The sequence below is a fragment of the Syngnathus leptorhynchus genome, chromosome 6 (genome assembly GCF_054491065.1).
Source record: "Syngnathus leptorhynchus isolate UIUO chromosome 6, UIUO_Slep, whole genome shotgun sequence".
NCBI lineage: Eukaryota > Metazoa > Chordata > Actinopteri > Syngnathiformes > Syngnathidae > Syngnathus > Syngnathus leptorhynchus.
Genome location: NC_141200.1, coordinates 13,230,147 through 13,374,325, shown reverse-complemented (window position 1 = coordinate 13,374,325; position 144,179 = coordinate 13,230,147). Strand labels below are relative to the sequence as shown.

Sequence of the window (144,179 nt, the reverse complement as noted above, 5' to 3'; positions counted from 1 at the left end):
TCAAATTAAATATGTGACATATAGTTGACTTACCAGAAAGGAGTCAACCTGAAGTTTAGGAATTTTCATTGGCGTCATGCTCTCACAATAAATCTATCTCATAGTTCGGTAATCAACCTAAAATGTGAATCTGGAGCTTGAATAGTGTACATAGAGAGAGCATTACTTTGACTACACAGGCAGCACGCAGACAGAGCTGAGGGATTAGAAAAGCAAAGGATAGATATCGCCTCTCTCTATCTGTCTGTCGGTCTCACTCTCTCTCTTGTTGCAGCAGCAGTCTCTGCTGCGTCCTTCCTAGGAGGCACAATGGTACAGTCTGCCTCTGCCCTGTATCATGAGCAAGAGCATTCCATTTGTCTTGCTGCAGGGGGAGTCCACAAGTGATGTGAGGAAAGGAGGGCGTGTAAGGGGGAGGTGGTGGTTTGAGAGGAGCAGATGGGTGGCTTGTGGGAGGGGGATGGATGGAAGCAGGGAGGGATGAATAGATGACGAGGTGGAGTAAGCGAGTGGGGCTGCCCAGTGACAGATGTGTTGACTTAGTGTGATGCTTTCTGTACATTGATGGGAAAGTCCTGCAGATTTGCACAGATATAAGACTCTAACTCCTCTGTGTTTTTTGTTTAACAATGTTCGACTATGACACACAGTGAGCAGAGGCCTCGAAATAAAGGCCGACATAACTGATTTGGAAGAATCATGACCATCTCACAAATTTAGTGTGCCTCAATGTTGTCATAAAATAAAATTCATGTATCAATAATATATTTCACACAAATCTGTTCCGAGACAAAAGGAGGAATTTTCCTTGTCCCATGCTGCTCCGCTGATTCATTCATTCATTTACTTATTTCTTCATTCATTCATTCATTCATTCATTCATTTGTTCATTCATTTATTCTTTATCCATCCATCCATCCATAATGTCATTCATTTGGTGTCTTTCCTCTGTTGTTATTTAGAAATATTGTCATTCTTGTGAAATATTTCTATTCTGCTTGGACTTGATCTCGTATCTTGTTTAATTCATCTGTACAGCATTGTCTGAAATAACTATAAATACATTTATTTTTATTCTTATGACTAAATTCAAACATGTGTAATAAAGTAATTAAGTAGTAATTTTTGAAAATTAATACATTTTAATCTTGTGCAACCAGAAATCAAATGCTTTCTTTCCAGTGAAATATTTTGTCAATGAATTGATTGTTAGTATTTCATTCTATCATGCGGACTGGTACATTGAGGAAAATTGAAGTGAGCTTTTCGATGCAATCAGCAGAAACACTGCTTGTGGTCTGAAAAAGCGCAACATGCGATGCCAGATTGGAAGTAGATTCTGATCAACATGATTATGGCAACACAGGAGGAAGAAAATTCAGTAAGAGCTTTGAAAACAAATAATAAATAACATTGATAAAAAATAATGGCTCTATTAAGTCTTCATCGTTCTCACTGTGGTGAAATAAATTTCAGTGAAATGTCCCTTCATGATAATAACAGCCACGGCTGGTATGGCATTTGGGAATTGATCGGCCTCATTCACCACAAAGGGGGTAATTTACGACGATGTCATTCTGGCCTTTGGAGAAGGTTTTGAAACCTATGAAATGTGTCACTTTTGGAAGCAACACAGAATTCACACATTTCTAAAGCCTGAGATGATTTTCTGGAAAAACAGACAGAATGCACTTTCGGGAAACTATGTGGGCATATTTGGGTAGAGTATGTCACAACTGAAACAATAAGGTCACAGGGCTGTTGTTGCATCTGCGCTTCTAAAGCGTCTCTATCAAAAAGTAAATGTATGTGAAAAGATGAGGGTATGAACAATAACAACTATTGTGTGCGAATTAGAACGAAAGTATACCATCAATATACCCCACCCATAGAGGACTCCTCACACCCCAAATATCCATCCATCCATCCATCCATCCATCCATCCATCCATCCAGCCATCCATCTTCTTCCGCTTATCCGGGGTCGGGTCTTTAGGGGGACTCCCAGACTTCCCTCTCCCCAGCCACTTCATCCATCTCATCCCGGGAGATCCCAAGACATTCCCAGGCCAGCTGAGAGACATAGTCTCTCCAGCACGTCCTGGGTCGTCCATGGGGTCTCCTGCCAGTAGGACATGCCCGAAACACCTCCCCAGGGAGGCGTCCAGGAGGCATCCTGATAAGATGCCCGAGCTACCTCATATGGCTCCACTCAACTTGGAGGAGCAGTGGCTCTACTCCAAGTCTCTCCTGGATGACCGAGCTTCTCACCCCAAATATTACGCCATAATAATGGCCTACTGTTCATCAGAAGATAAGCACGTGTCCAGTGTTGACTTAAATAAAACTGACAGAAAACAAATATTGCAGAAATGCATCTGTCTGATGGAAGGAGCTGAAAGGATTATGGAGGGGACATGATGAGAGAAAAGTCGAGGACCAGGATTATTATTGATTAAAATTAAGTCAGATAATATTTAGTTTCTGCATCTCTGAAGGGCTAAACAGACCAACATGAACTCTGCTATGCTTCCAACCCTGGTTGTTAATTCAATGGTCTTAAAATGGAGACTTGTTAGAGCTATTTAAAAATGCTGCAATCATTGATTCTACATTGGAAAATATAGGGCACGTTACATCTGCTTTGAATGTGTTAAATTCTTCACTTAACTTCCAGTGTATATTCACTTTTTTCTTTTGTAAAAACCCCTTATTGAGATTGGTGAAAATTTTTTTTTTTCATAACCAAGCATTGCTTAAGGCCACAAACCTAAAGAAAAATTAAGTGTGCTATGTATGATCATTTGGCAGATTGAATTTTGAATAATTTCTCTAGTCCAACAATGCATCTATCCAAACTATTCTTGTATCATTTTGGTTCTGGGTTTAACGACATAAAGACGACAATGCATCGCTTGATTTCCCATGAAACATAAGGAATTTGTGACATTATACTAAGATCACTCACTTCCCACTCTGTCTCAGTGACACCATTTCTTTGACATAATTTGGAGTCAGTCGATCATTCGAAGCAGGAAGCTGTGGATGTAGTCAAGAACACACATGCAGAGGATAGGAGGAATCCTTAATCCCAGAGGTACTCTTTGGCAGAACAGCTCAAAGCTGGCGGTAGAGGATTAAATCAGTATCATCAGTCTGCCAGGCAACCGAACAGTCTATGCCAAGATGAAATCGAATGAAAATCAAAATCCCAATTTCATTTCCTGTGCATCTCTCAAAAGCCACGAGAGGTAGCATTCAGTCTCTATTTGCTAAGGCCACATAACAAAGATACTACAAGGATTCATGTCAATACATTTTTTACATCATTGTGCTAAAAATCCTTAAAAAGCACATTTACACATTCAGATACATACAGTAGCATGACAAATGAAAACACACAATAATCTGATCATTTGACAATTCTTGCCCAAGAAGTAGCAAGCTCTCTACTCACCCAACCTGGCTCCGTTTTTTTTCTCCCTCTTTCCGAAGCTCATGAGGTTTGTTACCATAATCCTTCTATGGTTTATGAAGCCTTGGCCGACTAGGTCTGGGAAAGTGTGGTAGACACCAGGGGAACTACTATCTTAGTTTGGAACAACCTTTTCTCATGTGTCACAATACACAAACACAGGTTGGTGGAAAAAAAAAAAGACACATTCACGGTTTTGTTAGATACACCATTTACAGTGTGAGTGACAAAGGTATGCGAACATGAATGTGGTCAGATTGAAAGTGTTTGTTGAAGCGGCCATGCCTTAAATCCGCTCACCAGTTTGGAGGTTTCCATTTTCAACAAGTAATGCCCAATATGAACCAAAGAGCTCTTAGAATACCTCAAATTAGAACTTGCATGAAACTGGAAATAGTCACAAATATAATATCTCTAAAAGCCTTGATATTCATCAAGAAAAAAAGTTAACCACTGATTTTACTTGTCATATGAGTTGCTGTCTTGTGAAGTTGACTCATTGAGGTAAAAAAAAAAAAAAAAGCAGTGTCTAGAGACTTGCAGAAATCTTTGGCACGGGCAAAAAAAAAAAACCTTTAATGGCCCCAAAAGTTAGAGCCATTACATCCCCACACAATCAAGCTTTCCCTAAACACTAATAGCCTGTTTTGCAAAGATCATAAAAATCGATTAAGATTGGCGCACAACTGGCAACATGTATAAAAGTGGCGAAGGCTGCCCTATATTTGCACTTTGCACACTGATGGCTTTCACCATGGAAGATTTGGGAGAGCACCAGTACTGCAAATCAAAGTCTGAAGTGAAATTACAAATGCGGTATATCAATTTCATGAGATCAACGAATAACATACGAGAGCATTAACTGCCATGAAATACCTGATCATGACTCAAAGTCTTCCATGGATAATCCAATCAATCACTTTTTAATACCTAGTTGATTATAGAAATGTATTACTTGGTGTTGATAATGAAAAGTGGCATCATGAAGACCTGCACAGTCATTGTTGTCTCTAAGATAAATCTGCCAAGAAACTCACAAGTGGCAAATAAGCCAAGTGATTTACAACCAAAGCTTAAAAGTCAATGCTAATCAGCTAATGTAGGAGCGAAAAGCTTGCTTTGAGTGAATTTACCGACATCTTGTTCACTGCACTGTTAAGTTTTTGGTTCACCACCAGAATTGTGGTTCACAGAGTACATTGATTTAAATCATACAATGTTCAGACATCATTGAGGGAAAAACTTGTCACCCACAAATGATGATTTGACAAGCTTTGCTTTTTTGAGATTGATGTCTGGTCTGTCTCAGTGATGCTTTTATGGAATGAATAGGGGTAGTGTGCCAAATGGCAACTTTTCCCTTTCAATACTGAGGTTGATTAAAGTAAATGCTTAAAAACACACTTTTATTAACTCAATGACTATATTGTTCATAGGCCATTTTTTCCTTTTTAATATCATTTGGATTAATTAGAAAAGTATAATAAATTCTTCATAAAGACAGCATAGATTTTTCAATTCGTGAAGGAGTGACCTTCCTTCTCTCTCAATGGTTGAACTGTGGAGTAAAGTCGTCAATCGCGACTCACAATCTCAGTTATAAGTGCATACTTTGATTTGAAGCATATCCAAACTGACTTTGGGTGAGCCAGCCAATCACAGGGCACATAAAGCCATTTGCCCCTATTCACAACTACAGACAATAAGCAGTCTTCAATTAACCAACCATGCCTGTTTTTGGATTATAGGAGTAAACCAGCATCTCGGGAAAAAAAAACCTACGGCAGCACATGCAAACTACACACGGGAAGCCCAAAGCCCGTATTTAAATCCATGACGAAAGGGCCTTGACGCGGATGTGGAGCTGCTTACATTTGATTATTTTTATCTGCAGTTCAATTAACACACTTTAACCAATGTGTAAAATATGAGTGAATCAAATACTTGCTCTCAGTAAAATACTGCAAAAAGTCAAGATTTGTTTAAAGTCCTAGCTCAATGCATCGGGAACCATACCATGTACCAGCTGGAGATCACCTATCAGGTTAAAAAGAAACAAACATGCTTTTTGCTGTCCCAGTCACAGTATAAAGAGAGATAGAATTTATTAGATATATAGATACAATTTATTATACAGTCATATATTCAACATGCACATCTTTAAGCAGCTCATAACTTAAAATGTAAACAATGGCAATTTTCTAGGAAATGTAGATATTGACGTACGCCCAGCCCGCATGGGCTTATAAGACACCAAACAATCAGGATCATCGGCACCAGGATGTCTGTCATGTCTTATTTTCTAGGGTTTAGATATAAAATTTGCCATCACAAACATCAATTCAATCTTTTCTTCATCTCACCAATAGACTATATCAGGGTTGTGTCATTAGTTACACATTCACTCTTAGATCATCATGAAGTGTACCATATGACTTTCCATTGTTATCTTAAGCAAGACTTAAGTCCAGCGAGAAAACCTAACCCCAACCAGGCAACCAAAGATCTTTAAGATCTGGATAACCAAGATTAACCTATCGTTGAGTGGTAAACCCAGCCTTGATCTGCATAAAACGTCTTAAAACAAGGGTACTTCAAACTGAAAACATTTTTCATTCTAACAGAATTAATATTAGAACAGGTTATTCATATATTTCATGTCAACCTCTTTTGACAAAAGCTTTTAGATCAAGGTTTGCTGTTTATCTTTTTCATCAGCGATGTTTAGTTTCCTGAAAACACTTTTCATAATGGGATACTCCGGACTTTAAACCGATGATGATGATGATGATGATGATACTGTCTGGCAATCATGTTTAAATGTTAACTCATGAAAATGATGGAAGAAAACGATAAATTAAGTTTACTTGCCTTATCCTTTACAATGTAGGTAGGTGATTGGGGTTTATTCTTGCGGTCCTAAAGGATGGCAGAGATCCCAAAAAGATGATGCAGGGAAAAATGAGATGGTACAGAGGGAGAGAGTGAGAGAGGTTTCTTGATGCAGTCTCAACAAGGTCTGAATACATATTAGCTGTGTAGGTTTTGGTACCGTCATTACGAGGAGAGCAAGGTCATTCCTGATTTCACGAGATGACCACATCCACGTGTACAAACACAATTCATCTTCACATTTACAAGGCACACTGACTTTTCTCAGTGTCAGAAGCCACTTCATTTATTACATATCTTGTTCAGCCGCTGTCTTCAATCATTTTCTTTGTGGGCCGGTTTCAGGAATGTTTTATGCTATCAGATAAAATGACAAGGTCTGTAATCAGCAAGTTCTGGAGAAGCTGGATAACGATCGTGACCATTGTTGCGTCAGGGAGACTGTAATGTATGCTTTTTTAAACATTTTAATCAAATTGGCTTTCTCACCTCTTGGACTATGGCTTTATTATAAAATTATTATTATTATTATATAATTTTTATTACAAAATCAGTCACCCAATATTTTCCTCTCTGCCTGTCCCTGTCACGAGACCTCTTCCTAATGTTATATTGCCTTGAGCTCTACTGTGAATTGGGGCTCGCTAGTACCCGACAGACCTTTGAAAACTGTAAATTGGCATTAGATAAAAATATTTACTCTTTCATATTTTAACATGTCTTTATCTTCTCGTGGAAGGTAGCAACTAGAAGAATGTGCATGTGGGGAAGAGACATTGGAATAATGACAGATGTGAAAAAATAACCAACATTTTATTTGTCTATTTGCTTTCTAAATTTACATTAAACTTGACAAAAACGTTAGGGCCCTGTCCTTCTTAGGAAACCTCATTGTTTCTACAAAAAAACAACACACCAAAAAGTAAAACATTCATAATAGAGATGACCAATCAATCACCTTCAAAGAAAATTCCAACAGGAACACTCGCAATGCAGTTAAAACTGTAGATGTGCCCCAATTATTCATGGCTGCTCCTCATTTTGTCTGGTGTCGAGACACTCTCAATTCTTCCTGATGCTTAACTGTTGGGGAAAACCTTTAGTGGAGCGACATCCCTGATACCAGCAGCTTACATTAATTCCAGTGACAATACCATTGAGTGTTAGCACATTCATGTCAAGGCTTAACTTGTTCTTGTCACTGGCTTTTCACTCCTTGCCCAAGCGACACATTACTACATCTGCGTCCAGGGGACTTCAGGGTGCCATGGCTTGGGACCAGTCTCATTTCTTAAAATATTCTTGAGCAAGTTAACCCAAATTACTCTAGATGTCAGTACACACCATCATTTGGTGAATACTTAGGAGGTAGAAAGGCATGGTACAATACTGCAAAATTAAGTGTGCACTCAGTACGTGCTCCACTTGAAAGTGAAAGGTGCAATGGCTGGCTTCCTGTTGTTGAATTGTTGATGAAGATTAGCTGCCTGTGTGCCTGCATGATGCCATGCTCTCTAGTATCCATTTTTCGGGCACTGAGTTGTAGGCATTCTCTTCCTCAGTTCAAGGAAACCTTATGCAGGTCTGTAGAGCCTTAGGAGTTTTGAGTCATGCCTTTGCACACTAGTTATGGATGCTTAGGCCTCTTGTTGTCTCTTCCTCTCTAAACTCTATTTTATATATGCATGTATTTTCATATATACATGCACCCCAGTGTCCAAGGGTTCAGGAGTCAATGTTTATGTGGTACCAATGGCTGCAACAATGGTGGTGCAATTTTGTCTCTCTTTAGCAAGCTGGTTTTGGCTGCTTTGACACCTGTGTAGAGGTGGACAAAAAAGAGAAATATTAGTCTTTTCAAATGTTATACAGTAGCTTGTTTCCGTATACCTATTCAGTACATATCGTGCCATTATGAAAGGGATGGTGTTAACTCAGGGTGGTTTCAGCCATAGGGTAATATTCCTGTATTCATGTTTTTTTTCAGATACTCCAGTTTCTTCCCACATTCCACAAATATGCACGGTAGGCCGATTGATCACACCAAATTGTCTGCAGGAGTGAATGCGAATGGTTATTTGTCTATGTGTGCCCTGCGATAGGCTGGTGACCAGTTCAGGATGTAGCCTGCCGACTGCCCAAAGACTGCTGGGGTAGGCTCCCAGCACGCCTGTGACCCTTGTGAGGAAAAGTGCTTCGGATGATGAATGAATGCTCTTCTCCATGCTGAGTGTTTCGCGAACCGAGGGTGTTTTTTTGTTACACAGCCCTTGCACACCTGACAATTTGGTGGCTAAAAGTAGACTAATATTTAGACCAGCTAGAAGCTAGTCTAAGTCATGGCGCTGGTGGTGCCAATGAGATTTGATGAATTTGATAGAGGTGCATTGAGCTTTGTAGTATGTGGTGAATCGTATTTCATCTTCTGACACATTCTGACAAGTGAGTATCAAAGAAAGGGGGGCATTCTATCCAAACCCTCCGCCCATCCTGGATGGACACCCATATTGTGGATGGACGAGGGATGAGATAGTAAAAGAAATGACAAACGGTGGACAAACGGGAGTGGTGTTTGGTTTGGTCATGTAATCGTTCCCATCCTGTTGAGTACCAACTAGACTTTCAGTCTGTCCAATGGATCGCTACGGCACACCGACACATAAGACTGCCAAAGATAGGGCTTTCTTTTTGATCTGAAACAAACACTCCTTTGTCTCGTGTAATCAGCAAAAAGACTACGTTCAGACTGATCGTGAATATAAATCCAAAAGTGGGTGCTCGTAAAGTGGATGAGAATAAGAAATTTGCCAGCTAATGGTCTTTATGTTCATTATTATGAATTATGGATCCTCTACTGTTAGCCTCTTACACTCCATGACGCATAGCAAAGAAATTATTGCTGTTTGCCCTAGCATGCAAGAAGAAGCAATCTTGAGGAACCCTCGTCAAGTATGTGCAGAAAAGAGTGCCAAATAAGATAGGACTGCAGTGGGACCACCATCTCCCTGTGTGGTATGTGCTATGTGTGTTGGGTCGCTAGGCTTCCCCTGTTGACGACGTTGGAAACGAAGGCCTTGGAGAACCATCTCCCCAGTAGCTAACTGTGGTTAGGCAGAAAACAGGAACAGATAATCTAAGTGAATGTGTGGCTTTGTAAAGCTTTGAATCACGTGACAAACATCTCATCATGTTCAGTCAACCCAATGTGAAATTACTGTGATGAGATCGGAGCTGTCGGATAAAGCTGCTCTGCCCAAATGAAAACATCAGCTTTAGGTTTTCGGTCTCTGTACTTCAGGATGTGTGGTGCATTATAGCGGATGTTCGGTCCAAAAGAACAAATGTTAGAGTTTGTTTTGGATTGCCAGCTGTAAGTCGTTTCCTGAACCAAAAGATGAAGCCCTCAATGCAACAGTCGATCTATGTTCCTGCCCTCACCTATGGTCACGAAATATGCGGCGTAACCAATAGCGAGACGATACAAGCATCTGAAAGCGGTTTTCTCTGCAGGGTATCCGATCTCTCCCTTATAGAAAGAGAAGCACCTAGTCTGGGTTCGGGCATCATGTTAGGATGCCACGTGTATGCCTGCCATGCTGAGGTGTTGAGGGTACATGTCACTGAGGACATCAATGGGGAAGACCGGAGACACACTGGAGAGACTAGAGACCATTTCTATTGGCTTTTCTGGGAACACATCAGGATCCCCCTGGAAGAGCAGGATAAAGTGGCTGGAGAGAGTGAAGCCTGGATTTAATGGCTGAGATGCTGCTCTGGCAACACAAGGTCAGATAAGTGGAGGATGGATGGATGGATGGATGGATGGATGGATGGATTGGATGGATGGATGGATGGATTGGATGGATGATGGATGGATGGATGGATGATGGATGGATGGATGGATGGATGGATGGATGGATGGATGGATGGATGGATTGGATGGATTGGATGGGATGGATGGATGGATTGGATGGGATGGATGGGATGATGGGGTGGATGGATGGATGGATGGATGGATGGATGGGATGGATGGATGGATGGATGATAAAGGAGACATCGTGGTGTAGGACAGCTTCCCTGCCTTGGGGGCTGAAACCATTATATATGAAACATTCCTAGGTTCATGAAGACATTTTGATGGAGAACTCATCAAGAACTCAAGAACTCATAAGTTGAATAAAAGATGGGCAATGCAACAGGACAGACCAAAAGGATAGAAGTAAATCAAGAGAGTGATTCAAACCAGAACTCTCAGGAATATTGCCTCACTGAAACGGTTTGTGAGGAATAATCCCCAAATCACTGACGATTGAGCAGTCTGATCTTAAACTTCAAGGTTATTGCTGAAAAAGGAGGCTCAAGCATTAACCCAATGGTTTGCTATCTTTTCCAACCTGCACTATGACAATGTACAAACACTAAAACCTGAATATATATAATTATATGTCTGTGTTTGTGGCATGGATGATGATCAGATCATATCTTGTAACCAAATCATGGAATTTATGAAATCTAGATAATTCCAAAGACTTCAATTACTTTTTCTTGCAACTCAAAATAACACCAAACAATACAATGCCATGGAACCCCTATAGTCAATGCGATATTTCAGTCTGTACTAAAGTGTTCTGAAACTGTAATTAATATGAATACGTTAATGTTTTCATATAGAATTGAAGCATACAGTATTAGCGTTGACTCACTCATTTTAATGGCCGTCTTCATTGGTTTGGACACATCTGCGTTTAGGATCCATGGATGACGCAAAGCTTGTTCTGGAGTTAGACGCTTCTTTGTATCATATCTAACAAACAATATACATGCACTCAATGTACATTCATATATTGTTTGATGATACTACCAGTACCGACGGTCATTGTATGTTCTCTTACTCCAAGCAGGTTGAAATGAAATCCAGAAACTTTGGATTGCTTGACCTTATCCTCATGGTCAGTGATTTTTTTTGCTGTTTGGTGGATTCAATGTCCGGACTACCTGTGTTAAAAAAATAAATAAAGTAATGGTAATGTTGGGGCTAATTTGGCACTAAATGTTGTGAACAAATGCGCTACTAAGTAATAAAAAAAAGACCCTTCAAGAAGAATGAAGAACCTTTAAGTCACAGTTAATATTTTTTTTTATTTTTGGTCAGTCAAGACACGTATGTAGGTGTTATTTTCACAAATTATTGACCAAGCTAAAGTGTAGAAAATGGCTTGCTGATCTCATTCATTTTTCAAAAATATCTACTTTTGGTCAGTCTCGACATACAGGAGTAAAAAATGGCTTACAGATATAGATTTTTTTTAACCGCTTATCCTCACGAAGGTCACAGGTGTGCTGGAACCCATCCCAGCGTGCACTGCTTGGTGATATTTACAAACCTGGCATTTTTGAGCTTTCTTAAAAGTGATGATTTTGGGGGTATGAGGATTCCACTCGATACATATATTCCGATACTACTACTACGAGTATTTGCACAAGACTTTGAAGGCACTTTATCTACACTATCTGTAGAAATGTTTTAAAAAACGACATTCAGTCATTTGAAAATGTATTCATATATTGCAAAGTATAAATATAATCAGCAAATTGCTACCGTTATGTTCTATTTATGAGTTGTCTTAGACCATTGCTGAGATAGTCATATGACCAGTAGAGGGCATGGCTTCACCATCGCATCTTTACCACATCCCAATGGTACTGCGTAACACAATGCGTCAGTCACATGATCCAATTCAGCCGTCGTCTGTGCATATGCGTGAGTATAAAGAGGCCTTTAGATGGTTCTTTGCCCCGGTGGGGACAATTACACGGACAGAAAAAGAAACATTTGCTTCGGTCTTCAGGACGTCTTGTTTTTTTAACTTCTATATGCCCATTACCTCATTTACTGTAAATATGTGCAAAAAAAACAATCTAATTGGGAGCGCAGTTAGTGAAGCATTTCACCATGCATATTCTTTGGGAATTGGATGCCATTTGCTCCATTTAACAAAGAAATCCTTTTGTGAATTTGGCCCAAAGTGTCCTATTTGAAGAATGCATGATTGAGAACAAGAATGAAAAGCCCAGAAGGAAAATTTAGAGACCTTTCAAGTATTCAAAAATGTTTTTACTTTTCACGGTATTTTAATTAAATTATTTTAATTAAATATAAAACTTTAAATACTTTTTCTCAATACGATCCTCCATTATTTTCACATAAAAAGCTCCCACCCTTTGGAAAAAAGAAAACAAAATGGCAAAGAAACTTGAGGGAGACAATTGCCATTATCATGAAGAAAAGTTTTTTTTACTTACCAATGCGGAATTTTTTTTCATTTGCTTCTATCTGCATTTCCATTGGTGGGAGGCCAAGCACCTGAAATTATATTCAATACCTTGCTTAGTTATTAACAACTAGTGAGGCGTGCAATGGTCAGTCTTACTCTTGTGATAGAGTAGAACATATCTGCTTTGGTATGGCCACCGAAGAGAGCGTAGCCTCTGTCGAGTTCAGCCAACATACAGCCTAGGCTCCACATGTCAGTCGCTGGGGTAGAAATTTTGCCGAGAAGCAGCTCTGGAGACATGTACGGCAGAGTATAAATCGTCGGTCTGTCTGTGGTAGATCATATAGAAAAGATACATAAGCTTCTGCATTGTTTGTGGTGTTTAATTTAATTTACTTGTCAAGTATAATGGGATTTTCTGTCCTGGTAGTGTTATTTTTCCCGTGTGCACTATTGTGTTAATAACACACACACCTACACGTACACACACACACACACACACACACACACACACACACACACACACACACACGCACACAGTCGCATAGACAGAACATGAGCCAAAAGTCCAGAATTAGCCTGCAGCTTTTATGGCATTTATACCTAGATGTGTTAAACTCAGGACAGCGTACATTTGTTTTGACATAACCCACTTTATTAGTGAGCAAAAATATTGGAAGGCTCATTATTAAAGTGTACCTCGGGAGCTACCACATTGAGGTCTCGATGTATTATGTAGTATAACAATACTGTAACGTTTGGTAAATATCTGGTGTTTCCATTTTTGTGTATAATCCTGTATTTGGCAAAATAATCCTCCTTGTTTATTCAGCGCCATGTTGGGAATGGATATGACGTCAAGTCGTTGACTGCGCAGTCAGTCCCCTTGCACCCACCACTTGCTATTGAATATGCCAGACTGGGCCGTTGACTGGGCCGTCCGTCCCTTGCACCCACCACTTGCTATTGAATGATATGCCAGATCGTTTGCCTATGGCTGTAAATCTGTCTTATTTTGTTTCTAATGATACGGTGACACTCCTAAATTACTGTAGATGAGAAAAAAAGGCAAGTTGAGCGTGAGCGCGTCAGGCCTGCCTGCTTCCCCACATCAGATATATTTATTTTACACCGTATTGACGCTGTAAAATTGTGAGAATGCCCAAGAGAATGCAACACTGTGCTCGGATTTGTCAGAATCAGAACACGAAAAGGTGCGATGTATTGAAGAGGTAGCCAAGCCAAGACGGCTGTCATCACTCCTGCATCCCAGCCCTCCTCCGGCTCGGCTTTGGGCAATATGGCTGCACTCAGGGCATCTTGATAAATAGGTTCAACGAGCTATTTTATGGTCATTTTAATACAGCCACCGGAGTGCCCGGAGAAAACCCACGCAGGCCCGGGTAGAACATGCAAACTCCACACAGGGAGGGCCGGAGGTGGAATCGAACCCGCACCCTCCTAACTGTGAGGCGGACGTGCTACCCAGTGCACCACCGAGCCGCCCACATACAACATATTATTCTAAAAAATATTTGGGATTGACTTCCTCTTTAAAACTCAATTGTTACTTGCTGTCAGCTGAAAATTACATCACATGTACTGAGGTCTCAGATAACTAATTACGACATAGCTTGCAAATGTCATAGGAGCCGTGATTGGTTGATTTGACGTCTTGATCATTTTGTAACTCTCACAATTTTCAACTCTACCTCCACTGTTTCCTACTGTGTGCTTTACTTTTCAGGGACTCTAAATGTTCACCTGTGACATTTAGTTGAAAAAGATGCACTTGCCATTGTCTTTCAAAAAAATGCAGCCACCAAAATCGCTCACTGCAGCATTGTTTTCCTTGTCTAATAGAATGTTTTCCTGCAAAGAGAAAAGAGTATAGAGGTTTACCAATATCCTTCATAGCCACTATAATAAAGAGTGAATTACAACTGACTTTTTTAATTAACAAATTAACTACCACCTAAAATGTAGAATCACTCACTGTTATTCTGGCTTTGATGTATTTGCACTTAACGTGTGTATTTTTCTAAAATGACATTTTTTACAATTCACGAAAATATATTACCATCTTTCGAGACTTTTACATATGGTTGTCTTACAAATTTAAAGGGTACCTTACCGGTTTTAGATCACCATGAACAATCTTCATGCCTTTGAGTACTTGAAGACACTTAAGCACATCGATGGCATATTTTCTTATGTCCCCATCATGGAGTCGTCGCATCTTGCTCTGCATTAAGGCTTTAAAGAGGTCCTTTCTGAAAATAAATATAATTGAATACTTACTCTTACTGCATGAATCAGAAGTTCTAGTCCTACTACAGAAAGAAACAAAAAGTGTTGTCAACTTACTCAAATAGGTCAAATGTGATGCACAGATGGCTGCGGAAGTAAAAGTACTCCTTCATGTGAACTATATTGGCTTTGTTGCTCTTGTCTAACTTTTGCAGGGTCTTCAAAACTTTGAGTTCCGCCTCTGCAAACCCATGACCCCTACAAGCAAAAGCATGTCCAGAATTATTACTTTTTTTTTTTTTAACTACCAGGGTTCTTAAACTTTGACGTATTATTTTTAACAAGGTTTCTGGCCTTTTGACATTTCCTGTCTGAATATGTATCATACAGAGGCTGTAATTTCATTGTATTAAAAAATGTAGAAATATATTTTTGAGATTTAAGGCTGTTGTTTCTACCTTTGTACTCAAAGCTAGGAGTTTCCGTTTCTGCTTTATCTTGCATGTGTAATCCGTACGTTGAGAGCGAATGTGAATGTTGAAAACAAAAAAAGAAGTTTCTCTCTTCATGCAGGTGGAAAAAGGAGACTCAAGTGATTTTTCTATCATGCTGTTTATGAGATAACATTTCCAGAAACACAATTGACTTTTCAGTTACACTGTCAACCAAGTCTTGTAATATATTACCATCTGGTGATCTTTTTGTGTCTCAGCAGTGTCTTACTTTGTCAACAACAAATTAAATTTTCACGACACAAAAAATAACAAATAATGAATGTTAACCCGGCAGTGAGTTCTCGTAAATTAAGTGAATGTAAATAGCAACCTTGCCAGCTAATGAGGTTTAAATGTTTATTATTATGTGCTACGAAACTTTGGATTTGGTTCTACGCATGGCTACAATGGGATCTTAATTAAAGTGAGCTATTTTGAACTTAAAAAGTCTTTCCGTTTCATAGTTTGCCAAAATAAATAAGTGAATGTGAAGCTTTGTAAAGGTCTCTGTCAGCCATATATATAATCAAATTGGCTTTCTCACCTCTTGTACTATGGCTTTATTTTTGGACTGACGATGGACAGAACCCTTTTCCATGACAAAGACAGAGGGACAATCATCTTATATATAAGGACGGATGTTATCTGTAATGTGTCTGCATACCCCTCAGAAAGTAGGTATAGTTTCATCCTTGGTGAGTACTGTAGTAGGTTTGGTTGGCTTCCATGTCTGTTTTAAGCTAAATAAAGACTCTGTCCAAACTCTTGACAAAACACAACCAACTTCATTAGTGAGCTTTTCAGACTGCCTCACGTCTGAAGCAAAAGAGTTTGTTATGAGTTCCGTACCTTGTCGCTGACCTTTTTTTTTTTCCTCATCCTTCTACTCCGTTACATTAGCAGAAAGCGGGTTTGAAACGTTTTTTTTCTTATAAAATGCAACAACCAGCATTCGCACATTAAGTCTGTAGCTGTCAGAGAAGATCAACTCGCAAAGTTTCGATGCGCACCGAATTCACGTAAAGGCTCATGGGGCGTTAAGAGGTGGATTAAAAAGTATAAAAAAATATTTACGTCATTGTTCCTTCAACCGCCAGTCAATCCACTCTATTCATTTCAATGTATATCTTTTGCATCGCTCGGACATCGCCCACCAGATTTCCACAGCAACCAGCCGTGAGTGGTGGTATGGATTGAGAAAAGGGTCATTGTGGTCTATAAAAATAAACGACATACAAATAAAGTAGAGGCATTACATTTGCTTCAAAATATTGACGAGGCTATGTCTGAGGATGAGTGGTCACAGGATGATTTGGCTGACAGCGAGTCTGAGCGAGCAGTCACCCCCTTGGCCAAAAGGAGCTGTGTCGACTTTAACTGTTTATTTCACTGTAATACAGTATTGGGAGTTTAGAGGGAGAATTGACTGATCGGACATCACGCAGAGATTGTTGGGGTTGAAATTTGTGAACTGGGAAACTTGGCATGATTTCTGTTACACACATTGATTAGGTGACATCTTACTCGGTTGTGTTTCGAAAGACCTTGACTGCCACCAGCATTGTTGTCTTGTGGTCCTTACACTTGAGGACCTTTCCAGCAAATCCTGATCCTATCACCCTCAATATTTCAAAGCGGTAAGCCAGGTGGTCGCCAATCCTCTGTTGATGGAAAAAAAATTATTGATCAATGAATGTGAATATTTTAGTAATATGTCATGCAGAGTTTCACAATACACAGTAGAAATATGCAGAAAACGCATTCATTAAGAGTACTTGTGCTTAGAGGATGAGGAGGGGTGTCACTCAAATGTAGACGTTTTGGCAATGCAAAAGAAAAAATACAGTATGTAGCGGTAGAATTTCATTCTATTTATTTACATAGCGCCAAATCATAACAGAAGTTGTCTTAAGGCACTGTTCACATGGAACAAGTCAAAGACTACACGCCTGTCTTATTAAAAGTTCAACTGAACCCTACATGAGCCAGCACTATGCGACAGAAGCAAGGAAAAATTTGTTGTGAAGCAAGATCGACAAGACCCACGATTCGATGTGAGGTGGCCTTCAACTTTGGACGGTTGGGTTAGACCACAGGTGTCAAACTCAAGGCCGGGGGCCAGATATGGCCCGCCACATCATTTTATGTGGCCCGCGAAAACAAGTTCTTTATCAAATTCGGGTGTCATTACTAGAATTGCAAATTGGCTTCACTCTTAGTATCTTTTTTTAAAATATTTGACCAGTTTTTATTCGTCTGATTTGAAAACGAGTTATTTGTCAGTTTGTTTTGTACCTTCTACTGTATATGAGGTGCTCATACATTTGTTTGGATTGACAGTCATAATGGCCCTCCGAAAGAAGCTATGACTACAATCCGGCCCGCGAAAAAAATTAGTTTGACATCCCTGGGTTAGACGGTAGAAATGGAGAAAGACAGACATGCGAGATTAAGAAAGCGAGCTTTAGCTGCCCATCACTTCATCCAGTTTATTGTCCAACACTCAGATGGATGTAATTCATTCAATGAATATATTTACACAAATTCAGAGAGAATGTCACATTGTCACTCGCGAACAAAAACTAGTGATGTCCATCACACATGCGCAAATCTTTCTGCCAAAATCGCGATGGACCACTTGCGCTACAAAATAAACCTCCTATCCCCTGAGTATATTTTTTTCTGACCAAATTTGCAGATGCATTGAAGGTTGAGGCAGAAACGTCCTGTCAGAGGTAGCACATTTCACCTAACTCACAAACACCGTTGAATAAATCCATTGCTCTGGAATAAAATTGCCCGTTTTAGCAGTGAGCACAAATAATCGGACGACCTGCAGGCGAGGCTAGTTCGTGCGCCGAAACGCCCAAATGGGCATAGAGCCGTAAAGATGCAAGACTAGACTTTTGCTGGCAATACGATTAGGTTAAACAGGTGCAAATCCACTAAAATAGGGCTGTTTTAGTTTTTTTTCATCTGCAGGCTACTCAACTGTATTTTCTTTTATCTTTTAAGTACTAATTGCATTTGTGATTTTTTTTGCACATCACATTACAAATTTGAAGTTTATCATGTTACAAAACTGTCACGTACCAACCTTATAATAAAACGATCAAATTCCAACGAGAAATTTACGCTTCTTTAAAAATGTACTTTTTGTGAAAAAAAATAAAACCATTAGTAGTTCTGCACTTACTGATTTGTAAAATCCCTGTTCATCATCATATGACTTGACTTCCTCAGATGTGGTTTGTGTCCGAATTTTACTATCCTTTTTTCCTACGTACCAGACTTTTCTGTATTCTTTAATTTCAATCTGCTCGTACGGTGTCAAGAATCGTCTGTTATCTCTAAGAATACCTGTGCACATATTAAGAGATTATGTTTCACGTATTTGTCATCAAAATATAAACAATGCAGGAAGCAATAAAAAGGCCGATTCCCTGAAGCCCTTACTTTCGTATGTCATACTCGGCAAATTGAAAGTGAAGATTTTGTTCTTGATGGTTGTTCTGTATGCCTGAATAGAAAGAGAAACTGAAAACAAATTTACGAACAGAGATACATTTGTAAGACGCCATTAAAACTTACGTGAACAGGTTTGGGGTGTCCTTGTTGATGCATATGTTTTTGTGGGTAGCTAATCTTTTGACATATTAATCCAATTTCAGTAATTTGAGGAGGAGGATTTGATGGTGGTGACATCTTCTTTCCAGCACATTTGTTTGACTTTTGGTGGACCTTGCTTATTGATGTTGGACGGATCTAGATGTTTATCAGAAAAGGTTCATATTTAGGATGCTGTAAACAAATTAATCTGGATTCATATTGACAACCCAGATTATATTATCATGCATGGAAGCACTGCTGTAACATTTGGCTCTTTTAAGGGCTCCATTTATGAAAATGTACAGTGCAGTCTGTAGTTCATTTTTGTAAAATTATTTTCTCCTTGTTGAAAAGGCTTGACATCTGACAAGTTGACCAGTTTGATTGTAATTTGGCGCAACAAATGAGCAATGAGTGCGTGACGTAGACACTGGCAGGGTGGAGAATCCGGAAGAGAACACAATTAAAGTGTCAGTGAGAATGAGTGTTTGGTGCCGACATGGAATGGAATGAATCCATAGTTGAATAAGCAAGCTATTCAACATCCCGTTCCTTTGTCTGTGGTTGAAGTCACTGGACCAAGATGTGCTTTACATTTTACAAGTTGAACAAGCCAAATACAATAGCAGGCCCCTGTGTACGGTTCGGAGGTGAGACAGTGACAACATGGAAAAAAAAGTTAACTGTGCAAAGTTCACACGAACATTTTTCAATGTTAAATAAGAAAAATGCCGGTCGAAGATCCCAAAGCTCATGTGGACCCAGTAAAACACCAAAAAGCTGTATGAGAAGAGAGTTCATCTTCAAAGTTGACTGGGTTTCTTAATTGTTAGTCACCGGGTTAATTTAATTTAATATCCTGGTGAGACGTGTGTTTTATTATCTACATTGTTAAATTGAAAAGAAATATAGTGAGAAATATTTTTTCAAAGATGGATTCTCTACAAGGGTTAATATTTATCTATTTAAGACTTCAAAAGAGAGCTATTAGGTTTTGTTGTTGTTTTATAACTACATGTACTGAGGAAGCATACTTTAAATTATGGCTGCATAATATATAGAAAAAATATTGTCATGGTGAAAATGACACATGCAATGTAAATCGCAAAACATGTACAATAATCTTATATGGAATTGTATACTTATTGTATACAAACATTGACTTGTCATAATTATACAACCTTAAATCTCTATCCAGTAGGTGAAAGTATCCAGGGTCATTACTAACACTAAACTTATTAATCAGATAATACATGGACTCTTCTATTTTTTTTTCCGCACGAAAAACTGTTTTTCCTCACTAGACAATAAAATGTCATTTCTTTAGGTACGTTAAATATCGCTGTATATCGACACCCATGTCGTTTTTTGCATGCTTTTCCCAATATACTACCCTACTTTAAATGTATTAGATTTATAATAAGTGGTATCTGAGTATCATTTCGTATCTCGTATCCAAATATGGTCACCCTGGGAAAATATGACAAAATCCCTTCTGACAGTGTCACGTAAATTGTGATACTTTAATACTTCATGTAAAAGTTAACATTTTAGTTTTAGCCCTTGTATGGAGATAGTGTTCAAATCTATTTTCCATTGCTGCATAAAAACAGAAGTTTGCAGGCTTTATTTTTCTCCGACAGCTAAACTGTTACATGTAGATGAAGATAGGGCAATAAACCCCCATGGCCAATATATGCATGTATGAAAATAATAATCATATATAATCCACATTAACATAAAACATCTTAAAATATATCATACCTTGTTGGGTTGTAACATTGCTCTGTAAATACATTGTTGTTTTTGGAACCTCCTCGCTTGTAGTGCCTTTTCAAGTCCCAAGCACCTCTGCTTGAAGACTTGAGCAATGTCAAGATGGTTGAAAGTAAACATTTTACGCCGTAGCTGAACATACGTTGGTGGTGTGACACGATTTCTTCAGAAGACCTCGTATTGGCATAGGGTCATTCTTTGACTTAAAGCCTCGTTGATGTCGTCATAGTTTATCGAACAACTCCTGCGCGTGTCACTAGACAATCGGCGTCACAATCTGAGTTACAGGGGGGAAAAAATCGTGCTGCTGAATTCTAGAAAATAGATCTATGTCTACTTTGATACAATTAACATTAATATACAATTTCCTGTATTGTATGGTGTCAGTGCTTTGTGTTATTTATTCTACATTCCCATATATAAATGTAAACGGGGAAATATTGCGAAGCTGTCACTACCACCTGAGGGCAGAAGAGGACCATACATGTTAGGCATAGGCGTTGGTATAAATCGTACGCTGTAATGGACGTTCCATGGATGAAATTTTATTTTTCTTTAACTGCACTTTATACTGTATTACTGAGCACTCCATTACCCCCAATGCACTGAAGTATCCATCCATCCATCCATCCATCCATCCATCCATCCATCCATCCATCCATCCATCCATCCATCCATCCATCCATCGTGGTACACCCTTAAAAGGTACAAGGATAAAAATTGGACCAACGTAGAAAGTTGGGTCAATTGTACCCATTTTTTTTTCTGGGGGATAATAAATAAATAAATAAATAAATAAATAAATAAATAAATAAATAAATAAATAAGCTTGGTGGAGAACTGGTTAGCACGTCCGCCTCACAGTTTGAAGGGTGCCGGTTCGATTCCACCTCCGACCCTCCCTGTGTGGAGTTTGCATGTTCTCCCCAAGCCCGCGTGGGTTTTCTCCGGGCACTCCGGTTTCCTCCCATATCCCAAAAACATGCTTGGTAGGCCGATTGAGCACTCCAAATTGCCCCTAGGTGTGAGTGCGAGTGCAGATGGTTGTTCGTTTCTGTGTGCCCTGCGATTGGCTGGCAACCGGTTCAGGGTGTCCCCCGCCTACTGCCCGATGACCGCTGGGATAGGCTCCAGCACGCTCGCGACCCCCGTGGGGACAAAGCGGTCCAGAAAATGGATGGATGGATAAAAACATCTATTTTTCAGTTAAGCAAGGAATAATGGATGGGGGTTTTATTACTTTATTAATTGGTTTGAACAAAAATAATTAATATAATTAATAATTAATAAAAAATTATAAATGCCGATAAAGCAGTATGTTGTTAGGGTGTCTACCTCTTATGTTGAAAGGCAAGACGGAAGCGTGTGATTTACTAGGGAACAAAATAACTTTATGAAGTAGTTGTCACACTCGGGCGGTCGTCATGTGAACAGTGATCAGGTTCAACGACGGTAGTAGTCGCGTGTCGGCATTCAAGCCAACTTGTGCCAATACTTGGAGGAAACTATTTGGGAAACAACGTTGGATAAAGACAGAAGCCTGCGACAGGTCGCCGATTTACTGAAATGAGCTCCCCGGTAAGTAGCTGTCAGAAAGCCCCTCTGCAAGTGTGAGCACTACTTAATGCCCATCACGAATGTTACTTTGAATTTCGCACCTGATTGCAATTCCCCTAGTCAATTTCACTTTTTCTAACCAACCTGTTTAACATGATTATTATTATTATTATTATTTAACCCGCTGCAGCTTTATTTAGGCTATTTCTTGCTTGAAGAGGTACAGCAGGTGAATTAAAGCAGGCCACAAGCTAAGGTGTAATGTTCATGGACTTGATTCAGGAAAGCCGTAATGTCATAAATTTCTGAAAATGACGTTGCAATGACTATTATAGTTCTACTTCTACTTTTTATTAGCTTCGATTTAAAACAGATAAGAAATGGAAATAAAAAAAACGTCAAGAAAATATGAGATGAAATTCCTTTTGGCCCCAAGTATCCCATTACATATCTGCCAAATCAAATTATTTTCACAAGTACTGCAGCCATTTGAGATGTTCAATCCCTTCAGGCTTGTTGCTGCTCATATTTCCCCATGTCAAAAGTTAACTTGTTATAAATCCTTGTCTCATACAAGTGAGATAGTCATTCACTGCACTTAAAATCTCTTTTTATGTTGAAACGCCACCATTAGTGACATGATTTTTTTTTTTTTGCTGTCAAATGGCAGAATTCATATGCACCATATCAGTGTAAAAAAAACACTGAGGGATTTGGTATATTCAGATTGGAATCATAGGCCTATTTCAAAGGTAGATAAAATAAAATTTATTAAATTTAATCGGCCGTTTGTCCATCCATCCATCATCTATTCTATTCTGTTCAGTGTAGTGGGGAACCGGCGCCTATCTAAGATGACTTTGGGCAAAAGGTGAACTGCTACCCCAAACTGGTTACCATTCTATCACAAGGCATATAGCGAATCATCAGACTCACATTCACACTAACACTGACTGGAAACCAAATGTAAAGTGCTTTGTTACAGCTGCAGCTGTTGTAAAATGCACTATATAAAAAAAAAAGTAGAATTGTATAAAGCCACACTGCCTGCGTCAAAGTCAGGCAAGTATAGCACTATACCATCAGTGACTCTGCCCAAACATAAAAAACATAAAATGGAAAAGGACACAAGCTTTAAGTCTAAAACAATAAAATTACAAGTAAAATAGCTTTAATGCTTTTGTTTGCTTTTCTCTTCAGACTTTCTTTTGCCAAACCTAACCCCCCTAACTCTACACTGATTGTCAGCATTAGAAGTGATCTCCCCTCAAAAAACAGGAATGTTCATGACATTTTAAAACACATTTTTGTATATTAATATTAATCAGAATGCTGTTTTAATAATGCTGTAATATGAATCAGAATGCTGGTTTTCAACAAGTTGGGCTACATAGAACGTATTACTGAAAATCATTTTTTGACTTCTCCATTAAGGCAGCAAAAAAAAACTCAAATGTGTGCCACAGTTGGAACGTATTAAAGTCTATCAATCATCTATCCAATTACAGAAAACATTTGTGTGGAAAAAACTAGGCCGTTAATATCAAACAATTGGATGAAAAACAGAGTACGGCTGTAACTGAGTTTGTGTCCCTTGTGCTATCAGGTGATGTACAGTTTCCTGATTTTACTGCGCTAGTTCATTGTTCACAGTCTCTAAGATTGATACGTGTCATGTCAGCACTGTTGTAAAATGGCATTCCACTGTAATTAATGATTCTGTATGAACTATGAATGTCATGCATGTAAATTGTACTTTTCCAAATATCCTATTGGTTAAGCTGTAATAAGAAAATGGTTTCTACTTTTCAAAAGTTGTGTGCATGTGTACGTGTATAGTATTGGGGAGGTGTTTATGCACATATTCTGTCCACAGTATCAGTTGGTGTTCCATACCTTTTTGTACTGTATATGGTTTTCTCTGCCTGTGTTGTATTACAAAGCAATGACAACATCCGGATAATATGAGAGTAGTGTTAGGAATTAAAAATTATGTTTTTATTATCGCGCTGTTGCAGTTGACACCAAAGATGTTCATCTCACATTTCCTCTGAGTCTTTTCTCATTTATCTTTCTGTCATTCAATGTGTGGGGCCACAAAAACAAGCCACTATGGCTCACGCTGTTAGTTCCTGGAATGAGTGATTGACTTATATGGGGGCGACGGTGCACATATCAGTTTTGGGGGAGAGACATCAGGCGACAAAAATACACCAGGGAGCTAAGTGTTGCTGGCTGACAACATGAGCTGCTGTCAGATGAGAAAGGCCAAGTTGAGCTCCAGTGTGTCAGATAATCTTTTCATGAGAACCGGACGCTGAGAAAATAAATCCTTAAATTTCAACGATACTTTTTAAAATGCCTCTGTTGGGCATAGTAAATAAATCAAAACAGGATAGATCATGAAAGAATAAAAACTTCCTCATATCTTGTTTAAGAAATTGTTTTAGATTTTTTTTTGGTTGGGACTACATCATAGGTGTCAAACACAAGGCCTAGGGGCCAGATACGACCTGCCACGTAATTATGTGGCCCACGATGACAAATTGTGCATCGGCTTCATGTGTCAAAATTAAAATTACAAATTGTCTTCACTTTTACAAAATACAGATACTGTGAGTAATATTTATTACCATTCATCATTTTAAAATACTTGAGCAGTTTTACTAGTCTCAGAATTCAAAACTAGTTATTCATCGGTTTGTTGTGTAGCCGTTGACATTCATAATGACCGTCGGAAGGGAACTACGACTATGATGTGGCCCGTGACAAAAATGAGTTTAACATCCCTGGACTACATAAATAGTAGCGTCTCAGAGTTAGGCTACCTCTTCAATGTCAAAAGTCCTGTGTTTTTAATTTGATTAATCTATTATTTTTGTAGTGGTCAGGCAGCCCTTAAAGTGAGTAGGTCAGGCTTACATGTTGACATTAACGAGAAGAGCTGTTGACTTATTTAATAGATAACCACGAATTTATTAAAACTTGTTTTATTTAAAGTTTTTTTTATTTCACATTTTGAAAACTATAATTGCTTCCCTTTAAGATAAAATTGAAATACATTTAGGTGATTATTGAATAAGGACAATAAACACGCTAAAAGTATTTTTTATTTAAAACATAAATTATATAAATAAATACAACTTTTTTTTTCTTCGAACACAACTCAAAACACAGATGCGCACACGCACACGCGCACACACACACACACACACACACACACACACACACACACACACACACACACACACACACACACACACACACACACACACACACACACACACAAAATCTATAATTTACTAAAGTAAATAAAGTAAGGAGTGCATCCTAATTCATTCGGAATGTAACAATAGCCAAACGAGGTTGGATATATATATATATATATATATATATATATATATATATATATATATATATATATATATATATAGCTAAAGATTTTTCCACTTACTCGACTGAAAATGACATCACATGTGCTCAGGGCTCATGTAACGACCAATTACGTCTCAGCTTGCAAATGTCACATGAACCGTGATTGGTTATTACTTGAGACAGCGGGTTGCAAAATGCATTTTTAGAAATATTAATTGTACATGGAACATGGTGTAATTATAAAATTCAAAACATTGATGTGTTTATTTAAAGCCATCGAAAATAAAAAGCATGCCCGCGACCCCCGTTAGGACAAGCGGTAGAGAAAATGGATGGATGAATTACCGCTTTATTTATCGGAGTCTGAGAACAAGCTTTTATTTTGAAAAATGGACTGGATTGAACAAAATAGGATAATAGGACGCGGCTTGGTTCATCATTATTATTTGACCGTTGCTTACAACTAACATTCTTACTCCTGGGTTGGTTCTTGCAATTTATAATGCACTATGGAAGCGCAGGCTATTGTATCACAACAACTACTGACACGTTTATGGGCTTAATCCTGCATTGGTCATCTACAGTGTGTGGTGTTAATGCTATGAGGATTAGGAGTGTGATTTAAGGACTTGCATGCAACAGTCAAAGCTGGTCTCAGTACAGTCCTTGTACACATAGCATTCAGAACACCATGTGCTCAATGAGGCTGAGGTACTGTATATCATAACACAATCTTGACTTTAAAGTTAAATTTGATTTCTCAAACACGCATGTAAAAAGTTAAATAAATAAACAAGCTCAATAGTTTTAGGACTTTCACGTAGCAACTCACTTAGCCAGTTAATATAAACATTTCACCAATTGATCAGAATTTGGACAAAACACATTATTGTATAGTCTGTTATTTTGCATTTGATTCTCGTGTTTTAATTTAAAATCCATAAAAACACACCACCCAGAAGAAGATGTTTGCAATTGCAAATGCATTTTAAATACGCAATGGCGATCATGAATTGTATTGCATGCCTATCCAGTTTATTCTCAGTTGTGTTGCAGACGAGGTGAAGCCCACCCAGTACTAGTGACCGGTTTACACACCTGACTGGTCAAGAGTCAATCGCAAGGCACATAGAAACGAATAACCATTCACGCTGAGATTCACAGCAATGGTCGATTTAGATTATCCACTCACTGTAAAGTAACAGAAATTTGGATTCGAAATTAGGTCATTCATCCAAAAGTTGTCTAATGAGTTAAACAAGGAAAAAAAAAAAAAAAGCAGTTCATGCCCATCCGTCTAGTTTTGATTCTTCCTTCTAGTTTTAATAGATTTATATCAGCGGCAACAAGTAAGGGCAGCCGCAAAAAGTGAAACGTCGTGGGTTGGTACAGTCATAGCGGGTAATGCACTACGACTGCTACTTATAAATGCATATATGCACACCACAAAGTATAGTGCGCTAATGAGTAATTGGGTCCTGCAATAACGTTCTTGATAAAAGTATGAAAATTCAGACGAACAAAATGTTCTGGAAGTGAATTTCAATATGGTGGCAGCTCTGCTTTCTAGAGCTACTGCCCGTCTAAAATGACTAATCAGGGGAAACATTTGGGAAGTGATGAAAAACTTGTTCACTCAGTTCTCCAATGATCCTCTGTCAAAAGCCGAGAACCTCCTGGAAGGACCTCTGCTGCAATTCACCAATTCCACTTTATGATAGAGTAGCCAGACCGAAGCCAGTTTTTATTAAAAGAACATTAGGAGGAAACCAGGCACTCCTCATCACCTGCCCAAAATCATTCATACACTCAAGCATAGTGGTGGCAGCATCATGATGTGTGGGGTGTTTTTGAGCATCAGGAACTGAAAGACAAGCCAGGAAAGATAAATGCACCAATGTACATAGACATCCTTGATGAAATCTGCTCCAGAGCACTCCAGTTCATCTTTCGGCAGGACTGCGGCCTACAGCATTCAGCCAAGATATCAAAGCACCGTGTGAATGTCCTTGAGTGGCCCAGATAGTGTGGGCGCTATCCAATTTTTAACATCTTTGGAGTGATCTAAAAATGCCTGTCCTGTTCAGTGATTGCCCTCATTCTGTTAGATTGTTATTTTATGTTTCAGTTTCTGTAAAGTTCTTTGTCATGGCGACATCTGTTGTGAAAGAGCTATGTATATAAATAAAGATGTATTCAGCGTTGTACTTGAATGCATTCAATGAACACAAGTTCATGGACTCATTAATATTTTAGATGAACTGAACGTAGCTTTTGAGGACGTAAGGTTTTCTCTTCTTAGACCTCAAAATGAAAGCCCACACACTGTAAACAAGGCCTGATTAGGCAGGGGAAAACGATTAGGGCAATCCTGGCCACAAACAGTCGCACGGCGCGTACATCATCAAAGTGCGACGTGTGTTTGAATCAATGAATAAAGCACGATGGCGCTCCAGTCGACGTAAACTCGGTCGCGCGACGAGCAGCCCCTCGAAACCTTTCCTGTCCAATGAGAAGATCTCATCCTATGAGAGCATTCAAGACGTTATAGTGCTCTCAATGGCGTTGAACCATAAATTACTCTTAATTTAATTTTTTTTTTTTGTTGTTGTTGGGAATTTATTTGGCTTTTGCACATTTACCTTTCCACTTTTATGTCCCAAATTCTAAAACTTTTTTGGTTCTTTGGGCAAGCAAAGTTAAGAAATATCACATTCTCTAAAGTTGAAAAGTTAAAGCAAATCTAATGTTACTTTAAATGTTTTACACTTCATTTGTACATCCTTTGTTTCCTATCATAGTCTGGCACCTACAGCAGATTGTGTTTGCATATTCTGGACCACAGTTATGTTTTTGTTGCAATGAATTAAAGATAGACAATTGAAGCAATTTTCTCTTGTATTTGAGATTGTAGGGTGATAGCAGCACCCGGATACTAGCGTGAATGGTATAGATGAAAACAATGAGAAAATGCTAATATGCCATATGGTGACAGCTCACAGCAACTTTGTTTTTGATTAAGGTGAGGAAAAGAACTATGAACATTTTCATTTTTGAAATGATGAACTTAGTTCATAAAATTTCGATTATGAACTGAAGAAGTTCATTTTAAAATTTGTGAACTGAACTTTGAACTACCTAATGTTGAAAATAAACTTTCCCAACACAGATTATATTCCATTGTATTGTATGCCTAGTTTTTTCTCTTATTCAAGATTGTAGTTATCAATAAATACTAGCTGTTCTAAAGAATACATTGATAATATGATGATTAATAAAAAAAAAAAAAAAATTGAATATCCCCACTTTTTGCAAACCGGTGAAAATGCAGATGCCGAACCGCGCCCACTGTAACTTGCTGACATATTGATCTTCAACAATTGATCTGAGAGGTTATGGCTTCCCTTTTGCCTCAGCTTTGACAAATTAACCCTGAATCTGGTGTGTCATCATGAATTATCAGTTGATGATTGATATCAGTCAGGGCTTACTTCATTTGAAGACTTTTGAATGTGCTGCAAAGTACAATTGTAATTTGATTGAAAGAGTATCCGCTGATTTCACTGTAATGTCAATCAAATATGGTAATTGGTTATTTTTAGTCTTTGATCTGTCACAATTTTTAGATGGTTATCTGAGCGATTATTTGTCTCCAACATAAGACTAGAGAGCAGTTTAAGGTTGCAAAACCTCTGCCAAATATTCCGTTTTTAAAATGCCTGATGCGCTGACTGTGTGTAAAGTTATACTGGAGTATGTTTCATCAAACAAACACAAGATGGTGTTGAATCTGTTGATATTTAGCTCGGGATACTGAGGATGTTCGACACCACAGAATACCTTTCCAAACCGATCCAGATTTAAATTTCAGCTGTTATTGGCGAAACTGTTCCCTTACCAATACAAGCCTCTAATAATTATAGGAAATGGAAAGGGTACAACACACGTTAACTGTATTTCAGCATGAATTACCCACTCCAGTGTGCAAACGTTACAAAACTGTTGCTGATGAAGGGTGTGCATTTTGTTACAGCCTTTTATCTAGATGTTAGGCATGGGTGTGTCATCCTCCACTGTGGTAGCCCTTTCGGATGTGGCTTAATAGATAGTCGCTCTGTTTCGCCAGATACCCCTGAGCGCTTGGGCCATAAGTCGTTTATCTTTAGATTCAGTAACCAGGAAGCACGTAATTACCTAAAATTAGCTTTGCTTTCTCCCAATATAGTGATGTCCTTAACAATTTCCTAATATGAAGTATATTGTTTGATAATCTGCAGAATGTGCAAGATGTACAAGGTAGTAAATATAGCCATTTACAATAAAAATTGTAACGTTTTAAACTTTTATGTTTACACTACATATACTGAGGGCAGGAGAGGTCCAAAGAGAGATCAAATTAACCACTTCCTGTTCCACAACACAATGTTCTTTCCCTTGTTTTTTTTTTTTTGCAATACAGCTTTCAAGTCACTGTCATTCCCATGACCGGCCTATGTGTGTCACTGTTTAGATTACAGAAATAAGACTTGAGTTCATAAATCAATGGGAACTTCAGTATGTATGTCTTTAGATTAAACATGAGAATTAGACAAACAGTGCAATGTGGGACTTAATGATATGAACAGATTGTCTGGATTTAAGGAACTCAAAAAACATTCTAATTTTCAATTTTATATCAACACTGAACAGGTGTTGAAACGTCGGTTATTTTGTGAATGTGAATCATGCACTCCTACAAGAGAGGATGTTATTGTGTCATGGCTAGCCACTAAAAACCACTGCAAGAGCTCTTATAGGTGCAGAATAGGTTCTCAAAACCAGGTTCATGTGTGGTCCTATATGGCTACGTATCCGATTTTTTTTTTGCAAATCAATCGCAGTCTGAACGCCCCGGCCGGATATATTCGACCTCAACATCATCTTGCGCTCCACCCAGGTGGGTAGAGACTGCTTTGGAGAGAGAGTGACTGTTTTAATCGTCTGTGAATATGCTGTTTTGAGGAACAGTATTGACTTTTTTTTTTTTTTATCTAACTTTAATTTAAGAATGAACATAAAGTGGACATTTGTACTGATAGTAGTAATCCAAGGACATAGGTGGTTCATTTATTACGTGTGGCACTAGCGTGATGTCGTCTTTAGTGATTCTCCATGAAATGTGATTGAAAAGTCTCGCCTCATCCCCCCCCAAATACAATATTTCCACCTCTTTCCCAAACGCTCGGTGGATTTGAGACAAAACAATAAGCCCGTGGCACCTGCTTGCTGAACCACATTTACTTCCACCTGTTGTCGCTTTCTTCTGCGGATGTGGGGTACATTGGGGATGCATATGTTCACACACCAGACTAACTGGGATCACACTTAATATGGAATGTGAATGTTTATACAAAGAAAAATCGGATTTCACCCAAAAATCCAAATTGAGAATAAAGACCTGCGGCGTGACCGCATCTTTAGAGTGCTCTGCGTGACTTTTTTTTATCAGGATGCCTACGCTGTTTTTGCACTTAAAAAAAATAATACAGTAGGTCATTGTAGTTATTTAGATAAATGTAAGTTTATTTTGATTCAATATTTCTTAAAAAGATCGGTTATGTGTAATTGACTTTGAAATTAAAATTAAATACCAGAGAAAGAATGAGGTTCGTTCCAAAGCTAAGCTCACTTGTGTGAATTATTATTTTTTTGAGCTTGTTGAGCCAAACCTATCCAGTCACATGCACACATTCGTAATCCTATCAGGCAATCAGTGGAGCAGCGGAAGAAGGTAAATATATTTTGTAGGAAATAAAATGAATTAATAATTATGTTTGAACAGTCTTGGCTTGTTTTTGGCTATAAGTATACTGCACATGCATGCAGGGATGTATGTTCAAAGCAAACATGGCATGTTAAGCAAGGCAGCACACTGACGTGTGAAGGCTATTTTCAGTGCCCGCTACAAGCAGTTATTGCCTTTGGAATGTAACCTTTCCTTTACCCAAGTTTACAGCTTTCCATTTCAGTTTGATATCCCAAATGATGCATTCAAGTCTATAGTTTGACAATTGTTGCCATTGCACAAGCCTCCAAATTGACAGTTTTATGCAAATGTTTTTTAGTTTGTATTTATCGCTTAAAATCTCCATCCTGTTTTACAGTTATGTATGTAGTATACAGTATTGTTCAATAAATCATGTTTGCAATTTATTAACATTAAAATAGCTTTATTTAATTTTTAATTCATCAACACTCAAGTTCAACAACATTTATAGTTAGGGTGTGACAGATTAATTGTTCTGCGGTTTAAATCAGTATTGTAAAATAGTCAAATGTTATGTCTTTAATATCATGTAATAGTTGCAAATGACAATTTTTTTTTAATTTATTCAATAGGGCTGCTCGATTAGGGATGAAATCATAATCAGATTATATTACTCATTATTGGAATCACAATTATTTACAAGATTATGTTTTTGAAATTGGAACAGGATTGATTGAATAGTATTTATTGATCATATTTTAATAAAACACTCCTGGTAAATATATAAATATATCTTATAATGTAGTACTAAAAAATAAACTGTTGTACTGGACTCAAGCTTTTGAAAATAATAAATAAATAAAATACATTAAAAGATGAATTCTTTAGTGCAAAATGAATACTTCGACAAACAAGTCTAAAATAAATACTTCAATAAATTGTTTCAAAATAAAATTTCTAATAATTGAATGCACTGCCACAACTTTCAACAAAGGGAAAAACAATGTTGAATCTGCAAAGCCTGGCCAAACGTCCATCTTTAACACACACAAAAAAAAAAAAAAACAATGCTAAACAAAAATTCTGTTAGGGCCACTTGTATGATCTTAGTTATTTTTGCCGAAACACCAGCCTGTTAACCTAACCTAACCATAACCTTAACCCACACCAATGAAGTGGTTCTGCCTTTTTTTATCAACCAAGTGACGATGCTCTGCCATCTTCACACGTGCTAAAATCACCACTGGATCTTCACTCTCCACATGCGCGGGGGCGTAGCGGTTGAGTCGTGCATGCATCTCAGAAAGAAAACACCAAATGTAATTTTTCCTTGATTATAGGAATTTTGAGATCATCTGGAGCCAAAATCGTAATCATGGTTAAATTCAATTAATTGAGCGGCCCGAATATTTAGTATGTATTTTCTCTGTAATATTTTCTTTCAAATATTGGCATTGGCCTAAAAAGAAATTCCTAACAGTCTACTTTAAATACAATCCACAACCATTGTTGTCCTTCTGCATCCAAAAAAGCTGTCCAACTATTTTCTATCCCACTATTTTAAAATCAGATGTCCCATACATTGCGATCACCCCAAATATGTAAGCCATTAAGTGTGGTTTGGTATGCATTCTTTTTTTTGTCCAAGTTTTTGCTTTCCTCATCTTGTCAACAGCGTCACTATTCTGTTTATTTGTTTAACTCCGCAACATCCTGGCTTCAGTCCCTAAATTTAGTGTGGGTAGAAAGGTCATATAAATCCCTGAACTATTTTTTATGACTACTTAGCTGAATAAGATTGGGCCAACCAAGCTGTGTCAAGATGGGGTTGGGATGGGTAGCCGAAGAAAAGTTTGATCAGAGACTTCCTCTTCTTCATTGGCTTGCATAACTCCAGTTGTAATCTGACTCTTTTGGGATTAGTTTAATAACCCCACTGGCATGTTGCTGGCATAAATTCTGCTCCCCCTGCAGAACGCGACACAGTAAATTACACCAGCAGCCAGAGAGCGGCCGTGCTTAAGTTGGCTGCACGGACAATGTACAATTTTTTTGTACACCATTGCAATTAATATCCGCACTGTATATAATTTGGCAGTGCTTCAATGATTTTGATTATTTTTCATACAGATATGTTCTGTCTATCAGTGAATAATCTTTTATTCTTTATTTCTTTATTTTCCTCTTCCAGATATGCATGGCAACATTCTCGGACAGAGTTCTCTAAGTGTGCAAGGAGTCAAAAGGGGAAGGGGAGACATTGGTAACAATCAGACAGGATGGGCGAGACGGAGGATGAGCGAACCGCTAAGGCTAGTCAACTCTTTGAGAACTTTGTCCAGATGTCCACGTGTAAAGGAACTCTGCAGGCCTTCAGTATACTCTGCAGGCAGCTGGAACTGTATCCGCTGGATTATAGCAACTTCTACAGCTCACTGAAAGCAGCAGTCAACTCCTGGAAGGTCAAACCTCTGTGGACCAAATTGGACAAGAGGGCACAGCAAAAGGTGTACAGCCAGAATAAAGCCTGTCAAGGAACAAGGGTAAGACACAGAATTGCTCACAAAACTATAATTCTCAGTATATGCAACATTAGGTATACATGCACAGTGTGATACTTTTAAAGTATGTTTTGACAATTTGTGTATTTCTGTTGAAAGTACATTATGACCAAATGACAAGAATAAATCTTCGATTCTTGACAAATTGCAGTCAGCACAATTACAAATTGGAATTAAATCGAGGTCTGTGTACGAGTTCAGCCAAAACTGGACTCATCAGAAATTTGCATATTTATGCAACCTTTGCTAGTCACAGAATGTCATTCAGTTAAACCCCAAAAAGTTGCCTCGTTCAGTTGTCTTGATTCGACATACAAGTTTTCTGCCTCTTAGAAGGAATTAATCATAGGTGTCTTTGTTTTGAAAAATAGTCGCTAGAAAGGTGCTAGAAATGACTTTTAATAAGTAGTTGTTGTTGATAGTGGAAGCAGTGCACATCAACTGGGGTGCAATTTGAACTACAGTATGAGCTAAATAGAAAAATAATTACAGTGTAACCTCTACTTAGGAACGCCGATACTTACAAACTTTTCGAAATACAAACTGCAGCCTCACAATTTCTTTGCATCCTTGCCTCCTTTGCTCTGGCATTACACTTTCGTCTTGTAAAAAAACAAGTAGTATCGTCGAGTATGCCTCCTAAGACAATCAATATGAAACTCAAAATAAAATATGTCTCTAAGGCAATCGATATGAAACTCAAAATCAAAAATTGCATCGCCAATTTGATTGGTGATTCTTGACAATCATTGCAAAATTGTTACAAAACAGCTTCAGTCGGTCAAGGCAAAGCAAACATTGTTTGTTTTAGTTTTTTTACCAATACTATACTCGATACAACCTCTAATGATTTGACACAAAGCAATCTTTCTTTTAAGGCTGGGCAACACTTTTTTTTTTTATCTCAATTAGTTGACTGAGGTCTTTGCGATTAATCACATTATACACTAAATCCACCAAAATTCAAAAGTAGTGTATTTTAACGTATAGCCATATAAATGAAAGTGCCAAAACATATTGAAAATGTTCCCACCAAGTCTGAAGCTCAAAATGGTCCAAAAGACATCAATTGAGAGATTAATATTCTGGAGGAGACTAAGGGCCACCATTAAATGGTTTGCCTCAACAAAGTACTTGTCGTGTATGTTGAGATAAATCCAGGGCACACTCCGCCCCTATGTTAGCAAAGCTATACCCTTTTAACATGCTGTTTCAATGACTTCATACATAACTGAAGATAAGATGTCTGGAGAGGAAAGAGGGGAGATAGCAGAGTTGGCTGGCCAAAAACAACAGCTGAATTATTACCCCAGGCTTTTTTTTTTTTTGTGAAGACAAAGTTTTTGAAACAAAACACTTTGCTCGTAGCTGGTTGGCCAAGCTGGTTCTGAATTTAGATTGTGGAATTTAAAGTGTTTTTACACTCAAATGACAAAAAAAAAAACCCTCAACAAACCAAATATTCTTACAATGCATGGGGTCGTCCTATATGTGTACGTTATAAGGACGTTTCTGACAATGTACTATATAAATCTAAACAAAAACAACAAAGTTGCACGAGACAAAATACAATGTAGCGTTATAGGATCCACCTTCAGTGGCGTTGTTTTGTCATATAGATGTGCAAAATATAAATATATTTTATTGTTTTGTCACATCTTTACAATTGCAAATACTTTTATTACAGATAAAAGTTTCAGAAAGTCAGTTGTTACTGTGATTATTATTAGTAATATTAGTATTATTATTGTGAACTTGTTTTAGTCTTCATTGCTAACCACAGCAAATGTGTTGTGTGGTTATTCTGTTTTGGTTGTGCTGCAATTAAAGGACTTTGACAGAGTCGGCAAACGAACATTTTTTCTTACTTTTAGTTTAAACCGTTTGTCTTTGCGAACCTAAGTACTTCCACTCTACAAGTATACATATTCATATTATCATTAGCCCAAATTGTCTTCCCCTCTAGTAGTTCTTGATCACTTCTCTAACCCTATTTAGTGTCTGATCATTGGTGGTGGACCTTGTGGTCTGCGGACAGCCATCGAGCTGTCTTTGCTGGGTTGTAATGTGGTGGTGATTGAGAAGAGGGACACGTTCTCCAGGAACAATGTGCTTCATCTGTGGCCATTCACCATTGAAGACCTCAGAGGCCTTGGTGCTAAGAAGTTCTATGGCAAGTTCTGTGCTGGGTCCATCGATCATATCAGTGAGTACATTTGGCTGGCATTTTTTTAATAGTTCCCTTGAAATATCATTATTTCCAGTATTGAGGAAGCAGTGAATAAAAGCAATACTTTCATTTCACAAATACTGTGAAATTATTTCTTGATTTGGAATAATATTATTGTGATGTGTGATTTTTACAACCATGTTACAAGAATGTAGAATGTACTGATATACTGTACTGATTAAAAAAGAAACAAATGACAAAAAAGAGTGCGAGTCGAGAAGAAAATTTGCAGCACTATAGTAACATCCATTCATCGTCATTTCATGAATGGATGATTTGTGTATGTACGCTAATCTGTCCTTAGTTTTACAATTTTTTTATTTTTTTTATTTTTATATATATATATATATATATATATATATATATATATATATATATATTTTTTTTTTTACATGCATACTCTATACAAGTGCTAATATCTCTTCCAGGTATACGTCAGCTCCAGTTGATGCTGCTTAAAATTTGTCTCATTCTGGGCATTGAAGTTCATGTCAATGTGGAATTCATTAAACTTGTTGAGCCACCAGAAGAACAGACTGACAACAGTAAGTTTCTCTTCATTCACATTCGTAATGCATGTATATTAAAATTGAGTAATCCGAACACAGTCACTAATGTCAGCATTCACGCTTTCCCATTGTTCCTCGTGCAAATCAGAACTTTGTCACTAAATAAACAGCAGCACATGAAAGATACTGTTTTCAACTGAACACCATTCCTGTTGAACACTTCACATCCAACTGCCTGTCATCTTTGTTAATCAGACTGGTTTGCTTTTGCTAGGCCCGAGTTGGAGAGCAGATATCCAGCCTTCAAATCATCCCGTCTCAGACATGGACTTTGATGTGGTGATTGGAGCTGATGGACGCAAAAACACATTAGATGGTAAAGTTAAAGAAAATATCAGCAGGAATCGGATTTTGGACTTTGTGATTGTGCTTTTTAGTCCGTCTTTAAATGTTGTCCTATTGTTCACATTGTTAGCCCAAATAAGCCTAAGGAATGTTTTTCCCCCAAAACTAGTATGCTGAGTGCAAATGTATTTGCTAATTCCTCTGTAGTCAAAGCATTGTTTATTTTCTGTGGAAATGAGGTGAATAGTTCCAAAGCTACCCTCTATCACTGACTAAAGCATTTCCTGTTTACATGCTTTTAAGTGGAAGGCAAGTATTGTATAATGTCCATCTGAGTTTGTGGTCAAGGTCATAAATTTTTTTTAAACTTGCGCTCTTTGTTCAAGTTACTGCCATTTAAAATACCGGACCATTCAAAAAAAAAAAGAAAACATTTCACTATTTTTCTTGATAGTTTACCCATTTTGTTTAATGCATAGACTCAAATAAAGGTAACCCAAGTAAACATGAAATGCAGTTCAGAATCATTTGCATGCAAGTACATTAATATTGTACTTTATATTCTCATATTTCTGCACTAGGATCTGCTATCGAGAAGTCCATAATATAATTGCCTATAATAATGGTTTTATTTTTGGCATTCCATAGAATTTCCTGAAAATACAATTACAAACCCAATTAAAGTACGGACGTTTAGTTAAATATAAATAAAAACTGAATACAGGGATTTGTGGGTGGCCTGGCTCAATGATAGTCTTTGTACAGCCATTTACCATTTGCAAATCATGTTTAACTTAGTATATTTATTTCACAGGCAAAGATGGGGCCTCTTTGTGAACGAGTGCATCTGAAAATAATCAAACAGTTTAAGGACAATGGGCCTCAAATACTAATATAATGTTTGGTATACTGCACACAAATTAAGCATGTGAGCAAAATCACTGTTGGATTCAGAACACGCGTATACCAGCCCATTTTGTTTGCACAACTGTGGATATGTCGATGAAAGTGAATTCATTCTAAATGATGCGGCACGCAATTTGCATAGCCATCAACCTCAGAAAAAAAGGGCATCCGTTTGACAGTTCTCAGCCAATGCACAAATGTTAAAGGGGAAAAAAGCTGCTGCAGGAAACCTACCTTTCTCAGTCTTTATCCTATTTTTAAAAGGTTCTTGTCAAAAGATTTATATCATCAGAAAGCTTGCTGAAATGAATCGAAAACCTAGACTAATGATGTCAATCATTTAAAAACTAATCCTTCACTTAAGTTGGAGAATGAAAGCACAGAAAAACTAATTGGAGCAAACATTACTAAGGATGGGACGAGATCTTGTAATACAAGGCTTCACGACAAAAAGACTTGTCCGCTTTATGAGACCCACACTGGGTTGAAAATACGATGTCCTAAAGGGAGTTGTCACTGATATGGAACTTTCTAGGCCAAAACATGGAGTCGTCATTGTGGTTGACAACAGTCTCAACATGGATATGGCGGGGTATTTTTCACCAAAGCTCAAAATTGACAGCACGTTTGACATCTAAACTGCACAAATCCGCACATACTAATTGACAAGACTGTGGCCCGCTATCTTGAGCAGCTATTTCTGCAGCCCGGAGCTATCACAAAAACTTGACACCTTGGATTGCAGTGGCATTGCTGTTGTTGAAGATTTAATGAGAATTAGAAGGAAGAGCTCAGCTGCACACTGTTATTGAAGCAGCAATTGAAAAATAAGCATGTAACAAAAGTGACTCTCTTGTTTTGCACTTAATAGCTGGATCATCAATAATGTCTGCTCAATAATAAGAAAACATTTTGAAAATTGGTAAATGTATTCATTCATCATCCGAACCACATCCTCATGGTTTAATGTAGTCCTTGCCTTTGACTCTTGTTTTGAGCTTCTCGTATCTTTAGCGGTCTGCTTCAAGAATTGTCATGTCTTATTTGACAAATCTTGGTAGAGTTTATGTGATGGGGCAACCTCAAGTTGGTGTTCCGCAAAAACAAGTTGTGGCATTATTTGGAGTGAGACCTTGTGCCATCTCCAAACTTGAGGTTCAATTCCGTATAACAGGGGATGGCTGAGACAAAAGTAATAGATGGCCAAACAGAACACCCAAAGATGTTCTTCACCAATCCAGTCATCACCAAACAAGAGTAGTAACTACCGACAGCAAAATAAGCGGTTTGCCATTGGCAAAAATGTGGCAACTTTTCAGGAGTGCAAAACAAATACTCAACTCAACTGCTATTCCACAATTTTACGTTCCATTTAATGGGGCAATTAACCAACCGTTCCATAATTACTATTGAGGATCGAATAGTTAATTGATTTTTACGAGTTCGTTTTTACTGTGAGGTTTTATTGTGCTTGGTCACTGATCCTCAGTCACTGTCAAACATTGCATTCATTTATGGCATTTATGGCTAAACTTTGAATTTCATGACTTGCATGTTTCCTGCTATACAGTCTGTTAAATAGATCCGCTATATTTGCGTAAAGATTTTACAACCAAATGTCCCACAGCTGCACAACCCATTAGTCACAGATTTTGAATACCAAGCTTACTTTAATGTCCTCTCTTACCAGAAGCATACCGTTTCAGCTCATGACAAGCACATTGTTATTATCAGGCAGGTTTGTTGCCCAGCTATGTTCTACTTTGTAAAACTTTGATTCCACTCAACTGGTAAAGAAGAATCAATGGCATTTAAAGTTGAATTGTTTTTGGCTGTTGTTGTTCACAAACATTTTTTTTCTTTGCTTTTGGTAGGTTTCAGGCGCAAGGAGTTTCGAGGAAAGCTTGCCATTGCAATTACGGCAAACTTTGTCAACAGAAACACCACAGCAGAGGCCAGAGTGGAGGAGATTAGTGGAGTTGCCTTTATCTTCAACCAGAAGTTCTTCCTTGAACTCAAGGAAGAAACAGGTCAATCACCAAAATATTGCCCCTGTATACACCCTTAAACTTCACAAGACAATGATCCGAAACATAAAGCAGAATCTGCACCAAAATGCTTCCTAACTTCACAAATCCAGCCTTTCAAATGACCAAGTCCAGACATGGATCTAGTGAAAATCTGGAGATCTGAAAACTGCTGTTAACAAACACTCTTCATCTAATCTACCTGCACTGGTGCTGTTTTAAAAGAAAGAAAGAAAGTGGCTGGCTGGCTGGCTGGCTGGCTGTCTGTCTGTCTGTCTGTCTGTCTGTCTGTCTGTCTGTCTGTCTGTCTGTCTATCTCAGTGTTTGTCAACCACTGTGCCGCGGCACACTAGTGTGCCGTGAGTGATCGTCAGGTGTGCCGTGGAAAATCCTCCAATTTCACCTAATTGGTCTAAAAATATTTTTTAAAAACGAATGAATTATTATCTGCAGATAATATGCCATTGTCGAGTGTCTGCGCTGTAGTAGTGACTGGCAGCGTAATCGTGTAATGATTCCTTATCACTAGATGGCAGCAGGGAGCAAATTGCATTGTACGTTAAGTCTTAACATTGTTCATATAGGTGGCTACGTCTTAACCGATTTTTGTTGGTGTGCCTCGAGATTTTTTCCAATGAAAAAGTGTGCCGTGAATGAAAAAAAGGTTGACAAACTGATCTATCTTATCCCCTGATCTTAACCCCCAGGGCCCGGTTGTTCTAAACTCTGTTATTTTTTAATCACCGGTTCAATATGTTTAATCGACCGTTGAGTTTAACGGCCATTCATCTTATTCAAAATTCTGTTGAATTTCACCGGCTGGTAATTTGACGTTAAAGTTAACATAACTAAGGAGCGACCTTTTTAATCGTGTAGTTAGAAGTGCTGCGCTTAAACAGCGTAATGAAACTGCAACAAATATACCGACAGTCATTAGCACAGTCAGTGTTGTTATATTTTGTATTAAATACAGAATGCAAATAGACGTGCTCCTTCAATGAGCCATCGCACATGACGAGGGACAATCATTATATTGCTCCCAGATCTATACAGAAGTCTCTTTCAAATTTGAAGTGTGAAATATATCCCAAACAGATCGGTCACACCTCTTCCGTGGCTGCGTAAGTTTTCACCGGTTACGCAAGTAGGTCTGTCTGAAGCCTGGACAGGAGAATCGTTGAGAATCGCCTTGAGAGTGCGTAAGAAAAGCTGATAAAGAATTGACTTAAGTGTGATTGCCCCTTAATGAATAAAATCTATGATATTAGACTAGACTAGTTTAAAAATGCCATAGGCCTCTGTGCTCTAAGAAAAAAAAAAAAAAGACCAATCAAATTGAAGGATTTGAAGAATTGTGACACCCTGTACATATATAGTATTATATTATACTATAGTATTATACATAATTTAAGTGAAATGTCAGTTCTAAATCTCAAGTCTGTCTTTGTCTTCATATTTTCAGGAATTGACTTGGAGAACATTGTTTACTACAGAGACAACACTCATTACTTTGTCATGACTGCAAAGAAGCAGAGTTTGCTGGACAAAGGAGTCATTGTGGATGTAAGTTCACATGTTCATAGAGCGACGTGACTCAGTGGTCGAGTGGTCGTCTCGCAACTCAGATGTTGGAGTTCAGTCTCCAGCCGTTGTGATCATGTTGAAGTGTCCTTCAGGAAGACACTGAACCCCCAGTTGCTCCTTGTGGAATGTAATCAGTAGGTGAATAAGTAAGCAGTGTGAAAGGTTTTGAGTATCAAAGGAAGAAAACGCTACACAAATGACAGCTCATTTACCATACACATCAACAAAAACACAGCCCCCTCAATTTGAGCACCTTGTATTTTTTAAAAATATTTACATTTATACTTTTGGATGAATCTTGTTTCTCAGGTAATATCTTTAAACAACACAAACTTATTTCATGAGTGATTGCTTCTTTTAGGTGAGATGATGTGTTAAAACTAGAAACAATGATGGTTGACTGTTGGTCTGGTCTGCATTGGCTATATTGATGAAGTCAATGTTAAACCTCTTCTTGCTAGTAAATCATCGTAAACTCTCCAATTTAAATTCATTATCACTACAAAAATGTTGGCTTATTGCATGTGTTCTTGCCAACATTTGTCAACTTGATTATAAGCCCTTGTACATATTTGTAGTTAATATAGTTTACATTGGCGGCACAGTGGTTCCCATGTCTGCCTCACAGTTCAGAGATTGTGGGTTTATTTCTCGCTCCAGCCCTCCCTGTATGGAGTTTGCATGTTCTCTCCGTGCTTGCGTGGGTTTTCTCGGAGTACTCTGGTTTCCTCACACCTCCCAAAAACATGCATGGTAGGCTGATTGAACACTCCAAATTTCCCATGAGTGCAAATGGTTGTTTGTCTCTGTGTACCCTGCGATTGGCTGGCAACCGGTTCAGGGTGTCCCTCGCCTACTGCCCATTGACTACTGGGGATAGGATCCGTGGGGACAAGCGGTATATAAATTGAAGGATAGATGGCTAACATTGGTTGTGCTTCAATCAGCAAGAGGAATTGCAATGTACAATTGGCTACAAGTTGTTGGTCTAGTTTCATTTCTGACCAGTCCATATGACAGTAGATGCAGGTAAATATGTTACTTTATAAGTTTTGTGTCAGAGTAAATATTAAATTAGGAATGCAACCCCCCATTTCCCTAAATAATTACTATACAAGTTGATGTTCTATAGTGTTGATTTCATCTTTTTTTTTTTTTTTTTTCTCTAGGATTATGTAGAAACGGATCGTTTACTAAGCACTGACAATGTAAACCAGGAAGCATTGCTCTCATATGCCCGAGAGGCAGCTGATTTTGGCACAAATTATCAGCTACCATCACTGGACTACGCTATCAACCACTACGGGCAGCCAGATGTGGCAATGTTTGACTTCACCAGCATGTATGCCTCAGAGAATGCTGCTCTGATCAGGGAGAAACATGGACACCAGCTACTGGTTGCACTAGTGGGAGATAGTCTGCTTGAGGTATGTATTGTCAAGTGGAAATAAGCACTAACTCGATCTTTCGAAAAAATATTCTCCTTGACCAAGATGGTGATGATGATTCTCTCCACAGCCTTTCTGGCCGATGGGTACAGGTTGCGCGCGAGGTTTTTTGGCAGCTTTTGACACAGCTTGGATGGTGAAGGCCTTTGCACAGGGCAAGAGCCCTCTGGAAATTCTGGCAGAGAGGTTATGTGACATTGCTTTTCTTTTTCGGACAAGAAATACGTTGTCTTTCTGCCATTATCCTTGATTGTTTTTATCTGGAGGAAAATGGTGATACACGTGTTTCACTAAGTCTTAGGTTCGAATGTCCTTTATTATACTCGGTCTACACCGTAGGTGTCAAACTTGAGGCACGGGACCAGATACGGCCCGCTACATCATTTAATGTGGCCCGCGAAGACAAATTGTGCATCGACTACAAATTATCTTCACTTCAAAAAATAGATCTATTCCTAGCAATCTTTTTAAGATATTTGAACAATTTTACTAGTCTCTGATTTCAAAACTACTTACTCATCAATTTGTTGTGTAGATAAGTCGTTTACTGTCATATTGGCCCTCCGAAGGAAATTACGACTCTTAATGCGGCCCGCGACAAAAAATGAGTTCGACACTCCTGGTCTACACCATCAAAACAACGAATGCAAAATAGAACATTCCAGAAGGATTGTTAGCATTTAGCAAACAAAATACAGCCTCCCTTTTTGAATGTTATGCAAGGATAAATAATGATAATGCAGTGTGATAAATACAAATTGTTCCTCAGTTGTTTGTTGTATCATTCTTTAGGGAGAGCATCTACCGGCTACTTCCCCAGACCACACCAGAGAACATCAGTAAAAACTTTGATCAATATACCATTGATCCTGTAACCCGCTATCCCAACCTTAACTCCAGTAATGTTCGCCCCCACCAGGTAAGTCTAACACTTATTCAAAATGAATCCATAACCATTATTACATAAAGGAGCGCAGTTGCAATTTTGAATGGAGATACTCAGTGTTACTGCTTGCTCATGGATAAAAATGCATTGTGTTATGTGTCATTGCTTTACAAAAAAAGCATCACTTCATTTTCTACCTCTAAGGTGCGGCACCTGTTTAATGATGGCAAACGTGACTCTTCTCACTTTGAAGGTCCCATAGGTAGACCTGTCTACCTTTCCAGAGGTGAGGCTCATAACTATACTCGTGAATGTATTGCTGCTTTTGATCAACATAGATTTTTACATAAGAAAATTTACTATGATAATTGGATCACCAGCGTTCATGATTAGTACATTGGAAGAGCGAGCACGTAGAGTCCTCTACCTCGTTGTGTTAATATGATCTTTTCTCACTAGTCCAAGGCACAAGACCCATCATGTAAGTTTGTTGCGAAACCTTTAGTACTGAAAAGCTCTGAACTTTGACATTACTTTACAATCAGTTCCATGTTATGCATGTAGCGTCTAATTAAGGTAAACGTTTGAGTTTTAAGTTTGAGTCTGAGGAGGTTTTTGAGATCTAAGATTTCAGACAAGTTTGGTTATTATTCTTTTAGCTGAGCCCAATTAAGATTTTATGACAATAAGCGGGTAAACATCTTAGGGATGATGAAAACTCAGCATAGTCCGAAGGCTTCTGAAATTAACGGAAGCATTACGTATATTCTGTAAAAAGTATTGTTCAGTTCAATTATTTGTTTGCCATTCGGGAAGCAAATTGGTTCATTTGTGTAAAGCCATATGAAGGATGGTTTTAGTGGTGAAACTGCTTTGTACTCAAGCAACCAGAAATTTGAAACTACAGGTGTCTCAGAACTCCCAAGAACCTCCAAACCGCAACCCCCCCAAACCAACTAAAATAACATTTGCTCACAATTTGTTTAAAACAGATTTAGTCTTTTTGAAGATGATGCATGAATATTTCATACTTAGCTTTAGCTTATCATAAAGCTGCCTCTCTAGCCACATCTCTGCCCCCCCCCCCCCTCTATTTGAAGATGATACACAAATAGGGTGTTTTAGCAATAATGAATAATGTGCTAAAGCAGGTTGTGGGAGGCTAACGAATTTGCAGAAGGATACGCCGAGTTACGAATAGCAGAGCTCCATCGTTAGAAGGAACACAGTAGCCCCGAACCTTTCACTGTATGTGACAAACACTTACAGAAACTACAGCATTTTTAATTCACATTTCATTGTGGAGGTTTTGACACTGTCTGAAATGTAAGCCTTTTTGGGTAGTGTCCCTGTCAGATGTGATTCTGGCCCCATGTATTCATCGGAGCATACAAGTACGTATATCATATACGTTTAAAGCCCAATAAACACAACGCTCCATTGCTGCTCGTTGCTGTCGCCATTGGTGCTTGTTGCCGTTGTCATTGGCGCCAGACCCATCAGTGCTCCTAAAATGCCTCCGCATACAAGGGGTGGGTGGCGACAAGGACCGATGACGAAAACTGGCAAACGGTGTGCGTCAAAACCATTTTATTTCAAGCCTCGATGTTCTAAGTTCAGTAACGTGAATAATGTTTTTTCATTTACAGAATCTGAGGTGTGCCCCAACAGGCTGCTGACATGGTGTCAGAGACAGACTAATGGCTATAGAGGGGTCGACATCACCAACCTGACATCCTCCTGGAGGAGTGGCCTTGCTCTTTGTGCACTCATTCATAGGCAGAGGCCTGAGCTCATGTGAGAATGCACTCTCTGTATTCCTCCCAAACTAATGCAACTACAATTCCTCTCTTTTTGCCTCAAACTTAACATTTGGTTTTAGTGGGGGCGCTCAATGGGTTTGTATTTCTTTTTACAGTTTAATTATAAAATAATAATTTGGCTTAGTTTGCCTTTGTGAGATACTGAGATTAGCCTGATGATTAGAAACATTGAATTTTGATAAATACAGAAAATTATTTAAATAAAGGTGGGCAAAATACCTGTTCATGAAACTGAATGCACTTTGCCATTGGATTGCAAACAGTCCACGATGTATTGAAAATTAATATTTATAATTGACTTCCCATCTTTGCTCAGTTTCACAATTGCTTGTTTTTCACCCATGGACAGCCAGCCGTGTGACTGTCATGATAGTTACACTGCTAACTTGTGATCTTCAAAGGCAGAACTCGCTAGCATATGAATTTGAGCATTGATAATGAACATGTCTTTCCGTTTCAGCGACTATGACTCCCTTCATGAGGATGATGTGGCCGCAAACAATCAATTGGCCTTTGATTTGGCTGAGCACCACCTCGGGATTCAGCCAATGACGACGGGAAAGGAGATGGTTGCGGGGGCTGAACCAGACAAGCTGCTAATGGTTTTATACTTGTCCAAGTTTTATGAAGCCTTCAGGAACTTGCCTGGAAACAAAAAAGGTCAAGGTTAAAAAACATTTTGTTTGTTTTTTGTTTCTTAACTTTATCACAGTTAATACCCAATTATTTATTTAGGTTTCTATTGCGAAAGTATTTTTTAGAGGTGGTGATACTTAGCATTAGATAAATTGTGTTTTTAATGTTATTTTCGGTCCTAATGTCATTTGTTGTTAGTGGTGGTCTCGCTAATATAAAAGTTTGCTTTGTTAAATTTGAGACAGTTGAAGTAAACAAAATGAGTGAGGCAGTTGCCAAAAATAACATTTTTGGTTTTAGCCAATTTCATAATAAGCGGAGAGCATAAGAGACAATTGATTTACAGTAGTGCTCACAATAATAGTGCTGTGTGACTAAAAATATTATTGCAGGTTCTGAGTATATCTTTTATGATTAAATGAGAAACAAGGTATCAAAACAATTGTGGGACTGATCTCTATTTTGTCAATAGCTGTTCCCTTAATTCTCTATTCATAACATTCCCCTGCAGAACTTGAATGTCACTCATAGTTTTGGTATCACGTCTCTCTGGGAATTGTCACTTTTCAATTATCAAACACGTTCATGTGTGTCTGCTGTGAATCTGTGTGCAACCGTGCGTGCGTGCGTGCGTGCGTGCGTGCGTGCGTGCGTGCGTGCGTGCGTGTGTGTGTGTGTGTGTGTGACTTTTGAGAATGTTTTGTTTTATCCCATACCTTTATGGCTCAAGTATTACCTACTTTTTTTTTTTAACCTAATGTGCTTCTACTTTCCAGGAGCAAAAGAAAGGAATGAAAATATTGAAAGACAAACAGGACAAAGCCAACCCAGGAAGAGGATACCAAAGGTTGTATAACACTCTTTCGAATGAACCAACTTGTTGAATTAACCAATGGAAAGTCTTTATATCACTTGCCACCTCGTCAGAAAACCATCATTGCTCTTTTGACACACACAAAAATATTCTCTCAAGCCAACACAGTGGTAAAGAATGGGCATGCAACTAGTTGGATGGATTATTGGATGTCTGCAGGGTGTATATTGCAAGGAAAATTATCATGTTTAGGTTTTTTTTGTTTTTTTTAATTATAAAGGAATCTTGTGCTTGCTCTCGCAGGATGACAAAAAAATGGACGACGATTCAATTAATAAAAGGCGACGTAAGGGTAACGGCTACCTCACAAAGGTAGGCAGATTATATCATCATATTTAAAAAAAGTGAAATATAGTTACTCTTACATTTTGATCATTTGATGAAGTTTATGACTATTCTTCACATGATCTTGCTTCATATTCCTTGGGTCCATTGGATCAGTTATCCTGTCACAGTGCGCCCTCAGCAGGTGAGGATGGGAATCTGCGGGAGAACAAGGTCCGATCCATGGCAACCCAACTGCTGGCCAAATTTGAGGAGAACGCGGCAGAAAAATTGCATGGCAAGGTCGGATATCAATAAGTAGTCCATGCATCAACATTTGAGCCATTTTTTAACCCTTGGGTGAATGGGCTTGTCTTCTTTCTGCGTCCATTGCTGCAAAATAAGTGGAAATAGAGAATTAAAATTAAAGCACCCTACAAAGTGAAATTCTACCTAAAAACAAGATACATTTGAATTGGTTGGGGGTATGGTGTAATACCTTTACTTATAAGTAGACTTTTTAAAATTTTCAGGAAATGAGTGAGCCAATCACCGGGCCAATTTTTTTTCCTTTCATTTGCGAGCAAAATTATAGGTTTGAGTGTTAAATGGCAGCAGCAAACTTAACTCACTTCACAGCAAGGTGCAGATTTAGAGATTGTGAACAACCAGACACCACTTTGATTTCTCTTTTATTTAATATTTGCTTTTCCCATTCCTTCTATAATCAGACCGAGGATGACCTACCTAGCCTGCCCTTTTCTTCATCTCTGTCACCTTCCTCCACCCCACTTCCTCTCTCAAATGAGGAAGAGGAGGAGGAGGGTGAAAATCCCCGCTTTGCGAAGCCTAAGGATACTCCCCCCCCTCCTCCTCCTCCTCCTCTTTCTCTGCGCCGCAAATGGCAGGTATGCTCCACCCATTGTATCTTGTGTCATTTATGGCTCAGTAGTTTGCAACTTGCTACTCTTACCACAGATGTAGTTTGTAATCACTCGCTACCTATTTCCTGTGGTTCCATGTATCTTTGTCTCCATCTCCTCAGCCTTCCATCTACCTCCGCTTACTGGAGAATCCTGATCCTTACTCAAAACGCGGCAGTCGCTCTCCTTCACCCTCACACGCCAGTAGCCAATTGCACTCACCGAGCCCTGAACGCACCTCTCCTGTAGCTAAAGCCAGCCATTATTCTGCCTCTGCTCTGTCGGACACTGATCTTTCCTCACCAAGGTCAGAGGAGGAAATGCAACAGGTGAACAGATGGGTGTACAATATTGGCATTTAAGGAAAGAATAAAGCTTCATTCAATAATTAGATGCCGTTAATTGTTCTTTGCTTTTTAGTGTTCATTATAAGCTGTAGTATCGCCTTAGCTGTATATCCCTGATCTCGTTTACTGCTGCCTCTTGTTGGTCCACCCTGCAGAATCCAGCTGAGAGGCTGTCTGCTAGACAGTTTGCACAAAAGACTATAAAGGAAAGAGCTGTCCTCCTTTCGTCCTTGTTTACTGGCTCCAACAAACCTACTCCTGCTCATTTTCCCTCTCTTCCTCAAGCACAGGTTCTGCTCATCATTGAGTTTGTATATTTTGGGCGTCAGGCAGAAACCTCCTGTTACAATTTGGTGATTTCTTTTTTTTTTTTTTTTTTCTCCCCTCCCCCAAATCTATGCAATATATCAGTCAAGTGTGTTTTTTAAACAACTTATTGATCCATCCAAAGTGTTAAATGGCTTGCTGTCTTTGGCTATGTTATGTTAATGTTTGAACAAACATGCCCTTTTTTGGGGTCTATGGTTTTGGAGGTATGAGGATTTTGCCCGACGCTAGTAATAGTATGTTGAGTTCTTGTTTTCCTTATTCTACTTCATTCTTTAACTTTTGACTCTTCCCTAGGTTGAACTATCTACCTCTGTCCTGCCTATTCCTCCATCTATAAGCACAAAAATCCACCCTGTCCCTGACCCCACTGCCCAGGCTGGTTTCTTTAACCCTCTTCACCACAAGCACAAGAAAGAATCTCCCTTTCCCACGTTTCACGTGGACTCTGAAAGTTCACAGCAAACTAGTCATGCGGATTCCTTGTCTAGTAACAGCAAAGTCCCCACTGAAATATCTGGTTCTAAGGCAAGCCAGGATGCCACATCACTCCCTGAAAACAACTTCTCTTCAAGTCCAGTTGTTTCCCTGTTAAACAAAGATACAGGGACACAATACAGGCCTCAGGGCCGCCTCGAAACACAGCAAACCCATAAAACTTCGAATGAGACATCGGAGAGCCACAAAAATCTTATAAATGCAAAGGTAACAAATTTGTGACAATAGCCCGACGTTTTAGCAGCAGCATGCGTGGCATGAAGCAACCTTGTGCATGCTTTAAATACATACACGCGTTATTTACTAGGAATCAGCACGAAGACACTGTTTTCATAGGTTGCTCTTCCCTTTGCTGTATGTCTTAGTGCAATGGAAGTTCTGTTCTCAAAGACCATAAAGGAATCGTTCGAAAATCTGTCATTCGTTCTGAGAGTTGTCCAACTGGAGCTCCGAGCTACAGTAAAGAGGTACCAGTTAAAACCCAGTTAAAAACAGCTTAAAACCAGGTTTGTTAAGGGGAAGGGTTATCTGTTCTTTTTCCTGACTTTCTTTTGTCAATCTTCTGCTTCCCTCTGTTGTCCTTTCATTTCTGTTGATGTCAATGTTAGCGCACAGTTGGAAAGGTGTCATCAGCCATAGATGCTAAAGCTCAAATGCTAGCCATCCTCTATGAGACAGATCACAGGCCCAGTGCTGCTATGGTAAGATGTGTGTTTTGAGATTGCAGTGAGAAATCTTACAATCAAGTTATTGGGGCTTCTCTGCAGTTTTGTTGCAAAACGCAAAAGATATTCAGAAGTTCTACATTCTGCATGCAATGGCAAATAACTTTTAAATTCGCGATTAAAAACAAAACTCACTCTAAAATTAGAGTAGTTTCAGCAGCTTCATGCTCGCTTAGTGCGCCTGACATCGTGTCACATCCTGACTCATCATCCTGTCAAATCAATCGTATTTCGTGCAAGATTCCAATTCAGTTTTGTGATATAGTTACTGGTCACGTGCACAGTGAATGACATTCTGGTGCAACATTATGTACAGGACAGTATTATGTTCAAACAAAATGTTTAAAACGGCACCCAGTAGTGCTCTGGGCCTAACAATGATTTATTTGATTACAACTCCACAACTCATCGCCTGCAATCCCTCAGAGCTCAAACGATGTACCAGAGTTGGAGTTTGCAGAGATATAGCAGTGTACTGCAATTTAGCAGCTTGAGAGGATCAAATAATAAACAACTTTCATGCATCACGGAGAAGTACAATCACAATAATAAACAATTGTGAAATGATTATGGCAGTGTCAATCAAAGCGAGGTGTTATTATCTTTGGAAAGGCCGACCATTTTGGTACAGTTTTTGGAGTGGATATCCTATTGTGCCAGGACAATATGTTGTATAGTACATGCAGTTAGAAATTTGGAGGTTGCCTGCTGGGATTGAAGCCTTTGAGGTGTTCTCCCTTCTTGCCTTTTTGCTTCCTTCCTTTCTTCCCTCCCTCCTTTCTTACCTCCCTCTTTTCTTGCTTCCATCCTTTCTTTTTTTATTTCCTTCTTTCCTTCCTTCCTTCCTTCCTTCCTTCCTTCCTTCCTTCCTTCCTTCCTAAGAAATTTTTCAACTATTGCCATTAATTTCACATATTTTGCATTTCAGTGTGCAACTCAAATGCTTGCTTTGTTGTGGAGTGATCGACCGTGTTCTCTGGGTTCATTCTAATAAACAATCATTATTATTTTACACATTGAGTTTTGGTGGAAACTTTGCTTTATGTAAAAAAAAATCCCGGAATTAAACATGGCTGTTATTCTACTTTTTTTTTTTTTCTTTTTCCAGCGTTCATGCATATAGGAATATATTCTTGTATTTAATCCACTGGTGGAAAGTTTATTCATACTGCAAATGTTCCTTGTGTAATATTCGTATAGGGTTAAAGTAATGTTAACGTTACCCATGTCTTATCGTTTTCTCAGTGTGTGGGACGTAAGGAATTCCAGTCTGGACTCGGTGGCAGCGACATCTGCCATTTCTGCTTGAAGCGTGTGTATGTCATGGAGAGACTGAGTGCTGAAGGCTACTTCTTCCACCGAGAGTGTTTCCGCTGTGACGTCTGTAACTGCACACTTCGACTGGGCGGACACACCTTCAACTCGAATGAGGGTATGCTTGAGTCACTGTGAAAATGTACCATCTTTCTTGAAAATATTGCCTGTGTTGGGAAATACTTTGAATTTGTAATGTTTTTATTCTTCCAGCAAAATTCTACTGTAAGATGCATTATAGCCAATACCAGTCCAGTACACACTTCAGGAAAAGAAAGGTAAATATAACCATAGTATGGTCTGATGTCACAAAAGCTATATTTCAAAATCTTACGAGCTAAATGGTCAAACATTATGTCTACAAAGCAATCCTGCGCCATTCGTCTTGGTCAGTATCCAAGAAGAGGCAAGCATTGTGGCAGGACAACTCAAACTTCAACTAACAATGCCCCGAGTTTCCAACATTTCCTGGCTGATAGGAACATGGCTTTTCTGGAGCAACCTCCCTCCTCACCTTACCTGGTTGTGTGTGTGTGTGGTTCCCCTTACCTCTTCTTTCCCAAGCTTAAAGTGGTCATTATCCTTGATGACTGAGCTGTGGAGGATCCTGAAAGAATTGATCCTGGGAGAATTCTTCCACAAGAGCATGATTGTGGCAGAGAAGAAAAGCAGTCTCCAAGCATTTAGTCCATTCTTATTTGAAATATATCTTTTGTGACATCAGTCCTGGAACATTCCCGACACACCTTGTACATAATGATGTTTCAGACCATGGCTGGAATTGAAACAGATTTATTTATTTATTTATTTATTTATTTATTTATCAACTAATCGATAATCTAATTCATAAACAATTTTCCTAATCAGTTACTTGTATTTTTCACATTCTTTTCAAATAGGCAGACTACTCTGAATTTCAGCCTCTCAATAACACTTTCACTCATTCCTGCAATACTCTGTGAAAGCACACCGATTATCTAAGGCATTTGTAAACAGATGTCCAACGTTTTTGGCAATTTACTCACAAATGTTCCTTAAAATGTCAATTCAACGTGGTATACAATACAAGGTCACTTTAAAATCAACTAAATTAGTTACGTGGTCTATACGATAATGTTTTGTTTCAAAATCAATCATTGCATACTTACAATACAAACGCAATATAAAGTCTTATTTTAGGCTGGACCCTGAGGCAAAACTTCAAAAGTATTAATTAAATCACTACCATTTCTGTTCAAATGAATCCTTGACATTTATAGCTGTTAGTGGCAGTGAATGAGTTTACCAGTTGAACAGGTCACCCATCCTTTTTAGACTAGACTACATTTGTTCCTTAATAACCACTGTTCTCCCCAGTCGAGATGCATATGGCTCATAGGGCCATCCACAATTTTTTTTCTTTTCTGCATCACAGTTTTCCGAGTTATTCAAATTTGTGTCAACATGCTATGAGTGCAAATAATGAGGGATAGCTTGAGCAACCTTTGGACAATACAAGTTCAGAACACACTAACATTGTTATTGTCCCGCATCTGTAATCTCTTGTGTAATTTGATCTGTGCAGGACAACCACAGCCACGTCACAGCGTTGGTGCTAGACAAAGAGAGAAACCCAGTGACAAGCGACATCCAGACACAACCTCCAGGTACCCTGGTTTCCTTGCTTAGGCGAGGCCTGAATTGGCCGAGGCATGCCAGCCGGGCTGTGTGTGTGATTCCTGGACATCTTTCGGGCAGTGTGTGCGAGTGTTTTGCAGCTCTGAGTACCCATGTGAGAAGCTACTCACATGATTATGTGTTCCTGTATGAGTTGCTGAGCATGGGTTGTTCTCTGCTCTGCGTAATGCTGGAGGTGCTTGGACAGATTAGTCAGGAGCCTCAGCTAGCTAGCGTACTGAGCTGAGAAATACCCAAGGGCTCTGTCTTACCTAAGTGTGCTCCATTTAGTTCCCAATCATGTGGAGTTTCTCGAGCATTATATATTCCTGCATTCCAAAGTACCCTATTGGATATAATAATTATGAAGGCCAAGTTGATTTTAATAGTCAAGTTATACATCACCTAACTAGTTTCCATTATTTAGTTTTATGCAACTTGATGCCATTTTAAGCTAACTGTGAAGTAGCACAGTTATGGATGGTGTAAGAAGCTGGTGAGTGGAAATGTCTAAAATGTCTGAATTTTGTGAATGCAGCATTGATTTGCAACTTGCAAGTAACCTGGGACTTGCTTCGAATCTAACTTTCACAATGCGTTGGATGCTTTTAAACAAACTATAAGAATTCCACATGGCAGTTGACTCGGCATATTGCCTGCTGCACTATGACTGCAATGGAAATGCCAAAACAATGTTTTGTTTACTCTTTTGTTTGACTATATTTGTTGTCTTTGGTTTCAAATCACTGCATTCAAAACACTGGGACGCCAGTGATAAAAATTCATATAATGAGAACATTTGTGAAACTGATATTTATTTTGCTTTCTAGTTTAGTCTAGCACTTTGGTTTATGAATATTATTATTGTTTATTGTTTTCCTAAGGCCAACAAAATTGCTCATTTTTCATGCTGAATATTTATGTAATTTATGTACTTTATGCTTGATAAAAGACCAAATACATAATTTCAATTTTGACTGTTACATTTCTCTGGTTTGAGTTGATCTATTTATTATCAGCTTTTCTTCTGCATTTAAATCTGTTCTGCCTCCATCAATCTTCTCTTATCTATTTTCTTATGTTTTTCCTCAGTTCATTCATTCACTTCATTTTGTTCAGTCTAACATTTGCAACTCAGCACAACCTCTGATTAATGAAAGGAGGGTGACAATTGGCAATTGTGTATCATGATTCAATTTGGGAGTTGCTACATTTCTTTTTACCTTCCCAGTCAGAAGAATCGTGATGCACGGATGAACATTTTATTGGAAATATCCATCCCTTATTAGTCAATGTGTTTCCTGGCAGTCATAATATCAGTGTGAGCCTCGTAACCTTTGTGCTTAGCAGTTTCTCACTAACACCATAATACCAACTAATCTGTCTGCCTCATAACCACCATCATCATCAAGCGTCCTCTTAGCTCTTAGGCTAGTTTGACAGTAATGCGTGTCCACAACTGTGTGTGGTTCCCTCTGTTACAGAAGACCTCTCCCCTTCAGAACCCCTCTCCAGATCTCTCTCATGTACCTACTAGAATGTGTCCAACAGATAAGCTGCCCAATAGCTGCTTTTTGCTGCACACAGCATCAAACGTTTAATATGCTGATATGATGTAGTGAATATACAAAATGAACCCGCCCATTTTTTTTTTAACTGACGCTCACTATTTTTTAGTTAAAAAAACAAAAAAAATCAACAATTATAATGGGCAACTGTTTCTGTACTCACTATTCAGACTTACAAGGGATAATGAGCAGATATTGGTAGACCTGTATTTCAGAAAACTGCTGTAATTAAAGCAAATGATTTGTTTTTAAGGCGTGCCATGGAGTCATCCTACTGTACATTTTTAAAGTTTTAACATGTTTACGTTCCTTTTCAGCTGCATGTTTACAGGTTCTAGGTTTTTATTTATATTCAAGGACACAGGGCTTTAACAAGGTGTGTTCACTTTCTTTATCCAAAAATAATTTCTTCGTTGCTGGATATTTAGATCTTGATGTAGTCTACCAACATTTGTATTTCATTTCCTTCTTCAGAATCTCTGTAAAGAATTCTTAATCTATTTATGCAATGTAAATATAACTGAAAATAAATCCAAATGATAACAATTGTTTGTGCGTTATTATCACATATTTTAGTTTGCATCACATGACTCAAAATTGAAGTCGTTTTCAGTTTTTGTGAATATATATTTTTTAATATTTCCATATCTAACTACACAATTAACAATTGCATTCACACCCATCTGCCCAGAAAATCCTCTGTCTACTTTTGCGTTTAGTTGCCCTAACTAACATCACCTACTTGTCATAATGTTTGTCTGTCCCAGAGTACCACACATTTGGAACTGTGAAAGGACAGGAAATTAAAAAGCACATGCATTTTATTCATCTGTACTCAATTGAATTTGATACCTGAGCAAAGCTGAAGTGAATCATGTCACCTGTCAACTTCTCCTGGGCTATATTTCATTCTATTTCTTTTTCTTCGGGTGGTGAGGCTCTTTCACATTTTCTCAATACTTCACATATGAGTCCTATCAGTTGCTTCTTACAAACCTGTAGCCAACTGAAATGGGAACATCAAACTATAACAGTAAGTATTTTCTGCTCCAAAATTAGAGGACCTATTCTTTATTTATTTATTTATTTGGTTTTGCTGTAGACTGAAGACATTTGAGTTTGAAAGCCATAAAAATCATCGCTCAAGTTGAATTGCATCACTTTTTTTTGTCCAATTGGTATTTTTGGAAGAGATGCAGTTATTGCACACCAAATATTTCTAACTAAGTAGTAAGTGTTCCTCAGGCTTTAAGTTTGTCTAAGCTCATTTTTTCCAGTCCATAAGCTCCCTTTAAACTCCATTTTTTTGTGCATTATACAAGTTGTGTATGAGGTACAGATTTTAACACCAAGATTTTAATCAATTCAAGTTTATCTATATTTTTTTCTTGCTTGATTTATATATTTGTCAAACTCAAATGTTTTTGTCTCAAACTGAAAATAAAGGAATTGGCCTCACCATTTCCCTACATTTTGTTTTTCTTAATTTTTTATTTATTTTTTCACTGATTTAGAGGAACCGTCATTGGTAATGTATGTAATGGTGACATCCTTTAATGTGATTCCAGCACTCTGTTGCGATATGTTGAGTCGTAACTTAATGTGATAGTACCAGACGTTGACACATTGTTTTAGCTAACATTAGACTTGTAGAAATTGAATCTATACTTACTCCTTGCATTATAAGGCTGTGTACTTGTTCTCAAGCTCAATTCAAACAATAACTGGGAATTTAACTTGTCTATTTCTTTGAGACAGTCTGTCCATGCTACAGTTCATCCTTAAAGGTACTTTGAACTTAAATGTAATTCATTCTTAATCAGTGTTTTTAATTTCCAGACAGGTCATCTAACATGCATTCACAGCATGCTGATAGAAGTTTGACAGCTGGTCCTGGAGAAACATTCATGGCTGTGGAAACCCTCGCTGTGCCCAGCCTAGAAAAGCCTGCAGACCAAGATGTCACAGAGGCAAAGGGGCCTGAAGGTCAGGATGGTTTTCAGTCCATAAATTAATTTACATTTAGTGTATGTTGAGCTATAACTCAATTCAAATATCATGAATGCTTGGACATTCGAATGAGATCTAAGAACTATAAGCACACCATCTTGACAGGATAATAGTCCTTTTTGATTCTTACTGTCTGAGAAGTGTTAGATTTTCTTCTTTTTTTGTTTGTATCTGTCCTTGAGAATGTAATATGACGAACAATCTTTTATTCAGCTATGGTGAAGTTATAATATTTTACTCAGATTCACTGTCATTGAAATAGAAAAAAAAGTAGCTGTTCCTTATTTGATACCGCAACTGGATTTAATCGAATGAGATCAAGTGGTAATGATGTTGTGACTTGTAAATACAACTTGCTCTTTATTTACCTAATCAAATGATGTTTGCATTAGTGTTTAAACTCCTCTTGGGTTTGGCAGGGAAATAAGGATGTTCATTGCTGCGCTTTAGCTAGCTTTCCATTAATTACTTCAAGCACTCATCTCTATCAAATAGGACAATGAAACTGTCTCTGATAATGCTTGTTCAAACCGTTCTGCCCTTTAAAATTTTTTTTTTTTTTCTTACTGTAGAATTGATCAAACAGAAATGTCATTTGCCATATGACTGATTTCCAAAGTCAGTACAGGTTGTTGTCTTTATGTTTCTTGATTGTTTTCCCCCCCAAATGTGTGCAGGTCACTGTAAGACCAAACACAGTAATTGTTGGAAGCAAAGAATCCGAGCAAGTGAGTATATTTCTCTAGAGCTCAACCTTTCTGGCTTATAAATGTATCGTCATGTACTGTATGTTGAAAATTGGCAAATTAATTTAATTTAAAATTAAGCAAATGCCCTATGTAAGCATTGTTTTCTCATCATCCTCCGGCCCCTCCCAGCATTCCCTTTGACATTTGTTAAAACCTTCCAACGAAGCCGGCCCCGGGACAAAGACGGACCGGAAACTGTTCCTGAAGTGGACTCTGACTTTGAGGAGATTGAGTCGGCTGAAAAGAAAACAGTACGCTCACTTTCTTTTCCTCTCCATGTTGCCATCCGTGTTGGGTATTTGATTAAATAGTAATCTAGTGTTCTTTACTCAGACCTCAAGAGGCAAGACACCAGCCGAACACAGATTTGAGAAGAGCGTAAAGCCTCCAAAGCACACAACATGCAACTTGGCCAGTCCAAAGAAACGCTTGATCTTATCTCACAGTGAGAAAGAGAGACTCTTGAGCTGGGACACTCATTCACATTCAGAGGAAACTTCACTTCCTCCAGATGCCAAGACCACAAAGCAACACCAGGTTGAGACATGACTATCGCTTTCCTTGTTATAACGCCATGGTCCAATGAGAATTAAGTGGAATTCATTTCACCTCATAATGACCTGCATTACATATTCCCCTCTGATGTTTTATCAGGTCCAAGCAGAGAGAGAAGCAGATCAGCCTCAGGCTGATTCCGGCCAGCATGGAGAACTAACTGAAAGCCAATTTGCCACTGCCTCCTCCCTCTCAGCATTCCAGCTTATTGCCAATGCCTTCAGGAGGACATTTGGTGTGACCAATCCTTCCAGCACCTCCAACACAGCCCCCACAATGTTTGTAAAGACACAATTATGTGCCCCACATCAGTACTGCTCATATTATACAGATTGTACTAGAACCCTTTCTATTAGGTGTCTCTTTCAAATGTTTGATTTTGTGATGAAGTGTTTCTGTGATGAGTATGTTTCACACTGCGTTTTGGTTTATTTTTCCATTTCACCAGGAGGCCCAGACATGACGGCCAACGCAGACGCAGGCCTATGTCAGAAGGAGAGTTACAATTTCCCACTGCTGAAACAGAGCCATCCAAAGAGAAGAATGATAGAAACCACAAGGCTGGGCCGGACCTGCCATCTCTGCAGCATCAAGTTTGCTTGAAGGGGCGGAGAAAATCTGGAAGGGTTTTCAATGACGACGTTCCGTCACTGCCTTACAGGAAAGTTACCCTCTTCTCTTCCCTGAGGCTTCGGAAGAGGGAGTCATCAGAGAGTGACAGGAAGGACCAGGAGCTCCAAAAGGAAATCAGGATGATACTTATCAGCCTGAGAAACAAAGGTCAGTATAGTGATTCAGCCAACCTGAGATCATTAAGAAATCTGTCTCGATTCAAAATGTCTATTGAGCTGAAGACGAGTAAATGGGGTATTTACTTTCACTGTGTTTTAGGGGCTGTTCACATTCCCACATCATCCGATTAATTGTTTTGGCCAGTCAGCATTTTGGAGACTTATAGAACACACACTTATGACTAAATATCTAAAAGTAGAGTTTTTCGAGGACGCCAGTGTTACTGTTCCCAAACAATCATCTGCAAAAAGGAAATCAGGATGGGTGAATGCATACACACATCATTTTATTTATCAGGATCTCAGAATAGAGTACCAAAAATGTGATGTCTTTTTTTTTTTTTTCCCCAAGAAGTCAGTGGGCACATGCATTTTATACACCACTCTTGGAAATTATTCCTATTTCTGTTGTATATACAGTTGTGTGTGAGCAGGAATGGTTTGTATGTGCAAGTCATTTCTGACCATCTTTGCTGTATTCCCCCCCCCCCCCCCCCCCCAATACTCACAATGTTGACACTTACACGACTACACTGGCCATATGTCGCACAGTGTCTAATGCCTATACTGAGCAAAACACGCAAGCACACGCTGTAGGATGTAATTCTGCCATTATTGAACTTGTAATGTCACCATCATAATGAACAAGTCACAAATTCATTCGTAGTCAGAGACCTAGCGCTCCGCAGGGATAATGTTATGTTGATATTGATTTCATGGATGTGCGGAGCATTCATTTGAACATGTCTTGAGTCCTACGTGCCCTCCTACTGGGCTCATTCAGAGAAGAGTAAGGTTCATGTTTCAATTATTAGATGTCACAGTGCTCACCTTACATTTCTGTCTGAAAGGTGTTCTAGGAAGAGTCCTGCTGGTTCAAAACAAAATCTGTCTGATCCAGAGGTTTATAAACACAGTGTCTTTGACTTTATACTTGAATTGTGCTCTGGTAAACACTGCCATCATTTGCCATACACAGAGAGGTGAACTCCAATGATCAGTGGAAACCAGATTCAACTGAACTCAATTTTGAGATTAATTGCAAAGGCTGTGGATACTTGGCAATGTTTTTTTAGTTTATCTTTTTAATGTTCTTGTGGGATGGTATGAAGAATTTCAAATAAAAATAAATATTTAAAACGGCTTGTGATAAGGCTAATATAAATTGCGGTAGAATTGAAGTGCCGTGCTGTGAATACTATTCTGCTATACAATAGATGACTTTTATATTTAGTCTCTTAGAAACATTGTCAATATTTCTTTTTTTTTTTTTAATCTAGCTTCCAGTCAGCAGAGTTTGGAGGAGCCCAGCTCAACTGATGATGAATGTGAATTGACGAATATGACGGTTTGTACACTTGTATATAGTTTCTGTAGAGTGCATCTCTGTGTTAGTGTTGTTTAATCTTGTGTACATTTTATTAAATGCTGATGAAACCTTCTGGTAACAGGTGTCTTCAGAAAGACAACAAAAGAGGCAAGAAAAGACGGTGGCGCTGCAGGCCAAACAAGAACAATTAAAGAGGTTGCATAGAGCTCAGGTACATTTGACCTGTACTACTTGCATCTTGTACCTTCATATTTCTCTTCATGTGCTATTTTGAATATTAATCACCACAGTTTGATTCTGAATACACTGTGTGTGCTTTTGATTCATTTAGGCAATTCAGCGGCAACTGGAGGAGGTTGGAGAGAAACAAAGAGACCTGGAGGAGAGAGGAGTGGCCATAGAAAAGGTTATAAGAGGAGAAGCAGGTACTGAATAATGCAGTAGAATGCTGAAAACAATCACATACAGTAGCCTAAATCAGAAAAGTCAAACCTCAATAGCTGCCCAAACTGAAAATCCCTGCGTCTAATTTTCCTCCCGTCATGTATGCTCCCACTATACAGTGTGTCTTAAATAATATAACGCAACAAATAGAAAATGTGATCTTGCTGCAGTGTTTTTATACCAGTATATGGTTCCGATTTGATTAGTACAATAGAAAGTTATGCAATGACTTAAAAAAAAAAAAAGACCTTTTTACTCCTCCTCCTCCTCCAAGGCACTGACAGTCAGGAAAGTGATGGTGACCTTTATCAATCCTGGTTCGAACTGGTTTTGGAGAAGAACAGACTAGCACGATACGAGTCTGATCTCATGATCTTGTAAGTGACTGTATCTGGTAGAGAAATGTGTGACTGGGATGCGCTTTCCATACCTGACCAGTAGAGGTCACTCCTTCCTGTCCGTTTCAGTGCTCAGGAGCTTGAATTGGAGGACATCCAGGCCCGACTGCAGCAAGACCTTCGACGCAGGATGAATAAAGATGGTAAATCCGACACAGACATGCAGTAAGGAGTCATTGAGCTGATTGTTTGTAGCTTCTCACTTTTTCTTTTCCAAAGATACAAAGAAGAGTGCCTCTGAGCTCCAGAAGGAGCAGGTGATCCTATCTGAGATTATGAGGACAGTGGAGAAGAGGGACATACTGGTGTCTAAACTTGAGGCGCAAAGGCTGATGGAGAGCGCTGAAGACCGAGACTTGGAAAGCCTTGTGCTGTCTAAAGGCTACCAGTTCCATTGGGCCCAGGCGAATGACAGCTTGGAGTCAGATGAAGGAAGCAGTGCTGAGGGGTGACTATTAAAAAGGCCAGGTCAGATGTCCTAACTGCTAGGAGCTCACTAGACAAAGTAAGAAAAGTTAACTTTCTATTTAGCTTTTTGTCATTCATAGTTCTTATTATTGTTTTAATCAATAAAGAGACTTGAAAGGAAGACTCAAAATCGAACAAATGACGTAAAAGAAAAAGCTAACATCAGTTGTCAATGTACTTTAGATTTACTACTTCTGATCATAACTGACTTGCCTTTTCACACACTTCATGTTGTGTGTGTGTATATATATATATATATATATATATATATATATATATATATATATATATATATATAATATATATATATATATATATATATACACACACACACACACACAAGATAGGTTGGTGACAAATACGTGTTCTTGTAGGCTACATTGTCACATTTTATCACATGGACTAACCAAACATTTTATTTGGGGTTTCAGTTTTTCCACGGCTAGAATTTTGTAATTGTATAATGAATCCACAGATGTACATTGGTTTGTTTCCTACGTGTTTGTGCATGTAAAACTGTTTTTACTCTGCCGTCACGACAAATTGGTGCATCACTGGTGTAACGGTAGTGGGTCCCTTTCAAACAAAACTCACAAACTTTCTTTTGTGGATTTACTTTCCAGTAATTATATTCAAAAAGTCATCAGTGCATTGCTTTTAGCACAAAGGCGCGTGGACGGTGAATCTTGTGCGGTAAACTTCTTACTCCATTTAAATACCTGCTGCATTTTGCCTCCGTCACGCCTCTGATACTACCTCAGAAAGCGGCAAATTTGCAGGTCCAATTTCCCCTTCATCCTGCACCAGAGCAAGAAAAAGGCTGTTAAATGCAGACAAAGATGGCCAGTATGAAAGTGGCTACAATCTCAGAAGGTGTTGTTGTTTTTTTTTCCACATGTTGCACTCATTTATTTGTGAGAAATAGGTGAACAGTTAGGTGATTCACTCTTTCATGTACAGTATATCGAGCCAATCAGTGATGCAATGACCAGATAAATTGCCACATGGTTGAGAATGATTGTGCCTATCCTATATTGTTCTCTGTGAAGTTAGCCAACCACTACTGGTTAGCTAAACTATATGGGCTAAGAGGATGTCTGTTTAGTTTGGTGTTATTTAAATGAGATGTTGCTTCATGTTTTTATTTTATACCATTTGGTTTGGTTTAAAAGGAGCCTAATCTATAATAAAATGTATTTAAATCTTAAAATTCCTGCAGTTTTTCAGTAATGCTACACAGGAGGGGGGTCACAGTCACATTAGACCCAGCATATCCTAACCAGATCCAGCAAAGCCAGACCCGCGGCCGCCATTGGGGTTCCTCCCCGCGCCATCAGACTCGCGGCCGCATTAGGGCCCCACCCTAGCGTTGCCGGACCTGCGGCCGTCGCCGGACCTCGAGCCAGCAACGTCGGACCCGCGGCCGTCGCCGGACTTTGTGTCAGCAACGCCGGACCTGCGGCTGTCGCCAGACTTCGTGCCGCCAACGCCGGACCCGCGGCCTTCACTGGACCTCTAGCCACCTGCGCCGGACCAGCGATCATCACCCCAGGAGCGCAGCCAACATCAGTTACCAGGAGGTCAGCTACCACCAGGCCCAATAGGCCAACACCATCAGCCCCACGAGGACAACCACCACCAGGCCTAGTAGGCTAGCACCACCAGCCCCAGAAGGAGAGCTACTATCAGGCCCAGTGCGCTAGCATCACCAGCCCCTGGGAGAGAGCTAACATGAGGCCCAGTAGGCTAGCACCACCAGTCCCAGTAGACTACCATCACCAGGCCCAGTGGGCCAGCACCAATAGCCGCCTCAGGAGCAGAGCTGCCACCAGGCTGAGTTGGATAGCACCACCAGCTCCAGGAGGAGAGCTACCATCAGGTCTAGATTGGCAGACCACTAAGTCTACGGTGGCTACTCTGCTCTCATCTCTGCTGTGTTCTTCTTCGCCGGGCTTTGCAAACTAGCCACCAGGCGACACTCTGATCAAGAGGTCCTTTCCACAAGTCCAGCAGACACAGACAGCACTTAATGTTGATTCCAAAATGTCTACTCATAAATACAGCAGACTAGCTTATTGGGGTTTTTATGTGCTTCAGAAGGACATGGAGGAGCTGAAGTTACCAGTGGAAGTGATGTTTTCAAATGTGGAAACCATAATGAAGCAACGGGCAATTATTACAGAGCTGATGGGAGAGGTGAAGCAGCGCAAACAATTAAACATTGAACAAAATAAGAAAATTGTCAGCCTGGAAAATAGAATAGACAGTTTGGAGCAGTATTCAAGAATGAACGATGTCATCACAGGTTTAAAGATCAAACCACGGAGCTACCAGCAGGCTGTGAAAGGCCTTGCTTCTGAAGGCAATTCTGAACATGAGGAGACAACCGAGGAGCAGGTAAAAACTTTCCTCCTGAGTAAGGACATCGTCATTGACATTGTCAATATTGAGGCATGCCACGCTCTGCCAACCAAGAGTATAAATAGCAAGCCTGTCATACCATCTATAATTGTCCGATTTACAAACAGGAAAAATACGATAAATCTGCTCAAACAAGGTAGAAAACTAAAAGGTAAGAATGTATACACAAATGAACACCTCACGGAGAAAAATTGTGAAATCGCTAAAATCTTTAGAAAAATTGTAAAATACAGTCCACTTGGACTGCTGGTTGTAAGGTTTTCATCAAACCTGTTGGGGCAGCAGAAAGTTCTCATGGTTTCTGAATCAGTGCCATAAAGCAACTTAAGAGGTACGAAGGAGACCAGTAATCTGTACATCATTCTGTTGAACCTAAGGTTGTGGTATTCTTAGATCATGGAAGGTAAAAACTTGGTGAAATTATCAACCCACCATGAACAGTATTGACAAATGCCTCTCTTCTCCAACTGGTGTGTTTAAAGAACAAGCACTGATAACTGAAAATGAAGAACTTGGTTTGAAAACATTTGATTTCACTGAACATAAGGGATATGACATAGAGAACTATATTGATCCTGTGAATAACTACCTTATTAACTACACTCAAAGGAATTCCGAATACTATACTGTAGAGCAGTTTAACGAGAATGTATCAACAAATAGAGCAATATCAATTATACATTTTAATAGTAGGAGCTTGAAAGCAAACATCTCTAAGATCAAAGATTAAAATATATGAATAACCCGTTTACTGTAATTGCAATATCTGAAACCTGGTTAAAGGATGATCAGTCTGATAAGATTGACAGAGGGGTATGAGAGTTATACATTAAATAGGAAGGTAAAAAGATGTTTCACTATTCATAGATTAAAAACAAAAAATAAACACATACCGTGATTTTGTTTTTATTTTAGCTCAGTGGGCTAGTGGTAGAGTGTCCCCCCCCCTGAGACTGGAAGGTTGTGGGTTCAAATCCCGGCCGGGTCATACCAAAGACTATACAAATGGGACCCATTGCCTCCCTGCTTGGCACTCAACATTAAGGGGCTGGAATTGGGGGCTTAGATCACCCAATGATTCCCGAGCACGGCACCGCTGCTGGTCACTGCTCCCCTCTCCCGCAGGGGATGGATCAAAATCACATGGGGATGGGTTAAATGCAGAGGACAAATTTCACCACACCCGGATGTGTGTGTGTGACGATGATCATTGGGACTTTGACTTTATTTTGTCCCCCCAGTGCAAAGTACTCTTGCATAAAACTACAAGGAACAAATTTAAGCCAAAAGAAACATTTAGAATTATGAAGAATTAAGAGCGGTTTGTGTCATTGTGCTTTTCGATTATGATTTGAGTAAATGGGACATTTAGTGCAGTATGCAAATGGTATTGATTGTCAAAATTGGCTGTTATAATGAATCAGTGGCTGAAATAGAATGAAATGAAAAGCATAGGAAATGGCATTGCTGTATCTATGCAATTATAGTCAGAAAATATTGCTTTTAACTTGTGTGCATTTATTCCTTGAAACCCTGACTTTGGAGAATGACTTCTGTTTTCTTAAAGGGTTAATAGAATGTAAATGATTCACACATGCCTACGAGGCAGTCCTCAGCGAGTAAATGGAGAGAGGGATGGCTTCCATCATTTGAGTCCTGTCCGGCTACCACAGCTCGTTTCCAGCGATGGGTCGCTGCTTTCTCCCCTGACGTTCCTCCAGAGAGGCGGGGCTTATAACTCTGACCAACTTGGAGAGGAATTGTGGAATTCCATTTCCGCTTCAGGGAGTCGACCGGGATTTTTCCCCACCTATCTTCCAACAAAATTTCAACATCTACGTCAGTTTATAAAGTTTGACAAAACCAACGTCGAGTTTATTTATTGCTCGATACCGACAATGGCTTCCTCACCACAGAAGTCGCCGTCCTCTCCCAAATCCCCGACAACGCCGAAATCTCCTTCTTCGAGAAAAAAAGACGACTCTTTCCTTGGAAAACTTGGTGGGACTCTGGCGAGGAGGAAGAAAGCTAAAGAAGGTAAACAACCAACAAAGTCTTGAGCCATGAATGGTTTTGTGTTTTATTGCCTAGTGTTGGAAATTAGAACGAAATGACAAATCTCGTTTCAACATAGGCGATGGTCCTAAGAGTGACCCACGACAAATCTCAAACTTTTATGCGTGTTAATGAGGTAACAGGTTTGACCCTGTGGTATTGTTAATTTTCGTGGAGTAAATATCAATCACTGTCGATATTGTATGTATGGGCTACGTGTCTTTATCCATGTAAGGTAAAGAATTCACTTGTGACGTTATCTTGGGCTCTCTGACAAGTCTCGCCTCCCTTCAGCCACTAAATGCTTTTCAACAATAATAGTGGAAGAGCTAGGAGGAACCTGGTTAAATGACAATATTGTGAAATCATTCATGGTTATAATTATTGACAAAAGTTATTAATTAGTGAAAAATAACTAAACAACACACTAGCTCTTAATATTAATGACCATTGCATTTTTTTGTATCTTCCTCCAATGCATAAAAACGCTGAACTAAGAATCTTAATGCTCATATTTTATCCTTGTGTATGTTCCTCTTACCTTCTTACACATGCTTCAAGTGAAATAAGCAACTGAAAATAATCATAACTGAGACGCAAAAGGCTAAAAAAACCATCCTCCAGTTTTGTCATTAAATGGAAAGAAAATACTCAAAAAATACAAATAGGTCTAAAATAGTTAGAAAAAAAGTATAGGAAATTCTGAGCATTAATATACGCCCCTTTATTGCAACTATTTATTTCTGTAGGAATATAATGGGCTGTAGAGATATGAAAGGTCTGAAATAATTTAGTTACTGGATATCGCTAATTGCTCATCATTAAGCATTACGTGATACCAAAAAGCAGCAATCGTTTAAAAATCTGGCAAAAAGGTGACTTTGCAATAGATTTTAATACTATAATATAATTTTAATATATACTTTTAAATCAGATTATTTAATTAGTCAATGGAGTCATTCATTGGAATGATTGATGGAAAAAAAAAAAACGTGATCGGCCATGGCCCAATTGTAAAAATGACCATAATCGTACTGTCAGTGTCTCGCCAACCATGAATATTGCTGGAAGAGCTTGAACAAATTATTATTATACTTCCGTCTGCGAGTGAATCAGGAAAGGGATTTAAGCTCCAAAAAGGATGAGACTTGAACTGAGAGCGGCTGCAAGCAGTGGCCGGCGTTAGAAATTAAGCTCCTAGTACAGTAGCAAATAGCATAAACCAATAAGAAAATATGACTCAAATTTGTTTTCAGTTGGATCGATAGTGAGTCAGTCATGGGAAAGACCTTCAAGTGTCACCCCGTCCTCCCTATATCTGTGAGCATGATAGTCAAGTATTTTTACATGAAAGTGTTAAGGTCTCTTCTGAAATGAACGATTACTTGCCGCTGCGCTGCTTTACTGTTCCACATCTGTCACACATTTATATTATTGCATCAAATTCATGAAAGACGTGTGCACACACTCGCACAGCGTGCGTTGTTCCTCTCACGATTTGACGGAAGACCTTGACGACTGGCTCTTTTGCCGATCATTGATTCAATTTCAAGTCACTGTGAGGTTTATGGTCAGTTGCTATAGTAAAGTGTAGTAATAGCCAGATGAAATTCAAGTGAAGACAGGATGTTAGCGTACTCCAGTGAAAGCACAGGGTAGGATGAATCAAATAGATAGAGGAGATGGTCACAAGGTGGAATCGACAACATTAGTCAGGATGTTCTCTGGAGAATGACAGAGCTCAATCGTGCCTGATGAAGACAATCCTGAACACAAGACGGGAGGTAATTGTTTATGCTGAGTGAAACTAGAACAAATACATGTTGTGGCTGAGTGTTTTTAGAATTTTGTGGTCAGCTTTAGGAGGGTGAGTTCTTGAGGAGAGGATTGTCCTGCAAGCTGGGGGATGAAGACTTTCAGTACAGACATGGACTGTGGAGCGCTTAGCTTTTCCGAAAGCAGCACAAATGTTTATTCTTGCCAGAAGCCAGATTGCGTATTTCATAGCAGACATGAAAACATAGTACTGTACAGATAAGAGGTTTCTGGATCAATGCAGTGGTCGTTTGGTTTTAGTGGTTATTATTAATTCACTGGTAACTACAATTACGTCACAGTACAGTGACCCACAAGAAAAGAGAACTGGATATTTTTCCCAATTGTACTGTTCTCGTTTAAAATCTAAATCAACTGGCCACAATGCAGCACAGATTGAGATGCTAGTCTGATTTTGAGCACTGTTGATGTGTCTTTGAACAAGGCAGTAACCATGACTAGGAGGCGCAGGCAACATGACTCCTAACAGGATGGGCATATCTTTTCTTCTGTGTGAATATTTTTTAAATTATTGTCACAAACAAATCGGGTTCATTCAGTAATGCCATTTTGAAGCTTCTGAATGTTTGAAGGGAGGGGTCATCAAACATTTCAAAAGTGAGGGCTTTTTTCTTCTGGTTGCCACAAAGGGCTACCTCCCACCTCAAAATTGTTTAAATTCAGTAGCCTTCTCCACTTGAAACGAATATAAAAACAGAAAACACGTTTCATCAAGCTCAATTTTAATTGTATGTTTTATTTATCTATTTTAACAAGGTGTGTGTCCGTGTGTTAGTGATGTATGGGATGCTAGGATGGTGTTGATGATGCAGTTTGCAAATTGACAGGATGTTCGCTTTGCGCTCCCATCACATCAATCGGTTGAATGGTTGCGCCTCCTCAGCTATCTGAAAAAACGAGACAAAAAGCGTGCTGGGCATGCTATAAGGCCTGTTGAGAAGCAGGAAGCATCACTGCTTGTCTTTTGCTGGCTCTGACTCACGGCAAAACAATACTGGTTAAAAAAAAATAGCATTTTGTGTCTCCCACAAGTGCTTTCCTTATAAATATTAAAGTGATTGGCAAACAAAGGTGTTTTCCCTTCCAAACCCAATGGCTACAATCTACTGTTTATCAGAGAATTTCCGTTGCCATGCTTCTCTTTTGCCGCAGACTGAAAATGACGTCACAGTTACCAGGTCTCAGGTAACAACCAATCACAGATCAGCTTCGGAAAACTGGTGTGCCGTGACTTATTGTGACCCAAGACCTGGCACCAATGTCAACAATGTCATTTTCAGTCAACAGCAAGTGGAAAAATGGCCACGCAGTGAGATTGATTTAAAACAGGTGAATCTTGACGGTTTAATTCATATTCCAAAAATGAAACATTAATCAGAACACTATGTTTCGACTAGTTGGGCTGCACAGAACATATTGGTGCAAAGAGAATTTTGTGGTTGACCTCCCCTTTAAGAATATAAACAGAAGAGTCTGAATCCAAATCTCCATGAGGATTCAACAAATGTTTGCATTATTCCTGATTTTCTTTGTTACCCAGTCACATCAGTAATGCTTTGTGATCTCTGTTTTTCCACCACTCCAGTGTCTGAGCTTCAGGAAGAGGGGATAAATGCCATCAACCTTCCTCTCAGCCCCACCCACTATGAGCTTGACCCCGAGGACACCATGCTAGGTATTCGCATCAGTCCCATCAGTCCAATTACACTTGAAGAGCGTAAATACTTTTATAGTAAGAAAGTATCTAGAAGCCGTAGACTAAATTAGAACTGTATTATCACGATAGTGTGCTTTAATTTTTTGTATGGCAGTCGTTTAAAGGACATCAAACTGCAAGACTGCGCTAACATTCTAAATGAATTGGGATGCCTTGAAGATTATGCAAATATTAACATTTATTTACTTTTGGCGTGCAGAAATATCCTACTTCCCATTTTCACTGGGAAGTACAGTTTAGTTAGTCTGCAACAATTTGCAACACGTTTGTGTTCTCACGATCAAAAATTAAAGATACAATAGCTAATCTCTATCACAACTTGTGTCAGTCACGTATTGGGCTCATCAATTATCCCTCCAAAGAAAATAAGAGAGATGTTGTCATCAACAGTACTGGACCCTGATAAGCATAACTGACATCATGTTCTTCTTCTAGAGGAGAATGAGGTGCGTACCATGGTGGATCCAAACTCCAAGAATGACCGCAAACTGCAAGAACTCATGAAGGTCAGTGGTGCCAGGAAAAATCTACATGTGAAAGTGAAGAACGAGTTGCCAGAAGGGCCGACAGCCATCTCACTCACTTATAATAAAATATAACCACAATATTTCTCCACTAGTAGTAGCATGATACAATTATTTGCTAACTGATGTCATTGAAGAAAACAATCTTCAACAGAAAGAACTCAAGGCAAATGTAAAAGAGTCCATGGCAGTTGGCTCAAGAAGCATACAAATCTTGAAGGAACTGATAACAGCATAGAAAAAAGAAGTTATTGAGAGCAAAGAAAAGTCGTTAATTAAAACATCAACAAGTTCATTCTTGAAACTGGCTGGTTTTAACTGGCATCTCGTCATTACATCACTGCAATGTATTTTGTCCTGTGCTCACATAGGTACTGATCGACTGGATAAATGATGTTCTCGTTGGGGAAAGGATCATTGTGAAGGATCTGGCTGAAGATCTCTATGATGGACAGGTCCTGCAGAAACTGTTTGGTGAGTTCATTATTTGTGATTTATACATCGTCATAGAGTATTCAAGTTTTAAACATTCCCACCAAATCTGTACCAGTTGTACGATACGCTGCATTTAATTTTCCCCATCTCGGAACGCTGCATTTATTTTTTTTTCCTCCTCAAAAATATACAATTGCTTGCTGTGGTTAGTACTAATGATGGCATAGCAGATCCTGCATTTTTTTTTTTTTCTTCCTCAAAAGTATACAATCACTTGCTGTGTTTATTACGAATGCTCATGATGGTTTTCAGAGAAACTGGAAGGTGAGAAACTCAATGTGGCTGAGGTGACACAGTCAGAGATTGCACAGAAGCAGAAACTGCAGACCGTTTTAGAACGGATCAACGACTCGCTCAAACTCTCCACCAGGAACATTCGTTGGAATGTCGACTGTAAGTGACAGGCCATGCAGCCTATTCATTCAAACCTTGTAATTTGTGCACTTTTGTTAAGATATAATGCTACAGTGTCAGCTTTATCATTTTAATCGAGTCACCCTGACTTGTCCTCACTTGTACCCTGTTTTGAAGCCATTATGGAAATGTACATCTTTGTCAACTGAATTTATTGATTGAGCCATCACGTCTGGCCTGATTTACAGTAATTGTTTCAATCATATGACTCATAATTGCTCGAGATAATTTTTACAAGCCTCCTTTTTATATTCAAGAACATTTCATCTAAATCAATATCCACAACTAAAAAGGCTGCTGTAACCAGAAGAAATCTGAGATTTGCGCATTTAGTTCCTTTTATTTTACTTTTGGAAAATGTCATGTTGTTCAGTTTCATTTTTTTTCTTAGTTTGAATACTGAATGTTTTGCCAAATAATTCCTTTGTGAGAGATGTTTGTTGCTCAAACTTTCTTTAGTCAGATGTTTTTTGCCAGTAGTTTTCACTGGTTATTGTTTAAATTATGTTTATTATTTGTCATTATCATTGCCTATTTTTTGTGTCTCCATTTGTATTATTTCTCCATCAAATGAATTAATTAAAAATGCTAGACAAAACTTGACATTTCTTAAAGAGAGTGAAAGTGGAGAACACATTCATAAATTAGAGGTTGGATTATCTTTTAAGGAACAGCTATAGCTAGTGCAAATTTAGATTTTTGACAGACAAATAATTTTTTGAATCACTGATACTACCCAACTTGTTTGTCTTTAACAAAATGAAGCTGTTCATGCGAAGAGTATCGTGAGCAAATATTAATTTGATGAATCACTGATACTATCCAACTTGTTTTTCACAAAATGAAGCTGTTCATGCGAAGAGTATCGTGGCCATCCTTCACCTGCTGGTAGCACTGTCACAACACTTCAGAGCACCAATTAGATTGCCGGACCATGTTTCTATTCAAGTCGTCGTGGTCCAGGTGAGTTTCAACAATCTGTCTGCTGTTATTTGCATTTCTGTACCACAATTTCTTTCCTTTCATATCTATGTGTCTTTGTTCACTTTTTTCAAAATATGTTCCACCTAATTTTACTATCACAATGACATTAATCTCTGGCTTTCAGAAAAGAGAGGGCATCCTCCAATCCAGACAAATTCAAGAGGAAATCACTGGTAACACAGAGTAAGTAATAGCACTGAAGAAGTCAAACATTTTATAGCCATACAGGTGACACACCGCCTACCAAACGTTTCACCTCTACCTAGAACTTTCTTTTCAGTCTTGGCTCACACACTGAAGATTAGGCAGGGAGTCACAGTGACTTCATATCAAGTAATTTAGCTGATGGTGTCAAGAGGATGGCAGACGTGAATATAATATGGAATATAAACGTGTTGACTGAAATGACGGGCGCTCAACTTAAAACTTCAGATTCCTATTTCACGCTGTATGAATAAACAAAAACAATTCAAGTTTGCTAAATTCAAACTTTTTACTGATTTTTTTGGGGAGGTCTTAAGCATTTTGTTCAGTTGTATGACACTAGTGCTAGAGACTGAGCTTTATTAGAGAGGTGAAGAAGTGACTTTACGGAACTTTACGGATAATTCCATTTTTCTGCCAATGCAAGTTTTGTATGCTTGGTTCCTTTATTTAGGAATCCATCCATCCTTATTTGACAAAGGCTTTTTTTTCCCCCCTCTATTTTTGTATAAATGTAGGGATACACGCAATACCCCACAAACCTAAATTGAGAAAGATGGGCATTTAAATCAGTCCCAGCTCTGGTCAAAAACACATCAATGCATGCATTGTTTTCCCTTTACATATGATTGGATTGATTGACAGTATATCCTCTCATTGCCTCTGCGTGATAGTATTCTGAGGTTTGAGAGCTAATGGCTGAGATTTGTGTGGACTTTTATCTATCCTCTACTTTTAATGAAATCAATAATCTACACATACTGTACAAGTAGTCAAGTATTGCCGATGTCTTGGAACCTATAGTCGAACTACAAGAGAGTCTCCCTCTCTCGTTTGCACGCATCCGCACGCAAGTCACACGTTTGTGTTGCTGTGGAGCAAGAAACTTGCAAGCTGACAGCAGCAACAAAAGAAATAACAGCAAACGCAATGGCACGAGCTTTACATGGTCACAGTGGAAATATGGTGATTCGCACAGCACCAGGAGGACTGCTCGGACTTGCCTTTCCTTGATTACACACTTAATATATGCGTACGGAATGTGTGATTTCTTTCTGACCTGCCCTGTAGTGATAGCCCCTCCTCAGGGACATTTGAACCGCTGCAGTGATGATGACGAGGAGCGATACTGTAGGTCCCCTGGTTCTACGGAGAAGCTTTTATTTATTGTGTCAATACCCAACAGTGTTTTGCTGCCGAGATGATGTTACAGTATGGAGACACTCTGGGCCTCTGGCTGATGATGCCCAGATTTTTTGGGGTAGCTGAGATGTACCTGTGTTTCTAGTTAATCTTATTATGATGCTATAGCTACGTCTATTGTTGAATCATAACTAATCCTTCCATTCTCCACATTCCTCTGTGATTGAATTGGAAGCACTCGCCTTTCATTCTCGTGTTCTTTAGAGACTCGAGTGTGAAATTGTGAATAACATGAAATGACCTGCGATTTTTTCATTTTTTTTTATTTTGACACTTTTTTTCTTCTCTTGTTCTAATTTTTCCAGGGCTTTCTCTGGAAGACATGGTACGTTGTTACAGCAGTGAGAGATTACCCAGTATTCTCTTTTTCTCATTATGGTCATATATTGTTTTCCTTTTTTTTGGTATTAATCATTTAATCCATGTTTTCCCACAGAACGTGATGCTTTTGACACGCTGTTCGACCATGCGCCAGATAAACTGAATGTCGTCAAAAAGGTAGCGATGCACTGCTGAATCACGGACCATACATTTGGCAGCAGGTGTCTGCATGACACCTCTTAAATGTCTTAAGCAGACATTTCACCACCATTATGTCAACCCTGAGCAACGTTTTGTAACCAAGCAAAGTACACCAATTTGGATCAAATACTGTATACCTATAGCTTTATGAGCTAAGCTCCTCAAAGCAAAGCGTCTTGGACTATGAGAGATTCTTAAGCCTGCTTCCAAATGAAGCATTGTACGAGGGAGTGCAGTGTTTTTAGAGAAAAACAAAATAAGCATACACAGCAGCACAGCACACCAATATTACTCATTCATTTTTCTGTCTACTTATTTAGCAGCTGATCAATGAATGGCTTTGTGTTTTCCCAGACACTGATCACGTTTGTGAACAAACACTTGAACAAGCTCAACTTGGAGGTGTCTGAATTGGAAACACAGGTATGACACCTTGACACGCCTCTAAGAGATTGTTCTGGGCCTCCTGAATGGGAAAGGGACTGTGGGCTGTGAAGTGATATTTTTGTCTTGTATTCTTCTAATTCAGTCTCAATCACTTGTCTCTTTTTCCACAATGTTTGCAATGTCTTCTACCAGCCAGCTGGTCTGTTTACCTGCCTGTGCCGTGTGTCAGTTTGCAGATGGTGTTTATCTGGTCTTGCTGATGGGTCTGCTGGAGGGATACTTTGTGCCACTCTACAACTTCTTCCTCACACCTGAAAACTTTGACCAGAAGGTTGAGTTTGCTCATTTTCATCACAATCTTTGACTCTGTGGCAGACGTTAACAAACATTTTGAAGTTGATCCTCTGTTTTTCTGAGGAGCATCAGGGTCTGCCCTCAGAAGTTTGGTTCCATGCCATCTGTTTCCCTTAGAGCCCATTCAATGCACAGCCATCTCTCCTCTCTATTGGCCTCTCTAGTACCACGGTATTCTAAACAGGCAATCCTCGGAGACACCACAGTAGGCTTTTGTTACGGTCTTGGCCAGCCACCCTTGCCAAGCTGTGAAGCAGAATGGCAATCCCTGATACAATGTGCACAACTCCAAACACACACGCGCACACACTTCTGGCCTGGAAGCACAGGCAGAAGCCCATAGCATCTGTAATCTCTTCTACGCAGGGAAAGACTGACGCGATGGCTCAGGGGCTCAGTTTTGTGCGTGTGTTTGTGTATACCCCCCGGAGCCTGCTCGTTGTTAACTTAGCTCATCTTGTTTTACTAGATGAGACGGCCACACACAATCCTTGGGAAACTTGTTTAAAACCCTTCTGCTCTACTAATACTAATTCTGCTGCTTAACCTGGATCATGCTTTTCTTTGACAGTAGCTGTAGTTATGTTGGTTTAGTATTATTTTTATGTTCGTTATAGTGATCCCTCGCTACTTCGCGGTTCGTTTATTGCGCCTTCACTGCCTCGCGGATTTTTTCCAGCCCAAATAAAATTTGTTATAAGAGTTCTAAAAACATATGTGCAGCGTTGTAGTTTGTTATAAAAGAAGTTGTTATTATAAAAGATTTATGAAAACATATTTACAGTATTGTATCTTGTTATAAAAATTTTTTTGTAATAATAAGAGTCCTAAAATCATATTTACAGTATGTATACTTAAGCTACATCTACATATACATTTACAAAATGTGCATAGCGCTGCTATGGTAACTTGTGAGCACTAGAGGTCTCTGTTTCACCAAAGTTAACAACAGAACGTCAGAGCTACACGTTTCACGCACACTCACACACACATAATATTTATATTTGTAATATTTATACAATATTTTCTGTATGTTATTTATACTATTAATGTATTTTTACATGTTTGAAACTATTACTTAATGTTCTAATAATAATAAATGCACTTAAATGGTTTCTTATACATTTATTGACACAAAAAATGTACAGATGAGAGGGTGACCCTACTTCGCGGATTTCACTTATCGCGGGTTGGTTTTGGAACCAATTATCCACGATAAACGAGGGATTACTGAATACTGGCAACTGCTGTATCACATTTCGAATTGATAACTGTTTAAACCTACAAAATGTGTAAAAATGTACCAACCACATTGTCAACTAAGGAAGCAGCATGTTTCTGCGGCTGCATACGGAGAATTGCTATTTGAGGTCAGAGGTGTGTGTACGCGTGCAACTTGTCTAATGTTTAATCAACGTTCACTCTCGCCATAGGTGCATAACGTGTCCTTCTCATTTGAGCTGATGCAGGACGGAGGTCTGGAGCGACCAAAGCCGAGGCCTGAGGGTATAAAACTTTAACACGATGACCTTATTGACGCATCTGTTTTATAAAGACTTAAATGGCCACTCAGAATGTAAAACTTTGTAAAAATGTCTTTGTGTTTAATCAAAGGCATGTTTTCTACACTTATACTCATTGTCTCTTTTGTTTATTGTTTTTCCTATTTATTGGGTCTTGTGATCATCTAACATGAAACAACTCTGATACCTCGTTACCGACTTGCCAGTTAAATAATTAGCAACTAAAGTGAACTAAGCTGTTACTGGACAGTCGCAAAAAATACAACAGGAAACTCTTTTACTATGAATATCTGTCTTGATGGTTGTCTCACTGCTTTTCCTTTTCTTTTCTCAGATATCGTGAACTGTGACCTTAAGTCAACCCTCCGTGTCCTCTACAACCTCTTCACCAGGTACAGGAATGTAGACTGAATGCCCAGTCAACAAAAATAAGACTTTTTATATCAATGGACCACATGCTATCACTTATAAATCCATCGATTTATTGTTTCAATGTGTTTTTATTTGGATTTGTATGTGCCATTTTAAAAATGACCACAATCCCTGCACCATCACTTGGTGTGACACTTTTGGATACATTTGAAAACATGTTTGTTCAAATCTCTCAAATGTTTCACATTTCTGTTGAAGCATCATCATTGTACTTATTGTAAATGTAACACCCTTATCCTGTCATACTTTTCTAGCTTTTCTGCTCCTCTTGAAGTGGTTTTAAATAAACCTCGGCTACTTGATATAATGTGTCTTAACGAAAGAAACTATAATGGTGCTTCCACAGCAATGTTACTTTTGCAAAAGCAGGCCCTAACTTTTTTTGCACATAAACAGATGTTGAAACCTATTTACTAAGCATACGCAAACAGAAATGCGTCAGGAAAATCTGCAAAATTGCTGCGCTTTTCATGTTATGCTTTGTCCAGCTGCGCTTTGCGCCACCTGGATGCACCTAGTTTGTAGATGAGCTTTCACAAATGTGTGTGTGCACAACCAAGTTCATCACAAACATTTAGAGGCTGATACAAAGCGTTATCCTCTTGCTTGAGCAGTTATGGATCAAAGCACAAAAAAAAAAAACAAATCTTCTGCTTCGACTTTGCAAACAGGTTCTAAACTCCACTGCATTTTAGAGGGAAAATAGGAGCCATTGAGCTCAAACACACACTACAACCATTCCATTCCACAGCAGTTAAATTAAAATGGGATACATTTCATAGCTAGGACACATTGCCATTAGTCATATACTGTAATCACTCTGTATTTTGTGCAAAAAATATTGGCGGCGTCTATCTAAACCTCCCATGTCACAATTTGGTATTGGTAAAGCCACACGGGGATGTTATTTTTGCAAATTGACGTGGATTCCGCCTTACGCCAGCAAGATGCATCTTGAGCTCTCATACTGTACTTTCAGGAACGTCAATGCCATTCGTAATATACTATGTTAAGCAACAAATGTTTATCGTCAATGCTGCCAACACGTTGTCTGTCATGTATCTATTTATGTTTTAATCTATATCATATAATAAATAGATCAATATCATAATCAAGCTGTACTATTTGTTTTTCCTAAAAACGAAAGCCAGAAAATCTTACGGCCTAGTACAATGTGTATCCTTCGTCTTGCACAACAGTCATCAAATACAGGCTCCAACTCATGTTTGACACTAATTCGGACCAGCGGTGTAGATAATGGTGGGATGGCATCTGAACACTGTGTGAATCAACGAAATGCCTGCAACGTTTTGTTCAAGAAACCGTATCTGGTGCTTAATGCCTTCTCAGATGCAACCGATCCTGAGGGATCCGAAAACCACGTTACTACCATTTCCTCCGCTTCTTCACCCAGGGAACAATTCCACAGTGCCAGTTAGGCCCTTGTTGTATTGATACTGTTACATTTGTATCATGGGTGCTCTTTGTAGGATTCTCAAGGGACTGTGAACTACATCGTAATGCCACTTTGTCTTGACAGGAAATTTCTAAACGTGTTACCAGACTCCAAGTACAATTTACTTGAGTCATTTTAAGAGAGGGGTAGATTGATTTGCTTGTGTCATTTTATCATGACTTGTTTTTGTAACTCACAAGAGTGTATCAGTCTTAGTGTTTTGATTATTGTTATCATTTTTCATCAAACATAGAAATGTTGGATTACATTTCTCATGTAATTTAAGTGTAAATTCCGCAGTAACCATATGGAATTTATTGTCAAACTTCACATAACTATATTCATCATACTGTGGGCCTTTTGGGCGTTTATTTCTACAATGATACAAAACAAAATCAGTAGTCTATTTTGTATAAAATAATATTGGGGAAAAAACAACTAAATGAAAAATATGAAGCGAAGTGGTTGGTGCCACCACCAATATTTTAGTAGTCTCAGTGTTTCACTGTAGATTCTGATTTCTTAAAACCTGATTGTGCTTGAGGATTTTAACAGCATTCATAACAAAATAATAATTCAGAGACCTCACTAATGGGGGCCCCTATTAGCAGGGCTGTTGGAAATACACTTGCGCTACAATAAAATGAACACATTAATTAGGGCATGCAGATAGAACAATGAGGATGAAAGGAGGGGGGGCTTGGAAACCTAAGAATAGAATCAAGACATGATGGCATTTTTCTTTGGTCTCTCCGGTCTGTGCAGTGTTATCCCTATTTCAAATGTGGCCCCTGATCACCTGTCATGAACATAAAGACGTGAAAGGTAACACTGATTAGATCAGTAGGCTCCACTCTGAGATGCAGCAGAAGAGTGAAGGAGGTTCTGACCTCTTTTGACAAGTTCATTCAGTCCATCTCCTCCTCTGAGCAGTTTGATCAATACCCATCATGAAAATGGAGCCTTAAGGCCAATGCTGTAAATGCTATCTTTCAAATCTGCATGGTGCTCTATCGTCCAATAAATGTCAGGAATTTGATGGAGACAAGGCTTTACTTTGTGGTCAAATTTAGTGTTCACTGAGATGGAACTCATAAAGTGTGGGACAAAATGCAGTCACAAAAAAATCAAAAGTTTAAATATATAGACAGAAAAACGTATAACATTGCACTTACCGTATTTTTCGGACTGAAATTCGCCCCGGAATATACGTCGTATTAGCCATAAAATGCACAATAAAGTGAAAAAGTCGCATTTTGGGGGACATTTAGTCGACAAAATCCAACACCAAGAACAGACATGAACGAGCAACAACAGGCTAAAGGTTATGGTATGCTAACGTGACATAAACACAAACAAAGAGCTGAGAACGGGCCTGACGTAACATTGACAGTTACCCAAATAACTATAACACCTTTATCAAACCATCTGTGTCACTCTAAATCATTAAATCCATCGATCATCCTTTATGTCAACAATGTGCGCCGCGCTGCTGACGGCGGTTGCAGTTCAAATTATTCCACAGGCCCATATAATTATAAACAACAATTTTATCAGACAATCTCTGTCACTCTAAGTCATTAAATCCCGTGATCGAATCCTTTGTCCTTTAAGTAAACACCGCCGCGTATGCACCGCGCCGCTGATGTCAGTTGTAGTTCCTAATTACAGTAATCCCTTGTTACATCGCGGTTTGTTTATCGCGGTTTCACTACATCGCGGATTTTTGAATTTTGAAGATTTTTGAATAATTTCACATATAAGTCGCTCCTGAGTATAAGTCACCCCCCCCCCCCCCCCCACACACACACACAAACTATGATAAAAAACGCGACTTATAGTCTGAAAAATACAGTACGATATAATACGGCATTGTGATGTTGCAGGTCACTTGCGATTATAGCTATATACCCCAAATAAAAAAAAAAAAATACATAAAAGGACAAATCACAAGTATCAAAAAACATCTCATGTCATATAGAAAGGTATTTTATCATATGTAAATAGAACACCTAAAGCTAAATAATGAAATATATTTTAAGGACGCTCCTTTAACTGTGTGCGTTTAAACCTGCTGACCATCACTGGCTGGCAAGTAATAACTGATGTTTTGCTAAGGGGCCAACTATGTATTTTAGTCCATAAAATTCACATCTCACAAGTTTCATACATTATTTGTATTCTAGTGCCTCTCTATCTCTTAAGAAGCAATGACGACAATCCATCCAAGATATGTAGAGCGCTCTAAAGATGCAACTGATGAAATGATGTGCTGAAAAATACTAATTACGTCAATAAGTACATGAGCACAAAATAAAAACAACATTTCACTACTCACAGATGCAAAACAGCGGTAAATAAATGTCAATAAAATTATCATACATTTTGTATAAATATGCAGACACAGGTGTGGGTGCTTCAGCGAAGGTTAAAAATGCATCATACATAAAAAAAAACCTCCTCAATTGGATGAAAAAACCCTCAAGGCTTTGGTGAACTACAGTATAAATGAATGTCATTCTTTTCTTTTTTTTCTCCTAGTTCTCAATTTGCAACACAGCACATTCCATTCTATAAAGGTTTGATTGATGTTTGGTCTCAAGTATTATTTTAATTACTTATTTCACATACAGATTTATTCATTTTGAAGTATCAGCAAAGCATTAGTCAGAGCTCATTTTTCATTTGCCATCTGTTTTTTTTTTTACTTCTTAAGACGGACTTTACTGCCTTTGGCAAATTATTGCGGCTTATAAAGCAAAGACAGCCTTTTATTGGTGAGCTTTTTAACAAGCTTTGCAATCTTTACATTTGACTAAACTGCAGTCACAGCATCTATTTGGCACAACAACGTATCCATATGTAGATGTAGAGCACGACATCTGCAACATGGAAGAGATAATGAAGTCCGAAGCCCCCTTGTTTGTTAGCGGAAGAATTTTGAGCATGTTGCACAATATTTTATTTTATGGTATATGGTTCCCATTAACAACACGTGACACATATATCATCAGATCAACCAAATCTAGAAAATCTGGCCTATAATGCAGTGGACTACAAACATGGCTGGCACAGCAATGGCGGTAACTTTCTTGCTGTCTTTTAATGAATAAAATGAGGCATAAATGAGAAAAGATTAGGCAAAATGGATTTCTTGATGTAAGTGCGCTAAACTTGTTCTTCAAATGATTTTCTTAAAACCCTTTAGACCACAGGTGTCAAACTCAAGGTCCGGGTGGGCAGATACGGCCCAACATATCATTTTATGTGGCCCGCGAAGACAAATTGTGCATCAAATTCATGTGTCATTACTAGAATTGCAAATTGTCTTCACTTTTAATAATATCTTTTTTTATTAATATTTGATCAGTTTTTACTCGTCTGATTTGAAAACAAGTTACGTATTTGTCAGTTTGTTTTGTAGCTTTTACTGTCTATAATATGAGGTGCTCATACATTTATTTGGGTTGACAGTCATAATGGCCCTCCGAAAGAACCTGTGACGACAATGCGGCCCGCGAAAAAAATGAGTTTGACACCCCTGCTTTAGACCGTCTATGTGAAAACAAAATGTGCTGACCGCTTTTCTATCCATTTTACTGAACATCAATATCACTTCCCTTTTATGTGTTATTGTTAATTGTGTTTGACTCACCACACTTTCTCAATATGTATTTCTTTAGCTTTCACCATTTGAACAAAAGTGATTATTTACAATATATCACTTATGGTGTAGCTGATCATGTGAGTGCAAAAGGTTGACATTGTCTATGAATGTCAGCCCACATTCTCAAAACATGCATCAATCCATTATCTGTACTGCTTGTCCCCACGGGGGTCACGGGCGTGCTGGAGCCTATCCCAGCTGTCATCAAGCAGTAGGCGGGGGACACCCTAAACTGGTTGCCAGCCAATCGCAGGGCACACAGAGCTGAACAACCATCCGCACTCGCACTCACACCTATGGGCAATTTAGAGTGCTCAATCAGCCGACCAAGCATGTTTTTGGAATGTGGGAAGAAACCGGAGGACCCGGAGTAAACCCACGCAGGCACGGGAAAAACATGCAAATTCCACACATAGGGGGCCCTCAAACCCACACCCTCCGAACTGTGAGGCGGACGTTCTAACCAGTGCACCTCCGTGCCGCCCTCAAAACATGCATATTACCGTATTTTCAGAACTATAAATCGCTCTGGATTACAAGTTGTACCAATCATAAAATGCACAATAAAAAAAGAAAAATACATCCATATGTAAGTCGCACTGGAGTATAAGTCACATTTTGGGGGGAAATTACTTGATAAAATCCAACACCAAGAAACATACGTCATCTTGAAAGGCAATTTAAATTAAAAATAGAATAGAGGCAACAACAGGCTGAATAATTGTGCGGTATGCTAATGTTATGTGACACAAACAACAAACTGAGAACAAGAAGAGTTATTCAAATAACGATAGCGTAAATAAAATGCTAACAAGGTTACCAAACCATCCGTGTCACTCCAAATGACTAAATCCAATGCAATCTTCATCCTCTGTGTCATTTTTAAACAACTCCACTAACTCTGGAAGTAGAAGATGGGGCGCTTCCTCTTCTACGTCGCTTACGTCAGACTCATTGTCAGTTGCAGTTTCAATTATTCCACAGGCCTAGAGCGCACTCTTGCGGTTTAGTGTCAAAATAACATGTGGAATGATATAGTAATGTGTTAATAATTTCACACATAAGTCGCTCCTGAGTATAAGTTATAGTCCGGAAAATACGGTAGTTTATTTTAACACATTGTGGAAGCTCAACCCTGTGCTGTCCGAGCTAGTAATGACATCCTCTGACTTGCAACACAGTTTCCTAAGAAAAAAAAATATACACATTGCTCACAAATGTAAAAGCGTGAGAAAAGACAAACCATGCGACTGCTGCCTGCCTTTCAATATCGTTTGCTCAAATTAACAACAGAACGTTCTGACACATTTTTGTAATACACCACCCCAAAACGGAGGGTCAAATCAAACAGTTTTTGTTCAGTAAGCCATTCAAATTCAAAATTCAAAATCAATTCAATGCTCTTCTGATTGGCTCGCTCGTACATGATTAGCTTCCGAGATGCTGATTGCAAATACACTAGTGCGCTGAGAAACAAATCATGCAGGGAAAGTTACACACAGTGCTTATAATATTCAGGCTAAAAAATGAGCAAGAACCTATTCCACTTGATTTTATTGTCAAAGGGAGTTATGAATGAATGAATGAATGAATGAATGAATGAATGAATGAATTGTAATGTGTGAAAATTATATGAAAATAACCCAGAAAGAAATCTAACATGAAACAAACATTCTAAATTAGACTGTGGGAAAAAGTAAAATGTATTTATTCCTACTTCTTACACATACAACTATCATATTTTCCGGATTATAAACTGCTACTTTTTGCACGAGTTTTGAACGGCTTATAGTCCAGTGCATCTTATCTATGGATTTTTCATTTTTTTGTATGATGTTGTATGATTTGTGCATATTCTCTCATATGTGGAAATTATACATTAAAACACCTGCGGTTTATAGTCCAGAGCGGCTGAACAAAACAGGATTTCCCTTTAATTTTACCTGGTGCGTCACCAAAACGATATTGTGACATATCGTGAGTTACGGAGACAAAGTGATATTCAAATTCAGCAGCTTCAAAGCACAGTTCCATTTTGCCATTACAATCAAGTGTTTAAGGCCTCTGTTAATAAAACATAAGGAAACCAGGTGAGGTCATTTTTGTGGTCTGACTGATACTGGGTTGAATATTGGAGCGCCTTGCTTTGTGTGGCAGGAGTCCCATATGTTGCCACACATGTATGTCACACACAGCCAGTGTTTTCATGGCACACGTGACTCAGCTGCAGACGTGAATCCGTGAATATTTCTTCTAAACATGCTGCAGGGTGGAATGCAAGAGTGTGACTGCTACGGCTCTACTATGTGCTTGTGGTGTAGGGTTTCAGTAGGTGTTCCAGACTGTGACCCTGGCATATCTGTGTTTGTTGTATGTCACAGCCCCTCCCTTTAGGGAGATGACAGTCCTGCTTCGCCTGAGGGAATGAAACCCGAGATAGGCAGAGCTTAGTAATAGACAACAACTCCTTTATGGGGCAGCCGCTTGCTGCATTCAGAGATCTGCAGAACAAGAGAGAAAGAAGATTTTCTGGTTAGGGCAGTGGCTCCCTGCTGTGCATTCCCTTTTATGGGGGGCACATACATTAAAGCCACACTAAATAAGTGTCCATTTCATATCCAGCTAAAACAGTGCGAAGAGCTTCGAAATGTCAGATAAAAGCATCCTCTTGGGAGCCCATGGGTGTAGCATACATGAAGGAAAAACTAAAAGGTGTATTTAAAGAACGTTAGATCAATTTATTCATATTAATTTATTTTCAAGATTTTCCATTTCCAACAAGCATGTAAACAGCAACAAAAACATTACATAAAAATGACATGTTACACAGTACATTAGGTATTCCATGATTATAAAAATAATAATGAAAGAATTTCATCACCAACATTTTTGGAAAAACAGACCATTTGCTTGTTTGTTTTTGTTATGTTTTGTAGCTCACGTTTTCTGCTTTTTGCTACCCTGTTACAGATACTCAGGCACATAAAAAAATGGAAATTAAAATATTGCTGAATGACTCCTTTAAATGTAATGAATATAGCAATACCAATTTATTTTAAATGTTGATTTAGAAACAGGGTTGAAAATCAATGCTAATGTTGATTCTGCTCAAGAGTACTATACATGCTAGCTGCATGAGCCGCTATGCTAACTCATCAAGAACAAACTTGTATCCTGATATAACTAAAAACAAAACTGACATCAAGATATCTTTTCTGATTATATATTACGCAAGCCCTGACCAAACTTTGAAACGACAGAACCCCTGGTATCTGTAACATCACAGCGGAAATGATGAAAGCGGGTGGTGACACCATCATTGACTGGCTCACCCATATCATCAATTATGTCTGGATTACTGAGCACCCCCCAGAAGACTGGACCAGAGGCATCATTCTCCCCTTCTGGAAACAAAAGGGTGATAAAATGGTCTGTAACAACTACAGAGGAAAGATCTTCACCCGCATACTTCTCAGTCGGGCCCTCCTGGCCATTAGAAGCAAAAGACACCCCCAACAGGCGGGCTTCGTGCCAAACCGCTCCACAACAGACCATATCTCCACCTCATCATTGAGAAGGTACATGAGTTCCGTCAAGACACACACCTCTATATTGCCTTTCTTGATCTCAAGACAGCTTTTGACACTGTAGACCACGCCTCCCTCTGGAAAATTCTCACCATCCTCGGAGTGCCAAGAAAGATTACCACTCTCTTTCAAAAGCTCTACATTGATGCCGAAAGCTGTGTGCGTGTCAATGGTATGAACTCTACCTGCTTCTCAATCAACAGTGGTGTGAGACAGGGATGTGTAGCCGCACCAAACCTTTTGAACCGCATCATTGACCATCTGATAGAACAAATATGTGCGCGTATTCCAGGGGTTAAACTAGGCAGTTATAACCTCACTGATCTGGAATATGCAAATGACACCACGGTATTTTGCTCCACCCCTGATCAGTTGAAAGAAGCCTTGGAAATCTACAAAGAGGAAGCCAATTGGGTCTGAAGGTCAGCTGGCCCAAAACAAAACTGATGCACATAGGAGGCCCATCCCCTCCGCCGCTGCATATCAATGGAGAAGAAGTCCATTTTGTAACATCCTTTACTTACCTTGACTCCATAATCACCAGCAACGGCAACATGCTCCCAAAAATAAATCGGAGACATGCTCCGGCAGCCACTACCATGGAAACCACTGTAGAGACATCACTCCATATCAAGAGAGACCAAACTAAGGCTATATAACACCTCAGTCTTGTCCATCCTCCTCTACGGAGCAGAAACCTGGCCTCTCAACATGACCCTGGCTACCAGAATCGATGGCTTTGACACCAGAGCACTGCCCACTATAGAGGGGATCAAATGCAAAGATAAAGTCCCCAACACTGTGCTGCGGGAACGCACCCAACAGCCCCCCCCCCCCCCCCCCCCCCGCATCCCACCTGGCAGCACAGTGTCGGCCATGGCTGGTACGGCCATGTCAAAAGACTCCCCCCTGAACATCCGACTCACGCTATCCTCAACTGCCAACCAAAAACTGCCGACTGGAAACGACCCCGCGGTGCCCCCCGCACTCGATGGATCGATGCCGTCACCATGGACCTACATCACCTGTCGCTATCTGAAGCTGAGCCCCTAGCACTGGACCAAACCAACTGGGGAAGATTGACGAGACTGATTGGGTCTACGCATGGCGGCGCCCCCGTCGCTGAGCAAGAGAAGTTATGATGATGATTATATAAGTACAGTAATACCCCGCTATTTCGCGGTTCATCTTTCGCAGCCTCAGTGCATCGCGGGTTTTTAAGAACATTAAAACTTGTGGCTAATTCGGTGCATCACGGCTTTTTAAGACGTCACTTGGAGCGCGGGGCTTTGTCTGCCCATATGATTTTACAGCACGCTATTCGCCGGTAGAGGAGACGAGACCAATGGGAACATGTTTATCTGTATCCTTGCCGCTAATTGGCTTAGAGCTGTAAGAGCAGCTCTAACCACGTTTTATCTCAGCCTCCCGCGACATATCCATTCTTCCACTTCGTTCGTGTCAGCAGAATCAGCAGCATCTCTGATTTGCGCTTTGTTTTGTCAAGAACGAGGCAGGAAAACCAAATGCAACACGGGCTCACACAAAGTTGAAAGGGGACAAGGAGGGCTGGACTGCCGGGAGAGCAGGACGATGAGGCAAGCTCACAAGCCGGTCAGCAAGCGCGCGTTGTGCGTCATCGAACCTGACTGGCATAGCAAGCTCGTGGTCGGGACATGCAGAAGGTTGAGGCAATCAGACTCGAGAGCAGATTATAAAGACAGATGTTCGTTAAACAACAAATTAGAAAACAGGCATCAAGAACAACCTGCACGGCCGGCCTGCAGAGCCGTGACAAGTTTATGGTCGTTTTTTTTGTGACTTTGAGTTTTAGTGAAGCCCTAAAGAACGTTTCTAAAAGTCAGTTTAACTTTAAAGTGCCCGGAAAAAACCCGCACGGGCACGGGGAGAACGTGCAAACTCCACTGGGGACACTCTTTGATTGTGTGGATGAGGTGCTTTTGCAAACTTCCCCCTTTCCAAATCAAAAACAATCCTAGCTATCCCTAACAAAAGGTTCAGGTGTATTGATTTGCAAGTTTGTCTTAAGAATGTGAGAGAACAGAAAAAAAGTTCGTATTTGAAGCTAGTTACAGATCATATTTAGGAGCTGCTAACTACAGTTACAGAAGTTTTGTTCCTTGTACAATAATAATTTATCAAACAAGTACATATTTCTGTATTTTGTGCATCAATTGCACTGGTCAACAGCAAATGTTAATCCAAAATGGTTTTACTATGTGACACAAAGTATTTTTTGATGATGAATAAAAAAATAAATCAATAAACTTTTTGGGAGCACGTCAGCTTTGACGAGTTAATTTTTCTTCCTTTTAAGTTAGATCAAAAAAAGTTTGAACAATATGTTTTTTATTATACATTGTAATTTATTGCTGAGATGTTTAAAAAAAAATTCTCCCTTTTGCTGAAACTTATTCTAAATTCACAAGTTACAAAATACATGTCAGCTTTCACAGTGCAGCTTGGAAACGATTGACAACCTCTCTGCAACTCGTTCAACCAAACGGTCACACGCCGTGGCCAGGTCCTTTAAACGCTGAGCTTTGAAATCCAACCAAGAAATACGACCTTCTCTCTCTCTGTCTTTCTGTCTCTGTCTCTTTTGCTATGTCTCTCTCTCTCTCTCTCTCTCTGTCTCTCTCTGTCTCTCTCTCTCTCTCTCTCTGAATTGATTTTGTAGAGTACATATAATCAGCTGTTTTCATTCTTTTGTTGGCTTGTTATGTTTACATATTTTGGAGACAAAAGAGCAAGTATATTTCAGATACATGTGTTTTGGCATTTGCATATGTGACATAAAGAACTTCCAACTGCTAAGAAAATGAAAACTGTATTTCCTACTTCAAATACGGGTTTGTCGTTACATATGTTCCTTATGCAGCAAGCCTGCTTTGTGTAATATGTGGCAAGTGTCTGGCAAAACAGCTTTGGCAAACGGATTCGAGTGTCTTTATCTTCCCATGATGGGAAAGTCTCAATGAGGGGAAAAAAAAGTTTAGGGATCCCACTAATTGAGTCAGATTTTCCATAATTTGCTTTTATGGCCACAACATTGGCCCATGAGGCAAAACAAAAGCATAGCAACAGAAAAAATGACAATTTGGTAATTAATGAATTTTTGTATGTGGCTGTGTATTATATTTTCAATCTAAATGCTGTTCCTAGGGTTACGCTTGGCTGCAACGCCAAGTGCGTGATAGCCACTTGCTCGCTTTTTTTTTTTTTTTTTTAACTTTCCCGTAACAGTCGAACACATTGAAATTGCCTGTGACAAAGCAGGACCAAACCGGAACACTTGGCATCTCTGGTCATACAGATACTATGTATGTGCGGCAAATGTTGTGGTTATCTTCATGTCTCAACAAAAGTGTTCTGAAGAAAGCAACTAACTTTAATTAAATGTGTCCTGACTGTCCTCAGCAGCTGGTAATGTTCTTAAGTGGCGGAAGGAATCTCAGTTGGTCAACACTCAGTTGACATTTTGTATAATCTCTATTATGGCCCCAAGAAAGACTTTACTTGTGATCTGGATGATGCAATGGGGTTTCACAAACACTTGGAAAGGTCAGAGCGCAAAATAAAATAGAACGGAATAGAATAGAACTTTATTGTCAGTGGCACAGAAACAATCATGCCACCAGATGAAGCGGTTATACGAATTTCTTTAAATACGAGCAAGAGCAATACCTTTAAATTTAAATCCTGAAATGACAAATCATCTGTCATAGTGGTTCAATTCTGAAATCAACTAGATGTCAGTGTGTCATAATACGTGTTGTTTTTGGCATTATTTCCTTCGTGTGTGTTTGTGTTTTGACTGACTTCCTGCTGCTGCTGGCTCAAGTTTGTATTGAAGCAGCCTAGTGGGCGGGGCTGTTTTTTTTTTTATTTTATTTAAATGCATCAATGATTTTAATCTGCCTAGCAACAAGTGGCGACCAAGACTTGTATTTACAACCAACCTGAACCGTTTGACAAACAATCGCAGGGCACACAGAGACGAACAACCATCAGCATTCACACCTATGGGCAATTTGGAGTGCTCAATCGGCCAACCATGCCTGATTTTGGAATCTGGGAGGAAACCGGAGTACCCGGACGAAACCCACACAAGCACGGGGAGAACATGCAAATCCAACACAGGAAGGCCGGAGCCAGAATTGAACCCTGCGCCTCTGAGCTGTGAGGCGACGTGCTAATCAGTGAGTCACCGTGCTGACATTATTATTATTATTATTATCATTATTCTTGTCATTTTTTTTTCCCAGCAAGTGACATTATGTACAACAACCAATGACGTAAATTGTTTGTCTGTCTATTGCAGTTGCCAAATATTGGATATTTTAAGACTAGAGAATATTTTGTTCTAATATGTGTACATTTATAAAATGATAATGAAACAATCAAAATAAACATCAAATATTTTCTACAAAATGCTCGTTTTTTTTCCCAATAGTTTAATTTTGGTTTATAGCAGTAATAGCTGGGTAACTTGTCTTTATGTAGCTGTAAGTTGAAAATGTTCCAGTCTGCTCTGCTGTCAGTTTTGTTTGACGCTGGGTGGATTTGCTGTCAGCTGCCTGCTCTCATTCTCTTGGTCCATTGAAAAGAGTTTGGGCGCTTTTCTTTTGTTGTTCAACACAGCCGTGTGCCTCCACTACAGTCAGGCCCCTTCCCCCCTCCCTGGCCAGCTCTTTTTTTTTTTTCCGCCACCCATCCTCCCATCTCTCACTCACTCATTCGCTCACTCCATTTCATCCATCCAGGGTGACGCCAGTCACCCCGCCCCGTTCAACTCAGTCCACCGCGTTCATTTCATTCCTGCTCCCATTCCGCGCATATTTCGCATCCTTGGAGAGACCCGGCGTATTTTACGCACTCGGCGCGCCCGATTCCCCGTCAGACCAAATCCGAGTGGACGATCGTGAGTTGTCAGGAGACCTCACACATGCAGCGGATGCACCCGTGTGCGGAAAAGTGTGGGAATTTAGCAAGAATCAACCAATTGAATCGGGGTAAGTTATCCAGGAGGAGTCCCCCTTCGCTTTTTGGCTTGTAAACGGACGTCAGCTTCAAGTGCTCACTGACGCTTCGAAACAGTTTCGTCTTCATTGAGAGAAATATAAACTCACTCGCATAAAACACATTTGAAAGTGTTTGTCCAAGAATGCGAACGTATTCATAGTGTTTGTCGTGGGCGCCTCATAGCCGCCGATGTCGCTTTCGTTCCACTTTTAGTTGGCGATTCCCAAGATGCAAATGTTGCTTTCTTACCGAAATGGGTGCCTTTGCGATTTTTCTTAACAGTTTGTTTATGCCTTGGCTGATTCGCAGAAACAAATGCAGACGGCGCCGAAATACGCTCGCAGTTTACAAAGCTTAGCGTCAATGGAGGACTTGTTGCATCGGCGGCTTTTCTCTTGGTCGACAGGCAGGGAGGAGGGAGAGAGGGAGGGAGGGAGAGAGGGAGTGAATCGGGTAGGGAGACAGCCAGGCAAGCGTCAGGCAGGCAGGCAGGCCCCAGGCAGCCACTACTCGCACAGGCCACAGACTCAGCACAAAAAGCACAAAAAAAGACTTTAAAGGTGAAACCCACTTGCTATGTCTCAAGGACTGTCACTTTGTTATCTCTTTGTAAATTCGCTGAAAAATCCAGTTGACTAAAACGCAAATAGTTGTGCTTTTTCTTCACTATAACCAGACAATCACCTGTTATTTGTTTTTTTCTCCTTTTTTTATATTAATGGATGACTGTTTGTATAGTTATCATACAATGCATATTAGTATGTACTTATTAACAAGTTAGAAATAAATCAAATAAAATCCAAGTAAATAGTGTTTTAGTGACCAGGGCGTACTCCACTTTTCACTCATTTTGAGTAGGGATGCAAGCAGTGCAGAATATGGATTCAGAACTGGTCAATTCAATTGTTACATTCAAATACCATAGTTTTGTGAGCTATTGTTTGAGGTCTCTCTCGTACTACATAGGTTAAAATCAATAGTGAAATTCTCTCAGTATGTATTTCTGTAGTGTAAAGTACCATTGATAAAGGCTATCAGCAGTATCAAGTCGAAATGAAAACAATATATCCCCCAGATCTAACAGTCACATTTCCGGGTTCTTTAATAACAACAGTATAAATCAACAGCAGCTGTATTTTGCACATTTATTCAAACATCCGAGATGTGTGAGTGAATTGTTTTGTAGCCTGGGACATTACAGTATGAATGTATGGTAATGGGCATTTCCTTGCTTGAATAAGGGTTATTTAACTAATTTTTTATTGATGAAAAGTGGTTAGAACCAGTGAGTGCATGTATTGAAGACGATCCACAACAACAACCCACTCCATACAATTGACAGAATTCCTAATTGTCATCATTACATCAGTTAATAGCCATCATTAAGATGTCATGTACTGTTTAATCAATTTGAGATTTAAGGAGTTTTGAAGTGTAAAAGAAGACAAACTGCTGTGTTCAAGACTTCTTAAAATGTAGGATTTTTTTACTTGTTATGCACATTCACAGTTACAGTCCATGCTTTATTCCTACTTAGGAATTATTATTTAGTACTGTCTTAGCTGTAAAGTGTGTGCGTGTGTGTGTGTGTGTGTTGGTTCATTGTCTTTGCTGTGTCCAGGCTTTGAGTGTACAAAGCTTTTCAGTCACCCTGGGCAAACAGCTCCCCCCACCGACTTTCCTGCCCTCCCCCACCCGACACCCTCCCTCTTCATTCCGTTGACATCTGTTTTGAGTGGTCTGTGCACCTGTAGACTGTGCATGTGTGTGTGTGTGTGTGTGTGTGTGTGTGTGTGTGTGTGTGTGTGTGTGTGTGTGTGTGTGTGTGTGTGTGTGTGTGTGTGTGTTAAGAAGGGGAGGACGATAAGGGGAGGTGCAGAATGCAAATCCAGGCGTTTATTCAGGGACTAAGCAACGCAGACCGGCTGACTAACGACCATTTGGTGTGCGTGTGAGTGTGTGTGTGTGTGTGTGTGTGTGTGTGTGTGTGTGTGTGTTTGCCTCTTGCTGTCCCGGCCAGGCAGGTCTATTGTTGCAGCAGCAACAGGCGTTGGTGTATGAGGACGCACCATATGGCCTCTGTGTGCTTTAGTCACAACTGCTGTGTACTTGTGCATGTTTGTGTGTGTATTCATGTACCAAACCAATGCGGTCTCAGTATGGTGGACTTGCTCGCTGCAAGCTGCTCCCTTTTGTGTCATCTGTCGTCTCATTTCTTGACACAAGGACAAAATCTGGCATCCAGACTTCTTTTTTTGAAACATCAGATGTAGTCTGCTTTACTGGCAAAAGCTTTGAGCAGAATATTTCCTGTTGAGTCCTTCACATCAACAGGTGTCAGGTGAAATCTGGGTATTAACCCTTGTTTTGCTCATTTGCTAATGACATCATTCTTATTTAAAACACTTGACCTCAACCTGAAATAGCTGTAATTCCAGAATCACAATGAAACAGCTTGCTATAATGTAATGATACTTTTTTATGCTAGTTTCCATGAAGGGTCCACTTCTTAAATATGTATCAATGTGGTGCTTAATGAACAGGCAGTATGTGTAAAAAAAAAAAAAAAGTGAACTATTTACAGTATGTGTTACAGTATGTGATGAAATTTAGGGAGCAGCAGAGACAGTTTCTAAGAGCAACAACGTGGAGTGACTGGGTGGGATCTGAGGGGCAATGAGAGTAAGTGGGGAGGGGGTAGGTATTGGTGTGGGAGTTTGGTAGGCTTTGTTTAGGGGATAGGGGGAACAATGGGCATCCTCCTGGGTGGGGTGGGTAGGAGAAGCGGGGATGGGTCGGGGGGTTAGTTTGTGGCTACAGGAGGACAGCAGAGCCTGTGCTAGCTTGTCGGACTGTGCCGGCACCCTGTCACTCCTCTCCTGTAGTCTTTGTGTCTGTGTCTTTCAGTCTGTCGCCAATAGCCACTAATGAAATTTGACGCACAATGCACCTCTTCACCTCTGCCTTTGGAGCTTTCGTGATCACAATCTCATACAATATTGGAATATTTAGGTTGATTTGTATAATTTGTTGCATAGAAGGCGTTGGTGATATGCAGTGGTGGGCCTGCCGGTCTGTCATTGTAATTTTAGCCCTTCCTCTTCTTCTTTGAGATTTAGGTGTACTAACAGTTTGTTTTTCTTCAAATGGGTTTTGGTCACCGTATTTTGTTTTACTGTTGCACTCAAAAGATTAGGTATTAATAGCTAATGCCGTTGCCGTGTTACGGCAATATATACTTTACCATCTGTGTGTGACAGGAAAGAAAGTTGGTCTCTGACTCTATAATGGTAAAAATGATCAGCAGCATCAGAATACAGAATAGATTTCAAAGGCAAAATCCTTTCTCTCTAATCTGGTATTCATCACGGTTTGAAAAAAGGTTTCATTTTATTTTGTTATTTAGTCCGGTACTATACACTTCGAACATAAGGACAGCAGAGCAAAGACTGATGGCTCATAGCTAGGTCGGAGGAAGAAAACAAACCAAGGTTGGACTAGGAAGGAATCAGGCAACAGAGTGAGCTGTTTCTCAGCTAGGAGTGTTCATCGTGTCAGCTCAGCCAGCCGGGAAAGTAAGCAAGATGGAGCTGAAATCCCCACTTCCTGTTCGCCTCATGCTGGGCTCAGGAAACAAGAGTTTGATTCAGGCTTCCCAGTGAGGGTTAGTCACTCCAGTTTATCTGATGGCAACAAGCCAAAAAAGATAAATATCCAAATAATTTTCCAAAATTGCTGAAAAAAGATAACTAATTAAAGTGCAACAAATTTTAACATGTATGTCATGTACACAGTCTTTAAGGCAGTTTTCAAGCAGTAAGGAAAATGATTTTTTTTCCTCCTGAAATTAATTTATGTAGATTAAAAATGTAGATTTAAAAACAAAAGGGTCTCACTACATTCCACATGTTGCATAAATTAGCTGATGAGGGACACGATAGTAAACGCTACCTGTTGATCAAGACTAACAGGAAAGTCCATTATAAGGTCGGTCGTTCAGGCTGACGAGCAAACGAGTAAAATGACAGCAGATTGTGTGTCGGCGAAATGTGCTTCAAACTGGATTTCCATTTCAAAACACAATAAATGGTATGCGTGTTTTGTTTGTGTGAATGAAGATGATAAATCTTTTGAACAGCTTATTGAGCGCATGTAAACAAAGTCAATTTTCAACTAGCAGGTGAAGGTAAAGGAATGCTAATTTTTTCAGAATGGTTAAAAAAAAAAAAAGGTGTAGCATTTTGGTAAACAACTTTTTGGTAGCGACAAACAATCTGTGTCTATTTAATAAAATTGTATTTAGTCAAGTAAGAATGTGCATACAAAATTACAATGTCATAAACATCCAAATACATTTAAAATAATGGCCTGTGCAGTGATTTAAATCATAGCAAGCCAGCAGAATATTTTCAACTCACTTTTATCATACCAGTCTTCATTTTGGCTTGGCATCCGAAAGATATGAGAATGACCTTTTTAGAAATATCAAAACTATAGTTGTTAACACACTCGATAAAGACAAGGCATTTTATTTATTTTTTATTACAATTTATGTAAGACCTGAAGGGAAATTAAACACTTTGGTATTTCCCTCTATTTTTTTTTTGGAGAACCAAAACTAACATTTGCAGGCGTGAAAGGACAGACGTCAGAGGTAATCTGCAGGCACCCAAATGGTGAGTGACTATACACCTCTGAGGTGAAATTGGGTAGTTAGGTGCCTTGCTGAAGGGCACATTGACAGTAGTTAGGGACTGGACCATCATCTTGCCAGCCACTAGTTGCTATATTTACGTGAGCCATGATCCATCTATTCCAAACCCAGCTAATGCTGCTTCAAATTTTGTTAGCCTTTGAGCACCAGACCCACGAGCCAAAGAATATCTCCTGATATGAAAAAAATAATAATACAGCACAATAATACCCTATTTTTTCATAACCTATTTAGACATATTTTTTTAGGTCCATAATTACCCCACACGCAGCTCAAATGACCTCAGATCACCAATAGTCCGTCCAGCCCAAACTTAATTTAATATAGGCTACAGAGGGTCAAAGATTTACAATTCGCTGCCACTATTTCAAGGGGACTTGTCTTCTCACCAATCTAAGAAGGCTCTGAAATCACTTCTCTTAGACACTAAATACTTTCCTTATGGTATGCTAAATGGACCTGGATCCATTCATTATTCTCTTTAGTTATAGTTTTGGTGTGTTTTACCCTATTGTTGTATGTTGTATGCCTTATGCCTTTTTTTTGTTTCATCTGTATGACATGTATTAGGATGCATATTTCTCCATCCATTGAAATTTTACCTTAAATGTACTCATATTTCTGGAGAATGCCACTTCGCAAGCCCCCGGAGGGTTTTTTTTTTAGAACATAAATCCTCTCCAGCATTTCTGAGGATATTGGCCAAAAACTGAATAGCACCAAAATGCATGTGACCACACACATCGAGAAGTGCGGAAAAAGTGGATGTCTGTATATGTGCACAAAAAATTACAGTTTTATTTGTAAAACTTTGAGGCACCTTTTAAAGTGTTTGCATTTATAGGCTGCAAAAATCTGATGAAATTCTAAATTCAATTGAATGAAGAAAAGAGACAATCTAAAAAAAAAAGTTTTAACTGAATAAATATGTTTTGTAAACAGACCCAACAGACCCCATACATTTTAACGATACAATCGCTATCATAACAGCCTCTCAACTTTGGCCTTCAAGAAAATTTTCACATACACGTGCATGGACTGTTTGATGTTTGTATTGGTTCTTCAATAAGTGTAATAGTGCAATAAATATTAGGTCGATCACTTCTTCATCAGATAGGCATGGTGACACAATGGTTAGCACGCCTGCCTCACAGTTCAGAGGGTTCGATTCCACCTCCGGCCCTCCCTGTGTGGAGTTTGCATGTTCTCCCTGTGCCTGCATGGGTTTTCTCCAGGTACTCCGGCTTCCTCCCACTTCCCAAAAACATGCACGGTAGGCTGATTGAGCACTCCAAATTGCCCGTAGGTGAGAATACAAGTGCAAATGGTTGTTTGTCTATGTGTGCCCTGTGATTGGCTGGCAACCATTTCAGGGTGTCCCCTGCCTACCGCCCAATGACTGCTGGGATAGGCTCCAGCACGCCCGTGACCCTCGTGTGGTACAGAAAATGGATGGATGGATGGACTTCTTTATCAGATGTTATTTGTTTTTGGTGTCTCTTGAGTCTTGTTTGGTAACAGCTACATTTTCAACTAGTTGATATGATAAGGAAACATGTAGCGATTACATGACATCATCTAAGGATTGGGCGAAAAAAACATTACAGCCACAATATCCTTGTGCGGGTGTCAACTTTCAGTTCTGTGCTGGCTCTTTTAAGTACAGTATGTATATGCTTGATTACCATTGTTGATTATGTTGGTCCTGTTGCTCTTCTGCTAACTCTCAATTCGACTTCTGTTTTATACTGCTTTGTGAGAGAGGAACAGGAAATGACCAGATTGAATATTGTCTAATATGATACTGCACATACGCTTCGACACTATTGCAGCCTATCTGGATTTACAGCAACCTCAACCCATGCCTCTTAATCTACGTACATCTATCGAAATAAAAAAGCAATAACCAAGATATAATGGCAGCACAAATATGGCTCTGTGTGTGTGTGTGTCTGTGCGCGCGTATGTGCACGTGCTTGTGTGTGTGCGTGTGGTTGGGTGAATGCAATTATTAGATAGAAGAGGATCTAATTGTGGTGGATGGATGGGGTACTACTGGTGTGTTGTGTTTAAAGTATTTCTATATGTACACACACACGCGCACGTAAGCACGCACACACTCACACACACACACACACACACACAGGCACACAGGCACGCACCAGTGTCTGTCTGGGCAATGCTCCTAAATTCACACTTATTAAATGGTGTTGGTATAGCTCCCCTGGCCTCTTTCCTCTTGTGCCACATCTTGTTGTTTTGTGTGGATCTGCGTGTGCGTGTGTCCCGTCCCTGCTTTATCCATAAGGAAAAGGCTAGATAATGGCTTCCTCTGACTCAGCAAAAAAAAGCACATGTCGACCACAGAAAAGAGTTCAACTTTCTCATGATATTTCCCACGCCATAAACCGATCATTGTATTTGTGTGCAGCCTGGGAGCAATTACCTTGTGTGAGTGCTTCAGTGCTAATGAAGACATGGTCTATAATGAGTTTCCTATGAATCAAAGTGTTCTCACCACAATAAAAAGCAAGCATCTCACTCGTAATATTAGTATAACATTAGAACAGACAAAGCATGAGGGATCTTTATTTGTGTTTTTTCCATGTAAGCTACTTGCTTCTGAAAAGGTCAAATCAGTCAATAACTTATAAAACTACTTTATTTATACTTTTACTTCTTATACTTTCTTTTACTTTCTTTACCAAACTTAAAGATCCACCTCATCGGATCATCTGGATAAGTATTGGGACACCAAACCATGAACTTAAACGAGCAAAGAAAATCTACGTGAGCTTCTAAGTATCTGGGCAGATTTGGGGGAATTTTCGTCTATTCACCCAGATGGACATTTGTGAGATACCCTGCCACTCTCAGCCGAAAACCCAGATGAAAAAAAATGATGGGTTGCTTCAGGAATAGCATCCAGCGCAAAGGCTTCCAAATATAAATCATCATTTGAGTGAGTCGCTGTGACAAACCCTGATTGGACAATCAAAAGTCACAAGTACAAGATCATTTTTAATTTTCTGATGTGCAGCTCTTTAAAACTTCAAGCTCCAGCGTCCTTCTTCCTGATTAATAGTCATTAATTGAGTCATTAGTAAAGCAAAATGTCAATTCAGACCCAAACAAGAAGAAACTCAGCCTTTTAGGTTAATAGAAATTGTGTCATGTTGACTGTCCCTCGAAAGCCTGTTTATCTATTAATCACTTGGGCCTGTAGCCTTCCACATATGCTCTGGTGATGTCATGCTCTCCCACTTTGTTATCAAGGACACATGTCCTCATGTGACTCTGCTCAATTCTCCATCAAAGGATGTAGTGTTGGGAGATGCACAAGCAGTGGCAGCGTAGCCACTATTTTAGAAAAAAAAAAATATATATATATATATTTATTTATTTATTTATTTATTTATTTATTTATTTATTTATTGGGTGGCTCGGTGGGGCACTGGGTAGCACGTCCGCCTCACAGTTAGGAGGGTGCGGGTTCGATCGATTCCACCTTCCACCCTCCCTGTGTGGAGTTTGCATGTTCTCCCCGAGCCCGCGTGGGTTTTCTCCGGGCACTCCGATTTCCTCCCACATCCCAAAAACATGCTTGGTAGGCCGATTGGCTGGCAACCGGTTCAGGGTGTCCCCTGCCTGCTGCCCGATGACGGCTGGGATAGGCTCCAGCACGCCCGCGACCCCCGTGGGGACTAAGCGGTTCAGAAGATGGATGGATGGATGGATATATATATATATATATATATATATATATATGTTACCGTAATTCTCGGACTATAAGTCGCTCCGGAGTATAAGTCGCACCAGCCATAAAATGCACAATAAAGTGAAAAAACATATATAAGTCGCACCGGAGTATAAGTCCCACTTTTGGGGCAAATTTATTTGTCAAAATCCAACACCAAAAACAGACATGAACCAGCAACAACAGGGTAAACGATACGGTATGCTAACGTGACATATACACAAACGAGGAGCTGAGAACGGGCCTGATGTAACATTCAGAGTTATTCAAATAAGTATTACATAAATAACATGTTTATCAAACCATCTGTGTCACTCCAATTCATTAAATCCATCGATCGTCCTTTATGTAAACAATGCCGCGTATGCGCCGCATATGCGCCGCGCCGCTGACATCGGACTCGTTGTAAGGCATTTCTTATTATTCCACAGACCCATATAACGATATATAAAGTATATTTCATATAACAACAATATTATCATACCATCTGTGTCACTCCTAATCATTAAATCCATCGATCAAATTCCTCGTCCTTTATGTCAACAACGCGCACGCGAGCCCCACAGATCTAGTATATAACTATATTGTAGCGTTAACAAGTACCAGGAAAGACGCGGGTATGGTAAATGGCTCTTTATTTAACAAAACAAGAGTTCAACGAGCCAACAACTACTGAACTGTAACGATAAAAACATACAAGTTGCTACACGAAATAAAATATATCAAATAACTGTAACATAAATAAGTTTTTCAACCCTTTTGTCACTCCAAATCATTAAATCCTTCATATGTGGGGCCCTTCTTCATCTTCGTCACCCCGCGATCGAATCCTTTGTCCTTTATGTAAACAACCACCGCGCGGCACTGGTGACATCACTTGCAGTTCAAATGACAGTAATCCCTTGCTACATCGCGGTTCGTTTATCGCGGTTTCACTACATCGCGGATTTTTGAATTTTGAAAATTTGTGAAAAAAAATCACATATGTCGCTCCTGAGTATAAGTCAACCCCCCCACTCCCCACCCAAACTATGAAAACAAACACGACTTATAGTCCGAAAATTACGGTATATACATTTTCAACACCGCCAGTCGCAGTGCACATAAAGAGACGAATAACCAGTCAAACCCACATGCACACCGCCACTGAGCGAGAATCAATCCCACTCTACCAACACACACGAGGCAGGCGAGTGTACCCCTTACACCATCAAAGACTTCCCATTTATTCATTGTTTTCTTATATCCAATCTTTTTAAGTTGACGTTTGCGATACAAAAACAAAATCGCAACATCATGTAGCACAGCTTTTGTGGAAGTAAATTTGGCCCCATATGTAAGGACAAGTATTGCAGCATTTCTGGCAATTTTAATAATTTTATCATTTATCACTTATCACCTTTTGATTTACTAACTTACTGTTCAGTTGGTTACTATCAACTCTCTTGCAGCTCCAGTCAGACCTCTATGAAAAGCGTACCAGTACCAGCTAAGCACTTTTGGGGTGTTTTGTGACTATAGTTCACAGTCACTTAGTGGTTACCATGACTTCTGTTTTCTTCTATTAATTACTTCTTCTCCTCCTTTAGTGATAACAAAACTTTTCAGCATATTTGCTTATTTGCCGCATTGAAGGTGAGGACTCGTGACTTACACCGTCAAATGGGAAAATTAGGCCATGTCAGCTATCCAGATGCAGTTTGTAGCGAGTTAGTGCACTGCAAGATAGTGTAGCGCTGAGAATTCCAATGGCTGTTCTCAAACAGCATGGAAAGTAAGGAAGATGGGTGACCTTTCTCAACTTAACTCAACATTATTTATAGCACAATATAAAACAACCACAACTACATACAAAGTGCTGTATGTAAAGTAAAACTGAAATGTGGAAAAACAAAGACTAAAAATATTAGTGTTCCACAGGGTTCAATTTTAGGTCCCCTGCTGTTTCCTTTGTATTTTCTGCCCCTGGGTTCCATCTTAAGAAAGCATGGTATTTCCTTTCACTGCAATCTGGAGGACAGTCAGATCTATGTCCCGCAAAACTAAAAGAACACTTTTTCCTAAAGGCCACTTTTTTCTTGTCTTGAGGAAATCAAAGGCTGGATGGCACTAAATTTCTTGAACTTCAATGGAATGAAAACAGCTATGTTTGGTCCCAGTGGACCTTTTGGTGACCTGGTCCTACTGGCGTCGTATCTAAAGACAACAGCCTTGAATTTGGGTTTTAAATTGGACAGTAATTTTTAATCCATCTTTTTTTTTTATTCAGGCCACTGGCTAAAAGTAAAGCTTTCCTTTCATAACAGCACTTAGAAATGATAATCCATGCCTTTGTTACGTTATCAATGATGTCAATTATGTTACTACTGTAGTGCACTTCATTTTGGAGTCAGCCAGTCCTCCTCCAAGCGTCTCCAGTTAAGTTTATTTTATTTGTCTTTAAATCTTTAAATCTGAATCTAATTGCAGGATGCATATATAATCGTACCTAGGGAGGTGGCTGTGTTCAGAATTAATCACGTTCAAACTCATATTTAATGGAAGTCAGCACGTACCTATTATCATCTCAAGTGTCTCTGATTATGACTGAATAATTTTGAGCCATTCTAGAAGGCTAATTCAGATTTTTTTTTTTTGCTTTCACCTTTACAACACAAGCCATCGTTTAGAGCACAGGTGTTAAACCCAAGGCCCGGGGGCCCAGATACGGCCCACCACATCATTTTACGTGGCCCGCGAAGACATATTGTGCATCAAATTTGTGTCATTACTACTTTACAAATTGTCTTCACTTTTAAAAATATCTTTTTTTTTTTAATATTTGACCAGTTTTTACTAGTCTCATTTGAAAACGAGTTATTTGTCAGTTTATTTTGTAGCTTATACTGTATATAATATGAGGTGCTCATGCATTTATTTGGGTAGACAGTCATAATGACCCTCTGAAAGAAACTATGACTACAATGCGGCCCGCAAAAAAAGTTTGACACCCCTGGTTTAGAGAAACGTCCACAGCATCAGAGAGAGGAAAATGTTATTTTATGTGGTTTATGGTTATTCCTTTAGACCTTGTCAAGTTCAGGGACAGAAAGTGTGTCAGTGGTGGTAGAGATCATCTTTTTGGATAAATTTTGGTTGAAAAACATGAGCAAAACATAAACAATTTTTGCCTTGCAAATCTGTTCAGGTAACAAGACAAATGAAAGCTCACCTAAATAATCTTACATAGTGAAATAGTCAGTTGTTTTAAAAACAAGTATGGTCCTTGAGCTCAAGGCAAAATTTCACTCTGGAGAAAATATTACATAATTCAGAATAAATTGTTTTTATCCTCAGGGGTGCACTTAAGCCTGACAAAAGTAGAACAATGTTTGTGCTTTGTGGATTATGCGAAAACCCGCCTTTCTAGAAACTGTGTGCACGTTGGAGCCAGTTAAAACAGATGCTGTCGAGTGGTCCAATTGAAGAATTAATGAAGGAAAAAGAATAGCTGGTGATAATATTGACATACCAACAAGAGCCCACCAGCAACATCTTCATACCTTCTCAGTGTGCAAACAAGAGGAGGTTTTTACAAGATTAGAACAACATGTACCATGGAGGCTTTTAGCCATGGGCTTTACATGCACATAAAAGCATACATGTCTTTGGCTTGTAGAGGTGCTGCAACAAACTCATATGCTTCATAGGAAAAGAATGGATACAACAAGGGAGAACATGAGGGTCCAAGGCAGCTGCAGGATTGTGGCTGGATGCCCTGCGTGTGTTCTGCTGAGGGTTTGGCACTAACACCATGAAGCCTGCTGTCCTGGCTGGAGTGTCCCAAGCCTGCTTGATGACACACACACACACACACACACACACACACACACACACACACATGCACACGCATGCATACACTTAAGGAGAAGAAGGGGTAACTCAGGATATGAAGCCCAGTAGTCAGAGTTGATTGTTGTGTGACTAATGTTTCTCCCCAGCGTCCATCTGTTACTGGGCCCCTCTCATGCAAAAAGCTCATAAAAATGCACTCCTTTTGCCCCCTTCAATAACTCCCTCATTATAAGCAATTCCAGATGAATTAAAAAGACCCCACATTCATTACGAGCTCGCAAATGGTCATTTGTTGCGATATCAACCTGATGCGTTAAGTGGACAAAACAAAGGAAGATAACAGTTGATGTTGCATTGAAAATTTGAAGCCTTTTTATCTTGAAAAAGGTTTTTGAAGGAAGTTGTTAATAAAAAAATGATGTGTTTTATGAATTTAGTAACCACGTGATGCGCCTGTCATAAAGTAAGACAAAGAGAAAACGCCCTTGTGATCCGGACACTAAAAGTACAAAGAAATGGTTGCCAAATTATGACATGTACCAAAATCCTAAGAACATCACATTTGTGGATCTGTGTGTTATTTGTTGAGGCAGGAAGCATACAAAAGGGGATGAATCTACTTTTTTTCAAAGGGCTAAGGAGAGCTGTGGTTGTGTGTCATAAAAAAAGACTTACTAGATGTCTTTATTTTGATTTAAACAATCTCTTCATAAATGATAAACATCAGGCCTAATGTTTTGTAATAGTCTAAGACATTTAAATCTATGCTGACCAAAATCTGTATTTTTTTTTTACATGGAGGTGATTGATGTCCACTGGGTGTATTATCATTTGAAGACATGCAGCTGTATATGCACACTGTCACACACACAGTCGGAACAGTAGAAACAACATGCCGCCTTTGGAATGAATGGACTCTTGCCTGAATGGAAAACTGAGGGGTGTAAGGGCAGGAGAGGAGAGGGGATGGAGGTAAAGGGCAGGAATTTGGAGAGGAAACATAAATGGAAGAGAACAGAATGAGCACGGAAGGGGAACCGGAGGACAAACACTCGTGAAAACAGCACATCTCATTTATTGCGTGTTCTGGGGAGTCCAAGTCATCTAATGTCCCCTTGCAGCCTTGTTTGTTCTTATTGACTTAACATGCACTGCTCAAGTGTGTGGACCCTCTTTAATGCAGCCAAATTTTACATGCTCCTGTTGCACACACATATGTACACGTGTTAATCTCCATGCACCCCCCCCCCCCCCCCCCCCCACACACACACACACACACACACACAATTCAAAGTGTTTGTTCATGCTGTGGCAAGGGACAGAGCATGGGAAGTGTGAACAGTTGAGCCCTGACAAAATGACATGTTTGCCCAAGGAGCTGGCACTGCAATTGTGTATTAGTGTATGTGTGTGTAGTGTACTAGGCCAACCCTGCTGTTTACCGTAGGGGATTTGGGGAGAATTGTAGGCAGCTGGCAATCCCATGTTTGTTTGTTTTTTTTCTTTTTCCTTATTCGCTACTTGCGATGTGCAGTGTTTGTTGTTCCACTTTGTCTGTTATCGGAAAAAATGCTGATCATGGAAGCAATAATAGGCATCCAGCAGTGGGCACATACTTTTAAGTCCAGTAAAAAAAGAAATCGATATTTAGACTCACTTTATAGGATGGCATTTGGGTGTTAACAATTGCATCAGTGAAGGGGTTATACTGTCGATAAGAACAATATTGTGTATGTGGTTTATCAGGGATGTTAATAAAATGTGGCCATTGTCGGTTTATTCTTATGTTTTTGTTCATCTTCAAAACGTCTGGGATGAGTTTTATTCAGATCAGGCTGGATGAACTTCAAACAGCACTGCAGAATGCCCTAAATTGACTTGTGCTATAAAATGTGGTATTTTCCTAGCAATGCGACATTTATGTGTGTGTGTGTGATTCAGTCTCACAAAAAAATTGAAACACTCATTATTTTTACAATCTTGTATATAGAGTTCAGAAAAAAAAACACTCATGTTCAAAGTGAATCTTTATTTTAAACGGGAATTAGTCTGTGACAGCTTTTTTTATTTACCTGATGCGGGTTGAGATAATAAAGCATGGATGGACACTAGTGACCACTTCAGCATTTTGGTGAAAGCATGCCCATATTTGCAAAATGGCATCATCCATGATTACAAAATAAGTACAAACATAATTTTAATTGTGATGCAGTAGCTTTTAGAGAATTCAGAATCCGGGCAACTAAATAATCCTGATAATTGATCATTTTGGATCATTTGAGCTGTTCATTTTTTCTGCGTACATCACACAAACATGTCTTTCCTTTGTCCTGTTTTCATAGGTTTCCTGCCACATGCCCTGGGATTTTGACCAACTTCTTTCTTTTCTATGGTTTGCCAACCAATTTTGAGGCATTATTTTGGATCGTAAACTATTTGGGACTAACCCTCCAAAACAAACTAGTTTTTTTGCTTGTGCACTGACCGCACACCAGCTTGTCAACATTTAGCTGCCAGGATGGAACGCAGCAGTTGGAGTGGCAGTGAGAGTCCTGGGGACGACATGGACAGACTGAGTGACTCTGGAGGGGACAAGACAATGGACGGAGACCCTGAAGGGGTGTGGAGCCCTGACATTGAGCAAAGCTTCCAAGAAGCCCTTGCCATTTACCCGCCATGTGGAAGAAGGAAAATTATATTGTCGGATGAAGGGAAGATGTATGGTGAGTGCTAATGAACAAGACATGTTGTTAAACATTGGGAGAAATGCTCATTCATAAATGTCATTGTTTTTACTGTTTTCATCAAGTAGTAGTACATTGTAATAGGAATGCCTCAATGACCCGGCAGATTTTTTATGAACACTTTTCCCCAAACAGAAGCCTCCTCTGCCCCGAAAAACAAAACACAGTGCTTAATTACCATGAAACATTCAACAAATCACAATTAGCAACCACTAGATGTTGAACTATTGTTCACAAACAAACATTACATGTCTTTGTGGCTAACTAAAACAACAACACCTATCAAGTCACTGAGTTGTTGAAGTTTGGAGGCCTTTGTCCTCCTCTCAATTTTTTACGATGCAAGATAGAACAATTCTAGGGTCAGTGGAGAAACAATATAAAGGTTTGCAGAATGGGATTCTGACTTTAAGCTGAGGATAATAAAGGAGGAGAATCAATTGCGTACTGTATAGTACAGGGGTCCTCGGTTTACGACAGTCTCGAATTACCCCGTTTTGTGTTTACGACATACGTCTGATGTATTTTTTTCAACCTAAGCGGTTTTGCGTCGTAAAGGTGTCGCAAGATTCTTCGTAAGATTCGTAACGTAAGATAGTTGGTGCACGCGACGGAAGAATACACTGCGAGAGATGCTGTGGACCGAGGAAGACGGTGTTACCTACTCACATGGTATAGGCCATTTTGGACTTTTGCGTCTGTCTTGCACCGCCCCTTCCAGTGTGTAAGGCAACCACAGAAAGAAAGGTTTTCTCTTTTTTTTTTATTACTGTACTTTTTCATTTGATTACTGTTCCGATTTACACCGAAATTCGGTTTATGTCGCCACGTAGGAACGGCTCAACGTCGTTAACCGAGGATCCCCTGTATATAAAAAATGCCTTGAGATAAATACATTTTAATTCATGTATGTAGAAATAATTAAATGAATTGAAACAAAGTGAAACTATTATTGCAAAAATGCGCAGAGATGTTTTTTCTTTAAAACAATACAAAACAAAGACACTGCATGGTGGAATTGTGGGTAGCAATATACAGTGGAGCCTCAGTTTTCGAACGCCCCGGTTCTCGAACAATTCGGAATTCGAACAAAAAATTCGAGTAATCCGTTCGTTATTACATTGTCGTTACTCTGAGGATTGCATCAACTCTAATCATGCCTCCAAATGAAGCAAGTGGGAGCAGTAAAGCCATCCTAAAACACAAAGACGCTTCTAAAGCAATGCGACAGCGAGCGCCCGGCGCGCTGTAGTTGTGCGATCGGACCAAATTAAGCTCCCTGCGCACTGAGGTCCAATGAAATTTTGGAAAGTCCATGAGGACTTGAAAAATATTTTCTAAATTTCAACGACGGCTCTGTCACAATAATGCGACCAGCGCGGTGCAGTTGCTCGGTCGGACAAAAATGCGCAAATGAAAAAAATGACTTTCGCTTGGAAGGGATTAAAAAAAAAAAAAGCCATTATTTGTAATGGGAAAACATGATTCGGAATTCGGACGATTCACTTCTCGAACAGCCTTCTGGAACGGATTGTGTTCGAAAACCGAGGCTCCACTGGAGTATTCCTCCTCATGTTGCGGGGATTTTCTCCAGGCACTACAGTATCCCCCCTACATCCACAGCCTGCAATCCTAATAAACAAGCAGTACACAAAATTCATAGATGGGGAAAAAATGAAGAACAGAGCCAGAGTTGTTTTGTTGTGTGTCGTATTTTCTCAGATAATCTCAGAGGGCATTGGGTGTCAGAAACACTGTCAATATGTGTTTTGTGTGCATGCGTTCATTCTTTATGTCTTGCAGGAAATAATTTACGATTAATCTAGCAACTATGTATTCTGGACATGCCTGTATGGCGTGCCACTCACCTGCATAGATTAGACACATGGCTGGTCCTTCCAAATGTGTTTGATACTTGTTTTGATAAATTCACCTGGATGAGCGAGTTCAAAGACGGTGAGCCAAACATTTCAAAGACTCCTTTTGTCAGATTTATTTCATTTTACATCCACTAGGCTACGTCAGCACAGAGGTACTCTGTCATCAATGATAAACAGGACGGACACTGAGATGGAACAGCCTTTCCTTTCCTTGGCATGGGTGTCGGACATCATCGGACATTATTTCGGTTTCTCTAGAACAGTCATTGTCAGCCGGTGGTCCGCGGCTCTCTAGTGGTCTGTAGCGGTATTTCAGGTGGTCCGCAAAATTGGAAAATAATTGTAGCATTTTTAAAAAATAAAATGTATTTATTATTTAAACTTGATTTATTTTCCAGCTAATTTTGTAAATCATTCACCTCCAAATTATGTCAAATAAACATACATACGTAAATCGAAAGCCTGTATAGGTTTATCCTCATTCGGTGCAAAATAAAATAGTATTCCGCCAAAACAGGTTTCCTCGAGTTGCTTCTTGGTTATAATGATGGACAAAACCAGTAAAAAAAAAACCTGCTCTAGAAAACTATACAGTAGAGCCTTCCAAGGTCAGTAAATTTTGGATCACATTCAAGCAAGGACAATTAGCCGGGTTTCAAGGCCAGAACTCTGATCAAATCAAAATTAATAGCGATCATTATATTAGATTTTTTACAACGAGACGAGTCATTTCATCACCTCTTCCATTGTGCCAGCAAAGTATGACTTTGAGAAATACAAAACCCCTGAAACTCTCAAGGTTTAATAATATTGTGAAACATTTTTTTTTTTTAATTCCATTCAATGCAACTTCAATAGTACTCATATTTTAATAGCGATGTGTGTGTGAAAATTGAGGAAAAAAACTTCGGGCGGGCTTCCAATGATGCAGTTCTAGCATACCGTTACTGCCGTTGTCCACAAGAGAGTGCTGAAGAGCCCTAAGGTCCCTCCGACACACATAAAACAGAAAATGTGTTTGTGCTTGTGTGTGTCCATTTTTGAGCTAATATAATAATGAGCAGATGGTCCTCTGGCTGCCACCAGCTGTGCCCCCCTCACGCCCCTCTCTGCATGCAGAGTGGTCACGAGTGAATTCTTCATGATATTGCGTCCAATCAGGACTTCTTTAAGTTAAAAAAATGAGATCTTGGGGCTTGAGTACTTTTACTCTGACTCAGTTCATGGAGTCAGTTCGTGCGGACATTTCCAGGTAGCAGCACTAAAGGTAGTCAAAATCCATTAGTCATCTACAGTCTTATTGCATTTTAAAGACTAAAAAGACTTTTAGAGGTTTTTATATTCTTGTTTTGCTTTTTGGACCCAGGAGTATTTCTTTGGTCTTCTCCCAATCTCTCCTCATCTGTGTTCTGAACTGCAGTGGTCAGCTGGTTCAGTAAAATGTTGTGATAAAGCCACTGCATACCACCTGCTTCACAACAGATGCTGTGCATTGCTAATAGCTCATTCACATTTGTCAGGTAAAGCCAAATAAATGTTGTTGTTGCTTTTTGTCTGCTGGACGTGTCAATGTTTGTTCACATCTTTCACAGTTATAGTACGATCAGCCGATAGCTAAATATTTAGTTGGCAACAAGCAGCCTCCACATGATCAATATGCAGAAAATGCATCCATAAACACAGAGCAAAACTGCTTCTCAGTTGTTGAATCACAGCTCACCCATTTTAGTGGGGCATTTACAAGATATTTTTCTAAAGAAACAATTTGGGTTGATTGCTCCTTTAAATTGAGGAATAAAATGCACAATTTGCCGCCTTTAATTTTCACCTGTGTCCATCTTGCCGATGCACTTATGGTCTGCCTCTAGAAAGCACGTAGAATTGTTCAAGAAAAAGAAATTTCGAAAGCATATTTTACTTTCGCAAAAACATAATGTATCCTCTCTTGGAACCCCTTAAACCATTTTCCTCGACGCCTCGCTGTCATTAATGGTGGTTTTGTGTGCCAGTAAAGGTAAAATGAGCTGCAGGTGAGCAAAAAATGAAAGAGTAATATCTTACTGTGACAGACCTATCTCTAGTTAGAGACCCCCCACTGGCTGCATGAAAATAGGCTGCAATAGAAAAGAAGGAGCTGTGCAAAGGGTGCCGTAATGTGCTTCTTAAAGGAACATGTCAAGTATTAACAATCAATGTCTAAAAGGGAGTTAGAAAAAACAAGGTGAATGATAGTAGATTTCTGAAACAGATATTCGATGTAATAACCAGAAGGCATACACACATAACCAATCTATAGAAGAAGATGTAAAGTGTACATCCGGAGGTCCCACATTGAAGTCTTGCTGAGGAAAGAAAGCAAAAGTATAAAGTTTAGGCAATATCTGGTGTCCCCATTTTAGGTGTCTAATCTTGTATTAATAATCTTGCATATATATAAAATAATCTCCACCATTTAATGCACTGCGCCATGTTGGAACGGGTGACGTCATGACGTTGACAGGGCCGTCCTTTCACCCACCACCTGCTATTATTGAGTGGCTAGCCAGATGGCTTGCCTATGAATGGAAATCTTTTTTTTTTTCCACTAGGTGACTTTGTTAAGCCGACTTTAAACAGTCCACTGCCCGCCAGGCAGGCTGTCGAGCAAGCTCGTCACCACTGCTGCCGCAGTAGATGCTTCCTCGCTTGGCTTGAGATGTCTCCAAAATCCACATGGTGTGGGCAGTAGACAACACCTAACTCTAACACTTGTAATTCTAACAAATCAGAATTATTCTCCCAATATTGACAACAATTGACAAACCAGTTCTTGAGTATAAGTGGTTCAGAAAATGGAAACATGTTAGTTTACTGTACAACTAGCCCCCGCTTTTCACAGAAGACAGGCACAGCCCACCAACAGCGAATTTGAAAATATCCGATTTTTTATTTTCAATCTGTCATTATACAAAACCGCAAATGCCAAATTTCTTCAATAATTTTCTCTTTCTCATAATTCTTCTGTAATTCATTGATTGATTTAGCAAAGAAGGAGCACAACAACCTAATCCAGGGAAACTTGTCATCACATTGTCATTTGATAGATGATAGATCTGGTGGACAATTTTACACTGCCTCTATCACACAATCACCAGCGATCACTCATTCTTCATTTTTCTGTTGGTCTAATAAATAAAGAGGAAACAACATCAAGGATGACCATGATTCAGTCGCCTTCCTTACTGATGCACAGAGCCAACAACACAAGAAAAAGGACAGGACCTTCCTAGCTTCCCTTCCGGAGCCATTCTAGTGTTTACCCTACATTCAAAATAAAGAGGAAATGTCACTTGCCCCGTGTTTCTCGCGTTACTTTGATTGCAGGCTATGACCTAAGATGCTCCCCCTCGTCCAAGTCTGCTATTTTTTTTAATTGGAAGCTGGCTTGTTCAAGTAACTGTCCGACAGTTTTCCCACACAGGCTGTGGTGTCTATGTACCATGTGTGTGCAAGCCGTCTCGGTACCGCGAGAATAGCTCAACCCACGTTCGATATAACTGCAGTGTATCTCGTATCCTTGTTTAGCAAAAGTGGTACGCATTTACAATGTACCTCTTTACGTGTTATTTCAAACAACACACTTACCAGCTTGTTGCATACATAATTGGCTGAATGTCCGTAGCTGAAAGTTCCTCGGAACATCCATCTACAAATACTATAGTTCACATTTAAATTGTTCATTTTAATTGGTAGGTTTTATTTCATAGATCCCAAAAACCAATACAGAGGTAAATGCATCCTATTCTTCAGAGGTCTTTCCAACCATTAACTGGTACAAAAACCAAATTTGTGGTTGACATTAACAAAAATGGAGTCCACATAAAATTAATTTGCAGGCTGTCAAGCCCATGTCACAGCAACAGGTGGTGATTTCCTATCTAACCGTGATTCAGACTGTTTAGCCAATTCAAATACATTTCTGGAAAAGCCACAATAAAAAGAAGAATGGAAGCAAAGGGCAATCCTTTGAGAGGACTGATAGTGAACAGGAATTGCATGAAGGTACAAAATTTAACGATACACTCAGCAGTGTGTGTAACTAGCGTGAAATAATTTACCAATCTATTTTAATGAACGTGCAATGTCAAAAAGAAGTACCCAACACTTGACACGGAGCTTACTCGGCCATCGTCGAGAGTTTTTAGAAAATATTAACTTTAACGGTGAAGCAACTGAACTTAATGTTCAATTTACTGAACTTACATTAGATCCTTGGTGGCATTGTGGTAGCTAAACAAAACACATTCTGGATAACGTAAGACTTGATTAAATGCAATTGTGTTGTATTGTGTTGTGCATGTTTATTGTTAATATTTGTTTTTGAACCCGAACATGGGACTTGATTAAACGCAATTATGTTGTATTGTGTTGTGCGTGTTTATTGATAATATTTGTTTTTGAAGCCGATTTGTTTAAAGGGTATAAGAGACTCTGTAATTACATGGATATGTTTTCATGTGGCCGCAACGGCTATTTTTCAGCTCTCAAAATAGTTTCCCACATAAACGACAACACAAACCTCAGTTAAGTCATGTATCTCATCTCTGCAGTATGTCTGCAATATTGTAAACTGTGATTGATTGTAAATGGAGGAGAATAATGGGTCAGCGTTTGCTTATCCGGTTGGACCATACTTTCTGAGAGCCACCCATGTAAGGAATACTTCTATTAGAAGTATTTGAAACAACTACTGATGAATTACAGTTATAAAAGTTGGCTTTTTGACTCGTGTTTTCTGTCACTATATTTATTGTATTGTTGATTGTATCAGAATATTATTACAAGTCAGATTGGAGGGAACTTTGATCAGAACAAACAGTTGTACGCACTTTACGATGAATTGTTCGTCTAAGTGCATATGCGTGCGTGCGTGTGTGTGTGAGTGTGTTGTGGGGCTTCTGTTGGTCACGGTTAATGACAATCTGACTTTGGCCTTGAAGTCTTTCACTGGGCAAGTACAGCAGGAGGTAGAGACAGGAAGGGGGAAGGAGCAGAAGCCTATTCACTTGGAGAGGGACAGAGGAGGGGAAAGGGAACAGCCAGAACAGACGATAGATCGAGTGTGTGTGTGTGTGTGTGTGTGTGTGTGTGTGTGTGTGTGTGTGTGTGTGTGTGTGTGTGTGTGTGTGTGTGCATGAGTGTGTGCGTGCATGCGTGTGTGTGTGCTGGAGAGTTGAAAAAGAGGGAGGGCCAGAGAGAAAGATGTGTGCCGCAGGGTTAGTGAAGGATGATAATTCACCGTTAAGCCTCCTAGAAAGACCAGCTGGCCCCTCTGGAGTCAGATGTCAGCCTCCGCAGCCAGGACTTGTTCTCTGTGTCTGTGTGTGTGTTAGTGTGTGTCTGTTGGCAGTCATGCATGTATGTACATGTATGTGTGTGTGTGTTTTGTTGTCAGTGGCAGCGTTTGACTGCTGGAAGGAAAACACCTGCATGGGGAGCTGTAGATTCTATCAGTCTAAGCTGCCTGCTGCCTATCTCAGTGAGCGTGGGATTGAAGAGTATACACAAATGCACACACACACACACACACACACACACACACACCATCTGCTAGTTAGTTAGAGTTATTGTTGTGAGCCATTTGGTCTGTGTGTTGAGGTTTGGCTTTGTCCTGATCTTGACCATCAGTTAGCCAGCTGGCCAGACTTTGGTTTTTCACTTGATTGGAACAAAAAGCACTGTCGGAAACCAACAAGGCAAAACACTGAAAATCCTTGTTTACAAGTATGCAAAGTAACACATTATGTAATTTCACACAGCCTTGTCAAAAAAAAAAAGATACACTATATAAGGCATAGTCTGCAAACACTGTGAACACACGCTTTATTCTTTATGGCTCCTTGGGCTGCGCTAATCTATACTAGCCAGGTCATGCTGTGATCTCCATTCAATGGGGTGAATTATTCAGCATTGTCAGTGTATATCATTGTGTACGTGCATGCACGCACTCACACATGTGTACCCATGTAAGCATGGTTACAGCTGGCCCCGTACTTTCGTTAATCGGGGGGTGGCCAGTCTGCATGAATGCTCGTATTGTTGGGTCATGTGTATTCAGAGCCACGGCGTGTTATTGGGAGTTCCTGATTAAATGCACATGTGGATGTGTGTGCACGTGTGTGTGTGTGTGTGTGTGTGTGTGTGTGTGTGTGTGTGTGTGTGTGTGTGTGTGTGTGTGTGTGTGTGGTATGATGATCACAGAGCAGCCACTATGTGAGGCTGCATGTCACAAGGTCACAAACACCAAATTGTGCCACTCAACATCGTCTGAATTCTTATCGTGACGAAACAAAAGTGAAATAAATGCATTTGCTTGTATCTGTCAATACAACATACAATCTGTCAGGAGAAATAACTCCGGTTTTATCTTTGCGTTCAAGGTCGAAATGAACTTATTGCAAGATACATCAAGCTCCGCACAGGAAAAACGCGGACAAGGAAACAGGTAAATATAAAGTGAATTAAAATTCATTTATTCTCCCACATGTACATGTAATAATACAGTTTGACCTATCAAGGCAAAGTAATCGTTCATATATTTTACTGGTGCGTATCGTACATACCCCGAATGAATACCTCAGTCTTTGGTCCAATGTTTCTTCCCTGCTCACTCATTTGACGCACGTAGATGAATCTAGCTTGTTGTCAGGGGACTAGTGTGTTTGCATGTGCGTGAGTGCGTGAAAAGAGTCCTTTCATAACCATGGTAACCCACTGTTCGTTGTTTTCTCTGCTCTTTTTGTCATCTCCTCTGCACTCTTTTCTACTTGTTTGTATTCTTCTGTACACTACATCTTCCAGGTTTCTAGTCATATTCAGGTATTAGCCAGAAGAAAATCAAGAGAGTTCCAGTCCAAGATAAAGGTAGGACTTTACAAAGATATTTAAAATTCAAAATAAATGCAATGTGTTAAAATGCTAACAAGATGGGAATACTTTGGTAAGAACTCATCTGTGAGGACACAAAAACATCCCATGTGACTGACGTCTTTAATTAGTTTTTTCTCAGTCATGTCTTCCTGCATAAGTATGGTCCTTTTTCCCCTACTTTCCATTTTGTCCTCGAAGACGGGTTTCAGTATTTTTGTGGACATTCTGGTATCTGTTTATGTCTTCTCGTCCGCTTCAATGTAATTAATTGAATAGTCAATACTGTACTTCTCTGGGGTCAAAATTTCCTTTAAAACAATCTGAACTTTTCAATGACATTCAGGTCCCTAGTTGCTATAAACTGGTATGGTTTGGGGGATTTAATGTGAAAATCCAGCACAATTTCCACCTCATTAGTCCCTCAATATTGAACATTTGCTCACATTCAATGGGATATTTCAGTATATTATTTTCTACAACATACTGTAGAGCATGTTGGGCGCAAATTTTGCATGCTTGCCACTAAGGCCACAGCACCACACATAGACAATTACTTGGAAAATGCTGCTAACACCCCCAACATTGGCAAAGGAGCAGAGGTAGGCAATTTACTTAATTTGGTCATTCTTCAATCCTCAGTGGCCAGGGTACCTGTTTGACATCATCAGTCTGTCCTTATTTCAAGTCATACCAAACTGTAATCATCGGTTTGCCTGTCTGTCATTTTATTTTAACCAGGCTTCCATTATCACTAAATTACAGTTCGTCACCGCTATTTTAGGACCGACAGATCTTCTTCTCCTACTACTACTTTGTCTTAGAGCTACACCGAAAAAGAACCACGCCATATACCACAAATACAAAAGCAAAGATGTACCATAGTATTTACAATAATCTCCTTAACTCAAACATGCTTCCCATCTTGTAACCCAGCAGTGGATAAAGTCGCCACATGACATGACATGACATGACATGACATGATCTCTCTCTCTCTCTCTCTCTCTCTCTCTCTCTCTCTCTCTCTCTCTCTCTCTCTCTCTCTCTCTCTCTCTCTCTCTCTCTCTCTCTCTCTCTCTCTCTCTCTCTCTCTCTCTCTCTCCCCTCCCTCCCCTCTCACCAAAACAGGAAGTAATAAATGTGTAATCCCAATTGTTTACGACATATTGAAAGAAATAATTTTACCAAGATTTAACAGAAAAACTCAACCATATATAAAAATAAATACTGTGCAAATACTTAAAATATTAGACTCAATCAAAGAAAGCAGATTTGTATTGTAAAAGTGAAGTGACATCATCCGGGTCCAATTTATAGCCAATCAGACACTACGTTTACATGTAGTCAATATTTGGATTAAGGTCAAATTTCCTGTTTCTGAAACATTAGGGATACCTTTTCCATGCCTGAACGGACAGAGCTACTTGCGCATTTAAATACCCCGATTGAAACCACAATACACATCGATGTCATGACACAAATAGGCATGATCTCAGCACGTTACTTTTTACTATAAATAAAACACATTATCTTCACGTCACTCACCAAAGGAATAAAGCAGTAGGTTTCCTCTTTGCTCCAAAAATCTGCTTTTTGCTGCATCTCTGACCTATGCCTTGTCCGTTTACCTCTGCTTGTGTATTTTGAGCGAGTTGCAGGCCAGCAGTTGTACAAACTTAAACACAAATAGATGTGTTTACGTATACACGCTGTGTCATTTTCACCGTAGACAGAAATGATTTATAAAAGCACCCCACTGGCTGCAGCACAACTATGGGTGGGAGGGGGATTGTCACACGGGGAATGAACCCGGTCTCCAATTGCCCTCGTAACTGCGGCATCATCCGCAATTAGAGGTCTACTTGCAGTTGCTCAAAAACATACATGGACTTTCATTACCTCAATCTCTATCAAGAAAATTAAACGTAGACAACCAAGATCACTAATTAATCATTCAACTGGTTAGATCAAATCGAAAAGACTGAACTTCAATTTATAGCCAACCCAAGAAAGTGATTATTGTTCGATTTTTCTTTATATGACTTTAATGTTGTGTCTGCTGCATTTTAGGATCACAATGCCAAGGAAAAAGCACTACAGAGCATCTCGTCCATGTCCTCTTCTCAGATTGTTTCAGCTACTGCCATACACAGCAAGCTGCTGCCGGGAATTGTGCGGGCCAACTTTGCCGGCAACACACAGGTAGCACATGCAAACCTACACTGAAACCTCTCCTAAATATAAAAAATAACATCTGTACCCTTGCATAAGTAAAAAGTATTTGCTGGGCAGAAGTATTGTCACTGTAAGTTATACAAACAAATAACAACATAAACTGTCCATGTTTTGATGTTGAATAATGTAGTATGTTCATGCACCCCTTGCTAAATACATGAATGCTTAATTTCCAGCTGTGGCAGGGGATGATCCCTGGAGGACAGTCCAGTTCCGCCTCAGAAGAGTAAGTCTTCATTATGCACTCTTTCAAGTTGCATTGTCGTTATTCATTATGAAATATATCACTTTGTTCTAGAGCAGCCTTTATTAAGCTGTAATGTGTTCCCAGTTTTTGGAAGATGTAGTTGGTGGATCTTAAAATAACAACTTATTGGAACTTGCTTATTAGTAGTTGTTAGTTGATAATAACCAGCCTGGGAATCTCTCCTGTTCTGTTAACCATTATGTGTACAGGGCATTTTTTTAACATTAGAAAGAAGAAAAAGTAGTGGAAGAAGGAATAAAAGAATGAACGCAAAAGAATATTGCGGTGGCATACCCTTCGCTTCCCTTTTTGTGATGAATGATGTTAAACAACCTCACGCACTTTATTGCACCTTCTTTGTGGCTAGCATCAGGTCGCTTTCTAATTTGCTTTGCCTTCAATGTCACAATCATGACGTCGATGGCTGAGCCAAAGTCTATGATGACCACAAACAAAAGCTTTTGCAATCATAAATATTGAACAGATTTAACATTTGAGATTGTCGGCTCTGTTTTTTTTTTTTTTTCCCAGAGGGGACTTTTAACCCAGCTAATTTGTCAGGATATTTTAGAGCCATCCGCCAATTAGGCTTTCACTCACTGATTGCTGATTTGCTTACCAATTACTGGGCTGTGCGTTCACCGATTAAGTCTCCCCAGTCACCATTGGTGTACTTTATATAATTTGGTCCACTAAAATATCCAGCATTGTTTATTTACAGACATCATGAAATAAAAATATTGATGTGTGATGAGTTTTTGTAGTTATTTTCTTTCTTTCTTTTTTATAGCTTGTAATGGGCTTGCTGGTTGCACATCCTTTATTGTGAAATTCATCATTTATTGAAAGGGCAATAAACCTCTTGTGTTTTTAAACAACTATTCTTTACCAGCAAACCTATGTCCTTATAGCACAGTGTCTTGAAAGTAAATTAAAGTACTTTCGGTTGTGCTTTAAAGACTGCCCAGTGCTTGGAACAGACAGAATTTACTTTGGTTTGGTTTGGGGCACTTATATTTGACCCTCCTATCTACAAGCATAATGTCTTGAGTTCAAGTTAAAGTCACATGACCGCATAATGGTAATGAGGATATGAAATGAGGCCTTCTTAGCTTTTAGATCCTCTTGACCTCTTGTGCTTGTGCAAGTGTTCCTTCAAGTCACAGAACACACTGTAATCCCTTTCAGTACAATGCAGGCACAATGTGACTGGCCATGCTGTGTCTTGTGTCCTTTCAGCCTTTTAATGGTGCCCTTTCTGTCTGCCTCTTTCTCTCAGCATCAAGCCGTTCTCGCAGCAAGCCTACTCGGTGCAGACAGCGGGGACCACCACAATCACAGGTGAGAGGAACCACACGACAATTATCTCTTTTCTCTGAAGCTAACAGGTGGTCCTCCTTCTCGCTCTTTAGGCCACTCCTTCTCTATAGAGCAGTTTTTGATTGGGCCAGGTCACCTTGTGCCAAGGTCCCGAGTAGAAAAAAGTGGGTCAATCTGCTTCCTTCGATTTTAAATACCATCCATCTATTTTCTGTACCGCTTTGTCCCCACGGGGGTCGTGGGCGTGCTGGAGCCTATCCCAGCTGTCATCGGGCAGTAGGCGGGGGACACCCTGAACCGGTTGCCAGCCAATCGCAGGCGATTTTAAATACCAATCAATTTAAACCTATGTTTTTTTATGCTAGTTTAGACAATGAGAAGATACACCTTACATGGAGAACAGGGTTTACAGTAGGTTTGGTTGATTAGAATGGTGAAAATTCCAGTCTGTCGTCATGTGTGTATAACATGAATGTGTGTGTGTGTGTTTACTGTACATTATTTTTGTGAAATAGAGTTCATAATTAATCATAATAATTTAATACTATTGAGCACAGCGTTGACATGGTGAGACTCATGGCTGCTTAGGCACTGACAATAAGAGTCACATTTTCTGGCATGGCAGCGTGACATTAAAAACTGGTGAAGATTTTTTTTCAGCATTCTATTAGCAATAATAATACCTACCTACCTACCTACCTACCTACCTACCTACCTACCTACCTGTCGGTCGATCGGTCGATCCCCCCCGGAAGTAGTGAACCCGAATGAATCATTACAAAATAAAGGGAGTAGAGTGTTGGGAATAAAATAATAAATATCCATCCATCCATGCTGGGTCTGACTGTTTGCCAATGTGTCACAGAGATCTCAAATCTATGTCATGTTGTCAATAATGATCCAATATTGTATTTTAGATAAGTGTCATTGTGCCAATATGTAAATTGTCATAAAGCAATTTAATGATGGCACTCCTTAAATTTCTTTGTGTGCGTGTGTGTGTGTTTGTACACATGCGTGTATGTGTGCGCTTTAGGTTATGAGCGTCCTGCAGCCGAGTCTCACAGAGAGCCAGCGTGGCAGGGTCGCTCGATCGGCACCACTAAACTAAGACTAGCGGAGTTCTCATCGTTTTTGGAAACCCAACGAGACCAAGAAGCAGTCAGTATCACACAAACATACACGTGGACTCAGATGACAGATAGCCCGCCTGATAACCTTGTTGATAACCTTGTTAAAGCTCTGTCTCTTCAGTCAATCTTTCATACTGCCACTGTGTGGATTCAATGCCATTTTTCTGCCTTGCACATACAGACAGCCGGCATTCATCTTGTTGAATTTTGTTTGTATTTGAAGTTTTTACAACACACAATACCTCATCTGGCAATTTTATTGAGTACTTAAAAGACTCATACACTACTTTTAAGCTGTCTAAAATATTGTCTACTCTTGGTCACCAAATTGCAAAATGCAGCAATCAAACACACATGGTATACCTATCGATGCATAACATGGTCACCATATTCAAACTAGACTTGCCCTGGCATGAAATGAGCTCGTTTTTACTCCAAGTGCATAAGCACGCGTTTATGAAAATAGGGCCTATAATGCCAATGTCATCTAGTAGAAGAGCATTTGATTTGTTTGCTTGTTACCATATGTGGTTGGCATAGATAAAGTAACAAAATGGCATTTTATTTGAAAATATATCGTTTTTGTCAAAATGATTAACGTTTCCCACGACACACCTGATGATCTGGCAGAACTCGGCACACTGGTTGAGAACCATTGCTATAGAACATCAGTAATTTTTGCCTATTTTCGTGACAAATTAATAGGGTGAGTGGTTATGTCTTGATGGTGATGCATTACAAATGAAGCTATTCAACAGCATGTATGCAAATGCTGTCCTTATGTATTCAAATCCCAGCAAACTAAATAATTTTACATCCCGATATTATGATAAGTTGATCTTGTTATTAATTTTTTCATAATTGCGTTCTTTGTTTTGTCTCAACATAAATCGGTATTTCAATGTTTGGTTTTGTCAATGTTTGGTTTTGTGGTTTTATTGCATTCCACAGACATTCATTAGTGTTGTTGAAGTGACTCATCTAACTAAACGTATTCAAGGAAGAAAATATCTAAATCCACTCAATCCTGTTGCCATGATTAACAACCTGTGTTGTGAATATTCTTAATGTTTCTGTCGGCCTCTAATTTGTGTGTTATTCTCTCCTCCTTAGTACAACAAGCACCTATTTGTGCACATCAATCAGAGCAATCCGAGCTACAGTGACCCCCTGCTGGAGTGTGTGGACATCAGGCAAATCTATGACAAGTTTCCTGAAAAGAAGGGCGGCCTTAAGGAGCTTTTTACCAAGGGCCCTCAAAACGCCTTCTATCTCATCAAGTTTTGGGTGAGCGCACAACTGAACTAGACTTGTTGGATACGATACACACATTTGTGGTTTTCTCCATCTCTATTCTCAACCCATATCATCCAAGCTTCAGATAGGCTTTGAAACTGTCCAAAATAGTGTCACAGGTCAACCGATAGATTTCCATTGGGACGTTTCCTTGTGCTGACAGGTGTGAAAGTGAGTGTGTATGTTTTACATGTGTGATGTCTTTCCACCTGGGATATGGAAGTGGTGAAGTGATCACACACACACAGGCTTTGTTTGAACACCTGCTCACCTCCCGACTCCTGTGTCGCTCCCTCCAATTAAGAAAATATATGACGTTAAATGGTACCCAAAATCCACACTGTTGTGATTATAAAAGCACAGTTTTTTTTTTCCAGAGACTCAACAAATGGATAGGAGAACCTGGGTAATTAGAAACTTATTTCAGTCAGGTTTTTTTTTAATTGACTCGATTTTTGAATGGATAAGAGAACCTGGGTAATTAGAAACTTATTTCTGTCATTTTTTTTTTTTAATTGACTCGATTTTTGAATTTAGTTTAAAGTAAATGTCACAGTTCCTACGGGTCTTTTTAGTGAGCAAGCAAGGAAAACAATAGTGATTAGACTCAAGATTAATTTGCTCATACATTCACATATAAATATTGCAAAAAGTCTCATTTGTGCACTAAAATAATAATCAAAAGTGTGTGTGTGTGTGTGTGTGTGTGTGTGTGTTTGTGTGTGTGTGTGTGTGTGTGTGTGTGTGTGTGTATGGGAGCGTGCGTGTGTTTGTTCATGGCAAATTTAACTCCCACCACAGCTGTCCTTGGAGAACTCATTACAAGTTGTGCAACCCCCCCGCCACACGCACACACACACACACACACACACACACACACACACACACACACACACACACACACACTTCTCTCAAGTAGTCATATCGGAGCAACATGTTCTCGTTACTGTGGACTGAATGTTTTCTCTTTTCACTGTCTAAATTTAAACCTAATTACATCCATTATTGTTTTGGTATCTTGTTGGGTAAATTTTACACGGAGATGACGTGGTAAAAAAAAAAAAACACAACTATTTAATTTGAATTGTATTATTCTCAACTTTGCACGTTTTGGATTCTTGTCAAAATAATCCTTATTAGAGAAATAATTTGAAAACAGATTCATTCTATTCATTGGTAAATAGTCATTTCAAAGTGTCAACAACAAAAACACTTCCTAGAATTGCTCAAGGGCTATGAAATCTGAAATTGATAAATCAGGAATTGTTCCTCAGCCTTTGTCTCAGGATTATATTGTCCATTGTTATTCCTGTTAAAGGCATATCTCTTTTCAAATTGGAGTTGCTATGAAAAGTGCTGGCAACAATGTATTTGAGAAATACTAAAATCAGAAGATGAGATTCACTGTAAACACAGCAAGTACTTACATGGGAAGAGTCATTTGGTGATTTGGGTAAAAAAAACACACTGGTCCTTAAGAATCAAACTAGTCCACTGCTTCCATAATCACACAATATTTAATCATTATACTGTACATGTTAGCATAATGTCTCACATAACATGGAAAACATATTAATGATATGCATGTTGAGCAACTTCTCCATGTTTTTTTAATATTGATAGATAGATTTCCCCATTTTGTTTTATATTTATTCAAACATATTGGCATGACCTTTTAAAAGTTACAAAAATAAGGACCACATGAACTATATATTTGTCTGAAAATTAAATATACAGGTGTCTTTGAACCAAACAACTCCCCTCATACATTAGTGTGTATATAACTAATCAACCACAACATTTTCCCTCACGTGCAAAACCAGACACGCCAAAGCTATACAGTCCGGGCATATAACAATGTGCCTATTTATTATGTTTAACATTTTGATTCCTTATTGCAAAATGCCATCAAATTTTTTACATTAGGTCTCAGTATTGTGTGATGCAATTCTGGCCTACACCTCCTCCAAACTCTTATCATAAATGTAAGCAATGTAAAAGCCACTGTTCATCCGACTTCTGTAGAGACAGTGACAGCCAGCAGAGGGCGCTGCGTGTCTTGTATTTTGAGCGGACCAGAATCGGCCAGACCCTCAAGAGCTCTCACTTTGTAAAACAATTTGGACATAAGTGAAGGCTGTGTCATCGTCCTATTTGTGTAGTTTGACTACATTCTTCCTTTTTGCTTCCATTTCGGCAGGCTGACCTTAATTATAATGTCCAAGAAGACCCAGCGGCCTTCTATGGGGTCACTAGCCACTATGAGAGCTCAGAGAACATGACTATCACGTGCTCCACCAAGGTCTGCTCTTTTGGCAAGCAGGTCGTGGAGAAGGTGGAGGTAAGACTGTTTCTTTTTTTTATAGTCCCTTAAGAAATGTATTTGCATTGACATGTTACTTGGCTTGTGTTTCACTCTCTCTAGATTACGTTCAAACTGCAGCTCAATTCAGAATTTTTTTGTCCATATACAACTTGTATCAGATTTATATACAACGGTTCAATTTAGATTTCTTTTTAAATATGACCTGGGCCACTTTCATATGTGGTTATAGATCACATGCATAGAGACATAAGAAAATGAACTGTACATATACGTAAAAGACACCAATAATAGGAAAACTCATGTTTAAAAAAAAAAAAATTAAGATATGAATAGTAGTAGTCGTGCACATAATGCAACAAAAATACTATAGACAAGAGCAGGAATACCAGTACCCGCCCAAAAAAAAACCTGTGCAATTAAATGTCATGTTTTTGAGTCCCATTTTAATATCTGGTAGTCCAAAGCACAACTGCACAATAATCATGCCGTCAAACTAACATCTTAAAACTCCGGACCTGTGAGATGCACAAATTACTTCAAGTGCTGACAAATACAGATTTATACAGAGCTGTGAACAATATTTATAAGAAAGAGAGAGGCCTTTTGTGCACTTAGCTCTTTGGGTTCACTTGCACTTTTCTTAGCCGGATGTCTGAAAATTATGATTTCCCAGGAGTGGGGATGGACTTTTTTCGCAAAAGTCATGTCACCTCTCCCTTTTTTCAGACGGAGTACGCCAGGTTTGAGAACGGACGTTTTGTCTACAGAATCAGTCGCTCTCCGATGTGTGAATACATGATCAACTTCATCCACAAGCTCAAACACCTGCCAGAGAAATACATGATGAACAGCGTACTGGAGAACTTTACTATTCTGCTGGTGAGCATACAACACAGTATGTGTGATGTCGTTTTGTTGGATGACACATTTCTGATGAGTCTTCACATTTGGGGATTTTAGGTTGTGAGCAACAGGGACACTCAGGAGACCTTGCTGTGCATGGCCTGTGTCTTTGAGGTGTCAAACAATGAGCATGGAGCACAGCACCACATCTACCGTCTCATCAAGGAATAATTTCACCCCCAGCACTCTCATACACACACACACACACGCACACACACACACACACACACACACACCTATGGCCTTTTCGTGGTATAAGAATTTGACATTTGAAGTGAAATGTCATAAAATTTAAATCTACAAAAGTGTCTTTGAATCAGACAACTCCCCTCTAGGAAAAAAAATAGCCGCACCATCATAACTGCTGTGAGACAAGTTTCATTTCAACCGAGTATGTCAGATCAGATGTAAGTAAAGTTTCTGATATCGCCTGATGATATCACATCTCCATTAGGCTCATCGCCAGTTACTGCCGGTTATTTTCTAATTTTATGTTGCGTGTCTATTTGAAAACAAAACAAAAGCAAATATTCCTCACTTCCTGAGATTGCGTGTGTGTATGTGTGTGTCTTAAAGATCAGACCCTGTGTATCATCAATAATCAGAGCAAGTTCGTGTTAGGGGGAATAACACTACCACATTGTCATATAGAACAGTACATAGGTGCTTTTTTAAAGATAGAAATGTTGACTTGTGCAAGCTACACATCTTGCACAAAAAATGATTTGTCCCAAAGAAAATCAAATATGTCTTACATTTTCTATGTTTTTGTCGCAAAAGTAAAGATAGCCTTTAAATTTTGGGAAATTAATATGAATAGAATATATATACACTATATTGTAACTCCAGGAAAACTATCAAAAAATGTATGTTATTAAAAATGTATAAGCAAAATTAAACAATTCAGGTACATTTTTGTGAAACAGCACTGATTTAGATGTAGTGACAATGTGAAATATCAACTATGTTGTAAAGGATCTTTTGCAAAGCACTGTGAATTTTTTAAACCATGTAACACAGTTGCTCATCATGTACAAAATGGGAGAACGATTAAAAAAAAAAATGATGATGTCCCTCCAAATAAACGTTCAGTCTATTTATACCAGCTTACTTGAGCTTTAACACGTTAACCAACTTATGTGTTTCAAAAGACTGAAAGTCTGCTAATGTTCATATTGATCATTATAGACACGTGGCCTCGTTTTTTGTTTTTTTTTATCTTTATTTTTTAGTTGTTGACTAGGGCACATTAAACACCTAAAACAGCACCTTCTTTCCTGTTTGGTTACTCACTAAGAAATACATTTATGATACAGAAACCAAAAGCTGTGCACTGTAGCAGATGACATTTGCTGGTTGGTCCATATCATCCTAAATGGCCATGCTAAAGTGCCTTTGTCTAAAGTGTCTTCTCTTTATCACCAAATACCATTCCATGTTTTTCCTTCCCCTCTAATATTGTACTAATGTTTAATGTCTTATCGTCATTGTCTTGTAGCATGTATTCCTTCCCACGTAAATAAAACATTGCGTCCTTTGATAAAAGCAGCATCTAGTCGCGTACGTGTGTATCTTTGTGTACTGCTCTTGTTCAAACTGAACATTGTCAGATGACTCATTTGAAACAACGCCTGTGTTCTCCGTTGAAATATTGTAACTATTGATCATGATTCTGTTCATCATTGAGATTCAACAGCACTGACGTTTGGTGGTGTCACCACCAAATGGTATATCTTCGTGGATACATTTTGTCATTAAGGTTCGTGCATTCAATGAGAAAATCAATCATTTAAAAAAAAAAGTACAGCAAAAATGGAAAAGAAACCTGAGGGGCTGCTCGCTGAATCCTGTAATTTAAGCGTATATTTCTTCCAGTACATAATCTGCTCCTGTTACTGTTTCACCTTTTTTTAAACATACTTTTGTGACACTTATGATCAACTTGGTTGACACTCCTCCAAAGAGAGAATGTCCTCACCAGTCAAATAAAAGCCCTACTTTTAAAATGGTGAATATTTGATGTATTTCAAATGATTTCAAAACGCACCGGCTACGTTTGTGAATGCCTGCTGTGTTGTTAATGCTGTCTTGGAAGATTTAAAAACATACATGGCACAACTCAGTAACATGATCCCAAATGGCCTTGAATATTTGCTCCCCATCGTTTGAGTAATGGGAGATTTTTATTTGTTTGTTTTTAAAGTGCTTTGTATAAAGGTGACAATGACGTTTATTACAGATGTTGTGTATATCTTTGATATTCTAATATCCATCCTGTTTTGTGAAAAAGAAAGTACTTTACATGTAAGAGAACCGAAATGCTAGTGGTGTGTCTATTGGTACCGCACAGGGTCTGATCTATGCTTTGTAACGTTTTCCCTCCTAAAGTATGTTAGATATTTTCTAGCTTTGTAGAGACTTTGTATGCATATGCTATTCACTTTCAAATAAACAGCCAGTTCTAAATGCTGTTTGTTCAGTATTTATATCTGTCTATAAACACAACATGAAATCCTGAATTAGGTACTGTTGCTTGAATTCCATCTATGTATCCATTTTCTGAACGGCTTCTCCTCACGAGAATCCCAGCTGACTTTTGGCAGAAGGCAGGGGACACCCTGAACTGGTTGCCAGCTAATGACAGTTGCTTGAACTCATGAACTGTAATAGGACTGCAATATTGAATCAATCACAAATACTGATACGATTCCATCCTTGACAGTTTTTCAAAAGCAGTTTATTTATTTATCTATGTGACACAAAGCAGGGAATAATTTTCAAGAGCAAAACGTTTATGTATACAGTATGTTCCCTGCGATAGGCTGGCGACCATTCGAGTGTGTACCTAACCACGAGCCCAATGAAAACAAGATGTATGGATCAGGGGTCTTCAATCCTGGTCCTCGAGAGCCGGTTACCTAGATGTCTATATTTCCAGTGGTGGAGCTGGGATTCGGATGGTGGGGGGTAGGTACGTGAGGTACTACTCTGAAGTGTGTTTGGACCCCTCCATAATTGACCGTTGGATATTTTCCAAAGGGAATATAAATTGAATTTATTATCAGCTTTTCAGATTTTTTTTTAGCCCTCCCAAGAAATGCATGCGGGTCTCCCTGCTGCAGACCCAGATTCAAAAGATCACCTGAAAACATTTAGAGCCCAACCGATTAATTGTTCTGTCAATTAAATCAGCTGATTTCTAGATTTATTCAAAATAATCATCGGCTCAAATTTGGTCCATTATTCTATAAATCTCTCACAAAACAATAAATACATGGTAAATGACATCTGAGTGGTGCAGAAAGGTGTTCTTTCTCTTTTCATCCACTAAGCGGTGCTGTGACTTCATTTCACCCTCAAGTCTTCTCAGCAACAATAGTGGGCTGAAGAGAGAATTCCATTTGGTAAATTTGGGAAATTAACAGTGAATCAACATTTTAGTTGTAGCTCTCTTCGTCATGTGTGCCTTTTGTTTCATTTCCCAGCGGTATAATGTATGATTTACTTATTTTTTTACATTAATTTAAACCTTAATTTGTCTCCGTTTCAACCAAATACCGAAGGCTAAATATTTGAAAACAGTCAAATGTTGTACCTTTAATTCATACATTTGTGCAAAGTGACAAAAAAGAAATATATTTTCAATGGAGGTGGCTCAGTGTGGACTGATTAGCACGTCTGCCTCACAGTTAAGAGGTTGCAGGTTTGAGTCTGGCTCCGGCCACAGGCACAGGGAGAACATGCAAACTTCACACAGGGAGGACCAGAGGCGGAATCGAACCCACACCCTCCAAAATGTGAGGTGGATGAGCTCACCAGTGCGTCACCGAGCCACCACGGCTAAAATCTTTACCAAAATGTTTGTCGTGCAATACATTACTGAAATTTTGAAAGCCGTTTTTACAACTTGAACAATGACTGAGGAAACTGCTATCATTGACATCTCATTTCAAAGCTAGGAATCCATCATTTTTTTATGTAATATATGATCATTTGATGAGATGATTAAACATTAATTCAGTTTCATCAGCATAACGGCCCTCCGAGCGAAGCCGCATTTACAAAGTGGCCCTCGACCAAATCAAATTTGACACCCCTGCTCTGGACCAATTAGATTTATCCATCTAAATACGCATGTTACATTGATTTAGGATTTACCTATATATGTTACTACTGATTTGAATATTTATCATTGTTTTGGATATTGTTGGCCCTGTCTGTGCACTGGTGGTTAGAGTGACCTCATAGGAAATGAGTTCAGAGATGAGAAAAAAAAAGTCTCTTATCTCACAGCCCAGACGCATCAACAATCTTCCTTATCAAATCTACTTTTGTCTACATACATTGTGTGTGTTTGTGTGCGTGCGTGCCTGCGTGTGTGCTTGCGTGCGTGCGTGTGTGTTTGTAACGTGATTGTGGATGATTTTATCTCCCAACAAACCTCGTGGATTTTTCCGAGCGAAGGTAAATAAAAAAATACTAATGACGCGGTATTTGCGCACAAGTCTCTGTCTCATACTCAAATGCGAATCCTTTTATAGAATTCCACATCCATTTTTTAAAGACTAAAATAGTTAAATACTGCAATATTGTACAGTATAATATAACCAACCTCTACAGGTCCCGAGAGATGGATTTTTATCTGCTTCATCATCAGCTCTCTGTATGCATTGCTGTGCAGTGTGCAGCTCAACATGAACACGGGCAAATGTTCATCATCGGCCTGTCACATGGGGCATCAAATGTTTAGTTACTACTTTAAAACTATTGTGTTAGGTACTCTAAAATTCCATCTCCCCAAAGTACCTTTTTTTTTTTCAATGGACCTTGTCAAACTCGTCATTAATGGACAAGAGAACATCAGAGTTACTGTACTCAATTGGAGCGGGTGGGTGGCGGAGTGGGAGTGGGGGTATCAATAGAACTACAAAACTTTCAAACGTTTTAATTTTGTTCCAGACTAAGAAAAATCCGATGATTTGGATTGATATTTTCTGTATTTGCCTTTGTGCACGTGAGCAAGAGGAGGAGGAGAGGACTAGAGGGGGCGTGTCCCAAAGCCTCCAGCAGCCACCTTTTCTCTCCCACGCACAAGCAGGCACGCTCGTCTTCTCTCTGCTGGTTTTTTTTTTTTTTCTGTCGAGGGTAGTGACACGATGTCCACGCAGCGGGAAAAGACCGCGCGAAGTCGACGACGGGCAAGAAATGGATGTAATTACTTTCAAAATGAGCTCTGATGCTCATTCGTCCTTTCAATATTTACTTTTGGACTTGTCAGTTTTACTTTTCTTAAACTGACTGTCACACTGGAGTTTGAGTCCCAAAGATTGATTTAAAAAAAAAAAAAAACAGGATATACTAAATCGCATAAGGTGAATGAGATGGACCCAGAAGAAGGTAAAGTCTCTGTGTGGGTCTGCCGGGAAGAGAAGCTGGTCTCCGGGTTGACTAAGAGGACCACATGCACCGATGTGGTGCAAGTTCTGCTGGAGGACCAGAACCTCCGGGAAGGTGCCTCAGCTGGGATGCTGTCCGGACCCCCTCAGTCCTATTGTGTGGTGGAGAAATGGAGGGGCTTTGAGAGGATTTTACCCAACAAGACCAAAATCCTCCGTCTGTGGAGCGCCTGGGGAGACGAGCAGGAGAACGTCCGCTTTGTCCTGGTCAGGAATGACGCGTCACTTCCTAACAATGGGCCCCGGAGTGCTGAGGCTCGGGTGGTCCAACGTCGGGAGAATTGGGGTCCTGGCGGGGTGATCAGGGCCCCCGCTAGGATCTGCTGGCCCGCTGCGACTACCAACTTGTCCCAGGAGAGGCAGAGGCGCATCGTAAGAAAGGCCTTCAGAAAGTTGGATAAGATGAACAAAAAGAAAGAGCAAGCGCTTGGTAAAGATAAGAGCTCTGTGGAGAAGATGGAAACTTTAGTCCACTTGGTGCTCTCGCAGGATCACACCATCCGTCAGCAGGTCCAGAGACTCAAGGAGTTGGATAAGGAGATCGAGAGCTATGAGTCCAAGGTGCACTTTGAACGCATGAAGCGACACGGGGTCAACTATGTGCAGGACACCTACTTGGAGGACTCCCCTACATTCCCAGAAGACCCTACTCACAAAATTGCTCCGGAAGCTCTGGCCCAGTTCGAAAAGTATGTGTGGCGTTGCGAGGAGGTTGTGCGGCTGCAGGAGGAGCTGGTGGAGCGAGAGGCGCTCATGGAGAGCATCACCGCAGAGATCCAGGAGGAGCTCAACCGCAGGTGGATGAAGCGACGGCAGAAGGAGATGGGAGAAGATGAAAACATGTTGGAAATGTGCTTGTCTGTTCCACCAGTGCCGGAGTGTGTTTCTGGAGACGAGATGGCGTTGGAGGAGGAGAGGATCAAAACACAGCTGAACACCAGCCTCTACATAGGCCTGAGACTTAAGACAGACCTGGATGGCATTAGGGGGGACTTGGACCTCAGTCTTGCACTCTGGGAGAGCAAGGAGACTGAACTGCTGGACCTACTGGCCAAAGTGGAGACTATGGACCTAGAACAGGAGGACACCGAACCGGATGAGGATGATGATAACGATGCTGATGAGGATGCTGATGATACAAAGGCAGATGAAGATGAGGGTGCAGTGGTGCCAGGGGAGAAGAGTGGTATTTGGGTGGAGCAGGCCCGAGGTGTGTCAAAGTCTTGCAACATCAACGACGAGGACTCGGACACAGGCCTGAGCTCCATGCATAGTCAGGACTCTGACAACCCTCCTGTGTGTGAGTCTTTGGTCTAAACCAGATAACATGGATTCGGGAAGTGTGTGTGTCGCTAACAACAGCCACATGCTATTAAAATTGCAAAGTAATTCATTAAATGTTATCAGATTGAGTTTGGTTTGATAGGCCATGCTTGTGACTTCCATGGGGTGATTTAAAAAAAACAGTGCTTCTTCAGGCGATATTATTAAATCTGTGAAAGAAAACCCACATACAAATGTAAATGTAATATATTAAATCCAGGTGTCAAACTTGAGGCCTACCAAATTATTCATGTGCTAATAAAGCAAATCATAAAATCGTCTTCACTTCAACATTGAAATATGGAAAACATGTTTTTGTTCCTAAACCCATTTTTTAAAAATAAACCAAACAGCAGTTGAACAATTTTCTTCTGACTTTGATTTTAAAACTCATTATTCATTAATTTGTGTATGGAAGAATTCAATAAGGCAATTAATTACAGCACAATGGATAAACTACAAAAACTATAATTCGGTCCTCACAAAAATGAGTTTAACACATTGTCCTAAAGGAAGTGGTAATGGTAGAGTCTGGATTCTAGATTGTGACACGCCGTTGTAAATGAATGGGCTTTCGCACTTAGTGCAATTTTCGACAGCTCCGTGGCTGGAAGTATGGATGTATGGAAGTACCAGCCAGCCACCTCCGTGGCTGGAGGTATGGAGGTATGGAAGTACCGGCCAGCCACCTCCGTGGCTGGAAGTATGGAAGAGCTCTGCTGCGATGATAGCAAGCTGCCTGTCATTTTGGCTCCAATCACCATATGAATTTATTTTCCTATTAACAATCACACAAGGTTACACAAATGCATTAATAGATATGAAACCATATCCTTACAAAATAGGAGTAGGGAACCAAGACCCTTGGGCTGAACAATCATTTGATCCAGCCCACCAGGCAAAAGGCAAACAAAAAGTCAATCCTCAGGTTAGTTTTGGTTTCAAAAACCCAATTATAACATAACAATAAAATATATGTCCAGTCATTATATCTATTTCATACATTTTGTATACCTTGGGGGACTTCATTAAACTTGAAATGGTGTTGTCATCAGTCTGCTCACTATTTGGCAAAGTCCAGCTAATACCACACTCCACAGTGAACAATTTACTGTCACCAATAATTGTTCCCAGTAATAAGTGGCAAAAGGATTGCTTAGTGAACTGCGAGAGGTGTCATTATTTAATAATGATCCACTATCATTAGGGAGGAGTTGTAAAGCCAATGTTGAGTGGGCCGGCTCACACCATGGGAAGCACTAAGTCACTGTTTTGGTGTTATCGAATAACTTGTGACTGACATCTCCATAAACAATCAAAATATAATACGTGTATGTAAGAAATTCCTTATTGTATGATGGTGCTTGAATATGAGATCCCTTCATGCACCCTGGTCTGAAAACAAACATAAAGCACATAATTACTGTCATTAATTATTAAAAACACAGCTAGGTGCTTTCTAAAGTGTAAAAGCACAATAGTGGTACTTGTGGTTGTGGTTGTCCTAGGTGGAAGCAGCACAAATGTTCTTTCTTGTCAATCTGTGTCATTATCTCATTTGGGGGGGAATATTTTGGTTAGAGCATAACCTTGCTTGAACACTCACCAAGATTAATTTATCACTATTTCAGAAGACACAAATAACTATATTGTCTTTTCAATAATGATAGTGATTAGTTAATAATTGAATATTTAAGGCGTTACACCAGTGATTTCCAGATTCATACAAGCAAATACTTGCCTGCTAATTTGTGTTCCACCAAGGCGCGTCTTGGTTTTATCTTACAAGGCCAACATGAGAATCATGATAATGTGACGTTCAAGAGTAAACCTTTCATTTTCCTATGTACTATGGGCTTTTTTTGTCTCGAGTAACCTTCCAGGTATTTAGTTTTCTACGTGTATACATATGTATGTATATATATATATAAAGAAATAAAGAAATATATATATATATACACATATGTTGGTCCCATTAGCTGACTTGTATGGAGCTAAATTAAGGATTATTTTCTGTGGCTCTCAGGCCACAACATGGCAACATCTAACTCTTTCATAATCATCTGGCTCTAGATCAGCGACTCAGAGGCTCCATATGCACTCAGATAGGCAATCAGCTCCACTGTGGTTTCAATATAGTGCATAATTACACATGATTGTACATGTCGAAATAAACAGCAAAACCTCTGGCTTGTCGTGTGGCGTCTTTCAACACAAGTGACATGTCTTGGAGTATTATGAGATTTTATTTGATATGTAACTCTTCTTTGGTTATATGGCAAAAAATAGTTTGTGCTGCTTTGGGCCAAAGTGAAAGGTGTGTGAAGTCAAGCATGTTGGAATGAATATATGTGTATGCTGGTCACACATAGTTGAGTGTAATTGTTACTCCCTGATCACTCTTGCATGAGCTTCTGCTCGAATCATCACAGACTGAAAGAGAGACTTGAATAGACTCCTGCAAGCTCATGTTACCATGCAGTAACACACCTGCACACAGCCTGCGGGTGATGTCTTCCAGGGTCAGGCCACTTCTCACTTGCCTCCTCGGCGGTCTAAACATGCAGACATCTTTGTTCTCTCGGACCTGCAATTAAAGACAAGGTGTTACATTTTCTTTCAAAATGTTTGATATTTTCTAGAAAGAAAGTGATCATTACAATGATTCTGGTGCTGATAAAAGTTTATAAGGTTTTATTCTTTAATCATCAGTGCCTAAAAATATTCATATATTCACATCGTGTATTCGTTTTCGGTCATGTCTTACAATATTTGTCTTTTTTCTTCGACAACAGTGTCGAACAGTGATTTAAGCTTCGCCAACCCCAACTGGTACAACTTCACTATTTCATGACATCTACTAATAAAAGGTTTGTAGAAAGAGCTACATTTTAAAATATAACTCACAGTTGACACTACAGAAGAAGTAAAATTTGATTACTGTGGTTGTCGTCAATAAAAGAGTATTGAAAACCCGGCTGAATGTAAATTACATAACTAAACAAAGATAGTATAGATTTTGTATTGGATCATGTTAGAACAGGGTTTGGGAAGTGGTAATGGTAATGTAATTGAGAGACTATGGTTTTGAATCTCAGCACTCCTAGATACTGTCAATGAATATGCATGGTCATCGAAACATATTGAATGAGTGTGAATTGCTTGACAATATATGTATCATATATTGTATATGTAGCCAAACAATTCTACTTACCGCTTGTCCGAAATCATAATATATTTTGGGAATATGAAACATACCAGAGTATCTTGACAAATCACTGTGAGCACAGGAAAAATGTGCATCCGAGAGAAAGGTTGAAACTGAGATTTTGAATTCCGAACTTCAAAAATGTGAGTCAGGCATCACAACCGCTGTGCTGCATGTGTTTAATAATGATGTTGGATAGTCTACTTGTGGTCAAATTACTATAAAAACTTGACTCTGCCTTGTGCAGATAACACGGGTACCCCGAGGCTGCTGTTTGTCGGCTTACTCATGATTGATGTCAAAGTGTCACTCGATACAAACTGCTGCCATCCTATACCATCCTTCTCATTCCAACACACTGCTTGTCAACGGGGAACATGTTTTCATCACACGGTTGTGTTAATGACAGTGTGTGGTTGCTAATTCTTGACTTTCTTCTTGACTTCTTTGATTTTAGATTGACGCAAATAACCCCGCCTCGGTTTTCCCTTTACTTGTTTCCGTGGTTGCGGCTGACACAAATGTAATATTAGCAAAGTCACGGAATAATTCCCACTTGTTACCTGACTATGAGGAAGGTAATATTTCTTTCTGGTTGTATTTGCAGTATGATATACAAACTACAAAAATATGTGAATGTAATTTGGAACGTAGTCTTTGTTTGTTAGGTTGTATGATGACTAGTATAGAAATAACCCAAATTCTTCATTTTAGTCTCATAGCACTACTATTCTGAACACTACTGTATATATGAATGGACTATCATTAGGCCCCTTGCAGAACATGGGCCAAAGGAAGAAATCATCACAAAGGTGCCACTCACTCAAATAATCATTGTTGTCATAGACATCTGAACAACAAACTAAGGTTTAGACACAGAATGTGAGTGCTGATCATTCAGTTGTTCAAGTCAAGTGTATTTTAAGAACTAAATTAACAGCTAAAACAGCTTGGGGTCAAGTTGACCCTAGAGGACGACCAATGCGTTCAGCACATTGAAAAAAATATTAGAATAAAAAACGTATGCGAGATCAGTTGTCTTCATCAGCTTAGGAAAAGTCATGAAATATGGTGAAGTAATTTTTTGGGAATGGTAAACAATAAATGGGGTCAAATTGACCCCTAGGACGATAGGAGGGTTGAAAAAGTGTACATTTTCCAGACATACAGCCCTCATACAATGCTGTGTTCCTCCCAGTGAGAAGTGGGGGAAGACTGTATGTAACACACAAGCACCAGTCATTGAAAAGAAAGTAACATTAGAAGATACTCCACCCATAGGACAATTTGTTGGTACAATAGTGTTTTCCATGTCCAGAGATAAATCAACTTATCATTGAAAGGTTCATAATGACCTGTTTCTTCTTCGCACATCCAGATTTCTCCTCATGATACAAACAACGTACTATTGTACAAAGTGTCCTGGGGACAATGCCTCACCCTTATCATGGCACAATAATGACACAATTTTTTTTTGTATTGTCATCTACGAGCAAGACTTTCCATTATTTTCTCTCATTGTGATACTCATTATGTTAACTAGTAAATATTAGAAAATTGTTGCATGCATTTGTGTTTGCTTGCTGATGAGCTATTCAGAGCTGTGTGGGACAGTACAAAGTGTCACAGCTTGCATCTGGGTATTAATATGGGATGGCCATTGCAGTTGTGTGTAAACATGTTGCATTGCCAGATGTAGTAGAGGATTTGGATGCGTTCATCCTGGCATACTAAACTGGGAATGACCACAGACCAGAGTTGCAGACACACATGTCAATGAACTGACCCAAATAATTAACTCGAATGCTTCAAGTTAATTATACCTGAACGTGTACAATTGTATATTTTAATTTCTATATAGATTTGGTCAACAGAAAAAATAGAAAAACAAAAGGTGAGTCAGATGCATTGGCCATATGACATTATAATACGTACATCAACATGATGCATCTTTTTATTATAATTATTTTTAATTATTGAAATATATTTTTACATTTGTTTTATTTGTTGAAGGTAAACAGAAAACAATGAAATTATTTATATTGTGAACAATTCCTGAATAGGGCATTGAATTGAGCCCATACCAGAAAACTGTACAAATAGCCCACAGCTTTTCCGTTGGATCTTCCTTACAAGATGAAGATACACATTTATAAGAAGAAATATGTACCTACTCTGAAAATAAATGGTGTTTTGATTTCATCAGTTATTTCATCAAGTGGTTGCACAAAATTAATCATCTGCAACCAGATAAATTATTTAAGTACTAGACTATTGATTTAGTTAAAACATTTTTTGGATCCAGATGGTTGCCAGTTAATCACAGGGCATACAGACAAAACATTGTAATTTTTTGTGCCGTTTTTAGTTTGAGGTTAAATCACTACACTGAAAAAACATTTATGTTGAATTTGCTCCTTTTTATTTTGTCAATATAAAATGCATCTGCTCAAGATACCAGATACATTTTTAAGTAGAGTATACTGAATCAAAAATATTTTATTTTGTGAACCATGTAAAGAAATAAAATAGAGTAAATTCAACCAAAAAAAACTTTTTTCAGTGTAGTAATTTAACCACCAAAAATGTACAAAATTGCGTAAGGTATTTTGATCTTGGACATTTATAAGACCTGTTCACAAAGCCAAGAATTTGTACTCTAAATTTTCAAATGCCCTTAGGAAAAAGAAAACAATTGAGTTTTCCTCATGTTACATGCTCTGAGACGAACGTTAAATCAAACGGGAGCTGACAGTTGATCTCATTTGAGAAGTGTGCTGTAAGCAGACTGGATTTACTCTAACGGCAAGTGTAACGTATAACCTAGAAGGAGAATATCCTGTACACTAACTGTCAATCTACTGGTGATAGTAAAGTAAAATGTGTTAGTAACTTAATTCATTTTCTGGGGATCTCTCTTCCTGATCAATCTGACAGAACTCACAATATAATGCTGGCTTGGCTAATCAATAAACCTCGTGACATGTACTGTACAGACATTGTGCAGTGGGACAATTTTCAGTGAAAAATATTCATAGTAACTAATAAAGCAGTTTGGCAGAATAGACAAGACATGATATTTTTGCTGCATAGCCATTGCTTAGCAATGCACTCCAATGTGAATCTCTTGCCAGAGTAATGGAACAGTGACCCCTAAATAACATGTTACCCTGCCCTTGATTTATACAGCTTGTCAGTGATATTATTTATTTAGAGGTGCAGAATGTGCCAAAATCCGCCCCCTTCTAAAATCCACCTATACTGACAGCTGCTGACGACACCCTTATCATGAATAATGAAGCACGGACAGCTTGTAGGGCCAGGCTGCTGTTCTGCCATGTCAACTAACATCAAAACAGGAAATGATGACATCATATCCATGTGGGAATCATCCTGTGACCTAAGCCATTGCACAGAGTCATATTTGCATGTCAGAGACAACAAACTTAATAAAGCAGCATACTTAAGTCACCCATGTAGCGATGGGCAAAAATGATTCTAGGCCTTTCCCATCATTATTTAATCCGTTATTGTTTGTGTTACTGCATATCGATAAATATATTTACTTTGCATTAAGGTATGTGCCCTGCCCTGTGTTTATATTTGAAAAGTCTTGGGTCACAACCAGATAAAAGAAAAACTCTAAACAGTTTTGTAGCCTTGAATGAATTCATATTTCACATTTATTTATTTTACATTGCTATCTGCACTGACTAGTCAGCTAGCTGGATTCCATCCATTAATTTTCTGTACCGCTTTGTCCCCACGGGGGTCGCGGGCGTGCTGGAGCCTATCCCAGCGGTCATCGGGAAGCAGGCGTGGGACACCTTGAACCGATTGCCAGCCAATCACAGGGAACACAGAGACAAACTCGCACTCAGGTGCAAATTGGAGTTCTCAATCGGCCTACCAAGCATGTTTTTGGGATGTGGGAGGAAACCGGAGTGCTCGGAAAAATCCCACGCTGGCACGAGGAGAACATGCAAACTCCACATGGGGAGGGTCGAAGGTGGAATCGAACCGGCACCCTCCTAATTGTAAGCCGGATTTGCTAACCAGTGCTCCACCGAGCCGCCCTAGCTGGACTCACCACCTCAAAATTATAGGAAAACATGCTGTGCTCAAGTCATGGCTCAGACCTTGTATTTATTTATTCAGTACTACTGTTTTGTACATTATTTTTTATTTTTACACTTATTTTTTAACCAGCTTTTTACATCGTTACAGGGACTCTTAAATGAGGCGGAGAGGTATTAACACACTGCACTCCTCTCCCAGTATGAACCAACATATTGCAAGACCCTGCCATAAAACAGGATTTTACTTCAATTATTCAAATGTTTTATGTTTGTAATAACAATAAATACTATCTGCTGGGTTTGTCAAGACAGTTGTAACCCACTTACACTTCACCCAAACAATAAGTTGTCTCTGGTCTTTGAAGTCCAACAAGTGGAATTATTTATGAATATGTTAATGGTGATTTATGTATGGCAGACGGAAAGACGTGAATCAGAAATATGTTTTATGTTCCATAAAGACACGTATTGCAGCTGCTTGATGCCTGTTCTGTGAGGAGAAGTTGCAAAGCAAACGAGCTTGCTGGGTTGGATGTTTAATTTTGCAACTAGTATACTTGGAATTTTAGGTGGTGATTGCACTGATCGCAGGGTTTTCACTCTCAACTTCTGTCGTAGATTGTCTTGACTTACATTTCAATTCAATGTTGCGCTCACCCCATGACTCATTGACTGGTAGGTGGTCATTTACTTTTTTTGAATGCAATAAATAACATTGGCAAAATCAGTCAGGGTTGTTTTTGTGTTACTGTTAGATTGTTGGAGGGGAAAAAAATCCAGATTTCCTTCTGTTAGCACCTACATTGACAGAAAAAAGGATAGGAAATGCTATTATTTCACCAAATGGTGCTTTATAAATGTTTTTGCTAACATTCTATGCACAATTTGTGTCAAATTTTGCATCTTTGTCTTCTTAGATATGCTCTATGTACATTTGATGAGCGACAGAACATATAGATGGCATGAGATAAAAACTAAAATGTGCAATGAGTGTTCGGACAAAGACAAGAAGAGTGGTGTGATTCATAGAGGATGTTGGCTTGATGTTTATGAACTTGATGAGCCGGTTTGTTTCTTCTCTGTTTTATTCAGTGACTTAACTCATATGTCTCCAGCTCCTCTTCTGCACTCATCTGTCATGCATTGAAGGCAAATGAGATGATGTATTTTTGTATAATCGAAGACAGAGCAGACATGAACACAAGAAACTGATGACAAAGAAGGGAATGTTCAAAATTAGTGTATCAACCTGAACAAATCAATGTGTTATTTTGACCAAAAAAAAAAGTGAGTGAATTGGACACTGGTATATTAGATATGGAGAGAGACAATACAATAAAATCACAAGAAAACATATTTGAATTTGTCAAAGCAACACAGTGACATTTAAAACAGCAGTTTATGATTATTCCAACCAGGCAAAAAGTTTATTGTGTGACTGAGCAATAAAGGGAATAAGTTGTTTTATTTGCGTAAATGTTGTGTAGCCCTCCTGCTACGTATGTTTCTTTCAAGGGACAACATGAGTTGATGTATGTTTACTTGTAAGAATAAATGAATGGTTTGCGGCTTTTTGCTTTCAGGGGTTGCGACAGTAAGTCACTCGCTTGATATAAAAAAATAAAAGTTTGGCCATAGTTTTTGGTATAAATAGATTTTTCTGTTGATATGACCTACAACACAAGATGGTTGATCACACTTTTTCCCATCAGAGTTGTTATATAGTTCTGTTCTTTCAAAAAAAACAGAGAATAGTGGATAAGATTCATCCATCCGTTCACTTTCTGTACCACTTGTCCCAACGGGGGTCGCGGGCGTGTTGGAGCTATCCCAGCAATCATTGGGCGGTAGGCGGGTGACACCCTGAACTGGTTGCCAGCCAATCGCAGAGCACACAGAAACAAACAACCATCTGCACTCGCACTCGCACCTACGGGCAATTTGGAGTGCTCAATCAGCCTACCGTGCATGTTTTTGGGATATGGGAGGAAACAAAGAAAAGTTCCCGGAGGAAACCCACGCAGGCATGGGGAGAACATGCAAACTCCACACAGGGAGTGCCGGAAGTGGAATCGAACCTACACCCTCTGAACTGTGAGGCGGACAGGTAAACCAATGCAACACCGTGGCACCGTGGATTAGATTCTAAACAGAGATTACACAGTTTATGTTGTGTAGTGTGAAATGCCAAACATTTTGAAAAAAATACTCAGTCATTTTGTTGCTTAGCCATTGCTGGGCATATAACTGTAAACACTGTGGCACAAAATAGCAGACATTGAAATGGTTATTACAGCTTTAGATAACATAATGTATCAAAGGAGGACTGCAGTTATTCATGTGTGAAGTGACAATGAGACTTAATGAGGCAGATAAAACATTTGTGCATCATCTGTTGGAAAAACAATGGATGGAAGACAACAAACAATCTGAAACACTGGCATTAAACAAAGGAACAGTACATTGAGCTCCATTCTGCTTTCATGAGGAAGGAAGTTCACTCTTCTATTTTTGTGCCTGGTTTTCCAGATGAACAGGACCAGGTCGGGTGAAAAATGCAAATGTGTCCAAAAATATATAAATATTAAAAAAGGACAAGCACTTTTACTCATAAAACTTGTTGCATATGAAAAGTGACTCAAGTTGATGGGGGAACAATGTGCTTTAAGCAACAACATGCTAAAAACAAGAAGGTGGGTGCTATACGGATAGGAATTAAGAGCAGGTCTTTCTAGGATGTGAAAGTTGTATGCTAAGATAAAAGAAGTTAAGAATTATTTCGTGAATTACAAATGTGCTTGTGTGCTCTTCCTGGTAATTACGTATCTTAGTACGTAGGCTTGCCTTTAAATTTGCTGAACATCAGGATCCTTTTTTCATTACCAGAGGAAGCAGAGTGCAAAGCACGGTCTAATAGTGTGCACGTGTAGTTTTCTTTCTTTTCAGTATATTCGTAAATGTACGCAGTTAGAAAGGGCATTTGTGGGACTGAGCACAACCGACTTGCTTCCTGGCCAACAGAAGCAACTCCTCTCGTTCCCTTTAAATTCAGCGTAGGAGAAGCACTATGGTCTACAAGGCAGAAGCATAGACTGTCTCTGGTGTCCATACATGAGATAGGGACATTTAGATGGAACAAGATCTCCACTTGTGGATGATGTGTGACAACACCCTTGTGCCTCGCAGCCATATTCATGCCACAGCCAGGGGACGGGGTGATCTAAAAAAATAGAAAAAATAAAATAAAATAATAATAATAATAATAATAATAATAATAATAATAATGTGTTCAATGAATTGATTTTTACAGTGAATCAGAAGGTTTGAAGGATGCTGTTGTCATATTTATGAATGAAATATGATGACATCCACCACACACATCAGCAGAGCTCAGAATCTGTCTTTCTGCACTTCAATCAAATCCACCCAAAAAAAATCACGTTACACCACCTGCGCCACAACTTAGACCTGCTTTCAATTGGTCCAATATGTAGTCTGTGTTCAGCCGCCAAATTGTCAGGTGTGCCAGGGGCCTGGAAAAGAAAACATCCTCAGTCTACTGGAACACCCAGCATGGCACAGGGTGGAATGCCAAATTTCCAAACACGCTAAAGATTCCTGATAGAGAAGAAGATGCAGATGAGAGAGACATTAAACCATTGATGATAAAAAAAACAAATTTGTTCATGAACGTCTTGCAGGTGGGGGTCACGAACCATTAGTGAGTAACATGAAGCAGTATCTGCAGCATAGATACTTTGCTTGGGTTGTGCAGCTGCTCCAAGGTTTGTTTTGTCTCCCAGCTTATTGTCAAGAGTCTGGTAGGTATGAGTTGGAGGTAGCTTGAGGAGAGCAACAACACAGCAGCAGGACAATCATCACTCTTTTGCATAAGGAGGAACAGGCCTACAAATCGACCTCCAGCAGGTCATGTGTGCATGTTTATGGTCAAACTGACTGAAACAAAATCAATGTAGGTGGTGAAAGTGCAACAGACCTAAAATTTGAGCTTGCGCTTTGTATTGTTTGGCACCATAAAGACTGATTAGTGTATGCCAAAGAACCTAGGAAATGAAAGCTATGAGAAAATAAAATATTGTTGTTTTATATTGGGGGCACAGGGTCCAACAAACATTTGTTGACAATAAATTCCCATTTTATGATTCCTTCCTAAAGAAATGTCTCATATAAGTGCACAAAATAAATCACGTTTAAATGACCTTGACATTTAAAACACACATAAAAAGGCAGTGGATAATTGTGAGCTTTTATTTTTACATTGTACAACTCAGGTCTGCTAATAACGTGTCACTGGCATGACTTTGTCTTAATATCTCAATAATTATTGACATTATTCGAGCATATTTATTTTCATGATGATCTCTCTTATACATGGAGCCACCTTTCGTCCCATTTAATGTATTGCTGGGCCAATGGAACGTTTGGCTTGAGTCACAATGACATCCAGTGAACTGGATCTTGGTGATTTGTTGTGATGCGGCTCATCCAATTCCGCCTCATATAGTGGCGAGTGTTAATGGCAGCTACCTAGTTATTTAGACTTGCAGAAGCAGAGGTGAAAGTGTGGAAAACTCACTTGTGGTGCATGGATACATCACCAAACAAAAATAACCCCAGCACTTAAATAGAAGCCAATGCTGTTATAAAACTAATTTGTGCATTAAACAACACTCAATATTGGAACTTTCACATGTGGCGGCGTGGGTTCCATCGCAGAGTTGGGTGGATGATGGAAAAGTAACGCCACCAGTCACACTTATTCACTCATGAATAATAAAAAAAAAAGTTGATCTCGGGAGGGTGGCTCCTTGAAAAGTACATCTTGCCTTGTCATCAGGATTAGAATCTGGATGTGCGGGTGGTTATTAGTTTGTTTTTTAACAGTGGAAGGAAAGGGCAGCATGTCACATTGTAATAATTGGGCAGCTAATAGAGGATTTATTTACATTTTAAGTTTTTTTATTTCAGAATTGATGAGTGCACAGGCGCTCACACAACTGCTTGCATCTTCATCTTTCGAATCATATGTTATCTGCATCCGGACCCTGAAAATCAGGTTGGAACTAACTGTTGTTTAAACATTTTTAGGATTCATATTGATCACCTTGTATTGCTATCTGTAATATGTTTCGATCATGTGTGTGTAGTGGTTTCCTCAACCACACAAGTTGATGCAACCATCCAAGTACAAAGTGCAATGTTTTAGGCGAGGTTGTTAGTGCAGCGGTCACGGTTGTAACCTCCAGCCTGTGTACTAATGTAAACTTCAGCCACGAGTCCGCATAGAGGGCCTCGAGTTATCAATCCCTCTGTTTCCTAACTGCATTCAAAGGCAAACAAACGTGATGTTATCAGTAAAAGATATGACTTTTGATATGTTGTGTGAGTGTGTGTGTGCGTGTGCGTGCGTGCAATTGAGAGGGTGACACACTTTTCTCACCAGACTTAAATATTCCTGGGCGGAAGCTAGTGAACAGCTACAGTACTTCCAAACATGTCTATATGTGTGACTTATGTGTTTTGGTGTGCGTCAGAGGGTGTGAACACTTAAACACGTTGCCGCATGTGTGTGGTATCAACAGGGTGCTACTGAGTTATTGGTCCTCTTGACACTTACAACCTCAAACACAACCACCAATTATATTTCATATCTTGATCCTGCCAGCCCCTCCTGCAATCTCAGGGTAGACCTCAGTAACCAGGTTTACATGGAGACTTTGATGTCATTCCAACTGAAATAATTCTGAATGAAGATTTCTGATCTTACATGTGATGGGATCCATCCTGATCAACCAATAATCACTTGAGCAGTGTTACAGCCGTGTGATAGACGTAAACATCACATTTTCTTTCAAAAAAAAAAAACCAACCGACTGAAATATTTCACCTCTTGAATGTGTTTTTAACGCCATTATAAGCCCACGGCTAGTGCTGGATAGTTATGATAGAGAACACCCTACTCAGTGGTTTTCAGTTTCTGTCAGCACTGACATTGATTTGATTGACAGTTTTTTTTGGATTGAGATTAACAGGGTAAAAACACTCCATGTTCTCCTTTCATATAGCATCTCATTTCAACTGTTAATCGCAACATCTGTTAGTTTGGAATCTGTGGAAATTGTATAAATCTGATAAATGCATCATTCAGTTCAAAACCTTTTCCATTGAAGTAAACAGCGTTGTCATCTGTGGCAAAACACACTCAGCGTCATTTCACATGCCCAATTACACTGACCAGTGTCACAGCTGCAAATGTGCAGTGGGACAAAATACACGGGGCGATAACTTTAGCGACACACAGGATGTTCATCTGACTCCAACCTCCT

At 39.3% G+C, this 144,179-nt stretch overlaps 5 protein-coding genes across 11 annotated transcripts; 4 read left to right on the top strand and 1 right to left on the bottom strand.

Annotated features, from left to right (window-relative positions):
* Positions 1-7,160: 7,160 nt before the first annotated feature.
* Positions 7,161-20,922, bottom strand: LOC147056068 (dual specificity tyrosine-phosphorylation-regulated kinase 4-like). The gene is made up of 13 exons (XM_085915375.1): positions 20,759-20,922; positions 18,977-19,150; positions 18,842-18,905; positions 18,582-18,745; positions 16,910-17,046; positions 15,009-15,149; positions 14,776-14,914; positions 14,406-14,513; positions 12,798-12,970; positions 12,670-12,730; positions 11,259-11,361; positions 11,070-11,170; positions 7,161-8,184 (listed from the first exon to the last, which is right to left on the bottom strand). The coding sequence occupies exons 1-8, from the start codon at positions 20,888-20,890 to the stop codon at positions 14,415-14,417; spliced, it is 1,050 nt and encodes a 349-aa protein (XP_085771501.1). The 5' UTR covers positions 20,891-20,922; the 3' UTR covers positions 7,161-8,184; positions 11,070-11,170; positions 11,259-11,361; positions 12,670-12,730; positions 12,798-12,970; positions 14,406-14,414.
* Positions 20,923-22,109: 1,187 nt separating this feature from the next.
* Positions 22,110-61,908, top strand: LOC147056067 (F-actin-monooxygenase mical2b-like). 7 transcript variants are annotated; one of them, XM_085914011.1, is made up of 36 exons: positions 22,110-22,348; positions 33,640-33,991; positions 36,008-36,215; positions 36,668-36,784; positions 37,023-37,124; positions 39,874-40,029; positions 41,489-41,589; positions 42,780-43,037; positions 43,129-43,244; positions 43,851-43,977; positions 44,149-44,230; positions 45,594-45,741; positions 46,228-46,433; positions 47,180-47,250; positions 47,521-47,589; positions 47,719-47,844; positions 48,273-48,449; positions 48,587-48,793; positions 48,967-49,101; positions 49,436-49,843; positions 50,002-50,103; positions 51,607-51,793; positions 51,889-51,953; positions 53,240-53,321; positions 56,739-56,885; positions 57,587-57,637; positions 57,788-57,909; positions 57,992-58,195; positions 58,313-58,491; positions 58,662-58,993; positions 60,285-60,352; positions 60,456-60,545; positions 60,666-60,759; positions 61,053-61,155; positions 61,246-61,319; positions 61,396-61,908. In XM_085914011.1, the coding sequence occupies exons 2-36, from the start codon at positions 33,728-33,730 to the stop codon at positions 61,626-61,628; spliced, it is 5,211 nt and encodes a 1,736-aa protein (XP_085770137.1). In that variant the 5' UTR covers positions 22,110-22,348; positions 33,640-33,727; the 3' UTR covers positions 61,629-61,908. The 7 variants fall into 7 exon arrangements, with proteins under 7 accessions (XP_085770137.1, XP_085770138.1, XP_085770139.1 ...); XM_085914012.1 differs by having other exon boundaries at positions 46,228-46,427; positions 61,396-61,905; XM_085914013.1 differs by lacking the exon at positions 48,273-48,449 and having other exon boundaries at positions 61,396-61,907.
* A 3,899-nt stretch (positions 61,909-65,807) lies between these two features.
* On the top strand, positions 65,808-77,808 carry LOC147056066 (alpha-parvin). Its single transcript, XM_085914866.1, has 13 exons — positions 65,808-66,102; positions 69,542-69,631; positions 70,109-70,179; positions 70,569-70,671; positions 70,945-71,085; positions 71,954-72,069; positions 72,215-72,273; positions 73,803-73,822; positions 73,934-73,995; positions 74,374-74,442; positions 74,636-74,737; positions 76,194-76,266; positions 76,618-77,808. The coding sequence occupies exons 1-13, from the start codon at positions 65,964-65,966 to the stop codon at positions 76,692-76,694; spliced, it is 1,122 nt and encodes a 373-aa protein (XP_085770992.1). The 5' UTR covers positions 65,808-65,963; the 3' UTR covers positions 76,695-77,808.
* Positions 77,809-90,208: 12,400 nt separating this feature from the next.
* Positions 90,209-126,227, top strand: LOC147056065 (transcriptional enhancer factor TEF-1-like). The gene is made up of 12 exons (XM_085914563.1): positions 90,209-90,461; positions 105,119-105,499; positions 113,820-113,884; positions 114,241-114,303; positions 116,377-116,508; positions 116,718-116,767; positions 118,068-118,129; positions 119,145-119,269; positions 120,355-120,528; positions 122,738-122,878; positions 123,590-123,742; positions 123,824-126,227. Exons 2-12 carry the CDS (start codon positions 105,295-105,297, stop codon positions 123,935-123,937), a joined length of 1,284 nt encoding a protein of 427 aa, XP_085770689.1. The 5' UTR covers positions 90,209-90,461; positions 105,119-105,294; the 3' UTR covers positions 123,938-126,227.
* Positions 126,228-128,928: 2,701 nt separating this feature from the next.
* LOC147056064 (ras association domain-containing protein 10-like) lies at positions 128,929-131,348 on the top strand. Its single transcript, XM_085914721.1, has one exon. The coding sequence runs from the start codon at positions 129,148-129,150 to the stop codon at positions 130,537-130,539; it is 1,392 nt and encodes a 463-aa protein (XP_085770847.1). The 5' UTR covers positions 128,929-129,147; the 3' UTR covers positions 130,540-131,348.
* Positions 131,349-144,179: the final 12,831 nt, after the last annotated feature.

What these genes read in the sequence shown, in the direction of transcription:
- LOC147056068 (XM_085915375.1), bottom strand. Translation starts at nt 20,890, where the DNA reads ATGTTTACTTTCAACCATCTTGACATTGCTCAAGTCTTCAAGCAGAGG. An exon ending in CAATGTTACAACCCAACAAG is followed by an intron (nt 19,151 to 20,758) that starts GTATGATATATT and finishes ATAAACATCTAG; the next exon opens with ATCCGTCCAACATCAATAAG. An exon ending in GCCGAGTATGACATACGAAA is followed by an intron (nt 18,746 to 18,841) that starts GTAAGGGCTTCA and finishes ATATGTGCACAG; the next exon opens with GTATTCTTAGAGATAACAGA.
- LOC147056067 (XM_085914011.1), top strand. Translation starts at nt 33,728, where the DNA reads ATGGGCGAGACGGAGGATGAGCGAACCGCTAAGGCTAGTCAACTCTTT. An exon ending in GTAACGGCTACCTCACAAAG is followed by an intron (nt 47,590 to 47,718) that starts GTAGGCAGATTA and finishes CCATTGGATCAG; the next exon opens with TTATCCTGTCACAGTGCGCC. An exon ending in TCCAACACAGCCCCCACAAT is followed by an intron (nt 58,492 to 58,661) that starts GTTTGTAAAGAC and finishes CCATTTCACCAG; the next exon opens with GAGGCCCAGACATGACGGCC.
- LOC147056066 (XM_085914866.1), top strand. Translation starts at nt 65,964, where the DNA reads ATGGCTTCCTCACCACAGAAGTCGCCGTCCTCTCCCAAATCCCCGACA. An exon ending in GGTCCTGCAGAAACTGTTTG is followed by an intron (nt 70,672 to 70,944) that starts GTGAGTTCATTA and finishes GATGGTTTTCAG; the next exon opens with AGAAACTGGAAGGTGAGAAA. An exon ending in GGCTTTCTCTGGAAGACATG is followed by an intron (nt 73,823 to 73,933) that starts GTACGTTGTTAC and finishes GTTTTCCCACAG; the next exon opens with AACGTGATGCTTTTGACACG.
- LOC147056065 (XM_085914563.1), top strand. Translation starts at nt 105,295, where the DNA reads ATGGAACGCAGCAGTTGGAGTGGCAGTGAGAGTCCTGGGGACGACATG. An exon ending in CCCAACGAGACCAAGAAGCA is followed by an intron (nt 119,270 to 120,354) that starts GTCAGTATCACA and finishes TCTCCTCCTTAG; the next exon opens with TACAACAAGCACCTATTTGT. An exon ending in AGGTCGTGGAGAAGGTGGAG is followed by an intron (nt 122,879 to 123,589) that starts GTAAGACTGTTT and finishes CCCTTTTTTCAG; the next exon opens with ACGGAGTACGCCAGGTTTGA.
- LOC147056064 (XM_085914721.1), top strand. Translation starts at nt 129,148, where the DNA reads ATGGACCCAGAAGAAGGTAAAGTCTCTGTGTGGGTCTGCCGGGAAGAG.